General features: G+C 44.2%; 1 long non-coding RNA gene across 1 annotated transcript; it reads right to left on the bottom strand.

Moving 5' to 3' along the window:
* Positions 1-71,279: 71,279 nt before the first annotated feature.
* On the bottom strand, positions 71,280-73,424 carry LOC139837672 (uncharacterized). Its single transcript, XR_011754277.1, has 3 exons — positions 73,349-73,424; positions 72,794-72,867; positions 71,280-71,516 (listed from the first exon to the last, which is right to left on the bottom strand). It is a non-coding gene; the product is annotated as an uncharacterized lncRNA (long non-coding RNA).
* Between the last annotated feature and the right edge of the window lie 70,755 nt (positions 73,425-144,179).

Raw genomic sequence — 144,179 nt, 5'->3', positions numbered from 1 at the left:
AGAGAGACACGCTCCGCTGTTGCATATGGACAAATATGTCCTTAGGCTTTACTCATAGTATTCATGGCGAAGGTTGAATCTTCTTCGTTAAATTGTTATATGGTTGGAATTGGGAAATGCTACATGTAGTAATTCTAAAATGTCTTGGATAATTTGATACTTGGCAATTGTTGTGCTCATGTTTAAGCTCTTGCATCATATACTTTGCACCCATTAATGAAGAAATACATAGAGCTTGCTAAAATTTGGTTTGCATATTTGGTCTCTCTAAAGTCTAGATAATTTCTAGTATTGAGTTTTGAACAACAAGGAAGACGGTCTAGAGTCTTATAATGTTTACAATATGTCTTTTATGTAAGTTTTGCTGCACCGGTTCATCCTTGTGTTTGTTTCAAATAACCTTGCTAGCCAAAACCTTGTATCGAGAGGGAATACTTCTCATGCATCCAAAATCCTCGAGCCAACCACTATGCCATTTGTGTCCACCATACCTACCTACTACATGGTATTTCTCCGCCATTCCAAAGTAAATTTCTTGAGTGCTACCTTTAAATTTCCACCATTCGCCTTTACAATATATAGCTCATGGGACAAAATAGCCTTAAAAACTATTGTGGTATTGAATATGTACTTATGCACTTTATCTCTTATTAAGTTGCTTGTTGTGCGATAACCATGTTCCTGGGGACGCCATCAACTACTCTTTGTTGAATATCATGTGAGTTGCTATGCATGTCCGTCTTGTCTGAAGTAAGAGAGATCTACCACTTTAATGGTTAGAGCATGCATATTGTTAGAGAAGAACATTGGGCCGCTAACTAAAGCCATGAATCATGGTGGAAGTTTCAGTTTTGGATATATATCCTCAATCTCATATGAGAACACTAATTGTTGCCACATGCTTATGCATTAAAGAGGAGTCCATTATCTGTTGTCCATGTTGTCCCGGTATGGATGTCTAAGTTGAGAATAATCAAAAGCGAGAAATCCAAAATGCGAGCTTTCTCCTTAGACCTTTGTACAGGCGGCATGGAGGCACCCCTTTGTGACACTTGGTTAAAACATGTGTATTGCGATGATCCGGTAGTCCAAGCTAATTAGGACAAGGTGCGGGCACTATTAGTACACTATGCATGAGGCTTGCAACTTGTAAGATATAATTTACATGATACATATGCTTTATTACTACCGTTGACAAAATTGTTTCATGTTTCCAAAATAAAAGCTCTAGCACAAATATAGCAATCGATGCTTTCTTCTTTGAAGGACCTTTCTCTTACTTTTATGTTGAGTCAGTTCACCTATTTCTCTCCACCTCAAGAAGCAAACACTTGTGTGAATTGTGCATTGATTCCTACATACTTGCATATTGCACTTGTTATATTACTCTATGTTGACACTATCCATGAGATATACATGTTATAAGTTGAAAGCAACCGCTGAAACTTAATCTTCCTTTGTGTTGCTTCAATACCTTTACTTTAATTTATTGCTTTATGAATTAACTCTTATGCAAGACTTATTGATGCTTGTCTTGAAGTACTATTCATGAAAAGTCTTTGCTTTATGATTCATTTGTTTACTCATGTCATTACCATTGTTTTGATCGCTGCATTCATTACATATGCTTACAATAGTATGATCAAGGTTATGATGGCATGTCACTCCAGAAATTATCTTTGTTATCGTTTACCTGCTCGGGACGAGCAGGAACTAAGCTTGGGGATGCTGATACGTCTCCGACGTATCGATAATTTCTTATGTTCCATGCCACATTATTGATGATATCTACATGTTTTATACACATTATATGTCGTATTTATGCATTTTCCGGCACTAACCTATTAACGAGATGCCGAAGAGCCGCGATTCTTTTTCTGCTGTTTTTGGTTTCAGAAATCCTAGTAAAGAAATATTCTCGGAATTGGACGAAATCAACGCCCAGGGTCCTATTTTTGCACGAAGCTTCCAGAAGACCGAAGGGGAAAGGAAGTGGGGCCACGAGGCGCCGACACAATAGGGCGGCGCGGCCTGGCCCCTGGCCGCACGGCCCTGGCGTGTGGGGCCCTCGTGTGTGTAGGATAACGTTGCATAGAAAACAAAAATTTTCCTACGGCGAACACGCAATCCAAGCCAAGATGCAATCTAGAAGACGGTAGCAACGAGGGGGTATCGAGTCTCACCCTTGAAGAGATTCCAAAGCCTACAAGATGAGGCTCTTGTTGCTGCGGTAGACGATCACTTGCCGCTTGCAAAAGCGCGTAGAAGATCTTGATCACGATCGGTTCCGGCGCCACGAACGGGCAGCACCTCCGTACTCGGTCACACGTTCGGTTGTTGATGAAGACGACGTCCACCTCCCCGTTCCAGCGGGCAGCGGAAGTAGTAGCTCCTCTTGAATCCGACAGCACGACGGCGTGGTGTCGGTGGCGGTGTAGAAGTCCGGCGGAGCTTCGCTAAGCTACGCGGGCAATATGGAGTGGAGGAGCAAAGCTAGGGTTTGGGAGGGGGTGGCCGGCCACTCAAGGGGGGCGGCCAGCTTATGGTCTTGGGGTGGCCGGCCCCCTCCCTTGGCCCCTCATTATATAGGTGGATCCCAAGTGTTGGTGTCCAAGTCTTCGAATAAGACCCGAAACCAAAACCTTCCATAGGAGGGGGAAACCTAGCCCAACTAGGACTCCCACCCAAAGGTGGGATTCCCACCTCCCATGTGGGGGGTGGCCGGCCCCCTATGGTGGAGTCCACTTGGGACTCCACCCCCACTAGGGCTGGCCGGCCATGGAGGTGGAGTCCCTTGTGGACTCCACCTTCCTTGGTGGTTTCTTCCGGACTTTTCTAGAACCTTCTAGAACCTTCCATAGAACCTTCCGCGACATTTTATTTCACATAAAATGACATCCTATATATGAATCTTATTCTCCGGACCATTCCGGAACTCCTCGTGATGTCCGGGATCTCATCCGGGACTCAGAACAAATATTCGAACTCCATTCCATAATTCAAGTACTACCATTTCAACATCCAACTTTAAGTGTGTCACCCTACGGTTCGAGAACTATGTGGACATGGTTGAGTACTCACTCCGACCAATAACCAATAGCGGGATCTGGAGATCCATAATGGCTCCCACATATTCAACGATGACTTTAGTGATCGAATGAACCATACACATATATATTACCAATTCCCTTTGTCTCGCGATATTTTACTTGTCCGAGGTTTGATCTTCGGTATCACTCTATACCTTGTTCAACCTCGTCTCTGACAAGTACTCTTTACTCGTACCGTGGTATGTGGTCTCTTATGAACTCATTCATATGCTTGCAAGACATTAGACGACATTCCACCGAGAGGGCCCAGAGTATATCTATCCGTCATCGGGATGGACAAATCCCACTGTTGATCCATATGCCTCAACTCATACTTTCCGGATACTTAATCCCACCTTTATAGCCACCCATTTACGCGGTGGTGTTTGGTGTAATCAAAGTACCTTTCCGGTATAAGTGATTTACATGATCTCATGGTCATAAGGACTAGGTAACTATGTATCGAAAGCTTATAGCAAATAACTTAATGACGAGATCTTATGCTACGCTTAATTGGGTGTGTCCATTACATCATTCACACAATGATATAACCTTGTTATTAATAACATCCAATGTTCATGATTATGAAACTAATCATCTATTAATCAACAAGCTAGTTTAAGAGGCATACTAGGGACTTCTTGTTTGTCTACATATCACACATGTACTAATGTTTCGGTTAATACAATTCTAGCATGATATATAAACATTTATCATAAACTTAAAGATATAAATAATAACCACTTTATTATTGCCTCTAGGGCATATCTCCTTGATCTCCCACTTGCACTAGAGTCAATAATCTAGATTACATTGTAATATACCTAACACCCATGGCATTAGGTGTTGGTCATGCTTTGCCCTAGGGAGAGCTTTAGTCAACGGATCTGCTACATTCAGATCGGTGTGTACTTTGCAAATCTTTACTTCTCCATCTTCGATGTACTCGCGAATCGAGTGGTAACGCAGCTTGATATGCTTCAGCCTCTTGTGTGACCTTGGCTCTTGTGCATTGGCGATGGCACCCATGTTATCACAGTAAATGATTAATGGGTCCAATGCACTAGGAACCACACCGAGCTCTACAATGAACCTCTTCATCCATACCGCTTCGATGAAGCCTCGGAAGCCGCTATGTACTCGATTCTGTTGAAGACTTCGCCACCGTGCACCGCTTCGAGCTTGCCCAGCTTACTGCAGCACCATTCAATATAAACACGTGCCCGATTGTGACTTAGAGTCATCGGGATCGGTGTTCCAACTTGCATCGGTGTAACTTGTTACAACGAGCTCTTGGTCACCTCCATAACAAAGAAACATATCCTTAGTTCTTTTCAAGTACTTCAGATATTCTTGACCGCTGTCCAGTGTTCCATTCCTGGATCACTTTGATATCTGCTAGTCAAACTAACGGCATGTGCTATATCCGGTCTTGTACATAGCATGGCATACATAATAGAGCCTACTTTGCGAAGCATAGGGGATGTTACACATCCTTTCACTTTCTAATGCCGTATCAGGTACTTGAGTTTTACTCAATACCTTGCACAGTAACATAGGTAAGAACCCTTTCTTACTTTCGTCCATTCTAAACTTCTTTAGAATCTTGTCCAGATATGTACTCTGTGATAGCCCTATTAGGCGTCTTGATCTATCTCTATAAATCTTGATGCCTAATATATACGATGCTTCACCAAGGTCTTTCATTGAAAAACTATTATTCAAATAACCCTTAACACTGCTTAATAGTTCTATATCATTCCCGATCAATAATATGTCATCTACATATAATATCAGGAATGCTACAGAGCTCCCACTCACGTTCTGGTAAATCCGGGCCTCTCCATGACACTTTGTATAAACCCGAAGTCTTTGATCACCTTATCAAAGCGTCGGTTCCAACTTCTTGATGCTTGCTTCAGTCCATAGATTGAACGCTGAAGTTTGCATACTTTGTCAGCATTTTTAGGATCGACAAAACCTTTTGGTTGTACCATATACAACTCTTCCTCAATGTCTCCATTAAGGAACGCCGTTTTGACATCCATCTGCCAAATCTCATAATCGAAAAATGCAGCTATTGCTAACAAAATCCTCACAGATTTTAGCTTCGCTACAGGTGAGAAAGTCTCATCGTAGTCAACTCCTTGAATTTGTCGGAAACCCTTTGCGACAAGTCGAGCTTTATAGACAGTAATATTACCATCAGCATCTGTTTTTCTCTTGAAGATCCATTTATTCTCGACAGCCTTACGGCTATCAGGTAAGTCTACCAAAGTCCATACTTTGTTATCATACATGGATCCCATTTCGGATTTCATGGCTTCTTGCCATTTGTTGGAATCTGGGCTCATCATCGCTTCTTCATACGTCGCAGGGTCCTCATCATTGTTATCTACAATCATGACATTCAGACAAGGATCATACCAATCAGGAGTGGCACGTTCTCTTGTCGATCTGCGAGGTTCAGTAGTTTCCTCGTTCGAAGTTTCATGATCATTATCATTAGCTTCCTCTGTTGGTGTAGGCGGTACAGTACAACTTCCGGATCTTGCGCTACTCGATCAACGAGTATAGATTCATCAATCTCATCGAGTTCTACTTTTCTTCCAGTCACTTCTTTAGTGAGAAATTCTTTCTCAAGAAAGGTTCCGTTCTTAGCAACAAAGATTTTGCCTTCGGATCTGTGATAGAAAGTATACCCTATAGTTTCCTTAGGGTATCCTATGAAGACGCATTTCTCCGCTTTGGGTTCTAGCTTGTCCGGTTGTAACTTCTTTACATAGGCTTCGCAACCCCAAACTTTCAGGAACGACAGCTTAGGTTTCTTATTAAACCATAATTCATACGGTGTCGTTTCTACGGATTTTGATGGTGCTCTATTTAAAGTGAATGCGGCTGTCTCTAATGCATAACTCCAAAATGATAACGGCAAATCAGTAAGAGACATCATACTACGAACCATATCTAAGAGAGTTCGATTACGACGTTCGGACACACCGTTTCGTTGAGGTGTTCCCGGCGGTGTCAATTGTGAAAGTATTCCGCATTTCTTTAAATGCATGCCAAACTCATAACTCAGATATTCACCTCCACGATCAGATCGTAGAAATTTGATCTTCTTGTTACGTTGATTTTCTACTTCACTTTGAAATTCCTTAAACTTCTCGAAAGTTTCGGATTTATGTTTCATGAAATAGATATACCCATATCTACTCAGATCATCTGTGAAGGTTAGAACATAACGATAACCACCGCGCGATGCTACGCTCATTGGTCCACATACATCGGTATGTATGATTTCCAATAAGTCGATGGCTCGCTCCATCATACCAGAAAATGGAGTCTTTGTCATTTTTCCCATTAGACATGCTTCGCATCTATCAAGTGACTCAAAGTCAAGTGATTCAAGTAATCCATCGATTATGGAGTTTCTTCATGCGTTTCACTCCAATATGACCAAGACGACGATTGCCACATATAAGTAGAATTATCATTAAGTTTAATTCGCTTAGCATCAATGTTATGTATGTGCGTATCACTACTATCGAGATCTAACAGAAATAAGCCATTCTTTTGTGGTGCTCGACCATAAAAGATATTATTCATAAAAATAGAACAACCATTATTCTCAGACTTGAATGAATAACCGTCTTGCATTAAACAAGATCCAGATATAATGTTCATGCTCAACGCAGGTACAAAATAGCAATTATTTAGGCTTAAAACTAATCCCGAAGGTAGATGTAGAGGAAGTGTGCCGACTGCGATCACATTGACCTTGGATCCGTTTCCAACGCGCATCGTCACTTCATCTTTCAGCAGTTGTCGTTTATTCTTTAGTTCCTGTTTGAGTTACAAATATGAGCAACCGAACCAGTATCAAATACCCAGTACTAGAACGAGAACCGGTGAAATGAACATCTATAACATGTATATCAAATATACCTTCTTTCTTCTTCTTGACAAGGCCGCTCTTCAGATCAGCCGAGATACTTGGAGCAATTACGCTTCCGGTGTCCCTTCTCCTTGCGATAATAGCACTCAGCATCGGGCTTAGGGCCGTTCTTAGGTTTCATAGGAGGCGTGGCAGCTTTCTTGCCACCCTTCTTGAATTTTCCCTTAGACTTGCCCTGTTTCTTGAAACTGGTGGTCTTGTTGACCATCAACACTTGGTGCTCTTTCTTGATCTCAATCTCAGCAGCTTTTAGCATGCCAAAGAGTTCAGGTAACTCCTTGTTCATGTTCTCGCATATTGTAGTTCATCACAAAGTTCTTGTAACTTGGTGGCGGTGATTGAAGGACACGATTAATCCCCGATCTGTTAGGAATCACTATTCCCAAGTCAACGAGTTTCTTCGCATGCCCGGTCATGGCGAGCATGTGCTCACTAACGGAGCTGCCTTCTTCCATCATACAGTGAAGAAATGTTTCGATGCTTCATAGCATTCCACGGCCGCATGAGTCTCGAATATAGCTTTCAGCTCATTCATCAACTCATGAGGATCATGGTGCTCAAAACGTTTTTGAAGATCGGATTCCGCATCGCACAGGATGGCACACTGAACTTGAGAGTACCGAGTTTTCCGAGTCGCGTAAACAGCTTTTACTTCATCGGATTCATCTTCTGCGGGAGGGTCACCTAGCGGTGCATCAAGCACAAATTGCAGATTTCCGCCGAGAGAGGAAGATCCTCACATGACGGAACCAGTCGGTGAAGTTGCTACCGTTGCTCTTAAGTTTCTCTTTCTCTAGGAACTGATTAAAATTGATTGGGGACGCCATCTCTACAACATATATTTGCAATAGTTTAGACTAAGTTTATGACAAATAGAGTTCAAATTTTAATTCTACATAATTAAAAACCTAAGTGAACTCCCACTCAAAACAATATCCCTCGCATTGTCTTAGTGATCACACGAACCAAATCCACCGCACCTAAACCCGATCATCACGAGAAAAGGTGTGATTTCAATGGCGAACACTCAAAGTGTTCATCATATCAACCATATGATTCATGCTCTACCTTTCGGTATCACGTGTTCCGAGACCATGTCTGTACATGCTAGGCTCGTCAAGGCCACCTTAGTGTCCGCATGTGCAAAACTGTCTTGCACCCGTCATATGTACTTATTGAATCTATCACACCCGATCATCACGAGGTGCTTCGAAACGACAAGACTTGGCAACGGTGCTACTAAGGATGAACACTTTATTATCTTGAGATTTTAGTGAGGGATCATCTTATAATGCTACCGTCGCGATCTAAGCAAAATAAGATGCATAAAAAGGATTAACATCACATGCAGTTCATATGTGATATGATATGGCCCTTTTGTTCTTGCGCCTTTGATCTTCATCTCCAAAGCACGGATATGATCTCCATCATCTTCGGGCATGATCTCCATCACCGTCGGCGTAGCGTCAAGGTCAATGGCGCCGTCTTCATGATAGTCCTCCATGTAGCAACTATTACAACTACTTTGAAATACTACTCAACATGAAATTTAAAGACAACCATAAGGCTCCTGCCGGTTGCCACAATACAATAATGATCATCTCATACATATTCATCATCACATTATGGCCATATCACATCACCAAACCCTGCAAAAACAAGTTAGACGTCTCTAATTTGGTTTGCATATTTTACGTGGTTTAGGGTTTTCGAGAGATCTAATCTACCTACGAACATGAACCACAACGTTGATACTAATGTTTTCAATAGAAGAGTAAATTGAATCTTTACTATAGTAGGAGAGACAGACACCCGCAAAGCCTCTTATGCAATACAAGTTGCATGTCGAACGAGGAACAAGTCTCATGAACGCGGTCATGTAAAGTTAGTCCGAGCCGCTTCATCCCACTATGCCATAAAGATGCAAAGTACTCAAACTAAAGATAACAAGAGCATCAACGCCCACAAACCATTGTGTTCTACTCGTGCAACCATCTATGCATAGACACGGCTCTGATACCACTGTAGGATAACGTTGCATAGAAAACAAAAATTTTCCTACGGCGAACACGCAATCCAAGCCAAGATGCAATCTAGAAGACGGTAGCAACGAGGGGGTATCGAGTCTCACCCTTGAAGAGATTCCAAAGCCTACAAGATGAGGCTCTTGTTGCTGCGGTAGACGATCACTTGCCGCTTGCAAAAGCGCGTAGAAGATCTTGATCACGATCGGTTCCGGCGCCACGAACGGGCAGCACCTCCGTACTCGGTCACACGTTCGGTTGTTGATGAAGACGACGTCCACCTCCCCGTTCCAGCGGGCAGCGGAAGTAGTAGCTCCTCTTGAATCCGACAGCACGACGGTGTGGTGTCGGTGGCGGTGTAGAAGTCCGGCGGAGCTTCGCTAAGCTACGCGGGCAATATGGAGTGGAGGAGCAAAGCTAGGGTTTGGGAGGGGGTGGCCGGCCACTCAAGGGGGGCGGCCAGCTTATGGTCTTGGGGTGGCCGGCCCCCTCCCTTGGCCCCTCATTATATAGGTGGATCCCAAGTGTTGGTGTCCAAGTCTTCGAATAAGACCCGAAACCAAAACCTTCCATAGGAGGGGGGAAACCTAGCCCAACTAGGACTCCCACCCAAAGGTGGGATTCCCACCTCCCATGTGGGGGGTGGCCGGCCCCCTATGGTGGAGTCCACTTGGGACTCCACCCCCACTAGGGCTGGCCGGCCATGGAGGTGGAGTCCCTTGTGGACTCCACCTTCCTTGGTGGTTTCTTCCGGACTTTTCTAGAACCTTCTAGAACCTTCCATAGAACCTTCCGCGACATTTTATTTCACATAAAATGACATCCTATATATGAATCTTATTCTCCGGACCATTCCGGAACTCCTCGTGATGTCCGGGATCTCATCCGGGACTCCGAACAAATATTCGAACTCCATTCCATAATTCAAGTACTACCATTTCAACATCCAACTTTAAGTGTGTCACCCTACGGTTCGAGAACTATGTGGACATGGTTGAGTACTCACTCCGACCAATAACCAATAGCGGGATCTGGAGATCCATAATGGCTCCCACATATTCAACGATGACTTTAGTGATCGAATGAACCATACACATATATATTACCAATTCCCTTTGTCTCGTGATATTTTACTTGTCCGAGGTTTGATCTTCGGTATCACTCTATACCTTGTTCAACCTCGTCTCCTGACAAGTACTCTTTACTCGTACCGTGGTATGTGGTCTCTTATGAACTCATTCATATGCTTGCAAGACATTAGACGACATTCCACCGAGAGGGCCCAGAGTATATCTATCCGTCATCGGGATGGACAAATCCCACTGTTGATCCATATGCCTCAACTCATACTTTCCGGATACTTAATCCCACCTTTATAGCCACCCATTTACGCAGTGGTGTTTGGTGTAATCAAAGTACCTTTCCGGTATAAGTGATTTACATGATCTCATGGTCATAAGGACTAGGTAACTATGTATCGAAAGCTTATAGCAAATAACTTAATGACGAGATCTTATGCTACGCTTAATTGGGTGTGTCCATTACATCATTCACACAATGATATAACCTTGTTATTAATAACATCCAATGTTCATGATTATGAAACTAATCATCTATTAATCAACAAGCTAGTTTAAGAGGCATACTAGGGACTTCTTGTTTGTCTACATATCACACATGTACTAATGTTTCGGTTAATACAATTCTAGCATGATATATAAACATTTATCATAAACTTAAAGATATAAATAATAACCACTTTATTATTGCCTCTAGGGCATATCTCCTTCAGTGTGGCCCCCCGTGTTGCCCTTCCGCCTACTTAAAGCCTTCGTCGCGAAACCCCCAGTACCGAGAGCCACGATACGGAAAACCTTACTGAGGCGCCGCCGCCAATCCCATCTCGGGGGATTCAGGAGATCGCCTCCGGCACCCTGCCGGAGAGGGGAATCATCTCCCGAAGGACTCTTCACCGCCATGATCGCCTCCGGAGTGATGAGTGAGTAGTTCACCCCTGGACTATGGGTCCATAGCAGTAGCTAGATGGTCGTCTTCTCCTCATGTGCTTCATTGTTGGATCTTGTGAGCTGCCTAACATGATCAAGATCATCTATCTGTAATTCTATATGTTGTGTTTGTCGGGATCCGATGGATAGAGAATACTATGTTATGTTGATTATCAATCTATTACCTATGTGTTGTTTATGATCTTGCATGCTCTCCGTTATTAGTAGAGGCTCTGGCCAAGTTTTTGCTCTTAACTCCAAGAGGGAGTATTTATGCTCGATAGTGGGTTCATGCCTCCATTAAATCTGGGACAGTGACAGAAAGTTCTAAGGTTGTGGATGTGCTGTTGCCACTAGGGATAAAACATTGATGCTATGTCCGAGGATGTAGTTATTGATTACATTACGCACCATACTTAATGCAATTGTCTGTTGTTTTGCAACTTAATACTGGAAGGGGTTCGGATGATAACCTGAAGGTGGACTTTTTAGGCATAGATGCATGCTGGATAGCGGTCTATGTACTTTGTCGTAATGCCCAATTAAATCTCACAATACTCATCATATCATGTATGTGCATTGTTATGCCCTCTCTATTTGTCAATTGCCCGACTGTAATTTGTTCACCCAACATGCTATTTATCTTATGGGAGAGACACCTATAGTGAACTGTGGACCCCGGTCCTATTCTTTTACATCGAATACAATCTACTGCAATACTTGTTCTTTACTGTTTTCTGCAAACAATCATCTTCCACACAATACGGTTAATCCTTTGTTACAGCAAGCCGGTGAGATTGACAACCTCACTGTTTCGTTGGGGCAAAGTACTTTGGTTGTGTTGTGCAGGTTCCACGTTGGCGCCGGAATCGCTGGTATTGCACCGCACTACATCCCGCCACCAACAACCTTCAATGTGCTTCTTGGCTCCTCCTGGTTCGATAAACCTTGGTTTCTTTCTGAGGGAAAACTTGCTACTGTGTGCATCATACCTTCCTCTTGGGGTTCCCAACGAACGTGTGTGTTACACGCCATCAAACACTTTTGCTATTGTTTTGCCTCTAATTTGTGTATTTTGGATACAACTAACACGGACTAACTCTGTTTTCAGCAGAATTGCCCTGGTGTCTTATTTTTGTGCAGAAACTCAACTTTCAGGAAAATCCCTGGAAATAATTGCGAAGGGCCTATTTTCCCAGAAGACTCACGGAGCCAGAAGGGCGGGCCAGGGGGAGGCCCATGGGCCCCACATCATAGGCCGGCGCGGCCAAGGAGGGGGGCGCGCCGCCCTATGGTGGCGTCGCCTTGGCTAGCCCCCGACGCTCCCCTCTGGACTACTTAAGGCTTTCGACCTAAAAACGCACGGGGGTTCGACCATATTTCCAGAAGACATCCAGAACTCCGCCGCCATCGCAAAACTCCGTCTCGGGACCAGAAACTCCGTTCTGGCACCCTACCGGGACGGGGAATTGGAGGAGATCATCGCCATCATCACCACCGATGCCTCTCCATCGACCATTGATACGTCTCCGACGTATCGATAATTTCTTATGTTCCATGCCACATTATTGATGTTATCTACATGTTTTATGCACACTTTATGTCATATTCGTGCATTTTCTGGAACTAACCTATTAACAAGATGCCAAAGTGCCGATTCTTTGTTTCTGCTGTTTTTGGTTTCAGAAATCCTAGTAAGGAAATATTCTCGGAATTGGACGAAATCAAAGCCCAGGGGCCTATTTTTCCACGAAGCTTCCAGAAGTCCGAAGGAGAGACGAAGAGGGGCCACGAGGGGGCCACACCCTAGGGCGGCGCGGCCCCCCCTTGGCCGCGCGGCCCTGTGGTGTGGGGCCCCCGTGCCGCCTCTTGACCTGCCCTTCCGCCTACAAATAGCCTCCGTGACGAAACCCCCGGTACCAAGAACCACGATACGGAAAACCTTCCAGAGACGCCGCCAACGCCGATCCCATCTCGGGGGATCCAGGAGATCGCCTCCGGCACCCTGCCGGAGAGGGGAATCATCTCCCGGAGGACTCTACGCCACCATGGTCGCCTCCGGTGTGATGTGTGAGTAGTCTACCCCTGGACTATGGGTCCATAGCAGTAGCTAGATGGTTGTCTTCTCCCCATTGTGCTATCATTGTCGGATCTTGTGAGCTGCCTAACATGATCAAGATCATCTATCTGTAATTCTATATGTTGCGTTTGTTGGGATCCGATGAATAGAGAATACTTGTTATGTTGATTATCAAAGTTATACTTATGTGTTGTTTATGATCTTGCATGCTTTCCGTTACTTGTAGATGCTCTGGCCAAGTAGATGCTTGTAACTCCAAGAGGGAGTACTTATGCTCGATAGTGGGTTCATGCCTGCATTGACACCTGGGACAGTGACAGAAAGTTCTAAGGTTGTGTTGTGCTGTTGCCACTAGGGATAAAACATTGATGCTATGTCTAAGGATGTAGTTGTTGATTACATTACGCACCATACTTAATGCAATTGTCTGTTGCTTTGCAACTTAATACTGGAGGGGGTTCGGATGATAACCTGAAGGTGGACTTTTTAGGCATAGATGCAGTTGGATGGCGGTCTATGTACTTTGTCGTAATGCCCAATTAAATCTCACTATACTCATCATGATATGTATGTGCATTGTCATGCTCTCTTTATTTGTCAATTGCCCAACTGTAATTTGTTCACCCAACATGCTGTTTGTCTTATGGGAGAGACACCTCTAGTGAACTATGGACCCCGGTCCAATTCTCTTTACTGAAATACAATCTACTGCAATACTTGTTCTACTGTTTTCTGCAAACAATCATCTTCCACACAATACGGTTAATCCTTTGTTACAGCAAGCCGGTGAGATTGACAACCTCACTGTTTCGTTGGGGCAAAGTACTTTGGTTGTGTTGTGCAGGTTCCACGTTGGCGCCGGAATCCCTGGTGTTGCAAGCACTACATCCCGCCGCCATCAACCTTCAACGTGCTTCTTGGCTCCTCCTGGTTCGATAAACCTTGGTTTCTTTCTGAGGGAAAACTTGCTGCTGTGCGCATCATACCTTCCTCTTGGGGTTGCCCAACGAACGTGTGAAATACACGCCATCAAGCATATTTTTAAGCGCCGTTGCAGTGAGATCAAGACACGCTGCAAGGGAGTCTCCACTTCTCAATCTCTTTACTTTGTTTTTGTCTTGCTTAGTTTTATTTACTACTTTGTTTGCTGCACTAAATCAAAATACAAAAAAATTAGTTGCTAGTTTTACTTTACTTGCTATCTTGTTTGCTATATCAAAAACACAAAAAAATTAGTTTACTTGCATTTACTTTATCTAGTTTGCTTTATTTACTGTTGCTAAAATGGCCAACGCTGAAAATACTAAGTTGTGTGACTTCACAACCACAAATAATAATGATTTCTTATGCACACCTAATGCTCCACTCCGCTACTACAAGAGAATTCTTTGAAATTAAACCTCGCTTTATCAATCTTGTTATGCGAGAGCAATTTTCTGGTGTTAGTTCTGATGATGCTGCTGCCCATCTTAATAATTTTGTTGAACTATGTGAAATGCAAAAATATAAAGATGTAGATGGTGATATTATTAAACTAAAATTGTTCCCTTTCTCATTAAGAGGAAGAGCTAAAGATTGGTTGCTATCTCTGCCTAAGAATAGTATTGATTCATGGACTAAATACAAGGATGCTTTTATTGGTAGATGTTATCCCCCTGCTAAAATTATATCTTTGAGGAGTAGCATAATGAATTTTAAACAATTAGATACTGAACATGTTGCTCAAGCTTGGGAAAGAATGAAATCTCTGGTTAAAAATTGCCCAACCCATGGACTGACTACTTGGATGATCATCCAAACCTTCTATGCAGGACTAAATTTTTCTTCACGGAATTTATTGGATTCAGCTGCTGGAGGTACCTTTATGTCCATCACTCTTGGTGAAGCAACAAAGCTTCTTGATAATATGATGATCAACTACTCTGAATGGCACACGGAAAGAGCTCCACAAGGTAAGAAGGTAAATTCATTAAGAAACCTCTTCCTTGAGTGATAAGATTGATGCTATTATGTCTATGCTTGTGAATGATAGGACTAATATTGATCCTAATAATGTTCCATTAGCTTCATTGGTTGCACAAGAAGAACATGTTGATGTAAACTTCATTAAAAATAGTAATTTCAACAACAATGCTTACCGGAACAATTCTAGTAACAACTATAGGCCATATCCTTATAATAATGGCAACGGCTATGGTAATTCTTATCGGAATTCTTACAACAATAATAGGAATTCACCCCCTGGACTTGAAGCCATGCTTAAGGAATTTATTAGTACGCAAACCGCTTTTAACAAATCTGTTGAAGAAAAGCTTGGGAAAATTGATATACTTGCTTCTAAAGTCGATAGTCTTGCTGCTGATGTTGATCTTTTGAAATCAAAAGTTTTGCCTAATGAGAATTATCATAATAAAATTGTTACTACAGCAAATGCCATTCAAGTTAGAATTAATGAGAATATAAGATTAATGGCTGAACTGCGTGCTAGGTGGGATAGAGAAGAAAATGAAAAACTAGCTAAAGAGAAGAATGTAGCTAAAGTTTGGACTATTACCACCACTAGTAATGCTAATGCTACACATGTTGCTGCACCTCCTACTAATACTAATAAAAGAATTGGTGTTAGCAATGTTTCCACTTCTAATGCAAAGCGCGAAAAATTGCACAAACTGCTAAAACTACTGAAACTGCAGTGATAAAGCTGCTGAAATTTTTTCCAACATTGGGGATGATGATCCCATTGCTTTAGATTATAATGGTTTGAATTTTGATGATTGCCACATCTCTGAAGTTATAAAGTTCTTGCAAAAACTTGCTAAAAGTCCTAATGCTAGTGCTATAAATTTGGCTTTCACGCATCATATTACAAATGCTCTCATAAAAGCTAGAGAAGAGAGATTAGAGCGTGAAGCCTCTATTCCTAAAAAGCTAGAGGATGGTTGGGAGCCCATCATTAAGATGAAGGTTAAAGATTTTGATTGTAATGCTTTATGTGATCTTGGTGCAAGTATTTCTGTTATGCCTAAGAAAATTTATGATATGCTTGACTTGCCACCGCTGAAAAATTGTTATTTGGATGTTAATCTTGCTGATCATTCTACAAAGAAACCTTTGGGTAAAGTTGATAATGTTCGCATTACCGTTAACAATAACCTTGTCCCCGTTGATTTTGTTGTCTTGGATATTGAATGCAATGCATCTTGTCCCATTATATTGGGAAGACCTTTTCTTCGAACTGTTGGTGCTATCATTGATATGAAGGAAGGTAATATAAAATATCAATTTCCTCTCAAGAAAGGTATGGAACACTTCCCTAGAAAGAGAGTGAAGTACCCTTTTGATTCTATTATGAGAACAAATTATGATGTTGACACTTCGTCTCTTGATAATACTTGATACACACTTTCTGCGCCTAGCTGAAAGGCGTTAAAGAAAAGCGCTTATGGGAGACAACCCATGTTTTTACCTACAGTACTTTGTTTTTATTTTGTGTCTTGGAAGTTTTTTACTACTGTAGCAACCTCTCCTTATCTTAGTTTTGTGTTTTGTTGTGCCAAGTTAAGCCGTTGATAGAAAAGTAAGTACTAGATTTGGATTACTGCACAGTTCCAGATTTCTTTGCTGTCACGAATCTGGGTCCACCTCCCTGTAGGTAACTCATAAAATTAAGCCAATTTACGTGCATGATCCTCAGATATGTACGCAACTTTCATTCAATTTGGGAATTTTCATTTGAGCAAGTCTGGGGCCATTTTAAAATTCGTCAATACGAACTGTTCTGTTTTGACAGATTCTGCCTTTTATTTCGCATTGCCTCTTTTGCTATGTTGGATGAATTTCTTTGATCCACTAATGTCCAGTAGCATTATGCAATGTCCAGAAGTGTTAAGAATGATTGTGTCACCTCTGAATATGTCAATTTATATTGTGCACTAACCCTCTAATGAGTTGTTTCGAGTTTGGTGTGGAGGAAGTTTTCAAGGATCAAGAGAGGAGTATGATGCAACATGATCAAGGAGAGTGAAAGCTCTAAGCTTGGGGATGCCCCGGTGGTTCACCCCTGCATATATCAAGAAGACTCAAGCGTCTAAGCTTGGGGATGCCCAAGGCATCCCCTTCTTCATCGACAACATTATCAGGTTCCTCCCCTGAAACTATATTTTTATTCCATCACATCTTATGTGCTTTTTCTTGGAGCGTCGGTTTGTTTTTGTTTTTTGTTTTGTTTGAATAAAATGGATCCTAGCATTCACTTTATGGGAGAGAGACACGCTCCGCTGTAGCATATGGACAAGTATGTCCTTGGTTTCTACTCATAGTATTCATGGCGAAGTTTCTTCTTCGTTAAATTGTTATATGGTTGGAATTGGAAAATGATACATGTAGTAATTGCTATAAATGTCTTGGGTAATGTGATACTTGGCAATTGTTGTGCTCATGTTTAAGCTCTTGCATCATACGCTTTGCACCCATTAATGAAGAAATACATAGAGCATGCTAAAATTTGGTTTGCATATTTGGTTCCTCTAAGGTCTAGATAATTTCTAGTATTGAGTTTGAACAACAAGGAAGACGGTGTAGAGTCTTATAATGTTTTCAATATGTCTTTTATGTGAGTTTTGCTGCACCGGTTCATCCTTGTGTTTGTTTCAAATAAGCCTTGCTAGCCTAAACCTTGTATCGAGAGGGAATACTTCTCATGCATCCAAAATACTTGAGCCAACCACTATGCCATTTGTGTCCACCATACCTACCTACTACATGGTATTTTCCGCCATTCCAAAGTAAATTGCTTGAGTGCTACCTTTAAATTTCCATCATCACCTTTGCAATATATAGCTCATGGGACAAATAGCTTAAAAACTATTGTGGTATTGAATATGTAATTATGCACTTTATCTCTTATTAAGTTGCTTGTTGTGCGATAACCATGTTTACTGGGGACGCCATCAACTATTCATTGTTGAATTTCATGTGAGTTGCTATGCATGTTCGTCTTGTCTGAAGTAAGGGCGATCTACACTGAGTTGAATGGTTTGAGCATGCATATTGTTAGAGAAGAACATTGGGCCGCTAACTAAAGCCATGATCCATGGTGGAAGTTTCAGTTTTGGACAAACATCCTCAAATCTCTAATGAGAAAAGAATTAATTGTTGTTGAATGCTTAAAGCATTAAAAGAGGAGTCCATTATCTGTTGTCTATGTTGTCCCGGTATGGATGTCTAAGTTGAGAATAATCAAAAGCGAGAAATCCAAATGCGAGCTTTCTCCTTAGACCTTTGTACAAAGTGACATAGAGGTACCCCTTTGTGAAACTTGGTTAAAGCATATGTATTGCGGTGATAATCCAGGTAGTCCGAGCTAATTAGGACAAGGTGCGGGCACTATTGGTACACTATGCATGAGGCTTGCAACTTATAAGATATAATTTACATGATACATATGCTTTATTACTACCGTTGACAAAATTGTTTCATGTTTTCAAAATCAAAGCTCTAGCACAAATATAGCAATCGATGCTTTTCCTCTATGGAGGACCATTCTTTTACTTTCAATGTTGAGTCAGTTCACCTATTTCTCTCCACCTCAAGAAGCAAACACTTGTGTGAACTGTGCATTGATTCCTACATATTTGCCTATTGCACTTATTATATTACTCTATGTTGACTATATCCATGAGATATACATGTTACAAGTTGAAAGCAACCGCTGAAACTTAATCTTCTTTTGTGTTGCTTCAATGCCTTTACTTTGAATTATTGCTTTATGAGTTAACTCTTATGCAAGACTTATTGATGCTTGTCTTGAAGTGCTATTCATGAAAAGTCTTTGCTTTATGATTCACTTGTTTACTCATGTCATATACATTGTTTTGATCGCTGCATTCACTACATATGCTTTACAAATAGTATGATCAAGATTATGATGGCATGTCACTCCAGAAATTATCTGTGTTATCGTTTTACCTGCTCAGGACGAGCAGAACTAAGCTTGGGGATGCTGATACGTCTCCGACGTATCGATAATTTCTTATGTTCCATGCCACATTATTGATGTTATCTACATGTTTTATGCACACTTTATGTCATATTCGTGCATTTTCTGGAACTAACCTATTAACAAGATGTCGAAGTGCCGATTCTTTGTCTGCTGTTTTTGGTTTCAGAAATCCTAGTAAGGAAATATTCTCGGAATTGGACGAAATCTAAGGCCTGGGGCCTCTTTTTCCACGCTGCTTCCAGAAGTCCGAAGGAGAGTCGAAGAGGGGCCGCGAGGGGGCCACACCCTCGGGCGGCGCGGCCGCGCCTTGGCCGCGCGGCCCTGTGGTGTGGGGCCCCCGTGCCGCCTCTTGACCTGCCCTTCCGCCTACAAATAGCCTCCGTGACGAAACCCCCAGTACCGAGAACCACGATACGGAAAACCTTCCAGAGACGCCGCCAACGCCGATCCCATCTCGAGGGATCCAGGAGATCGCCTCCGGCACCCTGCCGGAGAGGGGAATCATCTCCCGGAGGACTCTACGCCGCCATGGTCGCCTCCGGTGTGATGTGTGAGTAGTCTACCCCTGGACTATGGGTCCATAGCAGTAGCTAGATGGTTGTCTTCTCCCCATTGTGCTATCATTGTTGGATCTTGTGAGCTGCCTAACATGATCAAGATCATCTATCTGTAATTCTATATGTTGCGTTTGTTGGGATCCGATGAATAGAGAATACTTGTTATGTTGATTATCAAAGTTATACTTATGTGTTGTTTATGATCTTGCATGCTTTCCGTTACTAGTAGATGCTCTGGCCAAGTAGATGCTTGTAACTCCAAGAGGGAGTACTTATGCTCGATAGTGGGTTCATGCCTGCATTGACACAGGATAGTGACAGAAAGTTCTAAGGTTGTGCTTTGTCTTGTTGCCACTAGGGATAAAACATTGATGCTATGTCTAAGGATGTAGTTGTTGATTACATTACGCACCATACTTAATGCAATTGTCTGTTGCTTTGCAACTTAATACTGGAGGGGGTTCGGATGATAACCTGAAAGTGGACTTTTTAGGCATAGATGCAGTTGGATGGCGGCCTATGTACTTTGTCGTAATGCCCAATTAAATCTCACTATACTCATCATGATATGTATGTGCATTGTCATGCTCTCTTTATTTGTCAATTGCCCAACTGTAATTTGTTCACCCAACATGCTGTTTGTCTTATGGGAGAGACACCTCTAGTGAACTGTGGACCCCGGTCCAATTCTCTTTACTGAAATACAATCTACTGCAATACTTGTTCTACTGTTTTCTGCAAACAATCATCTTCCACACAATACGGTTAATCCTTTGTTACAGCAAGCCGGTGAGATTGACAACCTCACTGTTTCGTTGGGGCAAAGTACTTTGGTTGTGTTGTGCAGGTTCCACGTTGGCGCAGGAATCCCTGGTGTTGCGCCGCACTACATCCCGCCGCCATCAACCTTCAACGTGCTTCTTGGCTCCTCCTGGTTCGATAAACCTTGGTTTCTTTCTGAGGGAAAACTTGCTGCTGTGCGCATCATACCTTCCTCTTGGGGTTGCCCAACGAACGTGTGAAATACACGCCATCAAGCATCCATGCTTCCCCCATCCATGTGTGAGTAAATCCCCCGATGTAGGCTGAAGGGGATGGTAGGGATTGGATGAGATTGATCATGTAATAGTCATAAGATTGTTAGGGCATAGTGCCTAGTATCCGTTGTTGGTACTTTTATGATATTGTTGCAACTTGTTATGCTTAATGCTTGACACTAGGGCTTGAGTGCCATGATTTCAGATCTGAACATGTTATTGATTCATGATGATATTCATTTTTTTATGATCATACCTGCAAGTTGTATACACATATTGTTGTCCGGAACCCGAGGCCCCAAAGTGACAGAAATTGGGACAACCGGAGGGGAAGGCTGTGATATGAGGATCACATGTGTTCACGGAGTGTTAATGCTTTGCTCCGGTACTCTATTAAAAGGAGTACCTTAATTACCAGTAGTTTCCCTAGAGGCCCGGCTGCCACCGGCTGGTAGGACAAAAGATGTTGTGCAAGTTTCTCATTGCGAGCACGTACGACTATATACGGAACACATGCCTATGGTTATTTAGTACTTAGATACTGTTTTATTACTATCTGCAAATGCTCTGCCTTGATTGTTACATGAGTTCTCTTATCCATGCAACGCCCGTTCATCCATCCCTGTGCCTACAGTATTTTAATCCTGTTGTTTACTATAATCATTACTGTTGTCTTTATTACACTGTTGCTTATATTTCACTACTGCTACTGCTATAAAACTGTTGCTACTGATAAACTCTTGCGAGCAACTCTGTTTCCAGGTGCAGCTGAATTGACAACTCCATTGTTAAGGCTTACAAATATTCTTTGGCTCTCCTTGTGTCAAATCAATAAATTGGGTTTTACTTCCCTCGAAGACTGTTGCGATCCCCTATACTTGTGGGTCATCAAGACTATTTTCTGGCGCCGTTGCCGGGGAGCATAACTTTATTTGCAAGTTCACCTGGATTGATATTGTTCGCTGCAAATCCTCCATCATGGGTAAACCTCGCGATACTAAAGTCGCCATATTACCATCCACTACAAGAAAAGGTACAACTCTGAGTACCTCTGCTGCTCTTGATTCACCATCTGTGATAAGTCAACTTGTTTCACCACCACAAGCTTCACGTGTTGGTACTTCTGCTGAAACTGAAAATTCCTCTGATAGCTTTGATGATGCTTCTACTGTGCTTGATGATAATGGTTCATTAGGTCCTTTTCTAGATGCTACAATTGCTAGGTCTAGACAAATTGAAAATACTGAAATTCCTAATGAAAATACTGTTACACCTGTTAATTCACCTGAGTCTGTTGAACACTCTAGTGATGATCCTGATGAAGATTATGTGGAACTTGATGATGATTTTATTGATAAATATAATGCTACTACTGGTGTAAGTAACATTAAAAAGCTTCTTGCACAACATGCTATTAGATATAAACTGTCTCCTGATCCTAAATTTGCCACATCTCCTATAAACATTAAGGATAAGGATTATGATTTTTCTCTTGATTTATCTCATATATCTATTGTTGAGAAAACACCTTTTTGTGGTACTGAAAAAAAGTGTTGTAGAGCACATGAATGAGCTTTCTACTTTGAGTAGCTTGTTTTCTGATGATATTAAGAAGCGTACTTATTTGTTGCTAAAAAAATTCCTTTCTCATTAAAGGATGATGCTAAAATTTGGTATAATAGTTTGCCTCCCGATTCTATTGATAGTACAAAAGGTTTGCTTGATGTTTTCTTTCGGAAATACTTTCCTGCTAGTGCTCAACATATTGCCTTGCAGAAAATTTATAGTTTTGACCAGGAAGATGGAGAGAAATTGCCTGAAGCTTGGGCAAGATTTTGCTCTCTTATCAGAGCTCGGCCTGGACATGATTTGGAAAAGCATGACTTACTTGATATATTTTATAACGGACTAACCATTGAGTCTAGGGCATACCTGAATAGTTGTGCTGGTTGTGTTTTCAGGAAAAGAACTCCAGACGAAGCTGAAGAATTATTGGCTAGAATAGGCCAAAATCATGATGATTGGACTACACCTGAACCAACCCCAACACCAATATTGAAGAAGAGGGGTATGATTAAATTAAATGATGAAGATATGAGGGAAGCCAAGAAATATCTTAAAGAGAAAGGTATTAAATCTGAAGATGTGAAGAATTTACCTCCCATAGAAGATTTATGTAAGATAACTCCCCCTTCATCCACGATTGAGGTACATTCTCTTCAACGCTTTGATAAAGGAGATATTACTTATTCAAAACCTCCTAATTAATGTTTAGATGAATTTGATAATTATGTTGTTAAGCAAAATAACTTTAATATGAGAGTATAGAATCATTTAATGGAAAATTCTCAAGCTATTAGTAAATTGCATGATATTGTGGAGAGAACCTCCAATGATGTTAAGATGCTTGTTAAACACTTTCATATGGTTCAAACTCAAATTGATCAACTCACTAAAGTGCAAAATGACTTGTTAAAAAATACTCATAAAGAAAAACCTGCTTATGAAGTAATAACTAGAGGTGGTGTTTCTACTCAGGATCCTCTATATCCTGAGGGGCATCCCAGGAGAGTTGAACAAGATTCTCAACGAACTAAAGAAATTAGTGCTCCTTTTAAGAAAAAGAAGAAGAAACATAAAACTGTTGTAGAATGTTCTGAACCTGTTAATGATCCTAATAGTATTTCTATTTCTGATGCTGAAAGTGAAAGTGGTAATGAACATGATAAAGATAATGATAAGAATGATGTTTCTGATAAAGATGAGATTGAAGATGAACCTTAAAAGCATGCTAAAAATAAAAAGTACACTAAAGAAGATTTTATTGCTAAGAAACATGGTAATGAAAGAGAACCTTGGGTTCAAAAGCAAATGCCTTTTCCTGCTAAGAAACTAAAATCAAAGGAGGAAGAACACTATAATAAATTTTGTGATTGGAGGAAACCCTTGTTTTTGCAAATCCCTTTGACTGATGCTATTAAATTGCCTCCTTATTCAAAGTATATGAAGGATATTGTCTCTAACAAAAGGAAAATTCCTAATGAGGAGATTTCCACTATGCTTGCTAATTATTCTTTCAATGGCAAGGTTCCAAAGAAGCTGGGAGACCCAGGTATACCAACTATCCCTTGTTCCATCAAGATTAATTATGTTAGAACTGCTCTATGTGATTTGGGAGCAGGAGTTAGTGTTATGCCTTTTTCCCTTTACAAGAGACTTGATCTAGATAAGTTGATACCAACCGATATATCTTTGCAAATGGCTGATAAATCTACTGCTGTTCCTGTTGGTATATGTGAGGATGTTCCTGTTCAAGTTGCTCATAATTGCTTAATATTAACTGATTTTGTCGTATTGGAAATGCCCGAAGATGATAATATGTCTATTATTCTTGGAAGACCTTTTCTTAACACTGCAGGGGCTGTTATTGATTGCAATAAAGGAAAAGTCACTTTCAATGTTGATGACAAGGAACATACTGTTTATTTTCCCAAGAGGATTGATAAAGTATATGGAGTTAATAAAATTTCTAATTTGAGATCTATCAAAGTGGGAGATATTGATTGTCCAATATATGAGCCTAAAGAAGGATATCAAACTATTGTGATTGGATCCATATCAATACAATATAAGGTAACATGATTGATTTGAGGTTTATTTCTTCTTATGACATGTAAATTTATTTGGTGGCAAGACTTGATCAACCTTGTTAACAAGTATATTTTATATGCATAGAAGAGCTAAACAACATTTCTTTCTTTCTCCACTTGTTTTACTTGCTGTAGTACTACTTGTTTTGCAAGATGCTTTAGTTGTTTAGAAGTTTGAAAATCTTTTTCTGTCCTGAAATAGTAATTTTAACACCCAGAAATGTGCGTTTTTCGAAGTTCTCAAAAATTTACAAAAATTATACTGTTGGTCCTATTTTTCGAAATGCAACCTGGGAGTGCCTGGGGCTGACCAGTGGGGCACCCCAGGGTTGGCCCCCATGTGCTGGCGCGGCCAAGGAGGGGGGCGCGCCACCCTGTGGTGAGGGCCCCACCTGGCCCCACTTAGTCATCCCTTCCATTCATTCCACTCTCTCTCCCGAAAAACTTGTACCAGTTCGTTCTCACTCACGTTTTCGCCCGAGAGCTCAGGATTTTTCGATCTCCTTGCTCAGCCCAGATTTCAGTCTGAAATTTGGCACATTTGCTCTCCGGTATGTGACTCCTCTGATTATCCAAATAGAATTTTGTTTGGTTGAGTATATCTTCAATATTTTGCTGCTGTAGGTAACATGTTAAGTGAGCTTGCATGCTTGTTCTAAGTTGTAGAAATTAGTTTTGATGCATGTTTAGTACTCTATCAAGTTCCTATAGTAGTTTCCCTCATTTATATGTCTCAAAATCAACTTTTATAATGATTGTTGAAAAATTTCAGAAAAGGAAAATGCATAACCACACCTTTGGAGAAGTGTTCGAGAGGGATACGACAAGAGCGGCAAGGCCTTCAAGGGCAGCTACTCGAGTTAGGCGATCCTATGATGAGGATATCATCGCACCTAGCTTTGAAGTTGAAGAGGATAATGGGGTTCCTAATGCTTCATCCTTTCCATGCTTTGATTTTTTGCGTAATGCAGGGCTACTTGATGATTTCCTGTTTCTCATCAATAGTGTGGGCTTATCTACCTATATGGAAGATGAGAGTGATCAGTTTTTCAGGCTAACTAAAATCTTTGTTGAAAGCTTTAAATTCAGCAACTCAGCCTTCTCACCAACGGTTAAATTTAGGATTTATGACGAGCCTATTACTATGAAGTTGAAGGATTTTTGTGCTGCATTGGATATTGCTCCTATAGGTACAGCGAAGAAGATCGAGAACTGCCCCAAAGCTTTGAAAGAACTCTATCGAGAAGTTACCAACGATGACAACCGCACCATTCAGCGTGGCAAGATAAGGAACATTCAGCTCCCCGCCATTAGATATTTCACTTACTATCTTGCTACTAGCATTCTTGGTAGGGAGAACACTAGCAACATTTCTAGTTATCATCTTGCTTTTCTAGTTGCTGCACTTACTGGAGGTACTCCTTATCATCTTGGTGCTCTCATTGCTCGTCGCTTATCTAATAAGGGACCTATTTATGGAGGGATTATTGCTTCGCGTATTGTTGCATATCTAGGTCTTTCTGTTGAACCTAGTGATGAGAAATTAGCTCCTATTAAGCTTGATATTGCTGCTATGAAGAGTCACCAATTTGTCACAACTGACTCCAACTTAGAAAATATTGTTTATAGAATGTTGTTTATTGACGGGGATGAGAGGAAAATCCCCTTGCCGCAGACCGATTTGTTCAGTGTTCACAGGAGACCGTGGTCGCGCTCCAAGGAGGAGGTGGATGAGCAGCTGAGGATACGTGGATTTCACCAGCAGCACGACTCCGAGGAAGCCGGGCCCTCTGATGGGTACAATGTCACATATCCTGGTGCGTCCTCCAGTTCGTACCAAGGACAGGATCCTCCTTCATCATATTACGGAGGCGCCACTTCATGGGCACCGTGGGATTGACCTCCACTTAGGCCAAAAGCCTAAGCTTGGGGGGAGGTATGCCGGCATCACTCATTCATTGCATATTACAATTGCCGGATATGTGTATATACTTGTTTCGCTTCTTATGGTTGCCTCTAATACGAGGAAGATGATATTTGGGGAAGTGCTGTCTAAAAAACAGATTCTGGACTGATACTAAAAAAAATCCTGTGCGTAGCCAGAACGTTATTTTGAGCTGCAAATTTTTGTGCATGTTCCTCAGGTTATTATATAACTTTCATTAGTTGAGCACTTTTCTAGTTGAACAGCAGAAGATTTTCGAAAAAATTGATTACTGTACTGCTGTCAAGTTTTGGCAGATTTCTGCCACTTTGCCTTTCTGTGATTCTTTTAGTTTCATTCTCTTATTTTTGCTTTGTTTCTTTTCTAAAACACAAAAAGACCAAAAATATTTCTGTTGTTTCTCTTTATAATTTGTTTGTTTGGTTTCTTGTTCTTATTTTGCTTTATTTACTATCGTTGGTTTGCTATGAGAAAACCCAAAAAGATTTTGCTTTGTTTGCTTGTTTCCTCTTGTTCTTGTTTCCAATTCGAAAACACCAAAAATATTTGTTGTTCTTCTTCGGTTTTTGTAAAGTTCATTATGGAGTTCAGCGGTCTCCGGTGGTTGGAGCTTGGTTTTCACTTCATATTATTCAAGCTACACAAGTGAAAGGCAATAATGACAATCTACGACAACTCGACTGTGGTGAGAGGCTGGTATGAACTCTATTTGTTTTCATTTTTGTACATATACTCATCAATATGAGCATTCTTAGTTGGTTCATGTGAGGTATATGTCATTTAATGAAAGTCTAGTAGTTCATGATCTCTCATGCTTAGCTCCAATTTATTAATATGAGTAGCATGTCATAAATATTTGCTTGCATTGTTTTATTCATAGATAGGTATGACATTGTGGTATCCTCCTCTGAATAATCCATTTGAATCGACTTGGCACATGCTCACGCATGCATATGACTAAACAAAAAGTCAATTAAGCCTCGATGATTTACTTTGCTTCAGAGTTCTTTTATCACTCTTATGCCTCCGTTAATTTTATTTTGTCGCAAGCATGATTATGACAGTTATTGCTCTCTTGATTGTCGCTTCCCAGTCTATTGCTAGCCTTCACTTGTACTGAGCGGGAATGCTGCTCGTGCTTCCAAATCCCTGAAAACCAAGTTATTCCAAATGTCCACCATAAATACCTATGCATGGCATTTCAAACCATTCCAAGTAAATTTTCATGTGCTACCTTTAAAACCTTCAAAGTACTTCTCAATTTGTGTCAATGTTTTATAGCTCATGAGGAAGTATGTGGTGTTTTATCTTTCAACCTTGTCATTTATTCCTGATGGACTTTCACCAATGGACTAGTGACACATCCGCTTATCCAATAATTTTGCAAAAAGAGCTGGCAACGGGGTGCCCAGCCCCAATTAATTAACTTTCATCAATAATTCTCTTCACATGTTTTGCCCTAATTTATCAGTAAGCAACTAAATTTGCAAATAGACACTCCTCCATGGTATGTGAATGTTGGAAGGCACCCGAGGATTCGGTTAGCCATGGCTTGTGTAAGCAAAGGTTGGGGGGAGTGTCATCCATAATGAAACTAAAATACATGTGTAAACCTCCTATAAATTGCAAGCCTCATGCATCGAATACCAATAGTGCCCGCACCTTGTCCTAATTAGCTCGGATTTCCATGGATTATTGATACGTCCAAAACGTATCTACTTTCCCGAACACTTTTGCTATTGTTTTGCCTCTAATTTGTGTATTTTGGATACAACTAACACGGACTAACGCTGTTTTCAGCAGAATTGCCCTGGTGTCTTATTTTTGTGCAGAAACTCAACTTTCAGGAAAATCCCCGGAAATAATTGCGAAGGGCCTATTTTCCCAGAAGACTCACGGAGCCAGAAGGGCAGGCCAGGGGGAGGCCCACGGGCCCCACACCATAGGCCGGCGCGGCCAAGGAGGGGCGCGCGCCACCCTATGGTGGCGTCGCCTTGGCCAGCCCCCGACGCTCCCCTCTGGACTACTTAAGGCTTCCGACCTAAAAATGCACGGGGGTTCGACCATATTTCCAGAAGACATCCAGAACTCCGCCGCCATCGCAAAACTCCGTCTCGGGACCAGAAACTCCGTTCTGGCACCCTGCCGGGATGGGGAATTGGAGGAGATCATCGCCATCATCACCACCGACGCCTTTCCATCGACCATCCATGCTTCCCCCATCCATGTGTGAGTAATTCCCCCACTGTAGGCTGAAGGGGATGGTAGGGATTGGATGAGATTGATCATGTAATAGTCATAAGATTGTTAGGGCATAGTGCCTAGTATCCGTTGTTGGTACTTTTATGATATTGTTGCAACTTGTTATGCTTAATGCTTGTCACTAGGGCCCGGGTGCCATGATTTCAGATCTGAACATGTTATTGATTCATGATGATATTCATTGTTTTATGATCATACCTGCAAGTTGTATACACATATTGCTGTCCGGAACCCGAGGCCCCAAAGTGACAGAAATTGGGACAACCGGAGGGGAAGGCTGTGATATGAGGATCACATGTGTTCATGGAGTGTTAATGCTTTGCTCCGGTACTCTATTAAAAGGAGTACCTTAATTACCAGTAGTTTCCCTAGAGGCCCGGCTGCCACCGGCTGGTAGGACAAAAGATGTTGTGCAAGTTTCTCATTGCGAGCACGTACGACTATATATGGAACACATGCCTATGGTTATTTAGTACTTGGATACTGTTTTATTACTATCTGCAAATGCCCTGCCTTGATTTTTACATGAGTTCTGTTATCCATGCAGCGCCCGTTCATCCATCCCTGTGCCTATAGTATTTTAATCCTGCTGTTTACTATAATCATTACTGCTGTCTTTATTACACTGCTGCTTATATTTCACTACTGCTACTGCTATAAAACTATTGCTACTGATAAACTCTTGCGAGCAAGTCTGTTTCCAGGTGCAGCTGAATTGACAACTCCGCTGTTAAGGCTTACAAATATTCTTTGGCTCCCCTTGTGTCGAATCAATAAATTGGGTTTTACTTCCCTCGAAGACTGTTGCGATCCCCTATACTTGTGGGTCATCAATTATCATTGCATTACATATGTTTCAACCAAGTGTCACAAAGGGGTACCTCTATGCCACCTGTACAAAGGTGCAAGGAGATAAATCACATTTGATTTCTCGATTTTGATAGATCTCAACTTGAGGACATCCATACCGGGACAACATAGAAAACAGATAATGGACTCCTCTTTTTAATGCTTTAAGCATTCAACAACAATAATATTCTCATAAGAGATTCTGAGGATTAATGTCCAAGCTGAAACTTCCACCATGAGACATGGCTTTGGTTGGCGGCCCAATGTTCTTCTCTAACAATATGCATACTCAAACCATTTAATCATGAGAAATCTCCCTTACTTCAGACAAGACGAACATGCATAGAAACTCACATGATGTTCAACAAAGGTGTGACAGGTTGATGCGTCCCCAGAAACATGGTTACCGCTCAACAAGCAATTTATAAGAACTAAGATACATAAGCAACATATTCATTACCACAATAGTTTTTTTAGGCTACTTTCCCATGAGCTATGTATTGTAAAGACAAGTAATGAATTTTTAAAGGTAGCACGCAAGAAATTTACTTTGGAATGGCAGAAAAATACCACATATAGGTAGTTATGGTGGACACAAATGGCATAGGTTTTGGCTCAAGGTTTTTGGATGCACGAGAAGCATTTCCTCTCAGTACAAGGCTTTGGCTAGCAAGGTTGTTTGAAGCAAACACAAGTATGAACCGGTACAGCAAAAACTTACACAAGAACATATTGCAAGCATTATAAGACTCTACACTGTCGTCCTTGTTGTTCAAACACTTTTACCAGAAAATATCTAGACCTTAGAGAGATCAATCATGCAATCCAAATTTCAACAAGCTCTACGGTAGTTCTCCACTAATAGATTTAAACTACATGATGCAAGAGATTAAACATGATCCATGAGAGCTCAAAACAATTGCCAAGTATCAAATTATTCGAGACAATATGAAGCATTTTCTGTTTCCAACCAAATAACAATAAGTATAAATGCTGTGGCTTTCAGCTTTCGCCATGAATATTAAAGTAAAATGAAGAACACAAGTGTTCAAATGAAAAAGCGGAGCGTGTCTCTCTCCCACACAATGAATGCTAGGATCCGAATTTATTCAAACATAAACAAAAATAAAAGCAAACAGACGCTCCAAGTAAAGCACATAAGATGTGACGGAATTAAAATATAGTTTCACTAGAGGTGACCTGATAAGTTGTTGATGAAGAAGGGGATGCCTTGGGCATCCCCAAGCTTAGACGCTTGAGTCTTCTTGAAATATGCAGGGGTGAACCACGGGGGCATCCCCAAGCTTAGACTTTTCACTCTTCTTGATCATATCATATCATCCTCCTCTCTTGATCCTTGAAAACTTCCTCCACACCAAACTCAAAACAATCTCATTAGAGGGTTAGTGCATAATCAAAAATTCACATGTTCAGCAAGGACACAATCATTCCCAACAATTCTGGACATTACCCAAGGCTACTGAAAGTTAATGGAACAAAGAAATCCACTCAACACAGTAAAAGAGGCAATGCGAAATAAAAGGCAGAATCTGTCAAAACAGAACAGTCCGTAAAGACGAATTTTTTAGAGGCACTTAACAGGCTCAGATGAAAAATCTCAAATTGAACGAAAGTTGCGTACATATCTGAGGATCACGCATGAATTTTTCAGCATTTTACGAGTTTGCTACAGAGAGTTCAACTCAAATTCGTGACAGGTAAAAATCTGTTTCTGCGCAGGAATCCAAATCTAGTATCAACTTTACTATCAAAGACTTTACTTGGCACAACAATGCAAGAAAACAAAAATACAAAGGTATTTCTACAGTAGTAACAAGCACCTTGACTCAAATATAAAATAAAAATTGCAGAAATAAAATAATGGGTTGTCTCCCATAAGCGCTTTTCTTTAACGCCTTTCAGCTAGGCGCAGAAAGTGCAAATCAAGTAACATCAAGAGAAGAAGCATCAACATCATAATTTGTTCTAATAATAGAATCAAAAGGCATCTTCATTCTCTTTCTAGGGAAGTGTTCCATACCTTTCTTAATAGGGAATTGATACTTAATATTTCCTTCTTTCATATCAATAATAGCACCAACAGTTCGAAGAAAGGGTCTTCCCAAAACAATAGGACAAGATGCATTGCATTCAATATCCAAAACAAGAAAATCAACGGGGACAAGGTTATTGTTAACCGTAATGTGAACATTGGCAATCCTCCCAAAAGGTTTCTTTATAGAATTATTAGCAAGATTAAAATCCAAATAACAATATTTCAATGGTGGCAAGTCAAGCATATCATAGAGTTTCTTAGGCATAACAGAAATACTTGCACCAAGATCACATAAAGCATTACAATCAAAATCATTGACCTTCATTTTAATGATGGGCTCCCAACCATATTCTAACTTCCTAGGAATATATGCTTCAAGTTTTAATTCCTCTTCTCTAGCTTTAATGAGAGCATTTGTAATATGTTTTGTAAAGGCTAAATTTATTGCACTAGCATTAGGACTTCTAGCAAGTTTTTGCAAGAACTTAATAACTTCAGAGAAATGACAATTATCAAAACCAAAACCATTATGATCTACAGCAATGGGACCATTGTCCCCAAAACTTTGAAAAATTTCAGCACTTTTATCACAAACAGTTTCAGCAGTTTCAGAAAATTTTGCATGCTTTGCAGTAGAAGTAGAAACATTGCCAACACCAATTATTTTACCATTGATAGTAGGAGGTTTAGCAACATGTGAAGCATCAACATTACTAGTGGTGGTAATGGTCCAAACTTTAGCTACATTATTCTCTTTAGCAAGTTTTTTTTCTCTTTCTTCTCTTTCCCACCTAGCATGCAATTCAGCCATCATTCTAATATTATCATTAATTCGAACTTGGATAGCATTTGCTGTAGCAAATGACTTAATATCTTTATCTTCATTAGGCATAACTTTCAATTTTAAAAGATCAACATCAGCAGCAAGACTATCAACCTTAGAAGCAAGAACATCAATTTTACCAAGCTTTTCTTCAACAGATTTGTTAAAAGCAGTTTGTGTACTAATAAATTCTTTAAGCATGACTTCAAGATCAGAGGGTACACTTCTACTATTGTTGTAAGAATTACCATAACCATTACCATTATTAGAAGGATATGGCCTATAGTTGTTGTTACCAAAATTATTCCTGTAAGCATTGTTGTTGAAATTATTACTTTTAATGAAGTTCACATCAACATGCTCTTCTTGAGCAACCAATGAAGCTAAAGGAACATTATTAGGATCAACATTAGATCTACCATTAACAAGCATAGACATAATAACATCAATCTTATCACTCAAGGAAGAGGTTTCTTCAACAGAATTTACCTTCTTACCTTGAGGAGTTCTTTCAGTATGCCATTCAGAGTAGTTGACCATCATATCATCAAGAAGCTTTGTTGCAGCACCCAAAGTGATGGACATAAAAGTACCTCCAGCAGCTGAATCCAATAGGTTCCTTGAAGAAAAATTTAATCCTGCATAAAAGGTTTGGATGATCATCCAAGTAGTTAGTCCATGGGTAGGGCAATTCTTTACCAAAGATTTCATTCTCTCCCATGCTTGGGAAACATGTTCATTATCCAATTGCTTAAAATTCATAATGCTACTTCTCAAAGATATAATTTTAGCAGGAGGATAATATCTTCCAATGAAAGCATCTTTACATTTAGTCCATGAATCAATACTATTCTTAGGCAAAGATATATAGCAACCAATCTTTAGCTCTTCCTCTTAAGGAGAAAGGAAACAATTTCAGTTTTATAATGTCTCCATCTACATCCTTATACTTTTGCATTTCACAAAGTTCAACAAAATTATTAAGATGGGCAGCAGCATCATCAGTACTAACACCAGAAAATTGCTCTCTCATAACAAGATTTAGTACAGTAGGTTTAATTTCATAAAATTCTGCTGAAGTGGCAGGTGGAGCAATAGGAGTGCATATGAAATCATTATTATTGGTGCTAGTGAAATCGCACAACTTAGTGTTCTCAGGAGTATTCATTTTAACAGTAATAAAGCAAACCGAATTAAATAAATTAAAACAAGTAACTAATTTCTTGTGTGTTTTTGATATAAAGAAAGCAAACAAAACAGAAAATAAAATAAAGCAAGACAATAAACAAAGTAAAGGGATTGGATGTGAGAGACTCCCCTTGCAGCGTGTCTTGATCTCCCCGGCAACAGCGCCAGAAAAGGGGTTGTTGCTGGCGTGGAAGGTAGCTCCGTGTGACGGTAAAGCACACGTCCGTTGGGAACCCCAAGAGGAAGGTATGATGAGTACATCAACAAGTTTTCCCTCAGTAAGAAACCAAGGTTTATCGAACTAGTAGGAGATGAAGGCCACGTGAAGGATGTTGGTGAAGGAGTGTAGTGCGGCGCAACACCAGTGATTCCGGCGCCAACGTGGAACCTGCACAACACAATCAAACTACTTTGCCCCAACTTAACAGTGAGGTTGTCAATCTCACCGGCTTGCTGAAAACAAAGGATTAAACGTATGGTGTGGAGAATGATGTTTGCTTGCAAAGAACAACAGAGAACAATGATTGCAGTAGGTTGTATTTCAGATGTAAAGAATGGACCGGGGTCCACAGTTCACTAGTGGTGTCTCTCCAATAAGATAAATAGCATGTTGGGTGAACAAATTACAGTTGGGCAATTGACAAATAGAGAAGCATATACATATCATGATGACTACTATGAGATTTACTTAGGGCATTACGACAAAGAACATAGACCGCCATCCAGCATGCATCTATGACTAAAAAGTCCACCTTCGGGTTAGCATCCGCACCCCTTCCAGTATTAAGTTGCAAACAACAGACAATTTCATTAAGTATTGTGCGTAATGTAAACAATACAAATATCCTTAGACAAAGCATTGATGTTTTATCCCTAGTGGCAACAGCACATCCACAACCTTAGAACTTTCATCACATCGTCCCCATTCAATGGAGGCATGAACCCACTATCGAGCATAAATACTCCCTCTTGGAGTCACAAGTATCAACTTGGCCAGAGCCTCTACTAGCTACGGAGAGCATGCAAGAACATAAATAACATATATGATAGATCAATAATCAACTTGACATAGTATTCCATATTTATCGGATCCCAACAAACACAACATGTAGCATTACAAATAGATGATCTCGATCATGATAGGCAGCTCACAAGATCTAAACATGATAGCACAAGAGGAGAAGACAACCATCTAGCTACTGCTATGGACCCGTAGTCCAAGGATGAACTACTCACGCATCAGTCCGGAAGCGGGCATGGTGATGTAGAGCCCTCCGGTGATGATTCCCCTCTCCGGCAGGGTGCCGGAGGTGATCTTCTGAACCCCCCGAGTTGGTGTTTGACGGCGGTGGCATCTCTGGAACTTTTCTCGTATCGTGGCTCTCGGTAATAGGGTTTTCGCGATGGAAGGAATATATAGGCGAAGGGGCAGAGTCGGGGGACGCCCGAGGGGCCCACCCCATATGGCGGCGCGGCCAGGGGTGGGGCCGCGCCCCCCTATGGTGTGGCCGCCTCGCGTCCCCTCTTCGTCTCCTCTTCGGTGTTCTGGAAGGCTCCGTGGAAAATAAGACCGTGGGCTTTTGTTTCGTCCAATTCCGAGAATATCCGTAAACTAACTTTTCTGAAATCAAAAACATCAGAAAACAGGAACTGGCACTGCGGCATCTTGTTAATAGGTTAGTGATACGTCCAAAACGTATCTACTTTCCCGAACACTTTTGCTATTGTTTTGCCTCTAATTTGTGTATTTTGGATACAACTAACACGGACTAACGCTATTTTCAGCAGAATTGCCCTGGTGTCTTGTTTTTGTGCAGAAACTGAACTTTCAGGAAAATCCCCAGGATTAATTCCAATGGGCCTATTTTCACAGAAGATTAACGGAGCCAGAAGACCAGAAGGAGGGGAGCCACGAGGCGCCCACCCCACAAGGCGGCGCGGTGGGCCCCTGGGCCGCGCCGGCCTATGGTGGCGGCGCCTCGGCCAGCCTCCAACGCCCCCCTTTCGACTACTTAAGGGTTTCGACCTAAAAACGCACGGGGGGTTAGACGGAATTGCCAGAAGACATCCAGAACACCGCCGCCATCGCGAAACTCCGTCTCGGGACCAGAAACTCCGTTCTGGCACTTCGCCGGGATGGGGAATTGGAGGAGATCATCGCCATCATCACCACCGACGCCTCTCCATCGACCATCCATGCTTCCCCCATCCATGTGTGAGTAATTCCCCCGCTGTAGGCTGAAGGGGATGGTAGGGATTGGATGAGATTGATTATGTAATAGTATAAGATTGTTAGAGCATGGTGCCTAGTATCCGTTGTTGGTACTTTTATGATATTGTTGCAACTTGTTATGCTTAATTCTTGTCACTAGGGCCCGAGTGCCATGATTTCAGATCTGAACATGTTATTGTTTCATGATGATATTCATTGTTTTATGATCATACCTGCAAGTTGTATACACATGTTGCTGTCCGGAACCCGAGGCCCCAAAGTGACAGAAATTGGGACAACCGGAGGGGAAGGCGGTGATATGAGGATCACATGTGTTCACGGAGTGTTAATGCTTTGCTCCGGTGCTCTATTAAAAGGAGTACCTTAATTACCAGTAGTTTCCCTAGAGGCCCGGCTGCCACCGGCTGGTAGGACAGAAGATGTTGTGCAAGTTTCTCATTGCGAGCACGTACGACTATATATGGAACACATGCCTATAATTGTTTAGTACTTGGATATTGTTTTATTACTATCTGCAAATGCCCTGCCTTGATTTTTACATGAGTTCTCTTATCCATGCAGCGCCCGTTCATCCATCCCTGTGCCTACAGTATTTTAATCCTGCTGTTTACTATAATCATTACTGCTGTCTTTATTACACTGCTGCTTATATTTCACTACTGCTACTGCTATAAAACTGTTGCTACTGATAAACTCTTGCGAGCAAGTCTGTTTCCAGGTGCAGCTGAATTGACAACTCCGCTGTTAAGGCTTACAAATATTCTTTGGCTCCCCTTGTGTCGAATCAATAAATTGGGTTTTACTTCCCTCGAAGACTGTTGCGATCCCCTATACTTGTGGGTCATCAAGACTATTTTCTGGCGCCGTTGCCGGGGAGCATAGCTTTATTTGCAAGTTCACCTGGATTGATATTGTTCGCTGCAAATTCTCCATCATGGGTAAACCTCGCGATACTAAAGTCGCCATATTACCATCCACTACAAGAAAAGGTACAACTCTGAGTACCTCTGCTGCTCTTGATTCACCATCTATGATAAGTCAACTTGTTTCACCACCACAAGCTTCACGTGTTGGTACTTCTGTTGAAACTGAAAATTCCTCTGATAATTTTGATGATGCTTCTACTGTGCTTGATGATAATGGTTCGTTAGGTCCTTTTCTAGATGCTACAATTGCTAGGTCTAGACAAATTGAAAATACTGAAATTCCTAATGAAAATATTGTTACACATGTTAATTCACCTGAGTCTGTTGAATACTCTAGTGATGATCTTGATGAAGATTATGTGGAACTTGATGATGATTTTATTAATAAATGCAATGCTACTACTGATGCAAGTAATATTAAAAAGCTTCTTGCACAACGTGCTGTTAGATATAAACTGTCTCCTGATCCTAAATTTGCCACATCTCCTATAAACATTAAGGATAAGGATTATGATTTTTCTCTTGATTTATCTCATATATCTATTGTTGAGAAAACACCTTTTTGTGGTACTGAAAAAGAAAGTGCTGTAGAACACATGATTGAGCTGTCTACTCTGAGTAGCTTGTTTTCTGATGATACCAAGAAGCGTACTTATTTTGTTGCTAAAATTTTTCCCTTCTCATTAAAGGATGATGCTAAAACTTGGTATAATAGTTTGCCTCCTGATTTTATTGATAGTCCAAGTGGTTTGCTTGATGTTTTCTTTCGAAAATACTTTCCTGCTAGTGCTCAACATATTGCTTTGCAGAAAATTTATAGTTTTGACCAGGAAGATGGAGAGAAATTGCCTGAAGCTTGGGCAAGGTTTTGCTCTCTTATCAGAGCTCGGCCTGGACATGATTTGGAAAAGCATGATTGATACGTCTCCGACGTATCGATAATTTCTTATGTTCCATGCCACATTATTGATGATATCTACATGTTTTATGCACACTTTATGTCATATTCGTGCATTTTCAGGAACTAACCTATTAACAAGATGCCGAAGTGCCAGTTCCTGTTTTCTGCTGTTTTTGGTTTCAGAAATCCTAGTAAAGAAATATTCTCGGAATCGGACGAAATCAACGCCCAGGTTCCTATTTTGCCCGGAAGCATCCAGAACACACGAGAACCGCCAGAGAGGGGGCACAGGGCCACCAAACCCTAGGCCGGCGCGGCCAAGGGGGGGCCCGCGCCCCCCTATAGTGTGGCCACCCTGTCAGCCCTCCTGCGCCGCCTCTTCGCCTATTTAAAGCCTCCGTCGCGAAAACCCTGATACGTTCGACGAAACCCACAGAAACCTTCCAGAGCCGCCGCCATCGCGAAGCCAAGATCTGGGGGACAGGACTCTCTATTCCGGCACGCCGCCGGGACGGGGAAGTGCCCCCGGAAGGCTTCTCCATCGACACCGCTGCCATCTCCACCGCCATCTTCATCACCGCTGCTGCTCCCATGAGAAGGGAATAGTTCTCCATCGAGGCTCGGGGCTGTACCGGTAGCTATGTGGTTAATCTCTCTCCTATGTACTTCAATACAATGATCTCATGAGCTGCTTTACATGATTGAGATCCATATGATGAGCTTTGTATCGCTACTAGTTGTGTGCTACTCATGTGATGTTATTAAAGTAGTCTATTCCTCCTGCATGGTGTAAAGGTGACTAGTGTGTGCACCATGTGGTTCTTGTCGTAGGCTATGATCATGATCTCTTGTAGATTGTGAAGTTAATTATCATTATGATAGTACTGATGTGATCTATTCCTCCTTCATAGTGTAATGTGGACAGTGTGTGCACTATGTTAGTTCTTGGTTTATTTTGCAATGATCTATTATGCTCTAAGGTTATTTAAATATGAACATTGAATTGCGGAGCTTGTTAACTCCGGCATTGAGGGTTCGTGTAATCCTACGCAATGTGTTCATCATCCAACAAAAGAGTGTATGTAGCACATATGAGAAAGAGTTATTTATTATGCGATCAATGTTGAGAGTGTCCACTAGTGAAAGTATGATCCCTAGGCCTTGTTCCTAAATACTGCTATCGCTGCTTGTTTACTGTTTTACTGCGTTACTACTCCTGCGTTACTACTGCTTGTTTACTGTCCTGGGCAAAGCACTTTTCTGGTGCCGTTGCCACTGCTCATATATATTCATACCACCTGTATTTCACTATCTCTTCGCCGAACTAGTGCACCTATTAGGTGTGTTGGGGACACAAGAGATTTCTTGCTTTGTGGTTGCAGGGTTGCATGAGAGGGATATCTTTGACCTCTTCCTCCCTGAGTTCGATAAACCTTGGGTGATCCACTTAAGGGAAAACTTGCTGCTGTTCTACAAACCTCTGCTCTTGGAGGCCCAACACTGTCTACAGGAAAAGGAGGGGGCGTAGACATCAAGCTATTTTCTGGCGCCGTTGCCGGGGAGGAAAGGTAAAAGGTACTCACACTCCGGACCTCGGCTACCTAGCTATTTTCCGGCGCCGTTGTAAGTACTCGAAGCTATTTCCTTTAGATCCTGCAATTGCAACTTTTTGTTTCTTGTTTACACTAGTTAGGCATAATGGAAAACAACAAAAAATTTGGTGAGCTTTTTAGTCTTTTTCCTGATTTAGAATTGTTTCATGCGAAAATTAAAAAACCTATGGAACCTTATTTGCATGCTAGTAGCGATGTTATTAGTATGAATGCAATTACTGCTAATGCTATGAAGAAGTCTAAGCTTGGGGAAGCTAGTTTTTGTGATCTTTTTAGCTTCCCATCTTTAGGGGAGAAAATTTGTTCTGATAATGCTTTATCTCCCATATGCGATAACTCTAATGATGCTTCTGATATTTTAAATCCACCTGCTGAAAGTATTCCGTATAAAATACCTATGAAAATTATTGAACGTGTTATGGACAACCACTATAAAGGGGATGGAACTGTCCATCCTAGAGATCATTTACTGTTTTTGCACGAATTATGCGGGTTATTCAAGTGTGCAGGTATCTCTATGGATGAAGTGAGGAAGAAGCTATTCTCTGTTTCGCTGTCTGGTAAAGCGGCGCATTGGTATAAATTGTTGGAGAATAGACATTCTCTTGGTTGGGAGGAAATTGCATCTCTCTTTTATTCTAAATTTTATCCTCCGCATGAAGTGCATATTGATAGGAATTATATTTATAACTTTTATCCTCGTGATGGAGAGAGTATTTCTCAAGCGTGGGGGAGATTGAAATCACTAATGCTCAAATGTCCCATTCATGAGCTCCCCCGTAATGTTATTGTTAATAATTTTTATGCGAGGCTTTCAGGACAACACAAGGACTATCTGGACGCGTGTTCGGAGGGATCTTTCACAAGCAAGGAGGTTGAAGCCAGGTGGGATCTTCTTGATCGGATTGAGGACAACGCTGAAGGATGGGAGAACAACAAAGGTAAAGAGTCAGGTATAAATTATGATTATGAATGCATTGAAGCTTTTATGGATACCGATAAATTTCGAAATATGAGTGCTACAGATGGTCTTGACTCTCAAGTTGCTGCAAATCTTTATAAATCCTTTGCTTCTCATTTTGAATTGCCTAAGAAGAATTTTGATAAGTATCATGAACCTTTTAAAGAGGCTTGCATGAAGAATGAAATTGTTGTTAATTATTGCAATAAGCATGCTCAAACTCCTAAGAATGCTATTTCCTATAAGCATGTTAATTTTTGTGGAATGCATAGACCTTGTGGAATTAATCAAGTCAAAGATGAATATTGCATCCATCATATTAATGAAAAAACTAGAAAGTGGCTTAGGGTTCTAGATGATCTTGGTAAAAAAGTTTGTGCCCTCTATCCTTTTATTTGTGAAGTTTGCCATGAAGTGGGTCATTTTAATTTTCAATGCTCCTCCAATGATAATTTAAACCTACTGAGTGCTGCAAATTTGTATTATGATGATGAAATTACTCCTAATCAGCATGATGAACTTACTTTATTTTTGGGGTGTGAAGAACTGTCGAGAAAAATCTCTTTGTTACATATGAGTGATCTTGATATTGATGATGTCCTGCATGGGTGTTTTTCTTATTGCATTGATAATAGCCATACAAATACTTACATACAAAATGTTTTAGAAGATGACACCTTGCCAAAATATGATAGGACCGCCATGTGTTTTGAACTAATTAATGAAAAGGAGGAATCCTCCCAAGTTTCTTCTATTGTTTCTAAAAGTAAATCAGGTTATGCGGACAAGCCACCCTTCAAGCCTCTTCCCCCTAAAGAAGGAAATGAGGAGAAGGAAGTGAAGAAGAAGAAAAAGGGAACGAAGAAGAAGAAGAAGAAGAAGGAGAATAAAAAGAAAGAGGTAACGGCGTATCCCCGCGTGAATGAGATAACGCTAAGTAACCGTAAGTATGTTGCTCCTAATGATTATTGTGATAATGAATCTGAATACGATGATCTTCCTATGCCCTTTACATACATTAGCAATCATGATTTGAATGAGCACACTACTTTTGATATTGCAGATCTCTGGGAAACTAATTCTGAAAATGATGATGATAATAATTGCCATAGTGTCAGTACTATCCATGCTTCCTCCCATAATGATATAGAAAGCTCTAAGCTTGGGGAAGAGGTGTTTGCAAATCCTTTAGCTACTGGTCATTATGTTCTTGATACATCTCCTTCTAATAACAATAATGGTGTGGACACAGATAAACCGATTGTGAAAGATAACTATTCTATTTCTTATGATGACACTGTGCCTCCGATCTCTAATGATTATTATAAAGAATGCTATGATATAGGTTCTAACTATCCTTATGAAACTTGTCATAGTCATGATTGGATTATCAAAAACAATTCCCTTAATATGCAATTTGTTTACCATGTTCAAATTCTTGATAATAATCTTGCTCCAATTACTATTAATGAGAATAACTCTTCTTATGCCAAAATTAATGATACTTCTATGCATATGAACCATGATAAGAATGTTTTAAGTGATGGGTATATTGTGGATTTCATCAATGATGCTACTGAAAGTTATTATGAGAGAGGGAAATATGGTTATATGCATCTTAATAATATTAAGTTTCCCCTCTTTATGTTGAGAATCTTGAAGTTACTCGTGTTTTATCCTCTTATGCTTGTCACTTTGTTCTTCATGAATTCATTTGTGTACAAGATTCCTCTACATAGGAAGCATGTTAGACTTAAATTTGTTTTGAATTTGCCTCTTGAAGCTCTCTTTTGCTTCAAATACTATTTCCCGCGAATGGATTATTAAAACTGTTGAGCCCATCTTAATGGCTATAAAGAAAGAACTTCTTGGGAGATAACCCATGTGTTATTTTGCTACAGAACTTTCTTTTATATTTGTGTCTTGGAAGTTGTTTACTACTGTAGCAACCTCTCCTTATCTTAGTTCAGTGTTTAATTGTGCCAAGTAAAGTCGTTGATAGAAAAGTTCATACTAGATTTGGATTACTGCACAGAAACAGATTTCTTTGCTGTCACGAATCTGGGCAAAATTCTCTGTAGGTAACTCAGAAAATTATGCCAATTTACGTGAGTGATCCTCAGATATGTACGCAACTTTCATTCAATTTGAGCATTTTCATTTGAGCAAGTCTGGTGCCTCAATAAAATTCGTCTTTACGGACTGTTCTGTTTTGACAGATTCTGCCTTTTACTTCGCATTGCCTCTTTTGCTATGTGGGATGGATTTCTTTGTTCCATTGACTTCCAGTAGCTTTGGGCAATGTCCAGAAGTGTTAAGAATGATTGTGTCACCTCTGAACATGTGAATTTTTGATTATGCACTAACCCTCTAATGAGTTGTTTTGAGTTTGGTGTGAAGGAAGTTTTCAAGGGTCAAGAGAGGAGGACGATACAATGTGATCAAGAAGAGTGAAAAGTCTAAGCTTGGGGATGCCCCGGTGGTTCATCCCTGCATATTTCAAGAAGACTCAAGCATCTAAGCTTGGGGATGCCCAAGGCATCCCCTTCTTCATCGACAAATTATCAGGTTCCTTCTCTTGAAACTATATTTTTATTCGGTCACATCTTATGTACTTTACTTGGAGCGTCTGTATGTTCTTGTTTTTGTTTTTGTTTGAATAAATACTTGTGTGGGAGAGAGACACGCTCCGCTGGTTCGTATGAACACATGTGTTCTTAGCTTTTAATGTTCATGGCGAAGGTTGAAACTGCTTCGTTAATTGTTATATGGTTGGAAACGGAAAATGCTACATGTAGTAATTGGTATGATGTCTTGAATAACTTGATACTTGGCAATTGTTGTGCTCTTGTTTAAGCTCTTGCATCATATACTTTGCACCTATTAGTGAATAAATACATAGAGCTTGTTAAAATTTGGTTTGCATGAGTGGTTTCTCTAGAGTCTAGATATTTTCTAGTGAGGTGTTTGAACAACAAGGAAGACGATGTATAGTCTTATAATGCTTGTAATATGTCTTTTATGTGAGTTTTGCTGTACTAGTCCGTGCTTGTGTTTGCTTCAAACAACCTTGCTATCCTAAACCTTGTATCGAGGGGGAATACTTCTCATGCATCCAAATCCTTGAGCCAAACAACACTATGCCATTTGTGTCCACCATACCTACCTACTACATGGTATTTCCTGCCATTCCAAAGTAAATTGCTTGAGTGCTACCTTTAAACAATTCAAAATTTATCACCTCTGATTTGTGTCAATGTTTTATAGCTCATGAGGAAGTATGTGGTGTTTATCTTTCAATCTTGTTGGGCAACTTTCACCAATGGACTAGTGGCTTCATCCGCTTATCCAATAATTTTGCAAAAAGAGCTGGCAATGGGATTCCCAGTCCCAAATTAATTAACAAAAAAAGACACTCCTCCATGGTATGTGATTGTTGGACGGCACCCGAAGGATTCGGTTAGCCATGGCTTGTGTAAGCAAAGGTTGGGAGGAGTGTCATCATAATAAAACTAAAATAAAAAGGCACTCCTTCATGGTATGAGATTGTTGGCAGGCACCCGAGGATTCGGTTAGCCATGGTTTGTGAAAGAAAGGTTGGAAGGAGTGCCATCCAAAAATAAAATAAAATGGGAGCCGCTCTTTGAAGGTTTGTCTGGCAAGGGGGTTAGAGTACCCGCTACCATTCGTTGACAACAACATACACCTCTCAAAACTTTATTTTTATGCTCTCTTTATGTTTTCAAAATAAAAGCTCTAGCACAAATATAGCAATCGATGCTTTCCTCTTTGAAGGACCATTCTTTTACTTTCATTGTTGAGTCAGTTCACCTATTTCTCTCCACCTCAAGAAGCAAACACTTGTGTGAACTGTGCATTGATTCCTACATACTTGCATATTGCACTTATTATATTACTCTATGTTGACAATATCCATGAGATATACATGTTATAAGTTGAAAGCAACCGCTGAAACTTAATCTTCCTTTGTGTTGCTTCAATGCTTCTACTATGAATTATTGCTTTATGAGTTAACTCTTATGCAAGACTTATTGATGCTTGTCTTGAAGTGCTATTCATGAAAAGTCTTTGCTTTATGATTCACTTGTTTACTCATGTCATATACATTGTTTTGATCGCTGCATTCATTACATATGTTTACAAATAGTATGATCAAGGTTATGATGGCATGTCACTCCAGAAATTATCTTTGTTATCATTTTACCTGCTCGGGACGAGCAGAACTAAGCTTGGGGATGCTGATACGTCTCCGACGTATCGATAATTTCTTATGTTCCATGCCACATTATTGATGATATCTACATGTTTTATGCACACTTTATGTCATAATCGTGCATTTTCTGGAACTAACCTATTAACAAGATGCCGAAGTGCCAGTTCCTGTTTTCTGCTGTTTTTGGTTTCAGAAATCCTAGTAAAGAAATATTCTCGGAATCGGACGAAATCAACGCCCAGGTTCCTATTTTGCCCGGAAGCATCCAGAACACACGAGAACCGCCAGAGAGGGGGCACAGGGCCACCAAACCCTAGGCCGGCGCGGCCAAGGGGGGGGGGGCCGCGCCCCCCTATAGTGTGGCCACCCTGTCAGCCCTCCTGCGCCGCCTCTTCGCCTATTTAAAGCCTCCGTCGCGAAAACCCTGATACGTTCGACGAAACCCACATAAACCTTCCAGAGCCACCGCCATCGCGAAGCCAAGATCTGGGGGACAGGACTCTCTGTTCCGGCACGCCGCCGGGACGGGGAAGTGCCCCCGGAAGGCTTCTCCATCGACACCGCTGCCATCTCCACCGCCATCTTCATCACCGCTGCTGCTCCCATGAGGAGGGAGTAGTTCTCCATCGAGGCTCGGGGCTGTACCGGTAGCTATGTGGTTAATCTCTCTCCTATGTACTTCAATACAATGATCTCATGAGCTACTTTACATGATTGAGATCCATATGATGAGCTTTGTATCGCTACTAGTTGTGTGCTACTCATGTGATGTTATTAAAGTAGTCTATTCCTCCTGCATGGTGTAAAGGTGACTAGTGTGTGCACCATGTGGTTCTTGTCGTAGGCTATGATCATGATCTCTTGTAGATTGTGGAGTTAATTATCATTATGATAGTATTGATGTGATCTATTCCTCCTTCATAGTGTAATGTGGACAGTGTGTGCACTATGTTAGTTCTTGGTTTATTTTGCAATGATCTATTATGCTCTAAGGTTATTTAAATATGAACATTGAATTGCGGAGCTTGTTAACTCCGGCATTGAGGGTTCGTGTAATCCTACGCAATGTGTTCATCATCCAATAAAAGAGTGTATGTAGCACATATGAGAAAGAGTTATTTATTATGCGATCAATGTTGAGAGTGTCCACTAGTGAAAGTATGATCCCTAGGCCTTGTTCCTAAATACTGCTATCGCTGCTTGTTTACTGTTTTACTGCGTTACTACTGCTGCGTTACTACTGCTTGTTTACTGTCCTGGGCAAAGCACTTTTCTGGTGCCGTTGCCACTGCTCATATATATTCATACCACCTGTATTTCACTATCTCTTCGCCGAACTAGTGCACCTATTAGGTGTGTTGGGGACACAAGAGATTTCTTGCTTTGTGGTTGCAGGGTTGCATGAGAGGGATATCTTTGACCTCTTCCTCCCTGAGTTCGATAAACCTTGGGTGATCCACTTAAGGGAAAACTTGCTGCTGTTCTACAAACCTCTGCTCTTGGAGGCCCAACACTGTCTACAGGAAAAGGAGGGGGCGTAGACATCAATGATTTACTTGATATATTTTATAGTGGACTAACCATTGAGTCTAGGGCATACCTGGATAGTTGTGCTGGTTGTGTTTTCTGGAAAAGAACTCCAGACGAAGCGGAAGAATTATTGGCTAAAATAGGCTGGAATCATGATGATTGGACTACACCTGAACCAACTCCAACGCCAATATTGAAGAAGAGGGGTATGATTAAATTAAATGATGAAGATATGAGGGAAGCCAAGAAATCCCTTAAGGAGAAAGGTATTAAATCTGAAGATGTGAAGAATTTACCTCCTATAGAAGATTTATGTAAGATAACTCCCCCTTCATCCATGATTGAGGTACATTCTCTTCAACGCTTTAGTAGGGAAGACATTCCTTACTCAAAACCTCCTGATCAATGTTTAGATGAGTTTGATAATTATATTGTTAAGCAAGATAATTTTAATATGAGAGTAGAGAATCATTTAATGGAAAATTCTCGAGCTATTAGTAAATTGCATGATATTGTGGAGAGAACCTCCAATGATGTTAACATGCTTGTTAAACATTTTCATATGGTTCAAACTCAAATTGATCAACTCACTAAAGTGCAAAATGACTTGTTAAAAAATAGTTCTAAAGAAAAACATGCTTATGAAGTAACAACTAGAGGTGGTGTTTCTACTCAGGATCCTCTATATCCTGAGGGGCATCCCAAAAGAGTTGAACAAGATTCTCAACGAATTGAAACTAGTGCTCCTTCTAAGAAAAACAAGAAGAAACATAAAACTGTGGTAGAATCCTCTGAGCCTGTTAATGATCCTAATAGTATTTCTATTTCTGATGCTGAAACTGAAAGTGGTAATGAACATGATAAATATAATGATAAGAATGATGCTTCTGATAAAGAAGAGGTTGAAGATGAACCTGAAAAGCATGCTAAAAATAAAAAGTACACTAAAGAAGATTTTATTTCTAAGAAACATGGTAATAAAAAAGAACCTTGGGTTCAAAAGCAAATCGGAGGCACTGTTGCTGGCCTCCTGGACGAGATCGATTATGGAGAGAAAAAATGCATCTGACCAGGGGCACAATCGGAGGCTCGATGGGGCACGTTTGCTGAGGCGGGACCTTGAGGCGGGACCTCCGTTTTAAATGTGTAATGTATTGTATATATGTTTCTGCATTAAAACTATTGTGAAAACATGATTTTCTCCATGGGATGCTTGTATATGTTTGACAGAAAATTTAGTGGCCTTGCGGCGTGCCCAGGCTCCGATAAATTCCTGGGTCCGCCTCTGCATGCATGCCCACCATCAAAAAAAATCACGATCAAGGAAACAATAATCGATGGAGACACTGGTCTCACCGTCATCTCCATCGACACCTACGAGAAGATACAGTTGCCGCTCGAGCGCCTAATGCCCACGAGGCTCTTCTTCGGTGTGAGTGACAGGGCCACCACACCCCCTGGATAGGTTCTCCTCCCCGTCACCTTTGGTACTCGCGAGAAATACCACACGGAGTACATCACCCTCAACGTCGCGCACATCGGCCAGCCATACGACATGATTCTTGGCTACCTCGCGCTGGCCAAATTCATGGTGGTCGCACACCACGCCTATAACACTGTGAAGATCCCAAGTTCAGGATGAACCATCACCATCCGCTGCGATGAGGCGAACGCCCGCCTCTCTATCGAACATGCTTACAAGGAGGCCGCGGCGGCATTTCCCGTTGATATAAATCTCGTCGAGCACACCTGCGGATCTGCAAGGAGAAAGCAGTTCATCTTCAAGGTGTGAGCCGCGGCCAAGCGGTCAGCCAAGGCCGACAATCTCGTCGAGCTCCCCGATGGCTTCGCAAGCAAGAAGCCACAACCCTCTTCAGGTCAAGAGCAAATTGATGTCTACGCACGCTTCTATTCTTGTAGACAGTGTATGACCTCCAAGTGCAGAGGTTTGTACAACAACAGCAAGTTTCCCTTAAGTGAATCACCCAAGGTTTATCAAACTCAGGGAGGTAGAGGTCAAAGATATCCCTCTCAAGCAACCCTGCAATTAAGATACAAGAAGTCTCTTGTGTCCCCAACACACCCAATAAACTTGTCAGGTGTATAGATGCACTAGTTCGGCGAAGAGATAGTGAAATACAAGTAATATGGATGATTATAAGTGGTAATTGCAATCTGAAATAAAAATGGCAGCAAGCAAATATGTAGCAGAACTGGTTGTAAACGGTGTTTTAATGCTTAGAAACAAGGCCTACGGATCATACGTTCACTAGTGGACACTCTCAACAATGATATCATAATTGAATACATAAATATCTTCTCTTCACTATGCTACTCTGAACCACTCTCCGGTTGAATAACAAATATCAATTCACCACGTAGGGCTGCAAAAGCACACCTTAAAGTTTGCATTCTAAACCTAGGGACACCCCACTCTGTCACTTTGAGCATCCAAAGATAGTACTAACAAAACCCACAATTTTATAGAGACATCCAACAGAAATTATAACTCGTGATAAGTATTTCTGTAATCTTTAGCCTAAGAGCCACACACAGTGCGCACACTGTCACCTTCACACCGTGGGACAAGGTGTCTCCGGAGATCACATTAATAAAACCACTTGAGTAGTATAATAGATGAAGAGTAACATCTAATTATTCAACTAGATTACAAAGCTCATGATCACATAAAGATCACACCATGGAAGAGAGGGATAAACCACATAGCTACCGGTAAAGCCCTCAGCCTCTGGGGAGAAATACTCCCTCCTCATCATGGGAGTCGGCAACAACGATGAAGATGGCGGTGGAGTCGATGGAGATGGCAATTCCCCGTCACGGCAGGGTGCCGGAACAGAGATTTCTGTCCCCCGAAACTTGTTTTAGATGGCGGCGGAGCTACGTAACTTTTCGTGTCGGGAGCAATATATAGGCGAAGGGGCGATGTTGGTGGGCGCCCGGGGGGGCCCATACCATGCCTAGGCGCGGCCAGGAGGGCCCGCGCCTAGGGGTGGTGTGGCCGCCTCCCGGCTCTTCTCCGTCTCGATCCCCTTTGGACTCCGTCTTCGTGACAGAAAAATAGGAACTTTGGGTTTTGTTTCGTATAATTCCGAGAATATTTCCAGAACAACTTTTCTGAAATACAAAAACAGCAGAAAATAGGAACTGGCACTGTGGCATCTTGTTAATAGGCTACTTCCAAAAAAATGCATAAAATGCCACGAAGTATAAACAAAATATATAGCAATTGATGTAAAACAAGCATGGAGTATCAAAAATTACAGATACGTTTGAAATGTTTCAGCATCCCCAAGCTTAACTCATGCTCATCCTCGAGTAGGTAAGTGATAACAAAAATAATTTTTGAGGTGACATGCAGCCAACACAATCTTGATCAAGTTATTGTAAAAGCATTGTAAGTTGGGATCAAATTACTCTAAACATAGGCATGATAGATATAATTCTAACAATAGAACTTAGCAACTATGTTACAGCATGAAAAGTAACTCAAACAAAAGATCATGAATAATAGTGCACTGAAAGCAACTGTTTGTTTTTTGAGCATAGAGAAAACATAACAAAGTGGTATTCAGCCTGTCCTTCATGAAATAGCAAAACATAAATGCATAGGACACCTTTAAAGTTCACAAGGGTGACTAGATACAAATAATTTGAGAACAAGAAATAACATAATTATGAATCAATCAATAATAAATCTTGGGACTATGCACATTATACTCAGAATGACAACTATACTATCTTAATTGGTGCATAAAGTTAGAAGATGAAGACTCAACATAAAAGTAAAAAAAGAAAGACCCTTCACAGAGGAAAGCAGAGATCATTCATGTGCTAGAGCTTTTTATTTGAATAAAATAGATGTATTTAACATATAATTTTGAGAGGTATGTATGTCTATATCAACGAATGGCATCAAATGATTTATCATCCTTTCATGCTTAATGGCTTCAAGAGAGGATCCCATAGAGAGAACAATAAAGTTCCTCTTGTCCTTTGTTTGAACAAGCTAAGTTCATGATTTCTCAAGCCTATAGTGTTAGGAGATTTATTTGATTATTTGTTTATTTTATATTTAGTGGGCTGGGCACCCGTTTGCCTGCTCTTTTTGCAATATTAGGGACTAGCACATTATGCATGCTAGTCAATGTGTGAAGCCAAATAAACATGAAAGAGACAATAAAGCATCCAACACTTCCTCATGAGCTAAATCAGGAACACAAAACAGGTAATAGCTTTTGAAGGTTTTAAAGGTAGCACACAAGAAATTTACTTTGGAGTGGCAGTGAAATACCACATATAGGTAGGTATGGTGGACACATTTGTCAAAATTTGGGTTTTTGGGAGTTGGATGCACGAGTAGAGCTCATACTCAGTATAGGTGAAGGCTAGCAAGAGATTGGGAGCGACCAACTGAGAGAGCAATAATGGCCATAATCATGCATATCGACAAAACATTATTAATCAAAGCATAAAGTGATATTACAAGTCAAAAAATAAATTATCATAGAGGCTTGAGGTGACTGGTTTGTAGTCATAACATGGTGTAAGCATGCGCCAAGTCAACTCAAATAAAACATTTAAAGGAGAATACCACAATATTATGCTTTTGTATGATTAAAACAACACAAGATTATTTCCATGGCACATTAAGCACTCATAGATATTTGAGACAAGTCATTCTACAACAATAACTACTAATCATATAATTAAAATAATATCTAACATGACATGTTAAAGTCTAAGCCACAGTCTAAACAAGCTTCCTTTTGCACCACTACAAGCATGAAATATTTTACTCTTCTCCAACACCAATCAACTTTTTTTGAAACAACTCTCATAATAATTTATCAGTGAAGACCAGAGAGCTAATCGTACCTAACTAAAGAAAATTAACAAGCTCTGAACAAGAGATGCATGAAAAACAGGAGCTAAAAGCATTGCAGTAGCTAGACAAGAATACTCAACAAATATAAGTGTAGAATACGAGTATTCACATGAAAAAGTGGAGCATGTATCTCTCCCACACAAGAATGCTAGGATCCAACCAAGTTGATTACAGCAAACAAAAAAAAATAAAGCAAAAACAAAAATAAAGACGCTCGAAGAACAACACATAGTATATGAAGCAATAAAAATATAGTATCTTGAAAGATGACCTGATATTTTTGTTGATGAAGAAGAGGATGCCTTGGGAATCCCCAAGCTTTGACGCTTGTACCTCTTGGATATTTCTTGGGGTGACATGGGCATCCCCTAGCTTGAGCTTTTATCCATCCTTCATCTCATCACATCATTCTTTTCTTCCTACACTTGAAAACTTCCTTCATACAAAACTTAACACAGTTTTCATTAGCAACATTAGTGTATTCAAGATAATAAATCCACTTTGGTTCAGTTTCAACACAAGTCAAACATACATTAGAACATCATCTACTGTAGCATTAAAAGCTCTTTCTCTCAAAATAACTCAAAAAAAGATTAAAAGGCAAATGCAAATAATGGCAGAAATCTGTCAAAACATAACAGCAGGTAAAGATTGATTTTTTAAAAACTCTTCTATTGCTCAAATCAAAAAGTGCAAATTTAATTAAAGTTATATAATAACCTGGGGCAGGTGCTCAAAAAATTTTAGACCAATCCGACGTTCTGGCTGAGAGTAATATTTTTTTTGGTGGCAGCACAAAATCTATTTGGGAGAGCAACTTCCCAAATCTTACCTTCTTCCTATTAGTGGCTATTTTTGGCACAAAAACAAAATAAAAAGGAAAAGGAGAAGTTTTTACAAAGGTAACAACTTCCAATATTGCACAAAAGAAAAAGGGATTTCTATTTTCATGCCCCTGCTTCGTTAGTTGTACTCAGTTTTCCCCAGCTCGTTAGTTTTTCCTCAGTTTTCCCCTCCCTCTAGTTTGAAACCCCTCGAAGACGCGGGTTGCCGTCAGGTCAGAGGCCTTACCGTTACCGTGAGGTCAGTTCCTCGCTGACCGTCCCGTGCTGACGGGTGGATCCATCTACCGCTGACGCGTGGGCCGTTTTATTTCCTGATTGTATACGCGGTGCTGCCAATGACAAATGGGGCCGCTCTATGGGGCTGCCGCAGCCAATGACCAGTGGGTCGTCTATTTATTTATAGAAAATTATATATTGCCGCTCTGTGGGGCCTCCGCAGCCAATGACCGCTGTGGTCGTCTATTTTATTTAGAGAATATAATATAGAGCCGCTCTGTAGGGGTCGCCTCAGCCCATTTTCGCAGCTTAATCTAAAGTGACTCTTATGCTAAACATTGTGTATCCCGACGTTGACCTAGCAGTGGCGGCGAGCATAGCTGTTCTGACCATGCCGATATCGGCATCGGCATCGGCATCGTTTGGAGGATGTGGTGCTCGAATAATAGTGGAAATGCGATATTATTTTTTACATGCATAATATATAGAAAATAGCTAGATCTCTAAATCGATGCATATGAAGCTACATATATATTCTTGGTCATAATCCCCTTAATTATCTAAAGGGGATGGATGCATGGCTTCACGTCGTCGTCGCTTTCATCGTCAGTATCTTCGTCGTCTGAGTAGTAGTACCTCCTGCACATTGTTCCGTCGAACACCTTCACTGTGAGCACATCATCGCCTTCATATTTGAAGTGTACGAACCAGCCGAAATCCACACCGTGCGCGATGGCGAATTTCTCCCAGCCCTTGTCGAGGTACATCCGGCCTTGTCCGTCAAATAGGACCTCCACGGTCCAGAGACGAGGACCGCAGTCAGCTGCTCGCAGATACACCTTAGCTGGCTCCTTGCCGTCAAGATAGTCCGCAAATTTTTTTGGGAGTTCCTGCAAAGAGATCGAGCGCCGATCGTTTGAAATTAGGGAACCCTTGAAATTAAAGGTTTTTTAGAACATGCCCATAATTAATCACATGCATCATATATGTGGGAACGCGTACGTACCTTCTTGACCAAAGGGTCTTCATAGACGACGATGAAGAACTCCTCTATGATCAATGGCGGTGTTGACGGTGGTGGTGGCAATGATGATGATCCACTTCCCCTTCCCCTTCCCCTTCCCCTTCCGGTCCGCGTCCGAGACGTGGAAGCCATGGCAATGGATAAAGTGTATGTGAACGAAAAGAAGAGAGAGGCAGAACCTATTGACACAAGGGATGGCCGTGTGGGTGTTTATAAGGGAGAGATGACCGTTGTAGGGTTTACACAATAAAATAAGGAGGAGATGACCGTTGTGGGGGTTTATACACAATAAATTAAGGAGGAGTCGACCGTTGTGGGGGTATAGTTTATCATTTTACCGTGAAAAGTAATGCCTAAAAGGAAAGTAATGGCTACAAGAAATCGGTGATGGTTTATCGTTTTTTGCGTGAAAAGTAATGGGTACAAGAAATGGGTGATGGTGTATCATTTTTTGCGTGAAAAGTAATGGCTACACGAAATGGGTGATGGTGTATCATTTTTGTGCGTGAAAAGTAATGGCTACAACAAATCGGTGATGGTTTATCATTTTTGTGCGTGAAAAGTAATGGCTACAACAAAATCGGTGATGGTTTATCATTTTTTTGCGTGAAAAGTAATGGGTACACGAAATGGGTGATGGTGTATCATTTTTGTGCGTGAAAAGTAATGGCTACAAGAAATCGGTGATGGTTTATCGTTTTTTGCGTGAAAAGTAATGGGTACAAGAAATGGGTGATGGTGTATCATTTTTTGCGTGAAAAGTAATGGCTACACGAAATGGGTGATGGTGTATCATTTTTGTGCGTGAAAAGTAATGGCTACAACAAATCGGTGATGGTTTATCATTTTTGTGCGTGAAAAGTAATGGCTACAACAAAATCGGTGATGGTTTATCATTTTTTGCGTGAAAAGTAATGGGTACACGAAATGGGTGATGGTGTATCATTTTTGTGCGTGAAAAGTAATGGCTACAACAAATCGGTGATGGTTTATCATTTTTTGCGTGAAAAGTAATGCCTAAAAAGAGTTTATAATTTAGCTCGTGAAAAATAATGCAGAAAACCAAACTTTGCGTGAAGCTAACCGACGACAGAGAGAGAGAGAGAGGGTGGTGGCCCCGACCAGAGAGAGAGATAGGGGTTATCCTGCCCGTTAGATCATACGATCAACGGTCGTCGGGCACGATCCGCGTGACATGGGCTAGACCAATCAGGGCAATGTTGGGCGTCTGTGAGAGTTTGTGAAGGGAGAGGGCAAACTGAGTAGTATCAAGAAACCAAGGGCAAGTGAGTAGTAAACAGACTAAGGGATTCAAATATGAGATTTAAAAAATGGAAAATGCGTGTTTTGTACAATGAAACCCATCTTGGCCTACCTCAAACTATTTGCAATACAAATCTACATGAGTGTGAAAATTATGGTCTCATTCAGACAAAGTATGTTTTGGGGAAAGCTGTTTTGGGTAGGGCTTATTATGGAAAACCATGCACCTTCATAGCTACTAGGTGATTTGAGAAGTGGCAATTTGTGGTGAAACTTGATTTATCTACGATTTATCTATGATTTGAGAAGTGGAAATTTGTGGTAAAGACTCCATGAGTAAGTGCCACTCCTTTTCGGAATTTTTGCACATTAAATAACTCATTTAACTAGTTAATCCCATTTGTTGACTCTCTGTTGACCAGCCACTTGAGGGTAAAACTGAGTATATTGCACTAGCCGCATTAGCACTCAAGGTGAAAACTGAGCATACAAAAAATGCTAGTATATGACTCGAGGGTATACATGAGTATATCTAAATTTCCAGGGTTAGACTCGAGGACGCGTGTTGCGGTGCGAAGTGGAAGACGTGCCATTGTTGACGCGTGTCGCGATGCGTACGTGGAAGACATGCCATTGTTGACGCGGGTCGCATTTAGGACGCGTAAGCCCCTCTCTCCCTCCCTCTCGCACACGCACGTCTCATTATCGCTCACGCACGAAACCACCCCTTCACGTCCCATCAACTTCTCCAAAAACCCCAACCGCCGTACGAGCCCTCCCCTGCCGGCGATGGAGAAGAAGAATGCGCCGGCGGCCATCGCCCCGAGCCCGTCGCCTCCGAGCCCGTCGCCTCCGAGCCCGTCGCCTCCGAGCCCGTCGCCGCCGAGCCCATCGCCGCCGAGCCCGTCGCCGCCGAGCCCGTCGCCTCCGAGGGCGGCGCATCCGAGGGCGGCGCATCCAAGCGCGGCGCCTCCGTGAACTGGGCCGGTCTCACGGCTGACGGACCACTTCACAAGATCGGCGAATGCTTATTGGCGAAAGAGGAGTACGTGGACAGCTACTCTGCTATGAGGCAAGTCTGTAGAAATTGGCGCTCAGGTTTACCTGATCCCGACGTGCACCTGCACGAATGGATCATGCTACACCACGCCCTTCCACGCGCCGCTGAGTTCACCTTCCTCCATCTCGGCACATCCCGCTACGTCACCATAGATCTATCTGCAGTTCGTGCAAGGTTCAAATTCCTCGGCTTTTCCCGTGGCGTCACCATAGATCTTATTTTCAATCTTAGTGCTGAATGTTATCTTTTCAATATATTTTAGATTCTACTTCGTCGGCTTTTCCCGTGGCGTCATCGTGCTTGCCCAGAAGAACCCGCCGCACAAGATACGGCTGCTGAACCCACTCACAAAGAAATCGAACACGATGTTTGAGGCGCAGATGCCATCTGTTTTTCTGAAATCAGTCGCTGTTATCAAATCCCCGACTATGGTCTTCGTTGCCACACATTACCCGCCGGAAATTGGTTGGGTCGATGAGAGCACTCCAACTAAGGATATAAATGAAGATGGGGATTGGGGAGAAGGAAGATTTTCGATCAAGAACCATGTTTTCCGTTGCATTACCCCGTTCAATGGTGAACTCGTATGCGGTAGCTTCGGACAATTTTGAGATCGGAAGAATAGTGTGCACCAATATACAGCTGTGCAGCAGCGCGAGCACCTTTGTCAAGATGGAGACACTAATTTCATTTCCGAACTTGGACGTCGAAGTTCTACCTTGTGAAGTCGGAGGCTGATCAGCTGCTTGTGTTGTTGGTCAGCGCGGCTTTGGCGGGCAAACCATTGGTGTACCGTGTGGACACTCAGAGCCGCTCTCTCCATCCGGTCACTAACATTGGCAGTAATGCCTTCTTCGTGAATTTTATCCGGTGTATCTCCGTCGACACCAGAGTGTACCCGACACTTCAACCTGGCAGCATCTACTACACGGATTTGGGTTATATCGTAGCGTACTCTCATGATACAAATGCCTGGGATGAGTGGCCACTACGTGTGGATAGAATAGGACTCTACGGTTTGAGAAATGAACACAGGCCATACCGTTTGGAGGATGTATTGGCCTCACACTGCAGACGGAAGGAGTTCAATGAATATTTCCTTGGGGAATTGCACGAATGGAGCGACGGAGAAATATATGAGGAGGAATGAAGAACAAATTCATTCATCCTAATCTTCTTGTTGTCCATACATTGCGTGCGTGATCTTGTATATTTTTGCAGCTTAGTTTGTCGTGAACATTAACAATGTTATTGGCTGCTTTTGGCTGCTGTATGCAGTTTACCTATGTATTATACTTAGTTTTCTGATTATGCTGCTGTGAATTTATCATATAATAGCTTCTAGATTTGCTACTAGATTTGCTGCCATATTGGGCAAAAAACGAGGGCCAAAAGGCATAAATAACCCCAGAGATTTGCTACTAGATTTGCTGCCATATTGAAGAAAGACAGAAATAGAAGCTTCTCTAGATTTGATACTAATTTGGTGAAAAAGACAGAGAGAGAAAGAGGGGAAAAGGTGCTTTTAAAAATGCCAATTTGGGCCGAGAGAGACAAAACCCAGCTCCTGCTCACGTGCAACCAAACGCTTCTCGTCCTGTCCCACGCGGTCCCTTTCTACCAGCCCCACGCGACGCGGCCCCACACGACGCGGCCCCACAGACGACGCGGCGCAACACGTCAGCACAGAACGTCCAAATAAATGGATTCCTTCCGTCTGAGCTCCTTCTGCGGGTCTTCAGACAAAGGCTAGGGTAAAACTGAGGAAAAACTAAGGGGCTGGGGAAAACTGAGCACAACTAAGGAACCGAGGGCACGAAAATAGAAATCCCAAAGAAAAATTACAGAAATAAAACATTGGTTATCTCCCAAGAGTGATTTTCTTTAAAGCATTTCAGCTAGGAACAGTTGTTTAAGAAGATGCTCACATAAGAAATATGAATTGAAGTAAAGGAGATCATCAAGAAGCAAATATAAAACAAATTTAAGTCTAACCCACTTCCTATGAAAATAATCTTGTAAATAAACAAGTCATGGAAGCACAAAGCAACAAGCATAGGAAAGCAAAACAAGTGCAACTTCAAAATTTTCAACATAAAGAGGAGAAACTTAATATTGTTTAGATACATAAAACCATGTTTCCCTCTCTCATAATAACTTTCAGTAGCATTATGAATAAAACTATCACATAAAACATTCTTATCATGAGCCACATGCATAAAATAATTATTACTCCCCACGTAAGCATAGTCATTCTTATTAATTGTAGTGGGAGAAATTTCAACAAAATAACTATCATTATTATTCTCATCACCATAATCATCAAATATAGGAGGCATATTGTAATCTAATTAATTTTCTCCTCAATAGTAGGTGGACTGAAAATATCATATTCATCATTGTAATCATCATATATTGGAGGTATAGTATCATCATAAGCAATAGAATAGTTATCTTCCTAAGTGTATTCATTTATAAACATATCATCATTGGAAGGAACATGGATAGTACTAATAGTACAACAATTATTAATATCATCATTTTCAGAATTAGTACCCAAGAGATTTTCAATATCAAAAGTAGTGTGTTTTCCCAATCATGATCACTACTATAGGTAACAGGCATAGGATCATCATCGTGTTCAGACTCATCAACAAAAACTATAATAGGAGCAACATGTTTAGGGGAATATATATACTGTTTCCTCTCCCCTTTTACTCCTCCTTGATACGTCTCCAACGTATCTATAATTTCTTATGTTCCATGCTAGTTTTATGACAATACCTACATGTTTTGCTCACACTTTATAATGATTTTATGCATTTTCCGGAACTAACATATTAACAAGATGCCGAGGTGTCAGTTCCTGTTTTCTGCTATTTTTGGTTTCAGAAATCTTACACAGGAAATATTCTCGGAATTGGATGAAACAAAAGGCCACATTCCTATTTTTCCAGGGGCTTCACGGAGTCCGAAGGAGAGACGAAGGGGGGCCACGAGGAGCCCACACCATAGGGGGGCGCGGGCCCCTCCCTAGCCATGCCACCTGGTGGGGAGCCCACCTCGGGACTCCACCGACATCGCCCCTTCGCCTATATATGCTCCCAGATGTGAAAACCCTAAAAACATAAGCCACAAGACGAGAAAAGTTACGCAGCCGCCGCCATCGCGAAGCCAAGTTCGGGGGACAGAAGTCTCTGTTCCGACACGCCGCCGGGACGGGGAATTGCCCCTGGAATCCATCTTCATCGACACCACCGCCATCTTCATCGCCGCTACTATCTCCCATGATGAGGAGGGAGTAGTTCTCCCCCGAGGCTAAGGGCTCTACCGGTAGCTATGTGGTTAATCTCTCTCTCCCATGTACTTCAATACAATGATCTCATGAGCTGCCTTACATGATTGAGATCCATATGATGAGCTTTGTAATCTAGATGTCGTTATGCTATTCAAGTGGATTTTACTTATGTGATCTCCAGAGACTCCTTGTCCCACGTGTGTAAAGGTGACAGTGTGTGCACCGTGTGGGTCTCTTAGGCTATATTTCACAGAATACTTGTTCACTGGGTTATGATTTGAGTTGGATGTCTCTATGAAATTGTGGTGTGTTAGTACCTCCTATGAATGCTCACAGTGACAGCGTGGGGTGTTTATTAGTACTTGGGAATACATCTTTAAGGTTTGCTTTTATAGCCCTACACGGTGAATTAGTGTCGTTATCCCGCCAGAGAGTAATTCAGAATAGTATGATGAAGTGCTTATTTATATTCAATTATGATTGCAATGTTGAGAGTGTCCACTAGTGAAAGTATGATCCCTAGGCCTTGTTTCTAAGCATTGAAACACCGTTTCCAACAAGTTCTGCTACATGTTTGCTTGCTGCCATTTTTATTTCAGATTGCAATTACTACCTACAATCATCCATATTACTTGTATTTCACTATCTCTTCGCCGAACTAGTGCACCTATACATCTGACAAGTGTATTAGGTGTGTTGGGGACACAAGAGACTTCTTGTATCTTAATTGCAGGGTTGCTTGAGAGGAATATCTCTAATCTCTACCTCCCCGAGTTCGATAAACCTTGGGTGATCCACTTAAGGGAAACTTGCTGTTGTTCTACAAACCTCTGCTCTTGGAGGCCCAACACTGTCTACAGGAATAGAAGCGTGCGTAGACATCACTCCTCTTCTTCTTCTACTTCCCCTCTTTAAGAGGGAGAGACTTTAAAGGAAGCTTCTCCACATACCCTGGTTTATTGTCAGAAATAATGGAAGAAACTTTGGAGGATTCCTCCTTTTCATTAATAAGAACAGAACACATATTAGTCATGTCATATTTTGGTAAAGTTTCATCTTTTACAATATTTTGTATATAAGTATTTGCGTGGAAATTATCAACACAATAAAGATGACATCCATGCTGGGCGCTATTCATATCAAAAGCGCTCATATCTACCAAAGAAGTTTTCATTGGTAACTGAAAGAACATATCTCCTTTATAAGTTGTTTTGGTGTTGATGATAATGATTATATATGAGCATTTCGTTTTATAAGATGTGTAGGTTGTTGCATACTCGGAATGCCCAAAAGTTGAAGAGTGTGCAAGATATCAAATGATATTTGTGTATGATTGTTTGTTGGAAGAAAGTATGAAAGAGGAAAGAAAGAGAAGAAAAGGAAAAGAAAATGGGAGAAGAAAAGGAGAGAAGAAGAAATAAAGAGAAGAGAAGAAAAGAAAAGGGGAAGGAGAGCCACCGCAGGAGGCTCGGGCGGTACCACCGGCCACGCAGCGGCCGGAGCCTCCGGGCTAGGTACCAGAAATGGCAGAAGTGTCGCAGTCAAGTTTCCAGGGGGGTTGGAGCCCCGGCGGTACCACGGCCGGTACCCCGGCCGGAGGCTCCGCCCTCCCCCCCTTCGGCCCGGCTTTCTCCTGGCCACGTGGCCGCCCCACATTCGCCCGCGCTACTCAACCATGGCCGGTAGTACCGGCCCAACCTGGCCGGTACTACCGGTCAGCCCTCCAACAGCTATTTTCTGCAGGGGGTATAAATACCCTTTCTTCCCCAATGGTTGAGCTAGCTCTTCTTCCCCAAAATCTGAGACACCATTGTTGAGCTCCATTTTCTCTAGATCTCTCTACTCCTCCACCCAAACTTCACCATACTTGAGGATTTGGTAGAGATGACCTAGATCTACTCTTCCACCAAAGGGATTTGTGTTTCATCAACATTCTTAGTGGATCTTTGTGAGGTGACCTAGAAGCTACTCTTCGTGTAAAGCTTCGTGGTTACATCTTGGGAGCCTCCAATTTGGTTGTGGATGTGTGCCCCAAGCTTCGTGTAAAGGTGCTGGTTGCAACCTCAAGGCAACCGCTTAGTGGAGCGTGGGCTAGGACTTTGTCGCGTTGCTCACAGGAGAATAGGGTGAGCCTTTGTGGCATTGGTTGGACTTCGTGTCGCCACACCCCTCCGAACGTAGACGTACCTTCTTGCAAAGGAAGGGAACTACGGGAATCATATCGCCGTCTCTCTGTGTGCTCCACCTCGGTTACCTCTATCCTCTCACCACCTTTACTATGTGTATCTTGTATTTTTACTTGCTATCTTGTCATATAGGTGAATTCACTTAGTTGCATATCTAGAGAATTTACCTTTGTGTCAAGCCTAATTTGAAAAAGTATTAAAATTTGAGATTACACCTATGCACCCCCCTCTAGGTGTCATACGATCCTTTCAATTGGTATCAGAGCCTCGGCCCTTGTTTCGGGCTTTACCGCCTAAGAGAGTATGGCCGATGAGGGGGAGCCCGCATCCATGGAAGACATCAAGGAATTGAAATCGTCAATCTCCTCGATGAATGACTCTATAAGTGAATTAAGGGAGATGATGATGAGCTTTATGCAAGCCAATAAACCTCATATCCCTCCTACCACCACTACCGAGGTTGTCACTCCCATTGTTGATAAAACCTCCCTTGGTGCCTCTACGGAGGCCAAAACCAAGGATGGAGAGGGTAGTGGTGGGACTCTTCCCAAGTTAGATCCTAATGCCACCGGAGTGTACTCGACGGTTTCTCCTCCACTCGTGTATTCTCCGGATCCTCCCATTCCTCACCCTCGCATTAATCCACGAGGAGATCCACCGTCACTTAATCCTAATGCTTTTTATTTGTGGCAAACCAAGATGAAGTCTTATTTAAATTCCTCATCTATTGAACTATGGAGAATTGTTGTTGAAGGATACAAGCCTCACAATCCTAATGGCTTGTCTTGTAGGGAAGTGGTTGATTGCCAACTCAACGCCACCGCCTTATATATGATTCAACAAGCCGTTAGTGAGGATGATAGACCCTACATCGAGAAAGCAACAACCGCCAAGGATGCTTGGGATATTATCGCCGAAGTATTTCTTGGAAGCTCAAGCATGAGGCAAAATAAGTTCCAAGAGGTTAGCAATAAAGCCGAAGGTTTCTACATGGAAGATGGTGAACATCATCGGGATATGTACCGCCGTGTCAAGGCTCTTCCTATATCCTTTCGAGACCTTGGTGCCACCTATGTTGATGATGATTGGATCAAGAGGAAGTACATCAATGCTCTATTGCCCTTTGAACCGGCCGATCTAAGGATTCTCAAGAACAAGCACAACTTTGAGCAAATGACCTCCAATGATGTCATGCAAGAAATGGATGCTTTCAAAGTTGAGTCAAAGATTGCCGTTGATAGTCGCGCTCGGGCCATTGGGATGAAGAGAAGTGAAAACTTAGCATTGAAGGCACATGTGTGTGTTGAGGATGAAGAAGAATTGAGGGAAACTAAATATGAAGGGCACTCCGAAGAACTCAAACGTGATCTACATGGTCACATTGCTCTTCTCACTAAATCCTTTTGGAGAGACCCTTCCAAGTACAAGTTAAAGGGAAACCAAAGAGGACATGCTAAGGGCCCAAGATCTAGAAATTTCTACAATTGTGGCAATCTAGATCACTTCATTGCCGAGTGCCCATATGAGAATAGAGAAGATCATGGTGGAAAGCTCATTCTCAAGGACAAGTCAAAGGCTCCACACAAGAAGTCCTTTGTCAAGAAGAGTGGCTATGACATTTGCAAGAAGCCATCGAAGTATGTGTTGATTGCCCGAGAGGAGTATTCTTCCGGAGAAGATGAAGACGATGACAAAGATGACTCAAGAAGTGAAGTGGCTGCTATTGCTATCACCTCCACACCTTCATCATCTCTCTTTGAATATCCCAATGAGGACTCCTCCAACAATGCAAGATGTCTCATGGTCAAGGCCTCTCATGCTCTCACTTCCGGAGATGAAGAAGATGCTCATGAAGACACATTAAGTGAAAAGGCCTCTAGTGCCTCTACCCCTATGAAATCTATCTTCAAATCTCCCAATGATGACCTCTCATTCAACCTCAACAAGTGCCTCATGGCCAAGACCTCCGAGGTAAGTATTATGAATCATAAAGCATGCTTGAATAATCCTATGGAATTATTGGAAGACTCTTTGTCCTCTCTTTTCAAAAATATTTCTTTTCACTCTTGAACACAAGAAAGTAAGTAGGGAATGTATGTGCTAAACCTCCAACAAAATAAAAAGTAAAGAGCATAAAACATGGTTTCGAGCTATGAAATTCATGTCAACAACAATAATAATAAGGATGGGGTACCAAGTATCTCATGTATGAAAATATCTATGTGTCATGAGTTTGACCTCTACCCTTACCAAGTCACATGAGCAACTTAAAATTCAATTAACTAAAAATGATATGCCTAGTTCTTCTACTTCTTCTTGTGATCATGTGAATGTTATTAAGGAGAACACTAGGTTGAAGGCCAAGTTTGCTAAGTCATTTCCTCCCCAAGGTGAGAAAAATTTGGATGATCTTTTGAGCAATCAAAGATCAAACAATGGGAAGGAGGGGATTGGATATGGGCTAAACACTAACAAGAACAAGAAGGCCAAGCCTGCACAAGCAAAGGAGAAAAATGTGGTGGGTGGTGATGTCACTAGGGACAATACCACTCATAATAATTTTGCGGGAAAATATAACCCTCATTATGCGCTATTTCGTGATTACTATGGAGATGTCTATGCTAAATATGTTGTTCCATATGATGGTTATATTGCGTGGTCTATTTGGGTTCCTAAGACCCTTGTTACTAACAAAAGAGGACCCATTGCGAAATGGGGACCTAAAACAAAGACTTGATCTTATGTAGGACTATGCCACCAGAGGATCAAAATGGGTGCTTGATAGTGGTTGCACAAGTCATATGACCGGCGGCAAGGACCTCGTTACGGAGTTGAGGCCTAACTTGGATTTGTGGACCGTTACATTCGGTGACAACTCCAAATCCGAGGTATTGGGTCTTGGCAAGGTTGTGGTTGCACACAACATTACTCTTGTGGACGTCATGCTTGTCAAGACTCTTGGTTACAATTTATTATCCGTTTATGCCCTAGGAAAGATGGGTTTTGCCGTCTTCATTGATATTGATATTGTGGTTCTCTTGTGGAGCAAGACTCTAAAAGTCGCTTTCGTTGGGTACGTCGAAAACAATTTGTATGTGGTTGACTTTTCGGGGAAAACCACTTCAAATGTGATGTGCTTATTCGGAAAGGCGGACGTGGGTTGGTTGTGGCATCGCCGCTTGGCCCATGTCAACATGAGGACTTTGCAAAGTCTTTACAAGGGAAACCATATTGTGGGACTAAAGGACAATGTTTGTTTTGCCAAAGATAGTGTTTGTAGGGCTTGTGTTGAAGGTAAAATGCATGATTCTCCGGATCCAAGAAAGACCATCATCTCTTCCAAGAGGATATTGGAGCTCCTTCATGTGGACCTTTTTGGTCCAACTACTCATGCAAGTCTTGGTGCGAAGAAACATTGTTTGGTTATTGTTGATGATTATTCAAGATATACTTGGGTTTTCTTTCTCAAGAAGAAGGATGAGACTCAACAAATCTTCATCGACTTTGTCACCGAAATGCAACGTCAACACAACCTCACTATATTGGCAATTAGAAGTGACAACGGCTCCGAGTTCAAGAACTACACACTCAATGACTTCCTTAGTGATGAGGGGATAAGACATCAATATTCCGTTGCATACACCCCTCAACAAAATGGTGTTGCGGAGAGGAAGAACCGGACTGTCATGGATATGGCAAGGTCTATGTTGGCGGAGTATAAATCCCGATATGACTTTTGGGCCGAAGCCATCTCCACCGCTTGTCATTCTTCTAACCGGCTTTATCTCCGCAAGTGACATAGGCATCCCCGATGGGCCTGCTGAAGATGGTATCCGGGGTTTACTAAAGGCCCACAGGTCGAAGAATATGAAGTTCGGAAGCCCAATTAGTTGTTAAGGAAAGATAGAGTTGTATTAGGAATAAAGAGATTTGTAACTTTACGGGTTGAACTCAGAGAGTCTCCCGGAATCTGTAAACTTGTGTAATACGAAACCCTCGGCTCCGCCTCCTATATAAGGGGTAGTCAAGGGACAAAGAGAGGATCGAATCATTGTCAACACAACCCTAGTTTTCATAAACAGTCGAGTACTTTTCCGGCTGAAACCCTCGAGATCTACTTGCCCTCTACTTCCGACAAAACCCTAGTCTACAACTTGTAGGCATTGACAAGTCGATACCTTGTCAATTGGCGCCGTCTGTGGGAACTAGAGGCGACAAGGAGCTGATCTTGATGGCACGTTCAAGATCGTCGACTTCTTCGGTAGCAAGCAACGCGATGGATAGAGGTAAACGGATCGAAACTGATCTAGTCGATTTTGTTCCTCACCCGCCCTCCAGTTTGGATGCATATGCGTATATGGAGGATCCTATGGAGATGACGTTCGGAAGGTTCCACTTCCGCGTCGAGAAAGAAGGATCGTATCGTCTCGAGGTTCCGATTTCGTCGGGATTGTCGGCGGTCGATTCCGATTTTTCGGATTCATCGTTCGAGACAGACGATGAGGAGGTTTCACCGCCACGCTTCATCAAAACTACGGCAAGCGGAAAGCTCGCCAAGATCTTCAGCGACATGTCCTTCGAGTCGTCTGCGGACTCCGATATAAGCAGCGACTCGGACAACATCGGCAGCTTCAACTTCATCGATAGATCCACTATTGTTGGAGAGGTCTTCACCAATCTATATGACGGTGTCACCAATCCCAACAAAGATCAAACTTCAAAATACCATCAAATCTATGCAATTGGAGATACAAGTCACTGATGACCCACAAGTATAGGGGATCGCAACAGTCTTCACGGGAAGTAAAACCCAATTTATTGATTCGACACAAGGGGAGACAAAGAATACTTGAAAGCCTTAACAGCGGAGTTGTCAATTCAGCTGCACCTGGAAATAGACTTGCTCGCAAGAGTTTATCAGTAGTAACAGTTTTATAGCAGTAGCAGTAATGAAATAATAGCAGCAGAGTAGCAAAGACAGCAGTTGTGATTATAGTAAACAGCAGGATTAAAATACTGTAGGCACAGGAATGGATGAACGGGCGTTGCATGGATGAGAGAAACTCATGTAACAATCAAAGCAGGGCATTTGCATATAATAATAAAACGGTATCCAAGTACTAATCAATCAATAGGCATGTGTTCCATATATAGTCGTACGTGCTCGCAATGAGAAACTTGCACAACATCTTTTGTCCTACCAGCCGGTGGCAGCCGGGCCTCTAGGGAATCTACTGGAAATTAAGGTACTCCTTTTAATAGAGTACCGGAGCAAAGCATTAACACTCCGTGAACACATGTGATCCTCACATCACCGCCTTCCCCTCCGGTTGTCCCAATTTTTGTCACTTTGGGGCCTCGGGTTCCGGACAGCAACATGTGTATACAACTTGCACGTAAGATCATAAACAACGAATATCTTCATGAATCAATAACATGTTCAGATCTGAGATCATGGCACTCGGGCCCTAGTGACAAGCATTAAGCATAACAAGTTGCAACAATATCATAAAAGTAACATCTACGGATACTAGGCACCATGCCCTAACAATCTTAAGACTATTACATGACCAATCTCATCCAATCCCTACCATCCCCTTCAGCCTACAGCGGGGGAATTACTCACACATGGATGGGGGAAACATGGCTGGTCGATGGAAAGGCGTCGGTGGTGATGATGGCGATGATCTCCTCCAATTCCCCGTCCTGGCGAGGTGCCAGAACGGAGTTTCTGGTCCCGAGACGGAGTTTTGCGATGGTGGCGGCGTACTGGATGGTTTCTGGCGACTTCGACTATCCCCCATACGTTTTTAGGTCGAAGGCGTTAAGTAGTCCAAAGGAGGGCGTCGGGGGCCAGCCGAGGCGGCCACACAATAGGGCGGCACGCCCCCCTCCTGGGCCGCGCCGGCCTAGTGTGTGGGGGCCTCGGGCCCCCACCTGGCTTACCCTTCTGGCTCCGTCAATATTCTGGGAAAATAGGCCCTTTCGCATAAATTCCGAGGATTTTCCTGAAAGTTGGATTTCTGCACAAAAACGAGACACCAGAGCAGTTCTGCTGAAAACAGCGTTAGTCCGTGTTAGTTGCATCCAAAATACACAAATTAGAGGCAAAACAATAGCAAAAGTGTTCGGGAAAGTAGATACGTTTTGAACGTATCAACTCCCCCCAAGCTTAGCTTATTGCTTGTCCTCAAGCAATTCAGTTAACAACTGAGTGCGATAAAAGAACTTTCACGAACACATTTGTTCATATGATGTAAATATTCTCATGATATGGCAAGTACTTAAGCAATTCATAATAAGATACATGCAAATAAAATCATCTAATAGCTATGTCAATGATGGAAAAGGTACCAACAAATTAATAATAAGCATCATGAATCATGTCTATCAGCAGGATTGCAATCTTCATAAAAGGATATGATAAAGTGGTATCTCGCTTGCCCATATTTGTACAGCAAAACAATAATGCTTGGGCACCTTTGAGGTTCATGGAAATAATGGAAGTGGAGATTTATCAAAGATAAAAGCATCAAAGTTATACCACAATTAATCACATTTTGGGACAAGCATATTATACTAAGAATGACAGTTGTGCTCTCAAAAAAGTACTCAAAGAAAGGATGGAGACTCAATGTAAAAGTAAAAGATTGACCCTTCGCAGAGGGAAGCAGGGATTAACATGTGCTAGAGCTTTTCATTTGTAAAACAGGAGTAAAATTATTTTGAGAGGTGTTTGTTGTTGTCAACGAATGGTAATGGGTACTCTAACTACCTCATCAACCAGACCTTCAAGAGCGGCTCCCATGAAATTTATTTTTGGGTGGCACTCCTTCCAACCTTGCTTTCACAAACCATGGCTAACCGAATCCTCGGGTGCCTGCCAACAATCTCATACCATGAAGGAGTGCCTTTTTATTTTAGTTTTATTTAGATGACACTCCTCCCCACCTTTGCTTTCTCAAGCCATGGCTAACCGAATACTCGGGTGCCGACCAACAATCACATACCATGGAGGAGTGTCTATTTGTAAATTTATGAAAGTTAATTAATTGGGGCTGGGAACCCCGTTGCCAGCTCCTTTTGCAAAATTATTGGATAAGCGGATGTGCCACTAGTCCATTGGTGAAAGTCCGTCCGGAGTAAATGACAAGATTGAAAGATAAACACCACATACTTCCTCATGAGCTATAAAACATAAACACAAATTGAGAAGCTTGAAGGTTTTAAAGGTAGCACATGAGAATTTACTTGGAATGGTTTGAAATGCCATGCATAGGTATTTATGGTGAACACTTTGGAATAACTTGGTTTTCAGGGGTTTGGAAGCACGAGCAGCGTTCCCGCTCAGTACAAGTGAAGGCTAGCAATAGACTGGGAAGCGACAATCAAGAGAGCAGTAACTGTCATAATCATGCTTGCGGCAAAATAAATTAACGGAGGCATAAAAGTGATACAAGAACTCTAAGGTGAAGTAAATCATCGAGGCTTAATTGACTTTTGTTCAGTCATATGCATGTGTGAGCATGTGCCAAGTTGATTCAAGTGGATTATTCAGAGGAGGATACCACAATGTCATATCTATCTATGAATAAAGCAATGCAAGCAAATATTTATGACATGCTACTCATATTAATAAATTGGAACTAAACATGAGAGACCATGAACTAATAGACTTTCTTAAATGACATATACCTCACATGAACCAACTAAGCACGCTCACATGGATGAGTATATGTACAAAAATGAAAACAAATATAGTTCATACCAGCTTCTCACCACAGTCAGATTGTTGTAGATCGTCATTATTCCCTTTTCACTTGTGTAGCTTGAATAATATGGAATGGAAGCACGCTCCAGCCACCGAAAACAATTGAACTCCATAATGAACTTTACAAAACCAAAGAAGAACAGCAAATATTTTTGGTGTTTTCGAATTGGAAACAAAAACAAAATGAAACAAGCAAACAAAGCAAAATCTTTTTGGATTTTCTTAAAGCAAACCAACGATAGCAAATAAAGCAAAATGAAAGCAAGAAACTAAAGTAAACAAATGGTAAAGAGAAACAACAGAAATATTTTTGGTCTTTTTGTGTTTTAGGAAAGAAACAAAGCAAAAACAAGAGAATGAAAACTAGAAGAAACACAGAAAAGCAGGGTGGCAGAAATCTGCCAAAACCTGACAGCAGTACAGAAATCGATTTTTACAAAAATCTTCCGTTGCTCAGTTAGAAAAGTGCTCAACTAATGAAAGTTAGATAACAACCTGGAGAACATGCACAAAAATTTGCAACTCAAAATAACATTCTGGCTGTGCGCACGAATTTTTTTAGTAACAGTCCAGAATCTGTTTTCAGGCAGCACTTCCCCAAATATCATCTCCCTCTTATTAGAAAACCACTTAAAGAAACTAAACAAGTGTGTACAAGTATCCAGCAACCATAATATGCAAAGAATGAGTGATGCCGGTATACCTCCCCCAAAGCTTAGGCTTTTGGCCTAAGTGGAGTTCATTCCCATGGTGCCCATGAAGTAGCACCTCCGTAGTACGACGAAGATGGATCATATTCCGGGTATGTGCTGGAAGAAGCACCCGGATACGTGACGGTGTAGTCGCAGGAGGGCTCGGCATCCTCGGAGTCATGCTGCTGGTGGAAGCCTTGTATATTCATTTGCTCATCCACCTCCTCCTTAGAGCGCGACCATGGTTTCCTGTCAACACTGAACAAATCTGGCTGGGGCAATGGAACTTCCCTCTCTTCCCCGTCAGCAAACAACATTCTATAGACAATATTATCTGAACTAGAGTCGGTTGTGACAAATTGATGACTCTTCATAGCAGCAATATCAAGCCTTATAGGAGTTAATTTCACATCAGTAGGGTCAACAGGAAGTTCTAGATATGCTAAAATGCGTGATGCAATGATTCCTCCAAAAATAGGCCCCCTGTTAGACAAGCGGCGAGCAATAAGAGCACCAAGATGATACGGTGTCTCTCCAGTGAGTGCAGCAATTAAGAAAGCAAGATGGTAGCTAGAAATATTGCTAGTGTTCTCCCTACCAAGAATGCTAGTAGCAAGGTAATAAGCAAAATACTTAATGACGGGGAATTGAATGTTTCTTATCTTGCCACGCTGAATGGTGCGGCAGTCAAAATTGGTGATCTCTCGATAGAGCTCAAGCAAAACCCTGGGATTGTCCTCAATCCTCTTCGATGTACCTACAGGAGTGATATCCAATGCAGTACAAATATCCTCCAACTTCATATTAATAGGATTACCATAGATCCTGAATGCAACTGCCGGGTGATAGTGCTTGTTGTTGAACTTGAAGCTCTCCACAAATATTTTAGTGAGCATGCGGTATTGCTCCCTCTCATCTCCCATGTAGGTGGTTAAGCCTGCCTTACCGACAAGGGTCAAGAAATCATCCAGCAACCCTGCATTACTCAAAAAGTCATAACATGGGAAAGATGAAGCGTCAGGGACTCCATTGTCCTCCTCGGGCTCGAAACTTGGCGCGATGACATCCTCATTATAGGATCGCCTGAATCGGGTGGCTGCCCTTGAGGGCCTCCTCGAGCTTATCGTCTCCCCCTCGAACATTTCTCCAAAGTTATAGTTGTCCATCCCCCTTTTCTGAAATTTTTCAACAAACACTATAAAATTTGATTTGGTGACATATAACTGAGGGAAACTACCATAGGAACTTGTTAGAGTACTAAATATGCATCAAAACTAGTTTCTACAACTTAGAACAAGCATGCAAGCTCACTAAACATGTTACCTACAGCAGCAAAATATTCAAGATATACTCAACCAAACAAAATTCTACATGGGTGATCGGAGGAGTCACATACCGGAGAGCAAAAGTGTCAAATTTCAGACAGAAATCTGGGCTGAGCAAAGAGATCGAGAAATCTTGAGCTCTTGAGCAGAAACGCGAGTGAGAGAAATCTGGTGCGAGTTTTTTCGGGAGAGAGAGTGCAATGAGTGAAAGAGATGAAGAAGTGGGGCAAGGAGGGGCCCACACAACAGGGTGGAGCGCCCCCCCTTGCTGGCCGCGCCGGCCTGTGGGGTGCCACCCTGGGGTGCCCCACTGGTCATCCCCAGGTGTTCCCAGGTGCCTCGTCGAAAAATAGGACCAATGGTATAATTTTTGTGAATTTTTGAAAACTTTGAAAAATGCACATTTCTGGGTGTTAAATTTATTATTACTGGGCGGAAAAAGATTTTGAAATCTCTAATTAACTAAGGAACTTTGCAAAACAAAAGTGCTACAGCAAGTAGATCAAGTGGAGGAAGAAAGAGATGTTGTTTAGCTCTTCTATGCATATAAAATGAATTTGTTAACAAGGGTGATCAAGTCTTGCCACCAAATAAATTTTACATAACATAAGAAGAATTAAACCTCAAATCAATTGTGACGCCCCGAAACCGGTACCATGAGGATTCTAGCGATCCCGCCAAAATCCGCACGATATCGATTCTGAGACGCCCTCCGATACGACGTGCGTGACGAATCACACACGTGATGCCAGAGGAATTAACACGAGCGGTAACATTACAACAGGATTACAATAGAGCCCACAAGAAACATATATTACAACAACGACTCCAATGAGTCAAGATACAAATAGATACATACAAAGATCCAAATCATACAGAAGATCAAATACATCCGAGTACGGACAAGATGCAAATTGGACTAAGAGTCCTGAAGATAACCAGTGGCGTCCATAACCCTGCCCAGGCCAAGCCGGAAGGGTAACCTTGCTAACGTCGTCATCTCGTACCTGTCAAAGTCGGGCCATCGGTTGCCGACAAGAGGGAGGAAGCAAAAGAGAAAGAGAAAAGGCGAGAGTAAGTACCAAGGAACGAACTCCGGCACGTACTTAGCGAGACTAGAAATGGCTATGCTCGCCGGGCGAATATATATATCGCCTGGGGCTATATGGTAGGTTTAGCGGCAGCAAAACTATAACCAATAGAGACACGCTACAACATCCGTCTACTCAGAGAAGATAAGGGAGCGCACAAGGTAACAGATAAATACTACACAAACATAACCCAGCCGATTACACATATCCCCTTCAACAAGGCGAAGAGGCAATGTAAAAGGCACTCCACGGTGGACAAGTTTTATTATATGTTGGTTGTAGTAATGCTATATTACTACGCAAGTTATTAGCAAATTATTAGGAACAACATAAAGGTGTAAGTTGTTCTATGATCAAGCCATACAATTCCAAGTCGTCCATAACCGCGGACACGGCTTATCGATAAGATGTACACCATGCAGGGGTTGCCCAAATGTAACCATACGCATGCTCGAACCCACTTACTACAGGTGGAGTCTCACAACAAGACCATTCCCAATGCAAGAGAAAGTTTAAGGGGAGCCACCCCACTAAGCTACCCGTGACGAAGTTCGGCCGTACTCCGATACGGACCCAGAGGTTTGTGACAACGGCTAAGCTAAGTGTGAACAACCTGCTCTCGATAATCGTTCCACGATATGAGTACAGAACAGAATATAAACACCCGAAGGAAACAGAAGTAAATCATGCATCGTGCATATGGGCAAATAAAACCAAGGTTGTGGCTCCCAATAAACAGACTCGAGGAAAGGTAGTGGGTGATGGGGGTCCCATTCCCCCACGTACGGGTAGAGCGCTCAATCTCGGAACAGATAACAAGAACTCGGGTCCTAGGGGACATTAGCAAGTCAAAGTTCCGATGCTTTCGCAAAGGGGCTCACAGATGCCTCTGCTTACAATTTTAGTTGTTAACATTTAAGTAAAGCATGTGTATCTCCAACAAATGATATAGCATGTGATAACCTCCCAACAACCCAACATATCCCGATAACTGATCGAGATAAACAACAGAGCCTAAACACGCCTACGACTCACAAGGCTCAAACATCAAGCAACGGCTATGGGTAAGGAATGATACATATAGGATTATTAGGGTAAACAAGTGGAATAGGACACGTGACTCGATAAAGAAGCGCAACATAAGGATAGCAATGCGAGGGAGAGTGTATAATAGGTGAAGAGAGAGGGCTCGCCTGTGGAAAGCTGCAGAAGAACTTGTCGTATCTCACAACACCACTTCGTGATCCTATCCGGGAAGAAGCAAATGCTGGAACAAACAACGCATGCAATTCTTACTACTACGAAGGAAGAATCAGCATGAGCAGATGCAGGCATACATGACATGGCAACGATGGTGCAATGCATCTTATCCACATTAAGCGGGATCGGAACCCGGGCAAACAATTAGAGTTGAAGTTGCATTTCTACCGACAAAGTTAAGGGTTGATTAGCATGGCAAAACATGGCAAGAGTGCGCTACTTCAAAATTAAACGGAGCGGGGAAACCATAGTCGGTGTCTGAAATACTCCGCATATATGTTAGGTAAACATGCACGAACTATCACGGCTCGACATGATGCGAGATGCAAACAAACATATGGATGGCATATTCATGTTCAGTGTATTTTTCTGATCAATTTTCATATATAACACTTTGCATTTGAAATTATAGTTTAGAAGATATAGATTTTACTAGATTTGAGCATTTTCTGCAAAAACAAAACAAGAAGGGGCGGACAGGGCCGGACCTGCACTGTCCTGGGCCGGATCTGGTCTGAAGCGGAGACAGAGATGTGCAGGCGTTGGGCTGCAACCTGCTTGTCGTGGTATCGTCACGGCATATGCCATAGGGTGGCTAATCGAAGGTGGTTCCTGAGAGATCTCACGGCGGTATCCGGATGCGGGTATGGGGACGAGCGACACGGCGACGTACCCAGGTTCGAGGCCCTCCGATGGAGGTAAAACCTCTACTCCTGCTAGAGTGTGTATGATGATCACACAATACAATGGTGCTCCTAGAGCTTTGTCCGGCTGCTCCTGGGAGGCTAAGGGAGACGATGGTCTCTCTCACAGGGCAGCGCTAAGGGGGGAATGAAGTGAGAATGATCGATCCCCTACACGAGAGAGGGTAGTGTGGCTTATATAGACACCGGCACTTTACATATAAGACCCTATAGTCTACTGGCAGGCTTGGCCGGCTCCGGCTTCCGCTCCTTCCCGAGGCAGTGACGTCAGGAGCCGTTGAGGCATCGTGGCCTATCCCATCCGGCTGCCAAGGTCAGCGGTATGGAGAGGAGGTGTCCCTGTCGCCGTCAGCCACTGTAACCAGTACGGATCGTCGTAGACCATGATGGCCTGTCCGGCGCGTGGCACTATTGCTCCACAGTGCCCCGCGCTTTACGGGAGATGAAGTCAGCGTGGACTTTGGGAACCCGGATCACCAACCCGGTTCCTTCTAGTGCAAGACTCGCCAGCCTCGAGTCGGTCTGAGGTACAAACCCCCAGTCGGATATGGCTTGTAGAAGCCGGCCCAGCTACAGCATTGGTGGCCGTAGCCAGGCCGACTAGGACCTAGAACCAGCCGGCTTCCGGACCAGCCGGCCACGGCGCCAGCCGGCTGCTCCTCAGCCGGCCTTTGCCGCGAGCCGGCCAGTGGCCAGCCGGCTGCTCCGCGTCCATTGCCCTACCCGGGGTCTTCCCCCCGACATTAGCCCCCGAAGCTGGCAAGGTCCTGCGTTTAGAAGGACCTAGGCAGGTTTTCCTGGCTTCTTGAATATACTTGACGGCACTTGGAGGGGCCGACTGAGAATTTCCATTCAGCCGGCTGCGCCCTCATCCGGCTCGCTTCGGCCGGCTGTTTCTAGCTGGCCACTTTTTACACTTATGCAACTTTTGCTTTCTCGCAAGTTTTGGTGGTGTCTCCATCTTGCTGGATAATTTTTGGTCCGAGTTGAACTTATTGTCCGGCTCCGGCTTGCGGTGCGCTGGAGTCTCCGCCGCCTCGGGTCCTGCACCCGACTTGACCGGTCTGACGCCTGGGCTCTGCCGCCGGTTCGTCTGGTCACATCAATGTCCCCTCCGGATTCGATGCGGTCGTGGGCGACGTGGTGTGGCGGTTTCCAGTAACGGCAGCGGTCGTGGGGGGAGTTAATGCGCAGAAGATCCGGGCGACGTGGCCACGATCGCCACTTGGAGGCTAACCGTCCGCCGCGGTCGGCTATAAATGCCGCGGGGGAGGGTACCGAGGCGGCCACTTGCCTCACTTCGTCTTCCTCGCGCTCCCGCTCCCCTCGCTCTCTTCTTCGCGCTCGAGCCCGCTGCTGCTCCGGCGAACGCCTCCCGCTGGCGAACTCCGGCGAGCGAATCTCCACCGATCCGCCACCGCTACTCCGTTGAGCCGGCGCCACGGGGCCCCGCGTTTCTACGGAGCGTCCTCCGCCGCCGTCGTCGCCGCCGCCGTCGCAAGGTTCTTCCTCGCCTTTCCGCCTTTCGTGGTCATCTTCTTCTTCTTCCTCGACGATGGCCTCCGCCAGCGGATCGTGGAGGGGCTCGTACATGCGGGAGGACGACATCAAGCGGTTGGTGCACCTCCGCCGGATCCCGCGCTCGGTGGTTACGCGGGTGCCCGGCGAGGAGACGGAGCCCGAGCCGCAGCCCGGCGAGCGCGTCGTCTTCGGCGCGCATCTCGATCGCGGGCTGGGCCTGCCGGCTTCCACCTTCTTCCGCCAGTTCCTCGACAACTTTGGCCTGCAGCCACACCACCTGCCGGCCAACGCCTGCATCCTCCTCAGCTGCTACGTGGCGTTCATGGAGGCCTACGCCGGCTTGTGGCCGGATATCGACTTCTGGAGCCGGCTGTTCTACCTCAAGGCGCAGACCACCGAGGGCCGCCTGCGGGCCTGCGGCGCCGCCTCTATCTACACCCGGCCGGGTACGCCTTTCCCCAAAATTCCAACCGTTGACTCGGTGAAGAATTGGCAAATGTCGTTCTTCTACGTGCGCAACGAGGGCCAGCTCGTCGACCGGATCAACCTTCCGGAGTTCAACCCGGTTCCTCCAGTCGGCCGGATCAACTGGAGCTACAACGCCCGCACGACGGATCCGGATGCTGAGGTGAACCAGCTCTGGGACTTCCTGGGGGCGGCCGTCGCGAACGGGCTGACCGCCGAGGACCTCCTCTGCACCATCGCCGAGCGCCGGGTGCTGCCGCTCCAAATGCGCACCCACAAAATCGGGCACATGTCTGGCCGGTTCGACCCGAACCGGACGTCCAAGGCGCTGCTCACCAAGGCCCAGGTGGCCCACCGGGTGAATAACATCACCAAGGAGAACATGCCGGACGAATGGAACTACGGGCTGGCGCCCCACGACAGGGACCACCAACCCGAGCTGGTAAGCTTTGTGTTTTCGCCGGCTTCCGGCTTGCGGCTGCGAGGCCGACTTCCTTTTCCTTCTGCCGACTTCCGGCTTGTTGTTTGCTCATGCTTTCTGTTTTTTTCTAGCTCTTTGACCGCCAAAACGTCGAGGACGGCGACCCGGCGACGAGGAGGTGGGCGCTGGATCACGCCGATCCGGCTGACCAAGCCGGCGACCAGGCTGGCGACGACGACCTGCTGCAGGCGCCTGACCTAGGCGGCCAGGGGGAGCACAATCCGCCCCCCTCTCCGGAGTAGCAGGAGGACGAGGAGCCGGCGACGTCCGCCACGGGGCCAATCCCCGCCGTGCCCCTGCGCACGAGGCCGCCAAGCACCACGGCGACTTCGGCGCCTAAGGGGAAGAAGCGGGCCAGCGAGCCCCGCTCTACCGCCGCCTTGGAGGCGAAGGCGAAGAAGCTCCACCGGCAGCAGCCGAAGAAGGTTCCGGAGCAGGCCCGGTGAGCTCTCTTTCTTTCTTGTTTGATTCCTTTTCTTTCCTTACTCTTTATGCTTATCTTTTTCCTGTTTGTCCGGCTAGGGCTCCCATCAAGTTTGCCCAGGGCGGCGGCTCCCGGCGGACTCCGCGCGTCGTGTCGCCGCCTCCGCGTCAAAGGAGAGAGCCGACGCCGCAGCCTCCATCGCGCGCACCTACGCCGCCGCCGCCTGCGGGTACTCCGCCTCCCGCAGGGGCGCCTTCCTTCGCCGTGCCGCTGGCCTCAGCGCCTGATCGCGGCACGCGGGCGAGCCGACGCGCCGGCCGACGCTGGACGACATGTTCCCGCGCCGGACTCGTCTTCGGACCCGGCCGCTGGGGCCAGCCGGGGCATGCCGCCTTCGACCGAGCCGGAGCCGGCAGGGCTGCACCGCCCGCGACCGGAGCGGAGCCGGGCCAAGTGTGGTGGTACCGGATGAGAGCCCGGAGGGGCACCTCGAGCGCCGGAGACGGCTTGGCCGGCGGGCCATCGCTTCGCCGCTGGAGCGCCGCCACCGCCGGAGCCGACGACAGAGGAGCCGGCCAGGCAGGAGCCGGCAAGGGATGAGCCGGCGCGCACGGAGGGCGCCGACTCGCGCGCGCTGGTGAGGACGGGAGCCCCAGCGGCGCCGCAGCAGGGCCTGCATGTGGCCAAGGGCGCACTGCTTCTGCATGTGCCGTCCGCCTCCGACTCCAGCCTTGGCTCGGCTGGCACTATGGAGCAGGCGTGGCTCCGCGCCGACTCCTATGAGGTGACCAGCCGGGAGGGGAACCCCGGCCAAGCATCGGTGGAGATGTTCTTCTCCCACCTGCAGGCCAACCTCAAGGCCAGGGCTGCCGAGGCCGCGGCCAACGTCGCCAAGGTGGAGGAAGCCAACAAGGTAAGCTTCACCTGTTTTTTGATTTGGTTATCATCCTGGTAGCCCTCCGAGGCATGGGCCGGCTGCTCGGAGCCGGCCCGGGTTTCGCCTAGCTGACTGACTTTCTTTTTTTCTTAGGCTGTGGCGGATCGGCGCACCACTCTGTACAACCGCGCCGTGACCCACTACCACAAGGCCAAGCTGGACCGGGCCGACTTGGCTCGCGAGCTGGAGGCCGTCAAGGGTAAGATCTTGCTTCTTCCGACTCGATGTCTTCTTTCTTTTTAGTCTTGGTTGGCTGATGTTTCTTTCCGGCTACCTTGCAGTTGAAGCCGCCAAGGTCCCGCGGCTGGAGGCGGATCTCCAGGCTGCTCGCGCCCAGTGCGCCGAGAGCGAGGAGGCGGGCCGATCTGCAGCCGCCAAGCTCAAGGTGGCTGAGGGGGAGCTGACGCGGCTGCGCCTGCTGGAGCAGAACCATCTCACTGAGCTCGCCTCCCTTAGGACGGCGGAGAAGGAGAAGGTGGAGGATCTGAGCCGACGGCTGACTGAGGTGGAGAAGCAGCGGCTTGCGCTGCAGGAGGAGGTCACCACCAAGTCCACGGAGCTGACGGCTACCGCCAAGCACTGGACGGACGAGATTGGCGCGCTTGATCGTGGCTTGTCGGGTGAGTGCATCTCTATGTTCCTTTCCCTTTGCCGGCTTTCGGCTGTCGGCTGCCGGCTTTCGTTGGCAGCCGGCGGCAGAAACTTCTGATTTCTTCGCTATCTCCATCTTTGGGCTGGGGGCAGTCGGTTCTTGCCGGTTGCCGCCAGGCTTTTCCTTTTGTCTTAGGACTTCGAAAATTTGCATTTTTCAGCTTATTTCGGCTTCGATGATTTCTGACTTGCTTCTTCCTGCAGCGGCCTTCCCGGAGATTTCTTCGCTATCTCCATGCGAGGCGCCCTCGGCCGGCTTGTTGCTGTCCCTTCTGGCGGGGGCCAGCGAAATTTCAGCCGGAGGCTTGCCGGCTTCCTCAGCCAGCGCGTACTTGTCGGCGATGGCCATCAAGGCGGCCATCGACTGGGGGGTCACTGCAGCGTAGCTTGTGCCACAGCATGGTGTTGGGCCGATAGCCTCCCATGAAGAAGCTGATGGCCTGGATCTCGTGCACGCCCACGCAGGAGTTGCGCATCTCGCACCAGCGCGTTAGGTACGCGCGATCCGTCTCGTCGGGGCCCTGCTTACACATCTCAAGCTGTTGGGGCCGACCCGGCCGGCGGTAAGTGCCAGTGAAGTTGCTGATGAAGGCCGCTTCAAAGTCCAGCCAGCCGTTTATGCTGCCGGCTGGCAGGTTGTTGAGCCATGTGCGGGCGGAGCCGATCAGCATGAGGGGGGAGTAGCGCACAGCCCAGCGCTTGTTGCCTTTGGCGATGCCGACTGCGGTAGAGTAGTCATGCAGCCAGTCCTCCGGCTTGGCAGTGCCGTCGTACTTGGGGGTGTCGCGCGGGAGCTGGAAGCCGTCGATCATGGGCTCGCTGCTGATGCGTGGCCCGAAGCACTTTGGGCCGGCTGGAGCTTCTTCTTCCGCAATGCGGGATTCGACCAGCCGGTCGAGGCGTTCTCGGGCGTCGGTTCGCTCGATGCGCGGGCCCAGCCGGGAGCGTGCCGGCTGGCGTGGGCCGCTTGCTTCTGGAGCCGGCCGGTGCTGGCGGCGGGGCTCGGAGTCTTGCTCCTGGTTCCGGCTTGGAGGAGGCCGGCTGCGGCTGCTGCCACCCGGCTGGTGGCTCGGCCGGCTCGAGCTTGCGTGTGTGGCCCGGGAATCACGGTGCCGGCTTGGTGCTGGGGAGGCGGACTCGGCCGAGTCCCTGGCGCCTTCCCTGTCGTTGCCTGCAGCTCCACGAGCGTGAGAAGCTCTGGGGGCATTGACATACCTGGGGTCGGCCGCCTACCTGGTGGCTGCGTTGAGCAGCTCAGTCACCCGCTTGGTCTGGCAGCGTAACTCTTCGCCTTCGAGGCGGTTCAGCTCTTCTGCGGCGGCTTGTGCCGCGCGCATGTTCTTGTCGGGGGTGTTGTAGACGGGTTGCTCCGCGGACGGAGCCGGCGAAGGAGCGCCGTCGCGGGCGATCTCGGCGCCAAGGTCGCGGCCCCTGCGGCGGATCTGGCCGGCTCGGCTGGGATCGTCGCCGCCTGGAGTGAGGCCGTGGGCGCGGTTGTACTCGCGCTGGGTGATCTCCATCTGGCGCTTAGCAGCAGCCAGTTCTTCTGTTTGCTTGAGGAGGAGCTGGCGGTGCGCCTCCAAATCCGCCTCGATGGTGGTGGGGTCGGCACCAGGCGTGAGCGGGGTGCTCAGTTTCGCCCGGACTTCGTCCAGCCGGGACGGTGGCGGTGGCGCCTTTGCGCCCGAGCCGGAGGCGTTGGGGTCGATGTTGCGCTCCAGGTTGGGGCCGCGGGTGCGCGGGTTCTTGGTGGGGAGCTCGTCGCCAGCCATCATGACTTGCATGACGGCGGGGCTGACGGGAGCGCTGCTGCCGGCTCGCGGAGGAGGGCTTGCGCAGTGCAGCACCTGCCGCGGGTAGCGCGGCGGTGCGACGGTGGCGACGTAGACGTCGTGGCCGCCGAAGGAGATGACGCTACCGCCGGCTGGGAAGGGCCGGTCGGCGAAGCAGCCAGCGTTGTCGCTGACGCAGTCGAGGGAGCCGAATCTCCAGATCAAGCCTGAAGCGACTCGCTCGCCGGTGGTGATGGTGAGGCCCGTCCGGATGAAGACACCGGCCGAGGATGCTGAAGGCCCCACGGTGGGCGCCAAATGTCGTGGTATCGTCACGGCATATGCCATAGGGTGGCTAATCGAAGGTGGTTCCTGAGAGATCTCACGGCGGTATCCGGATGCGGGTATGGGGACGAGCGACACGGCGACGTACCCAGGTTCGAGGCCCTCCGATGGAGGTAAAACCTCTACTCCTGCTAGAGTGTGTATGATGATCACACAATACAATGGTGCTCCTAGAGCTGTGTCCGGCTGCTCCTGGGAGGCTAAGGGAGACGATGGTCTCTCTCACAGGGCAGCGCTAAGGGGGGAATGAAGTGAGAATGATCGATCCCCTACACGAGAGGGGGTAGTGCGGCTTATATAGACACCGGCACTTTACATATAAGACCCTATAGTCTACTGGCCGGCTTGGCCGGCTCCGGCTTCCGCTCCTTCCCGAGGCAGTGACGTCAGGAGCCGTTGAGGCATCGTGGCCTGTCCCATCCGGCTGCCAAGGTCAGCGGTATGGAGAGGAGGTGTCCCTGTCGCCGTCAGCCACTGTAACCAGTACGGATCGTCGTAGACCATGATGGCCTGTCCGGCGCGTGGCACTATTGCTCCACAGTGCCCCGCGCTTTACGGGAGATGAAGTCAGCGTGGACTTTGGGGACCCGGATCACCAACCCGGTTCCTTCTAGTGCAAGACTCGCCAGCCTCGAGTCGGTCTGAGGTACAAACCCCCAGTCGGATATGGCTTGTAGAAGCCGGCCCAGCTACAGCATTGGTGGCTGTAGCCAGGCCGACTAGGACCTAGAGCCAGCCGGCTTCCGAACCAGCCGGCCACGGCGCCAGCCGGCTGCTCCTCAGCCGGCCTTTGCCGCGAGCCGGCCAGTGGCCAGCCGGCTGCTCCGCGTCCATTGCCCTACCCGGGGTCTTCCCCCCGACACTGCTGCTCGCGTGCGTTGGGCTTCTCCAAGGGAGGATCTGGGCTGAGGTCTATCAGGTGTAGATCTGAACCAACAAACAGGAAATCAAAAAATAGAAGGATTAAACGGCTGTGCAGGGATTTCAACTCGACATCTGTAGATCAAGGACCAAGGAACCAACCACTGGGCTGCAGTAGCTGATGTTGATTATGACCAGGCACACAACGTTTTAACCAAAACGAAGCGAAGATCTGGGACATACACATCCATGGCGGAAGGCTCTGGTTGGAGGAGGATTCGATGGCTGGGGGCGAACCAGAAGAAACGAGATGGCGTCGGGGGTGCGTCTCGATGCGGGGAAAGTGGTGGTGTGCTCGGTTTGGCCAGAGGAGGACGAGGGCGGCTGGAATCGACGCCGGAGCATGGCGGCCATGGTGAAGAAACATCGGTGGTGCGGCTGCTTCAAGGCGTCGTGGGTCGATTCCTTGCAGAGGGAGGTAGAGGACGTCGAGGCGCTTCTGGCGGTGGTCTCAGATCGTCGGGGGATGGACCAGAGCGGCGGCGCCATGGCGAGGTGGTGTTCCCAGTGGCTGTGTTGGTCGCTCTCTATGAGCAGGTAAACCAAAAGGGAGCAAGGAGAGGGTGGCTGCGCGGGGGAGGAGGATAGGGCTAGGGTTTCCTGGGGGCTCGATGGGGATTGAAAAGGAGGGGAGCGAGCAGGTGGGAGTGACTCGACATCGTGGTGGTGGACAGCGACCGGAGGTGGTCACGCTCCTTCCGTGAGGAGAGAAAGTGACAAGAGGAGACGATCTTTTTTCCTTGCAAAGGGGTACGGGCCAGAGGAGAAGATGGACTCGAGCCTGCGGTGGGAGAAAGGATGGTGGGCTGCCAGGGAGAAAAAGAGAGAAGGCCAGGGGAGAGAGAGGCCCAGAGGAGGAGTTTTGTTTAAACGAAAGTGTGATGACCCGGCATACCACTGCATGGTGTAGTATGCAAGTCTGATATAACACCAATGAAACACCGTTCCACTAGTATTATATCGCTCAGAGTGGTACAACAGAAACATATGCGGGTCCAAGGCATGTCTATAGAATTACAAACAGACTCTGTTACAGAAGATCAGCACAGCCTCCTACTTTACAATGAGGTAAATCTGCAAATAAACTCCAGAAGAACGACTCATAGTCTAACCCTATCACGAACTCTATTAGTAGAGTACTTGGCTAGCTATAGAGGCTATGAATAGATTCTAGCTATATAGGAGCTAAGTTTAGAAGCTAGTTCCTTTCTATTGTTAATCTAGGTTTCTCCTTGTTGGATGTGTTATCTAACTCTTCTGACGGATCCTGTCCCATGAAATAGCTGTTGACTCCTCGACCTTCGAGTTGCAATGTAGATCCTCCTCTGATGCCTCCATATCTAAGCAGGGGATTGAAGAGTGGGATGAGTACGAGCGTACTCAACAAGTTCATTATAGGAAAGAGGTGTTTAATGCACTAGCTACGGCATTAGTCCAGAAAGTCTAATACCAATGCAGGTTTTCATAATCATTTCTTCAAAAGGTTGCTTTTATTCAGAAGAACTATGTCCGTCAGCCTTCACCGGTTTACTAGAACTTCATGGAGTTCCTTTCCGGCCGCGTTCACAGTTCCATATCCCGGAACAGGGAGTGCCAGGTCACGATTCATTACACACTGCAGAGGTGTGTTGCTTTACCCATAAGAGATCTTAACCTTGGTGCCAACCGAGCCGCGAGCTCGTCCACACTTCCTTTGGTGTGAGGCCCGATATAAGGTCATAGCCAATCGTATTCCTCCGCTACCTCGCACACCCACCCTTTGCTGCATCCCCGACCCTGGGTCCTCGTCGGTCCCATTATTCCCGTATTAGGGTGGACCCCGACCACGACGACGATGCAGGATCGAACCAAACTCCTTCGCCGGCAGATGCAACCCCTCATAGACCGCAATACCGTGGGGACTTAGATGGCTTCCCCAACCTACCGCTTGCACTTCGGCGACAAGTGTGCTACGGACAAAGCCGTGGGGACTTAATTGGCTTCCCCAGCCTACCGCTTGCCCCGACAGATGACAAGTGTGCTACGGTAAAGCGCGTCCATTGATGTACAAGAGGTGGAAATATGATTGACTATTCCGTCCCACTCCAGATCTTATGGTTAACACGGTTATTACGGCACAAGAATCACTGGACGACATTTGTTGTTTAATCCTAGATGGATATAAACCCTTGCAATGGAACCTCCACCGTATCAACACAATCCATGGTTCCATTGCCCACCACATAGTCATATTCATAGTTATGAAAATAGTGGTTTTGGTTTTTATGCAATAGTGATAAACATAGTACTTTGCAAGTAATTTAGTAAAAATACTCAAATGGCATGAGCAAGTGATGAACTTGCCTTTCTTGGCTGCAAGATTATGCAGACAAGGTCTTCGATACGCAATAACTCCAAATTCTAAAATAGCATCATCGTCCGGTAAGGACGATGTTTAAAAGATTGGCAAGGATGCAATAATGCATAAGTATGAGATGCAATCGCTCTAAGCGTGACCTAACCCCGATGATTTAGGATTAGTGAGTTGTGATGATTAGTTTTGGGTGTGTTGCACTTTTAGAGTGAATCACAAACAAGGTTCTTATTAGGGTTGTATGTTTTAGTATCATAAACAAGTGGTAAAATGCATAGTAACAATCATACACACCAAGGAATTGTAGTTGTATAATAAGTAAAGAGCAGTTGTCAATTTTTTATACTATATGGCATGTTTAATGATTACTTGTTATATAATTCAAAAGAATAACTTTTGAAGAACATACTTCTTAAATAATAAGAAGTATATCAATTAGGGTTGAGGTTGTCTAGGTTTTGTTATTGGATTCACTAAGTAAGGAATGGTGGTTTCCCGAATAGGATGTTTAATAATTATCTCACACTAATAGGGTTTAGTGTGTATGGAATGTGATGTCAATATTAGCATGGTTGCTATTGGAGTTCATCATAATGGTGTGATGCTATGTAGGTCTGAGTAAGGTTGATACTTTTGATGATATGAACACATGGAATGCTAAAGACTTAGTGATAGGTTCATATATTTTATGTGGACCTAGATATATATGCACTTAGTGGCTAATTATGGATCTAGGTATGAAATCAAGGTCTCTAGATCACATGATCTAATCTAGGGTTTAGGTTAGAAGTACTTTAGGGTTCACATATAATAATGGAACTAGGGTTCCTAATGGAATTAGGGTTTTAGGATTACACATAAAATGATGAGGTTATCACTTTATTTATAATGGAACTAGGGTTTCCTAATTACTCTATAATTCTTGGATTAATAACTTCATTAGTAAAGTTGAAGTTATTAATAACTTTGAAATGAAAATAATATTGGATTTGACATTTTTTTATTTTTAAAGAATTAATAATTATGACAATTATTAATTAGGGTTTAAATCCTCCTATTAAGGATTTAATAAATTATAAGCAAAGGAAAATTAGTTTTAATATTTTCCTGATTTGCTTACTGGTTTTTATTAATTTTAGAATTTTTTCTTAATTATTGAATTTTAATTAAATTTGGAATTATAATTAAAGGCTTAATTAACAAGTATTAATAATTGATTTTTTATTAAAAATAAAAATTTCATATTATATTTTTATTGGATAGAGTTTAGTTTTCTAAGAATTTTGATATCATATTTATATTTTTCTGAGTTTCAATGCATTTTTTATAAATTTGCAAAGTTTCAGTAATTAGTGAATTCGAATTAAAGATGAAACTACTAAATGTACCCGGCTACACCTACCCCTACTCACTGACTAATGGGCCCGTGGCCATGTCATACGCCACGGTGGCATTGACTGGTCAAAATCGATGAGGTGACCAGGGAGTTCACTGCCGACGGTTTGCCGGTGACGGCGCCGGAGCTAGGCTGCTCCCCAGGACGAGCGACTACGCCTAATCGAACCGCGGCACGGTAAGAAATCTAATGGTGGCAGCGCCGCTCCCTAATTGTCACCGGAGCGTGAACGGCGGCGATGTGCTGCGGCGGCGCGCACGGACCCGCAACACGGAGATGATGCAGGGCAGAATCGAGAGGGACGGGGGTGCTGGGAGGACCGCGAGCTCACCAAGAGCGTGTTGGTGTGGTCGGAAAGGCTTGGGGAGGCCTCAGTCGACGGAGAACATTGACGACTGGTGGTCACCGGCGCGTACTTGATGTCGCAATTCGACGACTTCGAGGCTTCCCGGCATGCGCGCGTCGATGAGGAGGTTTCTGGGGACGAGGCGAAGCTCCAGGGCTTCACGGCGGTGCTCGGGAGGACTCCAAACGGTGGCGACGAGGATGGCTGGTGCGGCCAGGGTTTTGGTGTGGGGAAAGAATTGGAGCAGAAGAGGAAGAAAACGAGCCAGGGTTCGTCCTCGAGCTTTTATATGGCGCCAGGACATGCCTCGTCACGACGCCGAGCGAGGAGGGCTTGCCAGCGGCGAGGAGAAGAGGAGCACGGCGTCTCGCTGGCCTCCATGCGTGAGGAAGGGGATGAGGATGACCTCCTCCTCGTTATTTTAACGAAGGGGTACTTGGGCTGCTAGGTGGGTCGGTTCTGGGCTGCTGCTGGGCTGCCTTGCTGGGCTTCTGCGGCCAGGTGAGTCCAGGTAAGCTTCTCTCCCTTCTCTTATTTCTTTTCTGTTTTTCTGTTATTTTTATTTTCTGTTTTTTGTGTTTCTTTCCAATTTGAATCTGATTTGAATTCAAATTGTATTTGCAGGTTTCTGATTGTGTTATTTCCATGAAGATGTAATAACTATTTCACCACTATTTCATTTGAAACAAGTATTTTGTATTGAATTATAATACATAGTTGTGGCTTGTTCATAATAGCAAATAGGCATGGGTTTCAATTCTCATTTATAATTTCCTCTTCTTTGTGGAAAAAACCATTCTGTTACAGTTGTTTGAAAATTGATGATCTCTTCATAACAGAATTATTACCAAGTCTTGGTAATGCTCTTAATCACATAGCTAGCTCTATGATTTGAGAATGTTGTCATATGCCTATTATTTTATGTGCCCATTTAATTAATAAAGAGTTGTGTCTTGGGTTAAATCTATTCCATGTTTGCTACTGGTATTATATTAATTATATCTTGAATGCCCTAAAGTGAACATTATTCTTTTCTTAGGTTGGTTTTGATTTATGAAGATAAATGGTTGGTAACTACACATGGTTTTAATTATAGGGCTTAACACTAAGTGTTTCTTATGTTCGTTAATTGAAGCATAAGATTTTAATTAGTGAGAAACTCTAGAGTTCTAAATATATTCACTTACTGGCAAATGGTTTGGAACTCAATTGTGAATTAGGTTTATAGTGGTGATCACCCAAGTGATGCACAACTAAGGTTGGGATATAGTTTAGGGTTTTACTTGTGATCACCAAGTAATGCACAAGTTAATTTGAGACATGGAGATAGGTTCTATGTGGGGTTCAACACCACCCTACCTTGGCTAGGATTGCTCTTCCTCCCTGACAAGGTATCAACTTGTCAATGCCTATGGATTGTAGGCTAGGGTTTAGTTGGAAGTAGAGGGTAAGTAGATCTCGAAGGTTTCAGCCGGAAAGTACTCGACGAATATGAAAACTAGGGTTTGCAGACAATGATTCGATTGATTCTTTGTCCCTCGACTCCCCCTTTATATATGAGGTGGAGCCGAGGGATTCGTGCTATACAAGTTTACAGAGTCCGGGACGGTTTCTAACTCATCCCGCCAGATTACAAATAACACTTCCTATTACAGCTCTATCTTTTCCTTAAATACATCTTGGGCTCTCGAATCTTCTTATTCTTCGGGTAGTGGGCCTTCATTAAACCCCGGGTACTATATTCGGCAGGCCCATTTGGGATGCCTATGTCAGTAGCCCCCGAGATTTTGCTTGAATCGTAGAGTCAGGGAAAATCTCCACTGTTTACGTTTACCCGAAAGCTTTAACTTTTTTTATATTTCTTCACATAAAATTCTATATTGTACAGGGATACTGGTAGTTGGGGCTAGTTCATCTGACGGATCAGGTACTAGTTAACTGCTCTAGTGGCAATCCGCAAAAACCTACTTCAAAATCACGTCCCTGGACATGATCTCGGGATACTGGTGTAAACTTCGACAGGTGCCGCTTAAGGTCTTACCATTCTGTCGAGTCCCAGTCAAATTTATCGGGTACCTAACGCGTCCGTTAGGATTTTTCTTCGTATCTGTTGATACGGATAAAAGTAGCAGAGCGCAGTCTTCGGCGATGCCACGCCCAGCAGAACGGATCTGGGGTCTTACCTTCGCAAATTTGCGGCATTCAGAAATTGATCGCAACTTCGGCGTTCTGAGAATATATTGTCGAGTGCTTTTCCGGCTGTTGGAATGGCACATTTTATCGAGTCAAATATGACTTATACTGCTCTCCCGATGGGAGTATATGTAGAGTTAACTACAACTCGAAATATACTCTCTTGCTTTTCTATTTTTCCTTTGTTAATTTCATCGGGCACGCGAACAGCGTTCCCGATGGGAGTAGCCCCCGAGGCTACAGCCAAGAACTTGTGCTTGGTTGTAGGCTCCCGCAATTTCTATATTGCCATAGTCGAAATTTTACTTTTTGTCGAAGTAGCCCCCGAGCATTTGGGGAAAAACTTGTTTTTGATCAAAGGCTCCCGAAGTATTGAATAATTCTTCCTGTCGCCAATCTTTTTTAACTTTTCTTGTCGACATGCTTCCCTTAACCAAATTTACTTCATCCTTCTCGAATAGTCGTGATTTTTCTGCCCTGTGGGTCCATTGCTTCCACCATGTTGACACGTCGTGCAAGTGGGGGACACACGTCCTCCGCTTTTTCTGGCGCACGTACAGTAACGCCTATCTCAGTAAAAATACCTTTTTACCCTTGTATCTAGAAGATCTATTCTCACCACACGATCTCTTCATCCAACGGCACACTGCTTCACCCGATTCTTATATAAACCTTTCTTCAATCTCCGTTCATCCCCTTGCTTGCGCCGCTCACCTGTTCCTCTTCGCAAAACCTCTCCTACGCCCAATCTTTCTCTGATCTTCCGCACGCACACACATTACTCTGCCATTGCCGTTGATGCCACCGCGCACGCGTCTGACTCGCCACAGCACTCCGGAATCCAAGATGGCCGCCGAGGATCTTGAGTGGGAGAGATCCAAAATCTCCAACCAAGACACCAACATGCTGAAGAGGCTTGGCCTCATGAAGAAGGAGGACGCCATCCGCTTCCCTAGCGAAGAAAGCTACCCCAAGCCTCCAATGGAGTATCGGGTTAGTTTTGTTGATCATCTCATCCGCGGCCTCTCGACCCCAATCCACGATTTCCTCCGCGGTCTTCTTTTTGTTTATGGGATTCAATTGCACCAATTGACTCCCAATTCCATCCTTCACATTTCTATTTTCATCACACTTTGCGAATGCTTCCTCGGAATCCCTCCCAATTGGGCTCTGTGGAAACGCATCTTCTGCCTCCGCCGCAATGGCTCCCACAACGTCACTTATAACATAGGTGGCGTTGTTATCTGTGTTCGCACTGATGTCGACTATTTCGACGTCAAATTTCCTGATTCTGTCCAAGGATGGCGCAAAAAGTGGCTCTACATTCACGAAGAAAGCGCCAACTCCGTTGAGCACAACATAGTTCCTTTCGACGGAAGTGCCAAAATTCAGCGCCGCCGCTCCTGGGATGCCGAAGCTTCCGAGGAAGAGAAAAAGGCGACAGAGGCGCTCATGTCTCGTATTCGCCAACTTCAAAACACTCGAGGCAAAGAGCTGTCTGGTGTTCAAATCACTGCCTACTTCCTTAGGATTAGAGTGCAACCTCTTCAGGCTCGCAAAAATCCCCTTTGGACGTATTGTGGTAAAAATGACGCCAACAGAAACTCCGGTGATCTTTCCACCAAGGACTTGGAGAAGTTGATTCGAAGACTTTCTCGCCTGGGTAAAGACCCAATTCCTTCTTCTTGTCGCGTGGAACCGTACAGCGCCGCCAATCCACTCCCCGAGGTATTTTGTCTTGCCGAGTTTTTTCCTTGTTTTGCACTTTCTCTGCATCTCATTGTATTGTCATCTCTTTTAATTTTCCTTGTGGTCACTATTTTTACAGAACCATCCTACTATGACTTCCCTTCCTCCTCTTCCGGAGGGTGGAGAAGTCGAAGAACAGGCCATCGTTGCCGAAGATACTCAAGGTTCTTTTATTCGTGAAAGTGAAGTCGCGGGTTCTCACAAATCTGCGGCTTCTCATGAAAAAGAAGTTGAGTCTGAAGCCAGTGAATCGACGCAATCCCTTCCTCCTGCTGTTTCTCCAAAGAACAAAAGGAAAAGGGCTGATGTTGACGATTCTGGCACCTCTAAGGCTGAAGAAGTTGTTCCTTCTCATCCGAAGGCAACTTACGATCCTTATGTTGAATCCCTCATCAGCTCGTAAGTCGTCTTTATTTCTCTCTATTTTTGTACTCGAAATATTTAGCTTGTCTTGCTTTTTATACTGCCGATTTTTTGATTAATAGTGATGACGAGGAAGAAGTTCCAACGACTGACGTGGCTCCTCGGACAAGCACGTCACGTACTGCACTTGTCTCAGACACGTTAGTTGAAGGAGAAGAAACCTCGCCTCCTCAACAAAACGTCGTCACCACTACTCCGCCATCAAGCCCCCTTGCTCCTTCACCAAAAAGGGCAAGGGTTGAAAAGATTGTTGATCCTGCCCCTCAGTTGGCCAGTTCGTCGACTCTGCTCCTAGATGATGTAAGCTTGTCGACATCTATATTTTCCTTATTTTGTTTTTTCACACCTTTTCTCTTTTTCATGCCGATGTTTTTCTTTCTGTGTTCACGTTGAACAGCCTATGATCAAGGATCTTCTCCGCATCGGTTCCCAATTTATTGGGTACCGTGAATATGCTAATAGAGCCGAAGGTAACGACTTTTGTACTTGCTGTTTTTCCTTGATTTTTTACTCTTGGTGCATGTCGCGATTTTTGATCTTTCTCCTCTCTTTTTTTCATATCTCGACAGAGAAACTTGCAGAGGCTAACGAACGCGCCGACGCACTTTCTCGAAAACTTGAGCAAAGTGAGGCGGCTCGCAAGAAAGCGGACCTCGCTGCTAGCAAAGCCAAAGCCGAAGCTGATGAAGCCAAAGCGAAAGCTGCTGGTGTCGAGGAACTGTAGAAAAAGCTTAAGGATGCCACAGCTGCTTTAGATGAGCACAAAGCTGCGCAAGCTTCTCGTGAAGAAGGAATCCTCAAGCGCCTGAAGACTCAGAGTCGCCGTACTTTCGGTAATTTTACTGCTCCCTTCTATTTTTATGAGAATCTTTGTTTCTTGTCTTTTCACTAATACTTTGTTTCCTTGACAGTCCAAACAAACCAGGATTTTGACCTGACGAATCCTGTCGATGATCCGGTCCTTGACGCACTTTCCTATCTGGAGCTTCATGGGTCTGAGATTCGTGAAGGTGTATCGAACGCTAACGCAGTATTGTCGGCATTGTTCCCCTACTTCTTCCCGAAGAAGGAGGAGCCTGCGACTTTCCTCAACCTTGCCAAGATGTTCAATACACCGGAAGACCTTGGACTGAAGATGCGCCAAGAGAATATGAAGGTTGCCGTTGAAAACACTGTCGCCTTGATGTTCTTTGACAATGACAGGACTATCGACTGGATGAAAGTTGGCGACACCGAGCAAATAGAACAATCAAGGTGGAAGTCGCTGATCAAGGCAGCCAAGCCCAACACGAAGAAAATCTTGGCCTATCTCGGGATTAAGCCAGCGTCGACTCCTAGCTCGTCAAGGCCGGAGGTCTAGTTGCATGCCTCTGTTTTTCTTTGTTTCTTTTGCTTTTGTCGCCAAAGTAGTCGTTTGGCGACACGTATTTCCTTAGCTCCACTGTAATGCCCTTGTAATTATTCCAAGAGATTAATGAAAAACTATATCTTTGCTTATCGTTTGATTTTATCCTGTTTATATTTCAGTTGATATTTGATAACTATACTCCAACTTCCGCTCCTTCCAATGTGTCGCCTTCTTCTTCTCGCGCGAGGAGAGCTTTTACTGATACTACACCTGTCGACGATACCTTGTCGCAAGAACTGGACGAACTTCGACAGCAGCTCCAGTATGCGAAGAAGCAAACACTTGTGATGATGGAACAATCCCGCAAGTCATCTGAAGCCGAAAAAGTTGCTCTCCAGCAAGCTCGCGAGGCCGTGGCTGCTAAGGAAATTGCTGCTTCCGAGGCTGAAAAGGCGACTACTCGAGAAAATTTCATGCTCGAATTAATGAATGAAGCTAGTGCAGATATGTCGGGTATGCCTGTTTCATCCTCTGATATCTTTCATCTTCATGCTATTGTCTCTTAAAGGTTTCCACTTCTTTGTTTTGATAGGTGCCTTTACTGATGCTGCTGCCGAGGAAGAAAGAGTAAGTGCTAGGACAAACCTCCTTGTTAATCTTTCCCTGGATCATGGTTCTTTGTTTTGGGCTACCCCGGAGAGGACCCGCCAAATTGTCAGATTTCAAGATCGCACCTCTCAAACTCGCGATTTCCTTGACTTCTGTACCAAGACCTTGTCCATGGTTTACAACTCCATGTTTCCTCGGAACGTCCAACCAAAAACTCTTCCTGAATTGATGGAAAGGTTTAAGGATGCTCGCAGTATCCATGATTTTGTCAAAGCTCAACTAGTAGCTGGCGCCAGATTTGCTCTTATCATGCTCCAGATCTGCCACTCGAAACTTGACCTTACCCAGGTTGTCGAGAAGGTTCACCAAAAGGTAAAACGTCGGAGAGTTGGTGTTGACAGGATTAACACGAAGGTTACTCCCATAGCCGAAGAAATGATTGAGGACCTGCTTCGGATGGATGCCGACTTTTTTGCCGATGGCCATTATGCCGATTTTCTTGGTGCTGCTCCTGAGGAAAACAGAATTACTCTTGATGACATACTGAATCAAGACTAGTTATTTTCTTCTTGTAGATATTTCTTCTTTGTAATCCATGACTATATTGTAAAGCAATCATTATATTTCTCTGTTTGTCCAGCCCCCGAGTGTTTCGGTGATTCTTTACTATATTTGTATATTTGCGAGGTTTTGAACCAAGGCATTTATATATTTAAGGCGAATATAAGCCCCCGAGCTTTTTATTGAGCACTATTTTGTATTTTTATTGACTCACGAGGTATTTGAATACCAAGGCAAGGTTTTTCTTTTGTCGATGAACTATATTGAAATTCGTCGGAGTAAAGACTTTGGTCATGTCGATAAAGAAGAAAAGTTATATTGTCACTATCTTTATTATATTGCAGCACCGCGAGCCCGCCTCATTAAAAACCTTCTCCGGCCCCACTCGGTGCCCCGAAAAAGGAAAAGAGTGCGTCTGAAAACTCGCGGGCGTTTCAGTACATTGAAGTTTTACAAGGACTATATTTCGACTCTAGGCGTAGAACCGCCTAAGTTGCGCCACGTTCCAGGGGTTTGGCTCCTCCACCCCTGTCTTCTTGTCCTTTATCCTGTATGCTCCTCCTCCGATTACTTCCGTGACGATGTAAGGGCCAAGCCAAGGTGACTCGAGTTTTTCATGACTTTTTTGCGTGAGCCGAAGAACTAGGTCGCCCACTTGAAAAGATCTTGGCCGCAAACGTCGACTGTGGTAGTTCTTCAAGTCCTGTTGATATTTGGTTACCCGAGATAATACTTCATCTCGAGCTTCATCCAGTGCGTCGACGTCGTCCTCTAGCGCTCTTCTCGATGTTTCTTCATCATATTCAGCGACACGTGGAGAGTTGTGCTCTATCTCGATTGGTAGTACTGCTTCTGCTCCATGAACCAGAAAAAACGGAGTTTCCTGCGTTGCTGTGTTTGGTGCTGTTTGGATGCTCCACAACACGCTTGGTAGTTCTTCTGGCCAGGTATGTCGAGCTTTTTCCAGTGGTCCTAACAAGCGCTTCTTGATGCCATTGCAGATGATACCATTGGCTTTCTCGACTTGCCCATTGGTTTGAGGATGTGCAACTGACGCAAAGTTCAGCTTGATACCCACCTCTTCGCAATAATCTTTGAATTCAAGGGATGTGAAGTTGCTGCCGTTGTCTGTGACGATGCTATGGGGCACTCCAAATCTAAAGACGAGGCCTTTTACGAATTTTACTGCGGATGCTCCATCTGGTGAATTTATCGGCTTTGCTTCTATCCACTTTGTAAACTTATCGACAGCCACTAGCATGTACTCCTTTCCTCCTGGCCAGGATTTGTGTAACTTACCCACCATATCAAGTCCCCATTGAGCAAAGGGCCATGACAATGGTATTGGTGCTAGCTCTGCTGCTGGAGAGTGAGGCTTTGCGGCAAATCTTTGACATGCGTCGCAAGTTCTTACTATGTCCTTAGCGTCCTCGATTGCTGTCAACCAGTAGAATCCTGCCCGAAAAACCTTGGCTGCGATAGCTCGACTACTTGCGTGGTGGCCACATATTCCTTCATGTACATCCTTCAGGATTATTCTTTCTTCTTCGGGTGTGACGCATCTTTGCAAGAAGCCTGAAATACTTCGCTTATACAGTTCTCCCTTGACCACCGTAAAAGCTTTGGAGCGTCAAATTACTCGCCTTGCCTCAACTGGATCGTCGGGTATTTCTTTCCTCAGGATGTATGATATGTATGGCTGCATCCACGGTATCTGTATCACCATGACCAGGTCCTGATCTTCTTCTTCGTCCTCTTGCTTTTCCTTGGTAGCCCCCGAGGGTTTCTTCTCCTTCTTTTTTGATTTTGTCGACTTAGTGGATCTCTCTGTTATTTCTTCCCAGAATACACCTGGCGGTACTGCAAGGCATTGCGACCCGATGTTTGCAAGAACATCGGCTTCGTCGTTGCTCAATCTGCTAATATGGTTTACTTCGCATCCATCGAACAACTTCTCGAGTTCGTTGTATACCTCCTTGTATGCCATCATGCTATCATTGACTGCGTCACATTGGTTCATAACTTGCTGTGCCACCAGCTGTGAGTCGCCAAAGATTTTTAGTCGAGTTGCACCGCAGGCTTTCGCCATCTTCATCCCGTGTATGAGAGCCTCATATTCTGCTTCATTGTTAGATGCGTTAGGGAACGTCATCCGAAGGATGTACTTCAACTTGTCGCCTTCAGGTGATATGAGTACTACTCCTGCGCCAGCCCCTTCTAGTCTCTTGGACCCATCAAAGTTCATGGTCCAGGTTCTCGATAAGTCTGGAGGTCCTGTATTTTGCAACTCCATCCACTCTGCGATGAAGTCCGGCAGTATTTGCGATTTTATTGCTTTTCTTTTTTCATACGTGATGTCCCGAGGGGAAAGTTCTATTCCCCAAAGGGAGACACGACCCGTAGCTTCTGGGTTGTTCAGTATATTTGACAAGGGAGCTTCATTGACCACTATGATCGGATGTGCCGAAAAATAGTGGCGCAATTTTCGTGCTGTCGTGAACACTCCATATGCTATCTTTTGGTACTGCGGATACCTTTGTTTTGATGGCGATAAAACTTCGCTGACGAAGTATACTGGCCTCTGTACGCCATGGAGTTTTCCTTCTTCTTCCCTTTCGACAACTAGCACCGTGCTCACCACTTGTGGCGTGGCTGCGATATATAGCAGGAGAGGTTCCCTTTCTTTTGGTGCCACCAGAATTGGTGGTGTCGAAATTGTGCGCTTCAAATCCTCGAAAGCTCTATCGGCTTCTTCGTTCCACTGAAATTTATCTCCTTGTTTTATCAAAGCGTAGAACGGCAGTGCTTTTTCTCCCAGCCTAGCGACGAATCTGCTCAGAGCTGCGACTCGCCCCGTTAGCTGTTGTATCTCCTTCAACTTTGTTGGCTTCCTCTATGTTACGATAGCCTTTATTTTTTCTGGATTTGCTTCAATCCCTCTTGCTGAGACTAGAAACCCCAAAAGTTCTCCTGCTGGGACGCCAAAGGAACACTTCGTCGGGTTCAGTTTGAGGCAGAACTTATCAAGGTTGTCGAAGGTTTCCTTGAGATCCTCGATCAGAGTTGCCCCCTTTTTTGATGTTATGACGACATCATCAATGTATACTTGCACGTTCTTCCCAATCTGTGTCGCCAGACACTTCTGCATCATCCTTTGATATGTTGCTCCCGCATTTTTTAGACCAAAGGGCATTGTTCTGTAACAAAACACGCTGTAAGGTGTAATAAATGCGGTCTTTACTTCATCTTCTTCTTTCAATCTGATCTGGTTATAACCAGAATATGCATCCAGGAAGGAAAGATGTTCACATCCAGCCGTGGAGTCGATAATTTGATCGATCCTCGGGAGGGGAAAGTGATCCTTTGGACAATGTTTATTGACACACGTAAAGTCGACGCACATGCGAAGGACCTTAGTGTTTTTCTTCGGCACCAGCACAGGATTTGCTACCCATGTGGCTTCTGTGAATATTTCTCTGATAAAACCAGCTTCTTGTAGCCGATTAATTTCTGACAGCATGGCTTTGCGGTTTGGTTCCGAAAAACGCCGCAAAGGTTGTTTGATTGGTCTCGCTAGTGGATCCAAGTTTAGGTGGTGCTCGGCAAGTTCCCTGGGTACTCCTGGCATGTCAGCTGGACACCATGCGAAGATTTTCCAAAGTTGTTTCACGGAGGAACTCGACGAGCGCGCTTTCCTATGCGATATCCATGTCGTTTGCGATAGATGTCGTCTTTTTTGGATCTGTCGGATGAATCTGCACCTCTTTTGAATTTTTCTCGGTACTGAAAGTTGATTCTTTGTTTGGCCTTCCAACGTCACGGCGATGCGTCGTAATCAGTCATGCTTTTTGACGCCAAGTACTCAGCTTGCATCCCGAAAGTTTCTGACAACCGGTGGAAATCCTTGTCGCATTTATCGGCTAAGGCAAAGCTTCCTTTAACTGTGATTGGTCCCTTTGGTCCAGGCAACCTCCACAACAAGTATGTATAGTGTGGCACTGCCATAAATCTAGCATATGCTGGTCGTCCCAACAGAGCGTGATATTGCGACGGAAAATCCACGACTTCAAACTCGAGCCTCTCGATTCTATAATTTTCTCGGGTCCCAAACTGAACGTCGAGATTGATCTTTCCCAATGGATAACTTGGTTTCTCCGGTGTGATGCCGTGGAACCTTGTGTCTGTTGGTTTCAAGTTTGCTAAGGATATGTTCATCTTTCTCAATGTATCTGCATACATAAGGTTTAAGCTGCTGCCGCCGTCTATGAACACTCGAGAGACATCAAATCCCGCGATAACTGCTGGCAGAATAAGTGCTGACTGCCCTGGTCGAGGAACTTGCTGCGGATGATCTGCTATTGTGAAGCCGATATCTTGTCCTGACCAATTAAGGTACTCAACTGTTGGTGGAGGCATTTTCTCTGCCATAAACACCTGTCGTGAGATTACTTTCTGAGCTCTATTGGACGGCCTTCCCTTCTGAATCATCGACACTGCTCCATTGGAATTAGGATCAACATAAGGTGGTGGTGCAGGTGCTGCCGCTATTCTGAGCTGATGCCGATTGTCGTCTGTAATCGCGGGAGGCGGCGGCAAGTGAATCTCGCTTCTGGGTTCTCGAGGATTTCTCTGTGCTGCCCGCGCATTAGCGTTCTCTGCATACCGCAACATTGCTTGAAAATTTCGACAATCCTTCTGCAAGTGCCCTGACCGTCTTTTCCGTTCTTTGTCGAGGAAAAAATGCATCTGGCACGGTCCGTTCATCATCTCTTCAGGGGACACGAAAGGTCTTGGGAACCTAGGCCCGCTATTTTGCCTGTTGCGTGAATCATCCCTGTTATCACCTCGCTGTTCATTGCTTCTCTGGTAATCATCTCTGTTGCTTCCTCCTGTATTTGTCCGAAAACCTGCGGAAATTTGTCCTGGAGCGTCGTAGTTCTGGTACGTCCGAGGAAATCTTCGCCTCGGTTGATAGTTTCGACCGCGGTCCTCCTACGCGACTGTGTCGTTTGTTGTGGACAGCGTCTTCTCCATCTGCCCATTTATTTGCTATCTCCATTAACGCGGATACTGTCTTTGGATTGGTCCTTCCCAAGTCTTCGACGAAATCTCCACGCCTGACTCCTGCGACAAACGCATCTATTGCTCTCTCGTCAGATATATTTTCTGCCGAGTTTTTAATGATATTCCACCTCTGGATGTACTTCCTCATTGGCTCATCTGGCTTTTGTCGACACGCTCTCAACTCCTCTAACGACGCGGGTTTTTTGCACGTGGATCTAAAGTTCTTGACGAACACATCCTCGAAACTTTCCCAGCTGTCGATGGATCCTGGAGCGAGTTTCTTTATCCAAGATCGTGCGGCTCCACTCAAATGCACCTGGATACTTTGCATGGCTGTTGCCCTAGTTCCTCCTGTGAGCTTCACCGTCTCTAGATAGTCGACTAGCCAATCCTCTGGATCTTGAAGGCCGTCGAACTTCTTGAAATTATCGGGTAACTTGAATCCTGAGGGGACTCGAGTTTTCCGGACCCTCCTCGTAAAGCATGGCAAGCCACACATATCTTCGTCGGTCAATTCCGGAGATTGCCGATGATCCCTTCTGCTTTGCCGCGCTGTCGACTCTTGCTCGTGCTGCCGTGTCTCTTGCTCCACTTGGCCCTTCAGTCTTGCCGCTGTTCTTCTGCAGTCGTGGACTATTTTGCCTTGCCGCTCCTTCGGGAGGCGTTGATACAAACGCTGTCCCCATAGCTCCAACTCCTGCTACCGCCATATTGTACAATGTTTCCCTTGGATCACCTGGAGGTGGTTTAGACGCAAGGATAAAAGCATGTGTCGCCATATACCCAGCCTCTGGTGTCTTAGGGATGATGTTTCCTCTTGTATCTATCGACATGAAGGACATGTCGAGGTTCTGGACCAAGTGCTCTCTTTCTGCTTCAGGTATGTGTTGCAGCCTTGATCTTGCTCTGTTCCGCGCCTCCCGATGGCTATCACCCGTAGTTCTAGATTGTCGACTTAAATCTGCCCTTCTCCTGCTGGATGCAGAAGCTGCCTCCTTTCTCCTGTTCAACTCAGTATCTGTTTTCCAATTCCCTGGCAGCTCGTGCGAGCCTATATTGATATGCTTGCAATTCTTCTGGTGTGGCCGTGGTAGCCATTGGTTCTGTGCCGTTCATAGCTCTCGCGGCTCTGTCCCACGCTGCTTGTGAAAGTTGAACTCTATCTCGCGGCTCTGGCCCGACGTATTTGTTGCCCAGGCCTTGCCGCAGATTAGAGGGATCGACGTATGGATTTCCCAGACTGTCGAAAGCCTCGGATGTCTCCTCTTGATCTTCAATGGCGTAAATCTGATGATACTTTGTACTCAGGTCTACGTTGGGTTTGGTGACATCATCGTTGAGATTGATGAAGACCTTGCCCACTGTGAGAGATTTGTCGATGAAGTCGTAACTGTCGACATCGCTTGAGCCATCGCTTATATATGAGTCCGCGGATGACTCAAACGACATGTCGTTGAAGATCTTGGCGAGTTTTTCTCTTGTTCTGGTGCTGACGTAACGTGTCGCCGAGGTTTCTTCTTCTCCTGACTCGGTTGACGATGCATAGCTTGAAAAATCTGAATCGATCACCGACGATCCCGACGAAATCGGAATCTCGACACGATACGACCCTTCCTTCTCGACGCGAAAGTGAAACCTTCCGAACGTCATCTCCATGGGCTCCGCCAGATACGCATATGCATCCAAACGGGAGGGTGGGTGAAGAACAAAATCGACAAGACCAGCAGCGATCTGTTTACCTCGATCCATTGTGTTGCTTGCGGTTGACGATGTCGAAGATCTTGAGCGTGCCATCGAGATCAGCTCCTTACGCCTCTAATCCCCACGGTCGGCGCCAATTGACAAGGTATCAACTTGTCAATGCCTATGGATTGTAGGCTAGGGTTTAGTTGGAAGTAGAGGGTAAGTAGATCTCGAAGGTTTCAGCCGGAAAGTACTCGACGAATATGAAAACTAGGGTTTGCAGACAATGATTCGATTGATTCTTTGTCCCTCGACTCCCCCTTTATATATGAGGTGGAGCCGAGGGATTCGTGCTATACAAGTTTACAGAGTCCGGGACGGTTTCTAACTCATCCCGCCAGATTACAAATAACACTTCCTATTACAGCTCTATCTTTTCCTTAAATACATCTTGGGCTCTCGAATCTTCTTATTCTTCGGGTAGTGGGCCTTCATTAAACCCCGGGTACTATATTCGGCAGGCCCATTTGGGATGCCTATGTCACTCCCCATTAACTTCTATTGCTATCCTCAATTTATCATTAAAGTGGCTATGGTTCTTTTTATAGTTAACTTTGGTTACAATAATGAATGGTTCACACCATGTAAAGTATAGAGGTTGACTCTAAGGTTTTCTTAGGTTCTTGAATTTATGCAATAAAGATATGGTAGGATTCTACTTATGATCACCTAGTGGTTCACATGTTGGGATTGAGATATAAGCTTAGGGTTTCTTACTAGTTACCTCCCTATGATTTCATGTGGTGAATGATATTTACTTATCCTATTAAGGTTTAACCTCATTATCTCAAGAACATGATCATGGATTAGGCATGATCAACTTGTTCTTAATATCTTTATCTCAAGTTCTTAGGGTTTATGATCATCACTCAATTTATAATGATCAAGGTTTGGCTTCCTAAGGTATCTCTCATTAAATGGGTTTCTCACTTCTATGATCAAGCATTGTCTTGATCAACTAAGGTATAACACTTCTATTTTACTTTCTTTGATGGGACTACTTTGGTTGCCTCAATAATTTATATCCCAGGAGAATGCCTGTGATATTCACTTAGAGTTCTTCTCCAAGAATGATGATTTATTCATCAGGTTATTTGGATAGTTCTCTCCCTTCAATTTCAAGTGTTGCCTTAACTATCTGGAGTATAACACCAAAGCTTGAGCTCTCTGCATAGGAATGGTTTATTCTAGGGTTTATGGTGTACTCACAAGATCTCATTAAGTGTGAAAAGGGTTAAGTCTCCACCTGAGTAACTTAGTTGGATTAGTCTCTACTTTACTTCACCAATTCTTGGATATAATCTCATTCCATGTGATATTAGGTTATCTCACCACTCCAAGGTGAAATGCTTTACCACCTAATACTTTAGTTCAATGGTTGTCCTTTATTCATAAATAGGTAGAGCTAGGATTGGTATGAATGGTCTCTCTCATTTGGGAGGGACTTTAATGCTAACCTAAGGTTAGGCTCCATAGAGAATGATGTAATCATCAATATCTATGTTTAACAAGAATGGGTTTTCCTCTCTAGGGATTGTCTTGAATAATATCCTAGGGTTTCTATTAAAGTTGGTATTGTGATCATATGGATAATTATATGCAAGGTTTTTCCTTAAGGTTTGTCATTGCTTCTTTAGTAATATAGAACTCTCTCCTCTATAGGTTTCATGTAGAGCTATTTGTAATAGAGAGGAATATATACTACTTGAGTGGATCTCCTTGTTATAATTCCAATGTGGAAGGGGAATGAATACCATGAGGTTTCATGGTAGGATCATAGATTAGTCTTAGGACATGGAAAAGATAAGTGAAGAATAGTTTCTTCTTTTATTGTTACTTGATTTCCAATTAAATGGATGTTCATATGTTATGGCAAAGAATACCATGTTGTGATCTTAAATAAGATCAAGTAGTTGATCCTTGATTCATATGTTCTTGTGTTGGTTTTAATTCCATTTGATCTAACCCCTTAGATCAAATCATCTTTTCCCAAAACAAGGTTTTAACAAAGTCACATTGAGGTTTATAGCGCTTGACTTGATGAGCTACTTCAATTCCACCAAGGTCAAGTGAAACTTCAGTTACTGTGACTGTTTTACTTTAAAGCGCGAAAATTCCCCGGATTTTCTATGCATGAATGCAATGCACACATCTGTTTCCTCTATATTTGTAACCCCAATACCTGGGATATTACAGAAAGGAGGGAGAAGGTTTTTATTATATAAGACATATGAGAGGGAAAAAATAGTTTTTATTTAGAAATAGTTTTTTATTTGATAAAAACTTGTGAATGATATGATGCTTATGCCATGATGATGCATAAAATAAAATAAAAACAAACAATTCTATTAGGGGTACTACCCGGGGCCGTTACATCAATCATGTTACCTTGAATTGTATTGACATTGATCCAATCATAATATTTTGATATCCTTGTTCAGGCTCATATATAGGACAATCAATGGTTCCCACTTTGATAGTTCTCACATTAGAAATTGTATTAACTCCACATGCTTTCTCAATCCTCTTGGGAAAATAAACGGTATGCTCCTTGTCATCAACATTGAAAGTAACTTTTCCTTTATTGCAATCAATAACAGCCCCTGCGGTGTTAAGAAAAGGTCTCCCAAGAATAATAGACATATTATCATCTTCAGGCATTTCCAACACAACAAAATCAGTTAATATCAAGCAGTTATTAGTAACTTGAACAGGAACATCCTCACATATACCAACGGGAATAGCAGTAGATTTATCAGCCATTTGCAAAGATATATCAGTCGGTATCAACTTATCTAAATAAAGTCTCTTATAAAGAGAAAAAGGCATAACACTAACACCCGCTCCCAAATCACATAGAGCAGTTCTAACATAATTATTCTTAATAGAACAAGGAATAGTCGGTATACCTGGGTCGCCAAGCTTCTTTGGAACCTTACCATTGAAAGAATAATTAGCAAGCATAGTGGAAATCTCCTCATTAGGAATTTTCCTTTTGTTAGAGACAATATCTTTCATATACTTTGAATAAGGAGGCAATTTAATAGCATCAGTCAAAGGGATTTGCAGGAATAAAGGTTTCATCCAATCACAAAATTTATTATAGTGTTCTTCTTCCTTTGATTTTAGTTTCTTACCAGGAAAAGGCATTTGCTTTTGAACCCAAGGTTCTCTTTCATTACCATGTTTCTTAGCAGTAAAATCTTCTTTAGTGTACTTTTTATTTTTAGCATGCTTTTCAGGTTCTTCTTCAACCTCTTCTTTATCAGAAGCATCATTCTTATCGTTATCTTTATCATGTTCATTACCACTTTCAGTTTCAGCATCAGAAATAGAAATACTATTAGGATCATTAACAGGCTCAGAGGATTCTACAACAGTTTTATGTTTCTTCTTCTTTTTCTTAGATGGAGTACTAGTTTCAGTTCGTTGAGAATCTTGTTCAACTCTTTTGGGATGCCCTTCAGGATATAGAGAATCCTGGGTAGAAACACCGCCTCTAGTTGTTACTTCATAAGCATGTTTTTCTTTAGAATTGTTTTTTAACAAGTCATTTTGTACTTTAGTGAGTTGATCAATTTGAGTTTGCACCATATGAAAATGCTTACAAAGCATCTTAACATCATTGGAGGTTCTCTCCACAATACCATGCAATTCACTAATAGCTTGAGAATTTTCCATTAAATGATTCTCTATTCTCATATTAAAATTTTCTTGCTTAACAATATAATTATCAAACTCATCTAAGCATTGAGCAGGAGGTTTTGAATACAGAATATCTTCCCTAGTAAAGCGTTCAAGAGAGTGTACCTCAATCATGGATGAAGGGGGAGTGATCTTACATAAATCTTCTATAGGAGGTAAATTCTTCACATCTTCGGATTTAATACCCTTCTCTTTAAGAGACTTCTTGGCTTCCCTCATATCTTCATCATTTAATTTAATCACACCCCTCTTCTTCAATATTGGTGTCGGGGTTGGTTCAGGTGTAGACCAATCATCATGATTCCGGCCTATTTTAGCCAATAATTCTTCAGCTTCATCTGGAGTTCTTTTCCTGAAAACACAACCAGCACAACTATCTAGGTATGCCCTAGACTCAATGGTTAGTCCACTATAAAATATGTCAAGTAAATCATGCTTTTCCAAATCATGTTCAGGCCGAGCTCTAATAAGAGAGAAAAATCTCACCCAAGCCTCAGGCAATTTCTCTCCATCTTCCTGATCAAAATTATAAATTCTCTGCAAAGCAATATGTTGAGCACTAGCAGGAAAGTATTTCCGGAAGAAAACATCAAGCAATTCTTTTGGACTATTAATAGAATCAGGTGACAAACTATTATACCACGTTTTAGCATCATCCTTTAACGAGAATGGAAAAATTTTAGCAACAAAATAAGTACGCTTCTTAACATCATCAGAAAACAAGCTACTCAGAGTAGATAGCTCAATCATGTGTTCAACAGCACTTTCTTTTTCAGTACCTGATACGTCTCCGACGTATCGATAATTTCTTATGTTCCATGCCACATTATTGATGATATCTACATGTTTTATACACATTATATGTCATATTTATGCGTTTTCCGGAACTAACCTATTGACGAGATGCCGAAGTGCCAGTTCCTGTTTTCTGCTGTTTTTGGTTTCACAAATCCTGGTAAGGAAATATTCTCGGAATTGGACGAAATCAACGCCCAGGGGCCTATTTTTACACGAAGCTTCCAGAAGACCGGAGGACTTACGAAGTGGGGCCACGAGGTGGCCAGACACCAGGGCGGCGCGGCCTGGGCCTTGGCCGCGCCGGCTTGTCGTGTGGGGCCCTCGTGTGGCCCCCTGACCTGCCCTTCCGCCTACTTAAGGTCTCCGTCGCGAAAACCCTATCACGTTCGACGAAACCAGAGAAAACCTTCCAGAGCCGCCGCCATCGCGAAGCCAAGATCTGGGGGACAGGAGTCTCTGTTCCGGCACGCCGCCGGGACGGGGAAGTGCCCCCGGAAGGCTTCTCCATCGACACCACCGCCATCTTCATCAACGCTGCTGTCTCCCATGAGGAGGGAGTAGTTCTCCATCGAGGCTCGGGGCTGTACCAGTAGCTATGTGGTTCATCTCTCTCCTATGTACTTCAATACAATAATCTCATGATCTGCTTTACATGATTGAGATTCATATGATGATGCTTGTAATCTAGATGTCATTATGCCAGTCAAGTGGGTTTTACTTATGTGATCTCCGGAGACTCCTTGTCCCACGTGTGTAAAGGTGACAGTGTGTGCACCGTGTGGGTCTCTTAGGCTATATTTCACAGAATACTTATTCACTGAGTTATGATTTGAGTTGGATGTCTCTATGAAATTGTGGTGTGTTAGTACCTCCTGTGAATGCTCAAAGTGACAGCGTGGGGTGTTCATTAGTACTTGGGAATGCATCTTTAAGGTTTGCCTACATGATGAATTAGTGTTCGTTATCTTGCCAAAGAGTAATTCAGAGTAGCATAGTGAAGTGCTTATTTATATCTCTTTATGATTGCAATGTGTTTTGTATCACAATATATCTGCGTGCTACTCTAGTGATGTTATTAAAGTAGTTTATTCCTCCCGCACGGTGTAATGGTGACAGTGTGTGTGCATCGTGTAGTACTTGGCGTAGGCTATGATTGTGATCTCTTGTAGATTATGAAGTTAACTATTGCTATGATGGTATTGATGTGATCTATTCCTCCTTTCGTAGTGTGAAGGTGACAGTGTGCATGCTATGTTAGTACTTGGTTTGGTTATGTTGATCTGTCATGCACTCTAAGGTTATTTAAATATGAACATTGAATATTGTGGAGCTTGTTAACTCCGGCATTGAGGGTTCGTGTAATCCTACACAGTTAGTGGTGTTCATCATCCAACAAGAGGGTGTAGAGTCTAGCATCTATCTATTTATTCTGTTATGTGATCAATGTTGAGAGTGTCCACTAGTGAAAGTATGATCCCTAGGCCTTGTTCCTAAATACTGCTATCGCTGCTTGTTTACTGTTTTACTGCTTGTTTACTTCCTGCAATATTACTACCATCAATTGCACGCCAGCAAGCACTTTTCTGGCGCCGTTACTACTGCTCATACTTATTCATACCACCTGTATTTCACTATCTCTTCACCGAACTAGTGCACCTATTAGGTGTGTTGGGGACACAAGAGACTTCTTGCTTTGTGGTTGCAGGGTTGCATGAGAGGGATATCTTTGACCTCTTCCTCCCTGAGTTCGATAAACCTTGGGTGATCCACTTAAGGGAAACTTGCTGCTGTTCTACAAACCTCTGCTCTTGGAGGCCCAACACTGTCTACAAGAATAGAAGCACCCGTAGACATCAAGCACTTTTCTGGCGCCGTTGCCGGGGAGGAAAGGTAAAAGGCTCTCATACTCCGGTCTCAGGTAAAGTACTTTTCTGTTGCCGTTGTGTGTGTGCTCAAAGCTATTTCCTTTAGATCATGCAATTGCATCTTTTTGTTTCTTGTTTACACTAGTTAGGCATAATGGACAACAATGAGCTTCTTATTCTATTTCCTGATTTAAGACATGGATGGTTTGATGCGAAAATTAAGAAACCTATGGAACATATTAGTATGAATGCTTTGAACACCATTGTTGCTAATGATATGGAAAATTCTAAGCTTGGGGAAGCTGGCTTTGATGAGCATGATATTTTTAGTCCCCCAAGCATTGAGGAGAAAATTTACTTTGATGATACTTTGCCTCCTATTTATGATGATTATAATGATATTGGTCTTTTAGTACCGCCTGTTATGGAGGATAAATTTGATTATGATTACAATATGCCTCCTATATTTGATGATGAGAATAATAATGATAGATACTTTGTTGAATTTGCTCCCACTACAACTAATAAAATTGATTATGCCTATGTGGAGAGTAATAATTGTATGCATATAGCTCATGATAAGAATGTTTCATTTGATACTTATATTGTTGAGTTTGTTCATGATGCCTCTGAAAGTTATTATGAGAGAGGAAAATATGGTTGTAGAAATTTTCATGTTACTAAAACACCTCTCTATATGCTGAAATTTTTGAAGTTACTCTTGTTTTATCTTCCTATGCTTGTTACTTTGCTCTTCATGAACTTGTTTATTTACAAGATTCCTATGCATAGGAAGCATGTTAGACTTAAATGTGTTTTGAACTTGCCTCTTGATGCTCTCTTTTGCTTCAACTACTATCTCTTGGGAGTGCATCATTGAAACTGCTGAGCCCATCTTAATGGCTATAAACAAAGCACTTCTTGGGAGATAACCCATGTGTTTATTTTACTACAGTACTTTGTTTTATATTTGAGTCTTGGAAGTTGTTTACTACTGTAGCAACCTCTCCTTATCTTATTTTATTGCATTGTTGTGCCAAGTAAAGTCTTTGATAGTAAAGTCAATACTAGATTTGGATTACTGCACAGAAACAGATTTCTGTCTGTCACGAATCTGGGCCTAATTCTCTGTAGGTAACTCAGAAAAATCTGCCAATTTACGTGCGTGATCCCCAGATATGTACGCAACTTTCATTCAATTTGGGCATTTTCATCTGAACAAGTCTGGTGCCACTTTAAAATTCATCTTTACGGACTGTTCTGTGTTGACAGATTCTGCCTTTTATTTCGCATTGCTTCTTTCGCTGTGTTGGGTGGATTTCTTTGTTCCATTACCTTCCAGTAGCTTTGGGCAATGTCCATAAGTGTTAAGAATGATTGTGTCACCTCTGAACATGTGAATTTTTGATTATGCACTAACCCTCTAATGAGTTTGTTTCGAGTTTGGTGTGGAGGAAGTTTTCAAGGGTCAAGAGAGGAGGATGATATACTATGATCAAGAAGAGTGAAAAGTCTAAGCTTGGGGATGCCCCGGTGGTTCATCCCTGCATATTTCAAGAAGACTCAAGCGTCTAAGCTTGGGGATGCCCAAGGCATCCCCTTCTTCATCGACAACTTATCAGGTTTCTTCTCTTGAAACTATATTTTTATTCCGTCACATCTTATGTACTTTACTTGGAGCGTCTGTGTGCTTTTATTTTCGTTTTGTTATTTTCATTCTCTGAATAAATACATGCTTGTGTGGGAGAGAGACACGCTCTGCTGGTTCATATGAACACATGTGTTCTTAGCTTTTAATGTTCATGGCGAAGGTTGAAACTGCTTCGTTCATTGTTATATGGTTGGAAACGGGAAGTGCTACATGTAGTAATTCTAAAATGTCTTGGATAATTTGATACTTGGCAATTGTTGTGCTCATGTTTAAGCTCTTGCATCATATACTTTGCACCCATTAATGAAGAAATACGCAGAGCTTGCTAAAATTTGGTTTGCATATTTGGTCTCTCTAAAGTCTAGATAATTTCTAGTATTGAGTTTTGAACAACAAGGAAGACGGTGTAGAGTCTTATAATGTTTACAATATGTCTTTTATGTGAGTTTTGCTGCACCGGTTCATCCTTGTGTTTGTTTCAAATAACCTTGCCAGCCTAAACCTTGTATCGAGAGGGAATACTTCTCATGCATCCAAAATCCTTGAGTCAACCACTATGCCATTTGTGTCCACCATACCTACCTACTACATGGTATTTCTCCTCCATTCCAAAGTAAATTGCTTGAGTGCTATCTTTAAACAATTCAAAAGTTATTACTTCTTATTTGTGTCAATGTTTTATAGATCATGAGGAAGTATGTGGTGTTTATCTTTCAATCTTGTTGGGCAACTTTCACCAATGGACTAGTGGCTTCATCCGCTTATCCAATAATTTTGCAAAAAGAGCTGGCAATGGGATTCCCAGTCCCAAATTAATTAACAAAAAATAGACACTCCTCCATGGTATGTGATTGTTGGTCGGCACCCGAAGGATTCGGTTAGCCATGGCTTGAGAAAGCAAAGGTGGGGAGGAGTGTCATCATAATAAAACTAAAATAAAAAGGCACTCCTTCATGGTATGAGATTGTTGGCAGGCACCCGAGGATTCGGTTAGCCATGGTTTGTGAAAGAAAGGTTGGAAGGAGTGCCACACAAAAATAAAAATAAAATGGGAGCCGCTCTTTGAAGGTTTGTCTGGCAAGGGGGTTAGAGTGCCCACTACCATTCGTTGACAACAACAAACACCTCTCAAAATTTTACTTTTATGCTCTCTTTATGTTTTCAAAACCAAAGCTCTAGCACAAATATAGCAATCGATGCTTTCCTCTTTGAAGGACCTTTCTTTTACTTTTATGTTGAGTCAGTTCACCTATCTCTCTCCACCTCAAGAAGCAAACACTTGTGTGAACTGTGCATTGATTTCTACATACTTGCATATTGCACTTGTTATATTACTTTACATTGACAATATCCATGAGATATACATGTTATAAGTTGAAAGCAACCGCTGAAACTTAATCTTCCTTTGTGTTGCTTCAATACCTCTACTTTGAATTATTGCTTTACGAGTTAACTCTTATGCAAGACTTATTGATGCTTGTCTTGAAAGTACTATTCATGAAAAGTCTTTGCTTTATGATTCATTTGTTTACTCATGTCATTACCATTGTTTTGATCGCTGCATTCATTACATATGCTTACAATAGTATGATCAAGGTTATGATGGCATGTCACTCCAGAAATTATCTTTGTTATCGTTTACCTGCTCGGGACGAGCAGGAACTAAGCTTGGGGATGCTGATACGTCTCCGACGTATCGATAATTTCTTATGTTCCATGCCACATTATTGATGATATCTACATGTTTTATACACATTATATGTCATATTTATGCGTTTTCCGGAACTAACCTATTGACGAGATGCCGAAGTGCCAGTTCCTGTTTTCTGATGTTTTTGGTTTCAGAAATCCTAGTAAGGAAATATTCTCGGAATTGGACGAAATCAACGCCCAGGGGCCTATTTTTACACGAAGCTTCCAGAAGACCGGAGGACTTACGAAGTGGGGCCACGAGGTGGCCAGACACCAGGGCGGCGCGGCCTGGGCCTTGGCCGCGCCGGCCTGTCGTGTGGGGCCCTCGTGTGGCCCCCTGACCTGCCCTTCTGCCTACTTAAGGTCTCCGTCGCGAAAACCCTATCACGTTCGACGAAACCAGAGAAAACCTTCCAGAGCCGCCGCCATCGCGAAGCCAAGATCTAGGGGACAGGAGTCTCTGTTCCGGCACGCCGCCGGGACGGGGAAGTGCCCCCGGAAGGCTTCTCCATCGACACCACCGCCATCTTCATCAACGCTGCTGTCTCCCATGAGGAGGGAGTAGTTCTCCATCGAGGCTCGGGGCTGTACCGGTAGCTATGTGGTTCATCTCTCTCCTATGTACTTCAATACAATAATCTCATGAGCTGCTTTACATGATTGAGATTCATATGATGATGCTTGTAATCTAGATGTCATTATGCTAGTCAAGTGGGTTTTACTTATGTGATCTCCGGAGACTCCTTGTCCCACATGTGTAAAGGTGACAGTGTGTGCACCGTGTGGGTCTCTTAGGCTATATTTCACAGAATACTTATTCACTGAGTTATGATTTGAGTTGGATGTCTCTATGAAATTGTGGTGTGTTAGTACCTCCTGTGAATGCTCAAAGTGACAGCGTGGGGTGTTCATTAGTACTTGGGAATGCATCTTTAAGGTTTGCCTACATGATGAATTAGTGTTCGTTATCTTGCCAGAGAGTAATTCAGAGTAGCATAGTGAAGTGCTTATTTATATCTCTTTATGATTGCAATGTGTTTTGTATCACAATATATCTGTGTGCTACTCTAGTGATGTTATTAAAGTAGTTTATTCCTCCTGCACGGTGTAATGGTGACAGTGTGTGCATCGTGTAGTACTTGGCGTAGGCTATGATTGTGATCTCTTGTAGATTATGAAGTTAACTATTGCTATGATGGTATTGATGTGATCTATTCCTCCTTTCGTAGTGTGAAGGTGACAGTGTGCATGCTATGTTAGTACTTGGTTTGGTTATGTTGATCTGTCATGCACTCTAAGGTTATTTAAATATGAACATTGAATATTGTGGAGCTTGTTAACTCCGGCATTGAGGGTTCGTGTAATCCTACACAGTTAGTGGTGTTCATCATCCAACAAGAGGGTGTAGAGTCTAGCATCTATCTATTTATTCTGTTATGTGATCAATGTTGAGAGTGTCCACTAGTGAAAGTATGATCCCTAGGCCTTGTTCCTAAATACTGCTATCGCTGCTTGTTTACTGTTTTACTGCTTGTTTACTTCCTGCAATATTACTACCATCAATTGCACGCCAGCAAGCACTTTTCTGGCGCCGTTACTACTGCTCATACTTATTCATACCACCTGTATTTCACTATCTCTTCACCGAACTAGTGCACCTATTAGGTGTGTTGGGGACACAAGAGACTTCTTGCTTTGTCGTTGCAGGGTTGCATGAGAGGGATATCTTTGACCTCTTCCTCCCTGAGTTCGATAAACCTTGGGTGATCCACTTAAGGGAAACTTGCTGTTGTTCTACAAACCTCTGCTCTTGGAGGCCCAACACTGTCTACAAGAATAGAAGCACCCGTAGACATCAGTACCACAAAAGGGTGTTTTCTCAACAATAGCTATATGAGATAGATCAAGAGAAAAATCATAATCCTTATCCTTAATGTTTATAGGAGATGTGGCAAACTTAGGATCAGGAGACAGTTTATATCTAACAGAATGTTGTGCAAGCAACTTTTTAATTTTTCTTGCATCAGTAGTAGCGTTGCATTTATCAATAAAATCATCATCAAGTTCCACATAATCTTCATCAAGATCATCACTAGAGTATTCAACAGACTCAGGTGAATCAACAGGTGTAGCAGCATTTTCATTCGGAGTTTCAGTATTTTCAATTTGTCTAGACCTAGCAATTGTAGCATCTAGAAAAGATCCTAACGAACCATCATTATCAAGCACAGCAGAAGCATCATCAAAATTATAAGAGGATTTTTCAGATTCAGCAGAAGTACCAGCATTTGAAGCATGTGGTGGTGAAACAAGTTTATCTATCACAGATGGTGAATCAAGAGCAGCAGAGGTACTCAGAGTTGTACCTTTTCTTGTAGTGGATGGTAATATGGCGACTTTAGTATCGCGAGGTTTACCCATGATGGAGAATTTGCAGCGAACAATATCAATCCAAGTGAACTTCCAAATAAAGCTATGCTCCCCGGCAACGGCGCCAGAAAATAGTCTTGATGACCCACAAGTATAGGGGATCGCAACAGTCTTCGCGGGAAGTAAAACCCAATTTATTGATTCGACACAAGGGGAGACAAAGAATACTTGAAAGCCTTAACAGCGGAGTTGTCAATTCAGCTGCACCTGGAAACAGACTTGCTCGCAAGAGTTTATCAGTACTAACAGTTTTATAGCAGTAGCAGTAGTGAAATAACAACAGCAGAGTAGCAAAGACAACAGTTGTGATTATAGTAAACAGCAGGATTAAAATACTGTAGGCACAGGGATGGATGAACGGGCGTTGCATGGATGAGAGAAACTCATGTAACAATCAAAGCAGGGCATTTGCAGATAATAATAAAACAGTATCCAAGTACTAATCAATCAATAGGCATTGTGTTCCATATATAGTCGTACGTGCTCGCAATGAGAAACTTGCACAACATCTTTTGTCCTACCAGCCGGTGGCAGCCGGGCCTCTAGGGAATCTACTGGAAATTAAGGTACTCATTTTAATAGAGTACCGGAGCAAAGCATTAACACTCCGTGAACACATGTGATCCTCACATCACCGCCTTCCCCTCCGGTTGTCCCAATTTCTGTCACTTTGGGGCCTCGGGTTCCGGACAGCAACATGTGTATACAACTTGCAGGTAAGATCATAAACAACGAATATCTTCATGAATCAATAACATGTTCAGATCTGAGATCATGGCACTCGGGCCCTAGTGACAAGCATTAAGCATAACAAGTTGCAACAATATCATAAAAGTAACATCTAAGGATACTAGGCACCATGCCCTAACAATCTTGAGACTATTACATGACCAATCTCATCCAATCCCTACCATCCCCTTCAGCCTACAGCGGGGGAATTACTCACACATGGATGGGGGAAACATGGCTGGTCGATGGAAAGGCGACGGTGGTGATGATGGCGATGATCTCCTCCAATTCCCCGTCCCGGCGAGGTGCCAGAACGGAGTTTCTGGTCCCGAGACGGAGTTTCGCGATGGTGGCGGCGTACTGGATGGTTTCTGGCGACTTCGACTATCCCCCGTGCGTTTTTAGGTCAAAGGCGTTAAGTAGTCCAAAGGAGGGCGTCGGGGGCCAGTTGAGGCGGCCACACAATAGGGCGGCGCGCCCCCCTCCTGGGCCGCGCCGACCTAGTGTGTGGGGGCCTTGGGCCCCCACCTGGCTTGCCCTTCTGGCTCCGTCAATATTCTAGGAAAATAGGCCCTTTCGCATAAATTCTGAGGATTTTCCTGAAAGTTGGATTTCTGCACAAAAACGAGACACCAGAGCAGTTCTGCTGAAAATAGCGTTAGTCCGTGTTAGTTGCATCCGAAATACACAAATTAGAGGCAAAACAATAGCAAAAGTGTTCGGGAAAGTAGATACGTTTTGGACGTATCAGTCGCCCACAGGAGGAGACATCAGAGAACTTCGATAATGCAGGAAATCCGTATGTCGATCCCGCGGATCTTAAGCGAGGTTTGGGAACCAAATATATTGGACCTGGAACACGAGAGATGGTGCAATTTCCGCAGGCAGTGTGGGATAGAGTTGCAAGAGCTATTGATGGCACAGAGCCAATGACTGTAACAGCGACAGCTGAAGAGTTACAAGCATATCAATATAGACTCGCCCGTACCAGGCGGGAGCTCGAAAAACAGAAAATTGAGCTGGATAGGAGGCAAGCCGCGGCTTCCGCGTCAAGCAGGCGAAGGGCAGAGTTGAGCCGACAATCAGGTACTTCGGGAGATAGTCACAGAGCAGCTCAAAATAGAGCAAGATCTCGGCTGCAAAATATACCTGAGGCCGACAGGGAGAATTTAGTTCAAAACCTCGACATGTCCTTTATGTCGATTGACACGAGGGGGAATATTATTCCCAAAACACCAGAAGCTGGATACATGGCGACACAAGCTTTCATCCTAGCATCCAGGCCACCTCCCGGAGATCCAAGAGAAGCGTTGTATAACATGGCCATGGCAGGAGTTGGAGCGATGGGAACAGCGTTCGCAAACACGCCTCCCGAAGGATCTGCAAGACAAAATAGTCCACGACCTGCTGCAGCAGTGCAAGATCCTGTGAGAACAAGTGGGGCAAGAGACACAGCAACGCAAGCAAGAGTGGACAGAGCGCGACAGGAATGAAGGGAACGTCGGCACTCACCAGAGGTTGATGAAGCTATGTGCGGACTCTCGTGCTTTACGAGACGAGTCCGCAGAACTCGAGTTCCATCAGGGTTTAAGCTACCCGATTATTACAAAAAATTCGATGGATCACAAGATCCTGAGGATTGGCTAATTGATTATCTCGAGACGGTAAAGTTAGTGGGTGGAACTAGAGCAACAACCATGCAGAGCATTCAAGTGCACTTGAGTGGTGTCGCACGATCGTGGATAAAGAAGTTGTCTCCTAGGTCTATCGACAGCTGGGAAAGTTTCGAGGATATATTCTTAAAGAATTTTCGATCCACGAGCAAGAAACCTGCATCATTGGAGCAATTGAGGGCTTGCAGGCAGAAATACGACGAGTCAATGAGAACGTATATCCAGAGGTGGAACATCATCAAAAACTCGGGAGAAAATATATCTGACGAGAGAGCGATAGATGCATTCGTTGCTGGTATTCGAAGGAGGGACTTCGTCGAGGATTTGGGAAGAACCAACCCAAAGACAATAGCAGCACTCATGGAAATAGCGAATAGGTGGGCGGATGGAGAAGATGTTGTTCACAACAAACGGCACAGGTCACCTGAGGAAGACCGCAGCCGAAACTTTCAAAATAGACGACGATTCCCTCGACAGTTCCCAGATTATGATGCTCCCGGACAAATATCGGCTCGATTTCGAGGAAATAGTGGAGGAAACAATTGCGATGATTATCAAAGCGACGAGCAGCGTAGCGACTACAAGAACGGCTCCCGTCCCAATAGACAAAATAATGGTCCAAGGTTCCAGAAGCCATACATATCTCCCGAAGATATGATGAACGGACCATGTCAGATGCACTTCTATCTCGATAACAATGGGAAAAGGCAGTCGGGACATTTGCAGAAGGACTGCCGAACTTTCCAGGCGCTGAACAGATTTGCGGGGCATGCCAACGCACAGGCAGCAAACAGAAACCCTCAGGGGCCAAGGAGTGAGATCCACCTTCCACCTCCTCCCGTGATCACGGACAAAAATCGACATCAGTTACGAATAGCGGCAGCACCACAGCCGCCTCCTTATATTGACACCAACGGCGCGGTGTCGATGATTCAGAAGGCCAGGCCATCAAATAGAGCTCAAAAAGTAATTTCGCGATAGGTCTTCATGGCAGAGAAGATGCCTCCACCAACAATTGAGTACTTGAATTGGTCAGGATAGGATATTGGCTTCACCATTGCAGACCACCCGCAACAAGTCCCTCGACCAGGGCAATCAGCTTTGATCTTACCAGCGGTGATCACAGGGTTTGACGTCTCGCGAGTATTCATAGATGGAGGCAGCAGTTTAAACCTCATGTACGCAGATACATTGAGGAAGATGAACATATCTTTGGCGAATTTAAAACCAACCGACACACGTTTCCATGGCATCATGCCAGACAAGCCAAGTTATCCGCTAGGAAAGATCAATCTCGACGTTCAGTTTGGAACTCGAGAGAATTACAGGATAGAAAGGTTGGAGTTTGAAGTCGTGGATTTCCCATCACAGTACCATGCTCTACTGGGACGACCCGCATATGCCAGGTTTATGGCGGTTCCACATTACGCATACTTGTTATGGAGACTCCCTGGACACAAAGGCCCAATTACGGTGAAGGGAAGTTTTGCACTAGCGGATAAATGCGACAAAGATTTCCATCGATTGTCAGAAACTTTCGGGATGCAAGCAGAGTACATGGCGTCAAGGCTCACAACTGATTATGATGTGTTACCAGATGCAGGGAGGCCGCTAAAGGAGCCAACCTTTGACACAACCAAAAATTCAAAGGAAGTGCAAATTCACCCGACTGATCCCAAGAAGACGACAGCTATCGCAACAAACATGGACCTCGCATAGGAAAGCGCGCTCATCGAGTTCCTCCGTGAACGCTGGGAAATCTTCGCATGGTGTCCAGCAGACATGCCAGGAGTACCCAGGGAACTTGCCGAGCACCCGCTAAACTTGGATCCATTGGCCAGGCCCATCAGACAACCTTTGCGGCGTTTTTCGGAACCAAACCGCAAAGCTATGCTATCAAAGATTAATCGACTCAGAGAAGCTGGGTTTATCAAAGAGATACATACAGAAGCCACGTGGGTAGCTAAACCAGTGTTGGTCCCGAAGAAAAACATGGAGGTCCTTCGCATGTGCGTCGACTTTACGTGTCTTAATAAACATTGTCCAAATGATCACTTTCCCCTCCCGAGGATCGATCAAATTATCGACTCCACGGCAGGCTGTGAACGTCTTTCCTTCTTGGATGCATATTCTGGTTACAACCAGATTCAACTAAAAGAAGAAGATGAAGTCAAAACAGCTTTCATAACACCTTATGGCGTGTTCTGCTACAGAACAATGCCCTTCGGGTTGAAAATGCGGGAGCAACATATCAGCGGATGATGCAAAAGTGTCTTGTCACGCAGATTGGCAAGAACGTTCAAGTATACATTGACAATGTCATCATAACAACAAAGAAAGGATCAACCTTGATCGATGACCTTGATACGTCTCCAACGTATATATAATTTATTATGTTCCATGCCAGTTTTATGACAATATCTACATGTTTTATCCATACTTTATATCATTTTGATGCATTTTCCGGTACTAACCTATTAACAAGATGCCGAAGCGCTAGTTCCAGTTTTCTGCTGTTTTTGGTTTCAGAAATCCTACACAGGAAATATTCTCGGAATTGGACGAAACAAAAGCCAAACTTCCTATTTTCCACGGAGGGTTCCAGAACATCGAAGGAGAGTCGGAGGCAGCCAGCAGGGGGCCCACACCATAGGGGGGCGCGGGCCCATCCCTGGCCGCGCCACCAGGTGGGGAGGCCACCCCCTGGCTCCTCCGAGGTCGCCCTTCCGCCTATATATTCTCCCCGTCGCGAAAACCCTAAAACATCCAGTCATATTCCACGAAGAGTTCCGTAGCCGCCGCCATCGCGAAGACAAGTTTCGGGGGACATAAGTCTCTGTTCTGGCACGCCGCCGGGACGGGGAAGTGCCCCCGGAATGCATCTCCATCGACTCTACCACCATCTTCATCGCCGTTGATGTCTCCCATGATGAGGAGGGAGTAGTTCTCCCCCGAGGCTGAGGGCTCTACCGGTAGCTATGTGGTTCATCTCTCTCTCCCATGGTGTGATCTTTATGTGATCATGAGCTTTTTATCACCATTAATCTATGTGCTACTCTAGTGATGTTATTAAAGTAGTCTATTCCTCCTCCATGATGTAAAGTTGACAGTGTGTGCATCATGTAGTACTTGGCGTAGGTTATGATTGTAATCTCTTGTAGATTATGAAGTTAACTATTACTATGATAGTATTGATGTGATCTATTCCCCCTTTCATAGATATTGTTGACAGTGTGTATGCTATGTTAGTACTCGGTATAAATTGCAACGGTCTATTATGCACTCTAGAGGTTACTTTAATATGAACTCCGGATTCACTCTCCACGGTGTGACGGTGACAGTGTGTGCATCGTGTGTGATTCCTTTATGACGTTGTGGAGCTTGTTTACTCCGGCTTGAGGGTGCTCTTGTAGCCCTACACAATGAATGGTGTTTGTTATCCAACAAGAGAGTGTTTGAGAGTAGCACAAGTGAGGAGAAGTTATTTATTTATTATGTGATCATTGTTGAGAGTGTCCACTAGTGAAAGTATGATCCCTAGGCCTTGTTTCTAAGCATTGAAACACCGTTTCCAACAAGTTCTGCTACATGTTTGCGTGCTGCCATTTTTATTTCAGATTGCAATTACTACTTATAATCATCCATATTACTTGTATTTCACTATCTCTTCGCCGAACTAGTGCACCTATACATCTGACAAGTGTATTAGGTGTGTTGGGGACACAAGAGACTTCTTGTATCTTAATTGCAGGGTTGCTTGAGAGGGATATCTTTGACCTCTACCTCCCTGAGTTCGATAAACCTTGGGTGATCCACTTAAGGGAAACTTGCTGCTGTTCTACAAACCTCTGCTCTTGGAGGCCCAACACTGTTTACGGGAATAGAAGCGTGCGTAGACATCAGACCTCAGGGAAACTTTTGACAATCTCGACAAATTCTACCTCAAGCTGAACCCGATAAAGTGCTCCTTCGGCGTACCTGCGGGAGAACTTCTCGGGTTTTTGGTGTCAGCAAGAGGGATCAAGGCCAACCCGGAGAAAATTCAAGCCATCGTGACGATGAGGAAGCCAACAAAACTCAAGGAAATACAACAGCTAACTGGCCGAGTCGCAGCTTTGAGCAGATTCGTCGCCAGGTTGGGAGAAAAGACATTGCCGTTCTATGCTTTGATCAAACAGGGAGAAAAGTTCGAGTGGAACGAAGAGGAGGACAGAGCCTTTGAAGATCTCAAACGTACAATCTCGACACCACCAATATTGGTAGCGCCCAAGGAAAAGGAACCTCTCCTGTTGTTTATCGTGGCCACACCTCAGGTGGTCACCACAGTACTTGTGGTAGAGCGAGAAGAAGAAGGGAAACTTCATGGAGTACAAAGGCCAGTATATTTCATCAGTGAAGTATTATCGCCGTCAAAACAGCGGTACCCGCATTATCAGAAACTGGCGTATGGAGTATTTACAACAGCAAGAAAATTGCGACACTATTTTTCGGCACATCCGATAATAGTGGTCAATGAGGCGCCTTTGTCCAATATACTGAACAACCCGGAAGCTACGGGTCGTGTCTCCCTTTGGGGAATAGAGCTTTCCCCTCAGGACATTACATATGAAAAAAGAAAAGCAATAAAATCGTAGATCTTGCCAGACTTCGCCGCAGAGTGGATGGAGCTGCAAAATACGGGACCCCCAGATTTATCGAGAACTTGGACTATGAATTTCGACGGGTCCAAAAGGTTAGAAGGAGCTGGAGTAGGCGTGATATTAGTTTCACCTCAAGGAGACAAAATGAAGTACGTGTTGCGGATGACGTTCCCCAATGCATCAAACAATGAAGCAGAGTACGAAGCACTGATACATGGGATGAAGATGGCGAAAGCTTGTGGCGCAACCCGATTAAAAAATTTCGGTGACTCCCAATTAGTGGCTCAACAGGTGATGAACCAATGCGATGCAGTCAACGATAGTATGATAGCATACAAGGAGGTGTACAACGAACTTGAGAAGCTCTTTGACGGATGCGAAGTAAATCATATCAGCAGACTCAGCAATGATGAAGCCGACATTCTGGCAAATATCGGGTCGCAGTGTTTAGCTATACCTCCCGGAGTATTTTGGTAGGAGATAAGTGAAAGGTCGACTAAAGTAAAGAAACAGACGAAGAAAAAGGACAAGGTTGAGAAAGACTCGGGGGCTCAAGCCATGTCAGAAGCAAGTGCGCCAGGAGATGACGAGGAGTCACATGAGGTGATGATGGTCCAAGTTCCTTGGATGCAATTCTATATTACATACATCCTAAAGAAAGAAATACCTAATGACCCAGTGGAAGCAAGGAGAGTTATTCGACGATCCAAGGCTTTTACCGTGGTCAAGGGCAAGCTTTACAAGAGGAGTATATCGGGAGTCTTACATCGGTGTGTCACACCCGAGGAAGGTCGGCTGCTGTTAAAGGATGTACACGAGGGAGTGTGCGGACACCACGCGAGTAGTCGAGCTATAGCAGCCAAAGTTTTCCGAGCAGGATTTTACTGGCTAACAGCAATCGAAGATGCAAAGGACATAGTGCGTACCTGTGATGCCTGTCAAAGGTTTGCCGCGAAACCTCATTCTCCGGCAGCAGAGTTGATGCCAATACCATTGTCATGGCCCTTTGCTCAATGGGGTCTTGATATGGTGGGAAAGTTACATAAAGCATGGCCAGGAGGATATGAGTACATGCTCGTAGCTGTCGATAAATTCACGAAGTGGATCGAGGCAAAGCCGATAAACTCACCAGATGCAGCGTCGGCAATCAAATTCATCAAGAGTATCGTTTTTTGATTCGGAGTTCCTCATAGCATAGTCACAGACAAAGACAACGACAGCAACTTCACATCCAAGGAGTTCAAGGCATACTGCGCAGAGGTAGGCATCGAATTACAGTTTGCCTCGGTGGCACACCCGCAAATCAATGGTCAGGTTGAGAAAGCAAACGGCAGTATCTGCAATGGCATCAAGAAGCGCCTGCTGACACCCTTGGAAAAAGCTCGACACACCTGGCCAGAGGAGCTGCCAAGCGTGCTATGGAGTATACGAACAACACCAAATACATCGACACAAGAAACTCCGTTTTTTCTGGTCCATGGAGCTGAGGCAGTGTTGCCGATAGAAATAGAACACAATTCCCCGAGAGTGGCGGAATTCGATGAAGAAACCTCGAGAAGGGCACTGGAAGATGATGTCGATGCATTCGATGAAGCTCGAGACGAGGTATTATCAAGGGTAACCAAGTACCAGCAAGATATGAAAAACTACCATAGTCGACGGTTGCGACCAAGGTCTTTTCAAGTAGGTGACCTGGTTCTGCGGCTTACACAAAACAGCCATGAGAAACTCGAGTCGCCATGGTTAGGCCCATACATCGTCACAGAAGTAATTGAAGGAGGATCATACAGGATAAAGGACAAGAAGACCAGGATCGACGAGCCAAATCCCTGGAACGTGGCGCAGCTTTGGCGTTTCTATGCCTAAAGCCGAAAATATAGTCTTCTATGTAAACATACAATGTACTGAAACGCCCGCGAGTTTTCAGACGCACTCTTTTCCTTTCAGGGCACCGAGTGGGGCTGGAAGGTTTTTAATGAGGCGGACTCGCGGTGCTGCAATATAATAAAGATATTGGTGATATACATCTTTTTCTTCGACAAGCTCGGGGGCTTGCAACCCGCAAAACACAATATATATACTCCAGTCTACAATATAGAAATTTCAAAGTTATTCTGCCTTGGTCTAAAGAACCTCGCAAACCAATCAACATAATTATTCGTGGCCAGCAAACGCTCGGGGGCTAGAAGGAAAGAAAACATACAAGATGTCTTATAAAGATAGCATTTACAATATACAGGGTCCTTTTATACAGAAAATTTCGACAGTAAAAAATAACTATTCGTGACCCATCATGTCATCTATATTAACCCTTTCATCGTCAGCAGAGGCACTCATATGTTCAGCATAGTTGCCCTTCACGAAGAACTGAGCATCCATCCGAAGCAAATCATCCATCATTTCTTCGGCTACAGGCGTGACAATCTCATTGATCTTGTCGATATTCCTCCTTCGTTTCTTCAGTTTAGCATGGCATAATTCAACGATTTTAGTCATATCCAATTTTGGATAGACGACCTGCAGCATGATCATAGCAAATCGGGCTCCCGCAGTTAATTGGACTTTCACAAATTCATGGATCCGAGGAGCATCCCTGAACTTGTTCATCAAATCAGGAAGAGTCTTCGGTTGGATCTTTCAAGGAAACATGGTGTTGTAAACCAAGGCCAATGTCCTCGCACAGAAATCAAGGTAGTCGCGAACTTGACTTGCGCGATCTTGAAATCTGACAATTCCTCGGGTATGATCCGGCGTGGCCCAAAAACTGGAACCATGCTCCTGGGCAAGCCTAACAAGACGAGTGGATCTTGCCTCCACACGTTGGTCTTCGAAGGCAGTATCCAAAAAAGATCATATTCAACGGAAGTACATGGATAAGAAACAATAAGCAAATAGAAGGGAAGAACCTCAAAGACAAGAAGCGTACCCGCCATATCTAGGCTGGCGTCAGTCATCAACTCGAGCATATAATTCTATCGAGCAGCAGCCTGTGCAGCTTCGGTGACTGCGGCCTCCTTCAGAGCCAAGGCTTCCTGGGCTTGGTGAAGCGCCAGTTTTTCTTTTTCGGATGACTTCCGAGATTGATCCATAATCATAAGTGCTTGTTTTTTCATCGCTTGTAGCTGCTGTCGCAGTTCGTTCAAATCTTGTCCTGGATCAGCACTCGAAGAATCCTCGTTGAGATTATCAGCGGAAGTTTTCCTCGAGAAAGAAGAAGCGGGTAAGGCATTTGAGGAATGAGGAGCCGCGGTATAGTTGTCAAAAACCAACTGGAAAGAAAATACCGACATCAATAACTTGGCAAAACAGCACTCCATTGATTCATGAGGATATTTACATCAGCATTACAAAATAGAGGGTTCCTAGTGAACCAATGATACGCTGGTCGCAAAAGCTACTACGGTGATAGTAACAAAAGAGAGAGAAAAAAGGAAAAAGCAGGGACAAGATGGTCTACTTGACCTCCGGCTTTGCAGAACTAGGGGAAGGAATTGGTTTGTATCCGAGGAAGGAGAGGATTTTCTTCGAGCTTGGCTTGGCAGCCTTAAGCAAAGACTGCCACCTTATCGTCTCCATCTTCTTCACATCACCAACCTTCGCCCAGTCGACTCTTTGTTGGCTCTCGGCAACCAAAGCGATGGTGCCTTCAACGCCAATCTTCAGGTTTTCTTGCCGAAGAGCTAGCCCAAGATCCTCCTTCAGAATGAAGCACTTGGTAAGCGCAGCAAAGGTGTTGGGCTCGTCTGTCTTCGGGAAGAAATAGGGAAAAAGCAGCGAAAATGCCGCCTTGGCATCAGAGATGCTCTGGCGCACTTCATCCCCATAAATTTCAAGGAGAGAAAGGGTGTCGAGGAGACGGTCATCATCGGGCTTTTCAAGTTCATATTCCTGGCTCGTCTTCCCTGCTGAAGAAAGTTCCAGGTTAATAACAAGCATACTCAAAAATGAATGCTAGAGACAACTCAAGGAAAGTGAATGGTACTTACTGACAAAGCGTCGATTCTGCGACTCCAAGCGGGCGGCGATCTCACCTTCACGAGCGAGCTGTTGGGCTGTGTGCTCACTTAAGGCATTTTCAGCATCATGGAGTCTTTTTCGAAGACCCTCAACTGCGGCAGCGTCTAGTTCAGCCTTCTCATGAGCTTTTTCGCTCTTCGCCAGCTCGAGAGCAAGATCATTGGCACGCTTATTAGCTATGGTGAGAGCCTCTGGCAAAAGACAGCAACAAAAGTTACAACAAAGTAGCAAAGGAAAAATTGTTCGACAAGGAAGAGATGAGAGGAGTACCTTTCAAACTATTTGCATGGTCGCGGTACCCAACAAATTGAGTACCAAGACGAATAAATTCTTGCATCAGAGGCTCAGAAAATGGAAAGGGGTAAGAAAGCCAGAAAAAGCAAAAGTTCGACAGTAATAAAAAAAGAGTGGTAAGGGTCCTTACATCATCCATAGAAGGAGTCGATGAACTCCCAGTCAGGAGGTTTGACCCTTCGCCAACCCTCGCCCTCTTCGGCGAAGGGGCACGGGGGCTGCCGGGAGGAGTGAGGTTCCCTATATCCCGCCGAGGAGGCGAGATTTCTTCGGTAGCAGGGCGAGTCTCGGAAAGCACCAAGGTATGTGACGTGCTCGTGGGAGCAATCACATTAACAATGGGGTCCTCTTCTTCGTCTCCACTGTGCATCAAAGATAATATGAGAATACACAGAAAAAGCAATATAGCAAAATACAAAAGGCGACATGAACTTACGAGCTAACAAGAGCATCGTCGTAAGGGTTGAAGGCTTTCCCCTCTTCTTTGACAGGAGATTTACCCGCTTTGGAGGTGCCAGAGTCTGCGATCTCATCCCTTTTCCTCTTGTTCGTCGGAGAAGCAGCAGAAGGGAGAGAATGCGTAGACTCGGATGACATAGGCATCCCAAATGGGCCTGCCGAAGATAGTACCCGGGGTTTACTGAAGGCCCACTACCCGAAGAATAAGAAGATTCGGAAGCCCAAGATATATTTAAGGAAAGCTAGAGTTGTAATAGGAAGTGTTATTTGTAATCTTGCGGGATGAGTTGGAAACCTTCCCGGACTATGTAACTTGTACTACACGAATCCCTCGGCTCCGCCTCCTATATAAGGGGGAGTCGAGGGACACAGAGATCATCGAATCATTGTTTACAAACCCTAGTTTTCATAATCGTCGAGTACTTCTCGGCTGAAACCTTCGAGATCTACTTGCCCTCTACTTCCAACTAAACCCTAGCCTACAATCCATAGGCATTGACAAGTTAATACCTTGTCAATTGGCGCCGTCTGTGGGGACTAGAGGCGTAAGGATCTGATCTCGATGGCACGTTCAAGATCTTCGACATCGTCAACCGCAAGCTACGCAATGGATCGAGGTAAACAGATCGCTGCTGGTCCTGTCGATTTTGTTCCTCACCCACCCTCCTGTTTGGATGCATATGCGTATCTGGCGGAGCCTATGGAGATGATGTTCGGAAGGTTTCGCTTTCGCGTCGAGAAGGAAGGATCATATCGTGTCGAAATTCTGATTTCGTCGGGATCGTCGGTGGTCGATTCCGATTTTTCAAGCTATACATCGTCAACCGAATCAGGAGACGAAGAAACTTCGTCGACATGCTACGTCAGCACCAGGGCAAGAGAGAAACTCGCCAAGATCTTCAGCGACATGTCGTTTGAGTCATCTGCGGACTCATATATAAGCGATGGCTCAAGCGATGTCGACAGCTACGACTTCATCGACAAATCTATTACAGTGGGCAAGGTCTTCATCAATCTCAACGATGGTGTCACCAAACCCAACATAGATCTGAATACAAAATACCATCAGATTTATGCCATCGAAGATCAAGAGGAAACATCTGAGGCTTTCGACGATCTGGGAAATCCATTCGTCGATCCCTCTGATCTGCGACGAGGCCTGGGCAATAAGTACGTCGAGCCACAGCCGCGACACAGAGTTCAACTCCCGCAAGCAGCATGGGACAGAGCCGCGAGAGCTATGGATGGCTCAGAACCAATGGCCACCACAGCCACGCCAGAGGAATTGCAAGCATACCAATATAGGCTCGCACGAGCCGCAAGAGAGTTGGAAAAACAGACAGCTGAGTTAAACAGGAGAAAGGAGGCAGCTTCTGCATCTAGCAGGAGAAGGGCAGATTTAAGTCGACAATCTAGAACTTCGGGTGATAGCCACAGGGAGGCTCGGAACAGAGCAAGATCAAGGTTGCAACATATACCCGAAGCAGAAAGAGAGCACTTGGTCCAAAACCTCGACATGTCCTTTATGTCGATAGATACAAGAGGAAACATCATCCCTAAGACACCAGAGGCTGGGCATATGGCGACACATGCTTTTATCCTCGCATCTAAACCACCTCCAGGCGATCCAAGGGAAACACTATACAATATGGCGATAGCAGGAGTTGGAGCTATGGGGACAGCATTTGTATCAACGCCTCCCGAAGGAGCGGCAAGGCAAAATAGTCCATGACCTGCAGCAGCAACAGCGGCAGCCCCTGAAGGACTAAGTGGAGCAAGAGACACGGCAGCACAGGCAAGGGTCGACAGAGCGCGGCAAAGCAGAAGGGAACATCGGCAATCCCCAGAGCTTAACGACGAAGATATGTGTGGCTTGCCGTGTTTCACGAGGAGAGTCCGAAAAACTTGAGTCCCTTCAGGATTCAAGTTACCCGACAACTTCAAGAAATTCGACGGCCTTCAAGATCCAGAGGATTGGCTAGTTGATTATCTCGAGACAGTGAAGCTCACAGGAGGAACCAGGGCAACAGCTATGCAAAGCATCCAGGTGCATTTGAGTGGAGCCGCACGATCTTGGATAAAGAAACTTACTCCAGGATCTATCGACAGCTGGGAAAGCTTCGAGGACGTGTTCGTCAAAAACTTCAGGTCCACGTGCAAAAAACCTGCGTCGTTAGAGGAGTTGAGAGCATGTCGACAAAAGCCAGATGAGCCAATGAGAAAATATATCCAAAGGTGGAACATCATCAAAAACTCGGCAGAAAATATATCTGACGAGAGAGCAATAGATGCGTTTGTCGCAGGAATCAGGCGTGGAGATTTTGTCGAGGACTTGGGAAGGACCAACCCAAAGACAGTATCCGCGTTAATGGAAATAGCAAACAGATGGGCAGATGGAGAAGATGCTGTCCACAACAAACAACACAGGTCGCCAGAGGAGGACCGTGGTCGAAATTATCAACCAAGGCGACGATTTCCTCGGCAGTACCCGAACTATGACGCTCCAGGACAAATTTTGGCAGGTTTTCGGGCAAACACAGGAGGGAACAACAGAGATGATTATCAAAGAAGCAATGAGCAGCGAAACGATAATAGGGATGATTCTCGAAACAACAGGCAAAATAGCGGGCCTAGGTTCCCGAGGCCTTTCGTGTCTCCCGAGGAGATGATGAATGGGCCGTGTCAGATGCACTTTTTCCTCGACAGCAACGGAAAAAGACAGTCAGGACATCTACAGAAGGATTGTCGCAATTTCCAGGCAATGTTAAGGTGGGCAGAGCACGCTAACGCTCGGGCAGCACAGAGAAATCCTCGAGAACCCAGGAGCGAGATTCACTTACCACCTCCCCCCGCGATTACAGACAACAATCGACATCAGCTCAGAATAGCGGCAGCACCGCCACCACCACCTTATGTTGATCCTAACTCCAACGGAGCGGTGTCGATGATTCAGAAGGGAAGGCCATCCAATAGAGCTCAGAAAGTAATCTCACGACAGGTGTTTATGGCAGAAAAAATGCCTCCACCAACAGTCGAGTCCTTAATTGGTCAGGGCAAGATATTGGCTTCACCATAGCAAATCATCCGCAGCAAGTTCCTCGACCAGGGCAATCAGCACTTATTTTGCCAGCAGTTATTGCGGGATTTGATGTCTCTCGAGTGTTCATAGACGGCGGCAGCAGCTTAAACCTTATGTATGCAGATACATTGAGGAAGATGAACATATCCCTAGCGAACTTGAAGCCAACAGACACAAGGTTCCACGGTATCACACCAGAGAAACCAAGTTATCCATTGGGGAAGATCAATCTCGACGTTCAGTTTGGAACCCGAGAGAATTATAGAATCGAGAGGCTGGAATTTGAAGTCGTGGATTTTCCGTCGCAATACCACGCTCTGTTGGGACGACCAGCATATGCTAGATTTATGGCGGTGCCACATTATACATACCTGTTGTGGAGGTTGCCTGGACCAAAGGGACCAATCACAGTCAAAGGAAGCTTCGCCTTAGCCGATAAGTGCGATAAGGATTTTCACCGGATATCAGAAACTTTTGGGATGCAAGCTGAGTACTTGGCGTCAAGAAGTATGACTGACTACGACGTACTGCCAGATGTTGGAAGGCCAACAAAGAATCAACTTTCAACACCGAGAAAAATTCTAAGGAGGTGCAGATTCACCCGACAGACCCGAAAAAGACGACATCCATCGCAAACGACATGGACCTCGCATAGGAAAGCGCGCTCGTCGAGTTCCTCCGTGAGAACTGGAAAATCTTCGCATGGTGTCTAGCTGACATGCCAGGAGTACCCAGGGAACTTGCCGAGCACCACCTAAACTTGGATCCATTAGCGAGACCAATCAAACAACCTTTGCGGCGTTTTTCGGAACCAAACCGCAAAGCCATGCTGTCAGAAATCGATCGACTAAGAGAAGCTGGTTTTATCAAAGAGATATTTACAGAAGCCACATGGGTAGCAAATCCTGTGTTGGTACCGAAGAAAAACACTAAGGTCCTTCGCATGTGCGTCGACTTTACGTGTCTCAATAAACATTGTCCAAAGGATTACTTTCCCCTCCCAAGGATCGATCAAATTATCGACTCCACGGCTGGATGTGAACGTCTTTCCTTCTTGGACGCATATTCTGGTTATAACCAGATCAGATTAAAAGAAGAAGATGAAGTAAAGACAGCGTTTATTACACCTTACGGCGTGTTTTGCTACAGAACAATGCCCTTTGGTCTAAAAAATGCGGGAGCAACATATCAGAGGATGATGCAGAAGTGTTTGGCGACACAGATTGGGAAAAACGTGCAAGAATACATCGACGACGTCGTCATAACATCAAAAAAGGGGGCAACGCTGATCGAGGATCTCAAGGAAACCTTCGACAACCTTGACAAATTCTGCCTCAAGCTGAACCCGACGAAGTGTTCTTTTGGCGTTCCAGCAGGAGAACTTCTGGGGTTTCTATTTTCAGCAAGAGGGATTGAAGCAAATCCCGATAAAATACAAGCTATCGTAACAATGAGGAAGCCAACAAAGTTGAAAGAAATACAGCAGCTAACTGGGCGAGTCGCAGCTTTGAGCAGATTCGTCGCCAGACTGGGAGAAAAAGCGTTACCATTTTACGCTCTAATAAAGCAAGGAGATAAATTCCAGTGGAACGAAGAGGCCGACAGAGCTTTCGAGGATTTGAAACACACAATCTCGACACCACCAATTTTGGTGGCGCCAAAGGAAAAGGAACCTCTCCTGCTGTATATTGCAGCCACGCCCCAAGTGGTTAGCACGGTGCTAGTTGTCGAAAGAGAAGAAGAAGGAAAACTCCATGGAGTGCAAAGGCCAGTATATTTCATCAGTGAAGTTTTATCGCCTTCCAAACAGCGGTACCCGCAGTACCAGAAACTAGCATATGGAGTAATCGCAATGGCAAGGAAGTTGCGCCACTATTTTTCGGCACATCCGATAATAGTAGTCAACGAAGCACCTCTTTCAAATATACTGAACAATCCAGAAGCTACAGGGCGTGTCTCCCTTTGGGGAATAGAACTTTCCCCCCGGGACATCACGTATGAAAAAAGAAAGGCAATCAAGTCGCAAGTTCTGCCAGATTTCATTGCAGAGTGGATGGAGCTACAAAACACGGGACCCCCAGATTTGTCGAGAACCTGGACCATGAACTTCGATGGGTGCAAGAGAGTAGAAGGAGCCGGCGCAGGAGTAGTACTTATATCACCTGAAGGCGACAAGTTGAATTACGTCCTTCGGATGACGTTCCCTAACGCATCTAACAATGAAGCAGAATATGAAGCCCTCATACATGGGATGAAGATGGCGAAAGCTTGCGGTGCAACTCGACTAAAAATCTTTGGCGACTCACAATTGGTGGCTCAGCAAGTTATGAACCAATGTGACGCCGTCAATGATAGCATGATGGCATACAAGGAGGTGTACAATGAGCTCGAGAAGCTGTTTGATGGATGCGAGGTAAATCACATCAGTAGATTGAGCAATGATGAAGCCGACGTTCTCGCAAACATCGGGTCGCAGTGCCTCCCAATCCCGCCAGGAGTATTTTGGGAAGAAATAGTGGAGAGATCCACGAAGCCAAAAAAGGTGCAGAAAAAAGCAAAAGAAGAGAAAACTTCGACACCCCTCAAAGAAACCACGGAGGATGAAGAGGACCAAGAGCTTGTGATGATGGTACAAATTCCTTGGATGCAAGCATATATATCATACATCCTCAGGAAAGAAATACCCGATGATCCAGTTGAGGCAAGGCGAGTGATTCGACGCTCCAAAGCTTTCACGGTGATCAAAGGGGAATTGTACAAGCAAAGTATTTCAGGCGTCCTGCAAAGGTGTGTCACACCCGAAGAAGGAAGAATAATTCTGAAGGATGTACACGAAGGAATATGTGGCCACCACGCAAGTAGTCGAGCTATTGCAGCCAAGGTTTTTCGGGCAGGATTCTACTGGTTGACAGCAATCGAGGACGCCAAGGAAATAGTAAGAGCTTGCGACGCGTGTCAAAGGTTTGCCACAAAACCTCACTCTCCAGCAGCAGAACTAACACCAATACCATTGTCGTGGCCCTTTGCCCAATGGGGACTTGATATGGTGGGCAAGTTGCACAAAGCTTCGCCAGGAGGATATGAGTACTTGCTGGTTGCTGTCGACAAATTCACCAAGTGGATAGAAGCAAAGCCGATAAATTCACCAGATGCAGCATCAGCAATAAAATTCGTGAAGGGCATCGTTTTTCGATTTGGAGTACCTCATAGCATCGTCACAGACAATGGCAGCAACTTTACGTCAAAGGAGTTCAAGGCGTACTGTGCAGAGGTAGGCATCAAATTGCACTTCGCGTCAGTTGCACATCCTCAAACCAATGGTCAAGTCGAGAAAGCCAATGGCATCATTTGCAATGGCATCAAGAAACGCCTATTAGGACCACTGGAAAAAGCTCGACACACCTGGCCAGAAGAACTACCAAGTGTGTTATGGAGCATCCGAACAACACCAAATACAGCGACACAGGAGACCCCGTTTTTCCTTGTCCATGGAGCAGAAGCGATCGCCAATAGAAATAGAGCACGACTCCCCCAGAGTCACAGAGTATAATGAAGAAGCTTCCAGGGAAGCATTGGAAGACGACGTCGATGCACTCGACGAAGCTCGAGACGAAGTACTATCAAGGGTAACCAAATATCAGCATGACTTGAAAAATTATCACAGTCGACGTTTGAGACCAAGATCTTTTCAAGTCGGAGACTTAGTTTTGCGACTCAATCAAGAGCGCACTGAGAAGCTCGAATCACCATGGTTGGGGCCTTACGTTGTCACGGAAGTCATCGACGGAGGTGCATACAGGATCAAGGACAAGAAGACAGGGGCTCCCGAGAAAAACCCCTGGAACGTAGCACAGCTCAGGCGGTTCTACGCCTAGAGTCGAAATATAGTCCTTCTCTGTAAAAATACAATGTACTGAAATGCTCGCGAGTTTTCAGACGCACTCTTTTCCTTTTCGGGGCACCGAGTGGGGCCGGAAAGGTTTTTAATGAGGCGGGCTCGCGGTGCTGCAATATAATAAAGATAGTGGAGATATATTTCTTATTCTTCGACACGCTCGGGGGCTCAACGCCTTGCAAGTCTCAAAATACGTACAATATAGACAAATTAGACTTACCAAAATATTTCGCCTTGGTACACTAAATACCTCGCCAAATATCGGAAGCTAGCAAATTTATAAATATAGTGTACACGTCAAAAGTGCTATTGCTTTGGTCCAAGAAACCTCGCATAAAAAATATAGAACTTCGACATTAAGATACTCGGAGGCTCGCAACATATTCAGTGAAAAAATAAAGATATCTTTTTACGAGAAGATGAAAAAACTTCGAGATGGAAAAACAGTACAAACTCTCGCCAGAAGGCTCGGAAGCTCCAACAATATAGAACAAACTACAATATACAACAAATTTCTTCGGAAATACAGACATAATGTTGTCCAATATAGTACGAATCAGTCAAAGCCTAAAATGCTATCTATGGACAAGCCTCTGGTTGTTTTATGCTCAGCATAGGACCCCTTGACGAAGAACTCTGAGTCCATCCGAAGAAGCTCATCTATCATCGACTCAGCTACAGGAGTTACCATATCATTGATTGAGTCAATGTCATTTTTTCGCCGCGATTTCTTGGCCAGGCAATCAGCAACAATCTTCGTCAGGTCTAATTTTGGATGGCAAATGTTTATCATAATCATGGCGAACCTCGCTCCAGCAGTTAATTGAGCCCGCACAAAATTATGAATGCGGGGAGCATCTCTGAATACCTCCAGCAATTCAGGAAGAGTTTTGGGAACTTCATTCCGAGGAAACAAAGTCTTGTAAACAAGGGTTAATGTTGTCGTGCAAAAATTGAGAAATTCGCGCACTTGGCAAGCCCGATCTTGAAACCTGACAATTTGCTGGGTTCGTTCAGGGGAGGCCCAGAATAAACAGCCATGGTTAAGGGAAAGATTGACGAGAAGATTTGTTCTCTCGATCACTCTTCGATCTTCGGCGGCAGCATCAAGAACTGAGCCTATTAAGCGACAAGGCAAGAAATTTGAAGGGGGGCACAGTAAAATAAAGAGGAGGCATTGTGAGGTTGGAAAAACATACCTAACATATCTGTGCTAGCCTCCAACATTAGCTCGAGCATGCTATTTTCTCGGGTAGTGGCTCCCTTTGCTTCCAATACAGCAGTATCCCTGGCAGCGACAGCTTCTTTGGCTTGTTGGAGAGCAAGTTTTTCTTGTTCGGATGCTTTTCGAGACTGTTCCATCATTGCCAAAGTTTGTTTCTTCATGGACTGAAGTTGTTGTCGAAGTTCTTGCAATTCCTCCGAGAAATGTTTGCTTGAAGAATCTTCAAGGGGGTCGTTATCAACTATCCTTTTCTTCGAGAAGGAAGAAGCAGGTGAAGCATCGGCAGAACAAGGATTGGTCGAATAGTTGTCAAATATTAACTGGAAAAGAAAGCGCCAGGATCAATGATAGTGCCAGAGGGAATTTCATTAATTTCTAGAAATATTTACATAGGCATTACAAAAGAAGTTTCTCCTAAAGGACTACTAGGATAATTGTCGGCACAGCTAAATTGGCGACAAGGGCAAAAGGAACAGAGAAAGAAAAAACAAAGAGGCATGCAACTAGACCTCCGGCCTTGATGAGCTAGGAGTTGAAGCTGGTTTGATCCCGAGATAGGCCAGGATTTTCTTCGTGTTGGGCTTGGCTGCCTTAATCAACGACCTCCATCTTGACTGCTCTATCTGATCGGTGTCGCCAACCTTCATCCAATCAACAGTTTGTTGGCTGTCAGCGACCAGGGCAACAGTACTCTCGACAGCAATCTTCATGTTTTCCTGGCGCATCTTCAGTCCAAGGTCCTCTGATGAATTGAAGCTCTGGGCAAGGGCAAGGAAAGTCTTGGGCTCCTCTTTCTTCGGGAAGAAGTAGGGGAACAGCGTCGACAGTCCCGCATCAGCATTCGCCACGCCTTCACGAATTTCGGATCCATGAAGCTCCAGATAAGAAAGTGCGTCAAGGAGAGGATCATTGTCGGGATTCTCCAGATCAAACTCTTGGTTTGTTTGGCCTGCCACAGGAAATAAACGTTGGTCAAAAACAAGAAACAGCAGGTCCACTAAAAAATAGAAGGGATCGATAATATTACCTTGAATGCGTCGACTTTGCGATTTCAGGCGCTTGAGAATCCCCTGCTCACGAGCAGCTTGTGCAGCTTTGTGCTCGTTTAAAGCAGTTTCAGCATCCTCAAGTCTCTTCTGCAGATCCTCGACACTAGCAGCTTTTGCTTTGGCTTCATCAGCCTCTGCTTTGGCTTCGCTAGCAACAAGTTCGGCTTTCTTGCGGGCCGCTTCACTTTGCTCCAGTTTTTGAGCAAGTGCGTCGGCACGTTTGTTGGCCTCTGCAAGTTTCTCTGTCGAAATAAAAAAGAAAAAAAAAGAAAGGTCAAAAAAGTTGTGACAAATGACAGGAGCAAGAAGTCAAAACAACGACAGCAAAAAAGTTATTACCTTCAGCTCTGTTGGCATACTCACGGTACCCAATGAATTGGGATCCGATGCGGATAAGCTCTTTAATCATGGGCTGTCAAAGAAGAACAAACAAAGAGAAATATCGGTATGAAAAAAGAGTGAAGGCGTGAAAAAGCAAAATAGAGGAAATATAGATATCGGCAAGAAAATGAAAAAACTTACATCATCCAAGAGCAGAGTAGAAGAGCTGCCCAATTGAGGGGTAGGCTCAATAATCGTTTCAATCCTTGTCCTTTTTGGTGAAGGAGCAAGGGGGCTTGATGGCGGAGTAGTGGTGACGACGTTTCGTTGAGGAGGCGAAGATTCATCTCCTTCAACTAGCGTATCCGAAGCAAGTAAAGTATGTGACGTGCTCGTCCGAGGAGCCACGTCAACAGTTGGTACTTCTTCCTCGTCATCGCTGTGATTAAAAATTGACAGCATAAAAAGCAAGACAAGATAAATATTTCGAGTACAGAAATAAGGAGGAGTAAAAATGACTTACGAGCTGACGAGGGATTCAATATAAGGATCATAAGTTGCCTTCTGATGTGAAGGATCAACTTCTTCGGCTTTGGAAGTGCCGGAATCTTCGACATCATTCCTCTTCCTTTTGCCTTTCGGGGAGACAGCGGGAGGAGGAGATTGTGCCGACGCGTTCATTCACAAAAGATGGAGCTTCCTGATTGTCATCAGTGACAATGGCCCTTTCTTCGACTTCTCCACCTTCAGGGAGAGGAGGAAGCGAGACAAGGTCTGGATGATTCTGTGCAAAACAAAAACAGGGACCGATATCAGAAATAAAGTTACAAAAAATATAGCAAAGCAACACCAGGACAATAGACAAAGATTACCTCGGGAATGGGATTGGCGGCGCTGAATGGCGTCACTCGGCAAGAAGAAGGGACAGCATCTTTTTTGCTGAGAGATGAAATTTTTCGGACAAGTCTTTCTAAATCCTTGACCTCCAAATTCACCGACAGCCGATCTACGTCCTTGTCGCCGGCATATTTCCAGAGAGGATGCTTGCGAGCCTGAAGCGGCTGCACCCTAGTCCTAAGAAAGTATGCAGTGATTTGGATACCCGATAACTCCTTGCCGCGAGTATTTTGTAACTCGTGGATACGAGCCATCAAGGTTTCTGTCGACGCCCTTTCTTCTTCGGTGGCCTCCGCATCCCATGAGCGGCGGCGAAAGATTTTTTCGGTGCCATCAAAAGGAGGGATGTTGTCTTCCGCACATCCGTGCTTTTCCTCCTGAATGTACAACCACTTCTTGCGCCATCCTTGAACTGAGTCAGGAAGCTTGACGTCGAAGTAGTCGAGAGTAGGCCGAACAGAAATTACAACGCCGCCTATATTATAGGCGACATTGGGCGAGCCATTGCGGCGGCAGAAGAAAATGCGCTTCCATAGCGCCCAGTTAGGCTGGACGCCAAGGAAGGCCTCGCACAGAGTGATGAAAATGGAGATGTGGAGGATTGAATTTGGCGTGAGGTGGTGGAGTTGCAAACCATAGACAAAGAGAAGTCCACGGAGAAAAGGATGAATGGGGGCGGAGAGACCGCGGATGAGGTGGTCGACAAAACTTACCCGGTACCCCATTGGAGGGGTTGGGTAGCTCTCCTCACTAGGGAAGCACAATGCCTTGGGCTTCTTGTTGATCCCCAGCTTCTTCAGCATATTGACGTCTTGAGTGGAAATTTTGGATCTTTCCCACTCCGCCGCCCCGAGATCCACGGCGGCCATGGAGGACTCCGGCGTACTGTGCCTGGTCAATCGGCGAGGTGGCATCAACAATGGCGCAGGATTCGCAGCTTGGAGGTGAGGAGCTCAGGAGGTTGTGGATTGCAAGGGGAAATTTGCAGATGAGAGAAGGAGGGCGGCGCGAGCAGAAGTCCTCAAAGAAGAAGATGATGACCTTATGTAGGGGTGCGGTGAAACGACGAGCCGTTGGATAAGAAAAATGTGTGACAGACGATAGCCATGTGGCAACAAGGGTAAAAAAGTAACTTAACATTGGGGAAGTTACGGTGCGCGCGCCAGGAAAAGCAGAGGACGTGTGTCCCCCACTTGCACGACGTGTCAAGAAAGTGGATCAATTGGGCCCGCATGGCAGAGAGAAAAGGCTTGTCGTAAAATTCTGATTAGCAATCGTGGCTATCGTCAGCAATAACGTCACCTTGGCGGAAGGAAAAATTCGACTCAAAAGCTTCATAAATGGCGACACGGAAAAATAATGTTGAGCCTTTGATCAAATACAAGTTTCTGATCAAATGCTCGGGGGCTACTTTGGAAAAAAGAAAAAAGGTCCGGAAAGACAAAATAGAAATAGCGTGAGTCTATGATCAAATACAAATATTTGTTCATAGCCTCGGGGGCTACTCCCATCGGGAGCGCTGTTCGCGCACCCGAGGAATTATAAAACTTTGGGAGATAAAAAGAGAATATAGCGGCATGAGGCGTGGAGCCTACAACCAAGAACAAATCCTTGGCTGTAGCCTCGGGGGCTACTCCCATCGGGAACGCTGTTCGCGTGCCCGATGAAATTATAAAGAAGAAAGAAAAGAAAGAGAAAAAGAAAGATAGAAGAGCAAAAGAGTATATTTTGAGTTATAAATAACTCTGCATATACTCCCATCGGGAGAACAATATAAGTCATTTTTTGACTCGATAAAATGTGCTATTCCAACAGCCGAAAGAGCACTCGACAATATATTCTCAGAACGCCAAAGTTGCGAGCAATTTCTGAATGCCACAAATTTGCGAAGGTAAGACCCCAGAATCCGTTCTGCTGGGCGTGGCATCGCCGAAGACTGTGCTCTGCTACTTTTATCCGTATCAACAGATACGAAGAAAAATCATAACGGACGCGTTAGGTACCCGATAAATTTTACTGGGACTCGACAGAATGGTAAGACCTTAAGCGGCACCTGTCGAAGTTTACACCAGTATCCCGAGATCATGTCCAGGGATGTGATCTTGAAGTAGGTTTTTGCGGATTGCCACTAGAGCAGTTAACTAGTACCTGATCCGTCAGACGAACTAGCCCCAACTACCATTATCCCTGTACAATATAGAATTTTATATGAAGAAATATAGAAAAGTTGAAGATGTTGAATAAAAATAAACAGTGGAGATTTTCCCTGACTCTACGATTCAAGCAAAATCTCGGGGGCTACTGACATAGGCATCCCAAATGGGCCTGCCGAAGATAGTACCCGGGGTTTACTGAAGGCCCACTACCCGAAGAATAAGAAGATTCGGAAGCCCAAGATATATTTAAGGAAAGCTAGAGTTGTAATAGGAAGTGTTATTTGTAATCTTGCGGGATGAGTTGGAAACCTTCCCGGACTATGTAACTTGTACTACACGAATCCCTCGGCTCCGCCTCCTATATAAGGGGGAGTCGAGGGACACAGAGATCATCGAATCATTGTTTACAAACCCTAGTTTTCATAATCGTCGAGTACTTCTCGGCTGAAACCTTCGAGATCTACTTGCCCTCTACTTCCAACTAAACCCTAGCCTACAATCCATAGGCATTGACAAGTTAATACCTTGTCATCGGACGCCTCAGATTCAACTTCTCTTTCAGAGGAAGCCGCGGATTTGTGAGAACCCGCAACTTCACTCTCAGGGCGAGAAGTGCCCTGGTTATCGTCGGTGATGACGGCTCGTTCTTCGACTTCCCCGCCTTCAGTAAGGGGAGGAAGAGAAGATAAAACTTGATGTTTCTACAAGGTGAAAAGATATGTTGACAATAAGTTATACCAGGGAAGTCAGCAAAATAGTCGTCGACAAATGTTAAAAACTTGGAAGGGCAAAAATAGTTTACCTTGGGGAGGGCGTTGGTGCCGCTATACGGCTCCACGCGACAAGAGGATGGAATGGTGTCCTTCTTGCTCAGCGACGAAATATTCCGAACAAGCCTCTCCAAGTCTTTTACTGACAAATCCTTGGAGAAGCGGTCCACGTCTTTTGCGCCAGCATACATCCAGAGAGGGTTCTTGCGAGTCTGAAGAGGCTGCACCCTAATCCTAAGGAAGTACGCAGTTATCTGAATACCCGACAGTTCTTTGCCGCGGGTATTCTGGAGTTCGTGGATGCGCTTCATCAGTGCATCTGTCGCCGTCTTTTCTTCATCAGAAGCTTCAGCGTCCCATGAACGACGACGAACGATTTTCTCGCCACCATCAAAAGGAGCGACATTGTACTCTTGCGCGTCATTGTGCTCCTCCTGGACATAAAGCCATCTTTTGCGCCACCCTTGAACAGAGTAAGGGAACTTGACATAGAAATATTCGACATCTAGGCGGACGCATATAACTACACCACCTACATTATAGGCGGTGGTGTGGGAGCTGTTGCGGCGGACAAGGAATATAGGTTTCCACAGGCCCCAGTTGGGAGGGGTCCCGAGAAAGCATTCGCAGAGAGTGATGAAGATAGAGATGTGAAGGATGGAATTGGGGGTGAGATGATGGAGTTGCAGACCATAAACAAAGAGTAAGCCACGAAGAAATTCGTGGATCGGAGTAGCCAAGCCACGGATGAGGTGGTCAACAAAGGTTACCCGGTATCCAATGCGCGGCGTGGGGTAGCTCTCCTCGCTGGGGAAGATCAACGTCTTCTCCTGCTTCATGAACCTGAGCTTCTTGAGCAGGTTCACGTCTTGATTGGAGATCCTAGATCTCTCCCACTCGGGGAACTGCAGGTCTTCCGTCGCCATGGGGGAGGTGTGCTTGGTAAGCCTTGACCGCGGCGACATTTAGTGGGATTGACTGTGGTAGGGAAGTAAGCACGGGCGCAGGAGCGTTCTTGGCAATGGGGATTTTGGAAAGAGATAGAAGCAGAGGTGCGGTGCAGCGAAGGGGAGAACGGAGGAAGAAGAAGGTCCTTTATAGGCAACCTGCGAATCGACGCACCGTTGGATGATATGAGAATGGGTTTGATTCTTTACACGTGGCTCAAGGGGTAAAAATGTATTTTCACTGTGAAGGAACTGGACAGGCGCTACAGTGCGCGTGCCAGAAAAAGCGGAGGACATGTGTCCCCCACTTGCGCAACGTGTCAACGTGTTGCTGACTTTGGGTCCACGGGTCAGCGACAAGACATAACTCACGTTTTCCCGATGCCGTGGTCGTGGCTATCGTCAGCACTGATGTCACTTTAACAAAGGGAAATTTCGACTGCGGTGTTATGAAGATTAATGATAATGAAGAACTGATGATAATTTCGAGAGCTTTTGATCAAATACAAGTTTTTGATCAAATGCTCGGGGGCTACTTTAGAAAGAAGGAAAACCTCGAGTATGGCAAGAAAGAATAGGTCAGAGCCTATGATCAAATACAAGCATTTGTCCATATGCTCGGGGGCTACTCCCATCGGGAGCGCTGGTCGTGCACCCGAGAAAGATAGCAGAACTCGAAAAAGATGACAATATAGTAATAAAAGGGTTTAACTGGTGAGCCTACAACCAAGTCCAAGCACTTGGTTGTAGCCTCAGGGGCTACTCCCATCGGGAACGCTGTTCGCGTGCCCGATGAACTTAGAAACAGCATGATGAGCATATTTCGAGTTATACAAATAACTCTTCATATACTCCCATCGGGAAGACAAGATAAAAATATACAAGTCATCCGTTGACTCGAATAAATGTGCTATTCCATCAGCCGAAAAAGGCACTCGACAATATATTCTCAGAGCGCCTCAGTCGCGAATAATCTCTGAATGCCGCAAAACTTTGCGAAGGTAAGTCTCCGAATCCGTCTTGTGCGGCGTGGCACCGTCTCTGACGTCGGTTTGCTACTTTTTTCCGTATCAACAGATACGAAGAAAAATCCTAACGGACGCGTTAGGTACCCGATAAAACATGACTGGAACTCGGCATATGGTAAGACCTTAAGCGGCACATGTCAAGTTACGCCAGTATCCCGAGATCATGTCCAGGGACGTGATCTTGAAGTAGGTTTTTGCGGATTGCCACAAGAGCAGTTAACTAGTACCTGATCCGTCAGATGAACTAGCCCCAATTACCATTATCCCTGTACAATATATGACTGTTTTATTAAAGATATGTGTTAACTCGAAGAATTTATATGATAATTGTAAAGTTGGAGATTTTCCCTGATTCTCCGATTCAAGCAAAATCTCGGGGGCTACTGACATAGGCATCCCCGATGGGCCTGCTGAAGATGGTACCCAGGGTTTACTGAAGGCCCACAGGTCGAAGAATATGAAGTTCGGAAACCCAATTAGTTGTTAAGGAAAGATAGAGTTGTATTCGGAATAAAGAGATTTGTAACTTTACGGGTTGAACTCAGAGAGTCTCCCGGAATCTGTAAACTTGTGTAATACGAAACCCTCGGCTCCGCCTCCTATATAAGGGGGAGTCGAGGGACAAAGAGAGGATTGAATCATTGTCAACACAACCCTAGCTAGTTTTCATAAACAGTCGAGTACTTTTCCGGCTAAAACCCTCGAGATCTACTTGCCCTCTACTTCCGACAAAACCCTAGTCTACAACTTGTAGGCATTGACAAGTCGATACCTTGTCAGCAAGGGCTTGAACAAGACTCCTTATGAAATCCTCACCGGAAACAAGCCCAATATCTCCTACTTCCGAGTATTTGGTTGTAAGTGTTTCTATAAAGTCAAAGGAGTTCGTTTGTCTAAATTTGCACCTAAAGCTTTGGAGGGTATTTTTGTTGGTTACGGTGCCGAATCTCACACTTATAGAATCTTTGACAAAGTCTCGGCTATTTTCATTGAATCTTGTAGTGTGAAATTCGAAGAAAATGATGGCTCCCAATTGGGGCAAGTTGATGTTTGTGCAGATGATGAAATACCTCAAGACGCCATAGTAAGAATGGGGACGGGATTTCACCTCCCCATTGAGGGACACGGTGTGGCGCCTCGGGAAGGACAATGCTCTACTCAAGTGGATCCCTCATCCTCACAAGCTCAACAAGCTCCGGATCTTGTGGACAATGTTACACCAACCGAAGAACAAGCTCAAGACCCTCCCTCTCATGAGCAAGATCAAGGACAAGATCAACCTAATGAGTTTGATGGAGAAGCACCAAGTGTTGATCAAGAACAACCCAATGATGATGGTGCAAACCCAAGTGATGTCCAAGATCAACCTCATGATGAAGAGCAAACTCAAGCAATTGAGCAAGCTCACATTGATGGTCAAGACGGGGATCAAAATAGTCAAGAAGACCAAGTGATGTCTCAAAGCTCTTTTGAAGACATTGAAGCCCGTCGCAAAATAAGAGTTGCAAGAACTTTGGAACTTCGAGGTCACACTATTGACAAAGTTGTTGGTGACTTAAGGAAGCAAATGACCACCCGGAGACAACTAGCCAACTTTAGTGATCACCAAGCTTACATCTCCAAGGTGGAACCAAAGAAAGTATATGATGCACTTGAAGATCCGGATTGGTTGGATGCTATGCATGAAGAACTCAATAACTTCAAGCGCAACGAAGTATGGAGATTAGTAGAGAAGCCCAAGGATTGTCGCAATGTTATTGGCACGAAGTGGATATTCAAGAAAAAGCAAGATGAACATGGCATTGTCATTCGGAACAAGGCAAGATTGGTGGCTCAAGGTTTCTCTCAAGTGGAAGGCATTGACTTTGGTGAAACCTATGCTCCCGTGGCTCGCCTTGAGTCCATCTGTATCCTTCTTGCATATGCTTCTCACCATAACTTTAAATTGCAACAAATGGATGTTAAAAGTGCCTTTCTTAATGGACCTCTAAAAGAGTTGGTCTTTGTTAAGCAACCTCTCGGGTTCGAGGATCCCGAGTTCCCTAACCATGTGTATCAACTCGACAAGGCACTCTATGGCCTTAAACAAGCCCCACGTGCGTGGTATGAGCACCTTAAAGAGTTGTTACTAGACCGTGGATTTCAACTCGGGCTAATTGACCCCACTCTTTTTACTAAGAGGGTTGATGGGGAGCTTTTCATTTGCCAAATGTATGTTGATGATATTATCTTTTGCTCTACTAATAAAGCTTTTAATGAAGAATTTTCAAAGCTTATGACCAACAAGTTTGAGATGTCCATGATGGGTGAATTGAGGTTCTTTCTTGAATTTGAGAACAAGCAATTGAGAGAAGGAACATTCATTTGCCAAGCCAAGTACATTCAAGACATGCTCAAGAGATTCAATATGAAGGAATTGAATGGTGCAAAGACCCCAATGGCTACCAATTGCCATCTTGCACTTGATCCCGGTGGTAAGGACCTGGATCCAAAGGTATATCGCTCCATGATAGGCTCCTTGCTTTACCTTTGCGCATCTAGACCGGATATTGTGTTGAGTGTAGGTGTATGTGCAAGGTATCAAGCCGCTCCTAAAGAAAGCCACTTAGTGGCGGTCAAAAGAATCTTTAGATATTTGGTTCATTTCCCAAGACTTGGATTATGGTACCCAAAGGGTTATGGATTCTCACTTGTTGGCTATACGGACTCGGATTGGGCGGGAGATAAGGATGATAGGAAATCAACCTCCAGGGCATGCCAATTTCTTGGTAGGTCCTTGGTGTGTTGGTCTTCTAAGAAGAAAAATTGTATATCTCTCTCTACCGCCGAATCCGAGTACGTGTCGGCCGCTAGTGGATGCACACAACTCTTATGGATGAGGCAAACTTTAAAGGATTACGGTGTCACTTGTGACAAAGTGCCTCTTTTATGTGACAACCAAAGTTCCATCAAGATCGCATACAACCCCGTACAACACACAAAAATGAAGCATATTGAGATTCGGAATCACTTCATTCGAGATCATGTCTCACGGGGTGATATTGAGTTGTCATTCATTGGTACCCATGACCAACTTGCGGATATATTCACGAAGCCTCTTGATGAAGCAAGATTTTGTTACTTGAGGAATGAGCTAAATATCATAGATTCAAGTAGCTTGGCTTGAACACTTTGCATACATACCTATTCTTCAACTTCTATTTGGTTTAGGTGTGGGCATGGAAATAGGGGGAGTGCAATTTAAATTATTGAGCTATCCCTCCCCCCATCATGCCAACAATAAGAAAAATCATTCTCTTTGTATCAATTAATGATATGTGAGCTTCAATGATGAGTATTGGTTTTGGGCCCAAGATATATCTTCGCGGTGCCATACCTTATCACTCATATATGGTGGCATAGGCCACCGACCTCTTCTTGTGAAGAGTTGTTCTTAATTGGATCTTAATAGGTTGCTCCTTTTTGGTCTTTCATGTTCTTATGGGAATTGGCTCAATGTTTGGCTATTTCTTGATTTGATCTTTGCAAACTTGAGTTCATAGTACCATACCTCTCTTAGTGTCCATCCTAAGCCATTCTCACACCTCTAAAACTTTCTATCTCTTGCACAAGCTCGTTTCAAAAATGGCATATCCAAACTCATGTTTATCTTTGATCAAATTGTGTTTATATTAAAAAGGGTGTCTTTCTAAAACCAAAAGTGTTTTTTAACAAAAACAGCCCAAGTTAAAAAAAAATAGGGGGCATGCCGACCCGGGCCTGACCAGGCCGGTACTACCGCCGGCCTCGGGCCGGTACTGGTTCCCCACGTCCCCAGCACACACGCACACGGTCGACACACCACAGCGCCCCAATACCCCACGCACGCACAACACACACGATGCACGCCCAGGCGCCGCACCGCCGCCGGCTCTCCGGCCGGATCTGCTCCGTGGGAGCCTTCCCCTACCTCCCCTCCTCCATGGCCTCCGGTATTGGCTCCTCTACCCGCGTATTTTGGCCATATTTTTGGCTCACATATGTGTTGGTTTTAGGTTCTACATGCTTAGATTTTTGGCTAAATCTTGCACTAAGAGGTTGTATCTATTGTTGATCTATGTCCTCTAGTATTTAGCACCATTAACCTCTAGTATGTAGCACCTTTTTACCTCTAATGTGTGGCCAATTTTTTTTACCATCATGCATGTGTGTTTTGGGTCAAAGACATTTTTGTTTTTCATAGAGATGACCTTGTGCACTTATCCAATATGTCCCTCGACTCTGTCCGTCTATTTCACAGGTGCTAGTGGCTCTCGTTCAGCGAGACCACGGAAGAGGCGAGGGGTTCCGACCGTTGAGGATGAGATTGTTGAACAAGATGAAGTGTTACCCCGTGCCACTACTACTCGTGGTGCTTCCTTGGCAAATAAAAAGAAAGGTAAGAAGGCTATTGAGTCTTATGGCAATGTCCGCCTTCATGCATACATAGATATTCGCACCTCTAACCCCTATTTGGGGCCTCGGTCTTCTCGCACCCGCAACCGCCACTTCTACACCGAGGTTCAAGAGCGCATTTTCCATCAAGTCTATCCTCCCAAGGTAAAGGTGGTTGATCAACGGTATATCAACATTGACCATTTGAAGAAAGATGCATACTTTCATGAAACACTTGGGATTTGCGAGGAGTTTGGTTTGCTTCCCATTATGTCTCTCAAATGCAACTATGATCCTTACCTTGTGACTCAGTTCTTTGCCACGGTCTATTTTCATGAAGATAAGGCTCGCTCCATTACTTGGATGACTCGGGATGATGTCCTCACTACCACTTGGAGCAACTTTGGACAAATTCTTGGCTATCCTATTCCGGAAAATTGTGAAGATGACTGTGATAGTGGTTGGCGGTTTCATGAGGACTCTAATGCAAGCACCAAGGATGTTCTTGAGCCACTCTATATGCCCGGTAAATGCAAGCTTGGGTTCACTTCCGGTCTTCAACCCGTCTATGATATCATGCTTCGCATCTACCGTGAGACCGTTTCCGTCAAAGTAGGTAACGTTGATGAGATGCATTCCTTTGTCATTGAATTTATGCTTCAAACACACCTCTGGAAGGGCAAGGGTGTGAAGATGGATGTCATGGATTGCCTGTGGAACCAGATTTTTCTGCTTGTGGTGGAGAAGCGGTCTCCTGCCTTTGCTCCCTACATCATGAAGCTTATTTCTGAGGTGTGGCGTCAGACATTTGATGGTGCCATTCTGGAACCAATTTCTTCCCTCACCAATCATCCTCGCAAGAACCTCCTTATCAAGGATTATAAGCTCCCAGCTTCTACCTCAGCCACAGCAGCTCCTTCAGCCACAACAGCTCCTTCAGCCACAGCAGGTCCTTCAGACCCCTCCACTGCTCCTGCTCGCAGGATCGATGGATTTGTTGCTCATATGGCCCTTGGGGGGTCTCCACCCGCGTCCGCTTATGACCCTGACCTCGAGCCTTCTTGGTACACCAAGCTCAAGATCAAGGTAAAGAAGACCTTCTACCTCCAGCTGGATATTCAGGAGCGTATGTATGACTCCTATGTGACCGAGAAGAAAGCTCGGCACCGTCAGGAGAGCATCATGACCAAGCTTGGTGTGGAAGTGTCTCCTCCAGGATCTGAAGAGAATATCCTTCCGAAGCCTCAGTGGATTTCTGCTCATAGCCAGTGGTCTGATGGTGAAGACGGACCCTCCTATGATGTCGACTCCGATATTGGCGGGGACTTCCTTGATCTCTAGGGACGATAGCATCGCTCTTCAACCTTTTTGTCATCTTGATGTCAAAGGGGGAGAAGAGTTCTATTAGGTTTGGGCTTTGCATGGGAAGTCACAAGCTTGCGTTTTCTTTGACTCTTTATGCTTGTGACTTATGGTTATCTATTGTTGAGAACTACTTATTATGCTTTATGAACCTTATCTATGTGTGTGAAACATAGGGGCTATCTATTTATGTATGATACATTATCTATCTACCTATC

This window comes from Lolium perenne, chromosome 3 (assembly GCF_019359855.2).
Source record: "Lolium perenne isolate Kyuss_39 chromosome 3, Kyuss_2.0, whole genome shotgun sequence".
NCBI classification, from domain to species: Eukaryota; Viridiplantae; Streptophyta; class Magnoliopsida; order Poales; family Poaceae; genus Lolium; species Lolium perenne.
This window is presented reverse-complemented; position numbering and strand designations above follow the sequence as displayed.